The sequence below is a fragment of the Ciconia boyciana genome, chromosome 2 (assembly GCF_034638445.1).
Source record: "Ciconia boyciana chromosome 2, ASM3463844v1, whole genome shotgun sequence".
Lineage (NCBI taxonomy): Eukaryota > Metazoa > Chordata > Aves > Ciconiiformes > Ciconiidae > Ciconia > Ciconia boyciana.
Window position 1 is genome coordinate 103,234,943 of NC_132935.1, and position 144,179 is coordinate 103,379,121.

Here is a 144,179-nt window from a genome sequence, read left to right on the forward strand (position 1 = left end):
GAGGCTGGAGACAGCACGAAACAAGCAAGACGATCCAAGCCCGATGTGGAGCGGACACCTTGCTGCTGCTGTGATTTATTACCACTCCCACGACAGGGTAAGGCAGGGTTTTGACAACGGAGAAACCGCTCTGGATGCAGAGCAGCGAGGCAGAGAAAGCCAAGGGGAACGTCATGATGCACAAAAAAAAGGGCAGATGCTGGTAAAGTTTGGGTAAGCAAAGGTCAAACGACACGACACGAGGGTGCATCATGCAACTCTGGAAAGTGACTCAGCCAGCCGACATCCGCCGGGGCGCGGGGGCTGGGGCCCCGGGGAGCGGCGAGGACGCCCGGCGGGGGTGTGCGTGGGGGAGCAGGCTGTGGCAGGCCGCCCTTGCCTCGGCCCAGAGCCGGCCGCGACCCTTTCGATGTGGCGCCGTGAGACGGCGGCGGACGCCGAGGCGGGCGGAGGGCGAACCGGCGGGGAAAGCCGCCCTGCCCGCCGGGGAAGCAACAGGCGAGGAGCGGTGGCGGCCGAGGGGAGCGACTGCCCGGCCCCTGCCGCTGTCGCCAGACGTTCCCTTCCTCCCGCCTGGCGAGCCCCGCGCCTCTCCCACAGGGCTGCCCCCTCCCGCGCGCGCAGCGCCGGGACTGTTAAAACCGTTACAGCTCCCACTTTCGAACTGATTCAAACTCGGCAGCGCCGAGCAGCCCGGCCCCTCCCCGGGCTGCGACGCGCTCCCTCCCGGTGCCCGCCAATCCTCTCGCCTCCCTCCTTTCTCCTCCCTCTCCCCCCTCCACGTGAGGCGGCGGAGAGTTTCAAGCCTCCCCGGCCCGGCGTGCCCCGGCCCCGGCCCCGGCCGCTCTCTGGTGAGGGGGGAGCCGGGGCACGGAGGGCGCGGGACCGGGGGCGGGGGCCGGGAAGGGGAAGCGCGAGCCCCCCGGTCCCCCGCGGGCAGCGCGAGAACAAAGAGCTCTCCCACCCCTCCCTCCCCCCCCGCACGTGGGGAGAGAGCTCCCGCCCCTCGCCCCGCCCCTCGCCGCGCCTGATTGGCGCGGGGGGCCCTGTCCGCGTCCATCCAATCGAGGCGGCGCTCGGCGCTCGCCAATGAGCGCGATGCCGATTGGGCCGCCGCGTTTGGCGCTCGGTCCGGGAGGGTGAATCCGGCAGCCGGAGGCTGAGGGGAGGGAGAGCGAGCGGGCGAGCGGAGCGGCGCGGAGCTGGCGGCGGCAGCGGCGGGGCGGCAGCGGCGGCGGCGCGAGGCCGGGGCGGGGGGGCGGGTGAGTGAGTGAGCGAGCGAGCGACACCTCGCGGGCTTGAGGCGTTGGCGCCGGGAGCGGCTATTTATAACCGGCTCGCTTTGTAATGGGGGGAGGGGAGGGGAGGGGGCGGGAGGGGGGCGACGGCTCCCGGGGAGCAGCCGCCTCCCGTCCCCTTCCCGCGGGCGCGGCGGGTGGCGCGGGGGGCGGGCGCCCGGCGGCGGGGGGCGCCGCCGGCGGCGAGACACGCGCGCTCCCGGCCGGTGACAGCTGAAGGGGAGAGACATGGAGTCTGAAGTGCCCTTTGTCTAAGTTGGCTCCGTCCAGCCCGGCCGGCGGTTCCCGTTCCGACCCCCGCCCGGCCGAGCGCAGCCGCGGGCTGGGGGCGAGCTCGTCGTTCCCCCTCCCAGGGTGGGGGGCGGCGGGCGGGGGACCGCGCTGTGCGGGGAGAGGGAGAACGGGGAAGACCCGGCGATTTCCTTCCCCTCCTCCCCGTTCCTGCCGACCGCATGCGGCGGCGGCTGCTTCAGGCACAGTTTGATTGAAGGGGCAGAGGGGAGGGAGGTGTGTGTGCCTAACGTACGACGGGTAAGGTCTCGGAGCGCCCGGCGGAGAAGCCCGTGTACCCCCGGTGGGCAGAGCAGCACAAAGCTCTCCGCCGCCGAGGCAGGCTCCCGGGAGGCTCGGACAGGTCCGCTCCGGGCGCGGGTGCTCTCAGCCTCCCGGAAGCTGGCGCTCCGCGGGGCGAGCCGGGCGGGGAGGCTGAGCGCGCCCCGGGCCGCTCGCCCGCACCCTAGTGCCCTGGAAACGAGTTGTGGTTTGGGGGCTCGCCGCTCTTCGGGCTCCCGCTCCTGGCCTTGGAGGGTTTCTGGTTCCGGGAGGGACCTTAAGAGGGCGAGGGGGCAAATCAGTCTGGCGGTGGCTCCGGCGAACTTCCTAATCGTTAAGGGCACCGTGCGGTCCCGATCTTCCTGAGTGCCGCAATAAAGTTCACAGGGAGCTGGGAATTCAGGTTTTTGCATCTAATGTCGCCAAGCACGGGTATATAGAGCGCTCTCTAAAGCTAGGGTATCTGGGGAGGTGTGAAGGAGGGTACTGGGCAGAGCTGTCCCTGAGCAACAAATGTGCAATCGGATAAAGACGAAGAAATCGGTGTGTTGTGGCATCATGTATATGTATTTGACATTAACAGGTATTCGTGGTGATTCAGAAATTTTTATTAGCAGACAAAAGCAGTCTGTGCATAGATGGAGCAGGAATGGGACAATGAACTCGTACATTGCTCAAGATACCTATTTCTAACTTACAAACCACTATCCTTATTTTATTGGAGCTAGAGAAAAGTTTTTGTTCTTTTTTAACTATGGAGCTCGAAGTTCAGCTTCTTGGTCTCTCTTAATAAAAAGCTTGTAACAGTTTGAACAAGGTTGTTTAATTGTTGCCAGATAGGTTCATCTTTGTCTAAGTCTAGCAACTGTAGTTTCAGCTATTATGAATTTGGTTCTTACTAATACAGATTTCAGTGAAGAGTTTTACCAGTATTTTTAGTGTAATCTTCACTTAAAATTGGGATTTCCTCAGAGATAGGTTCATCTTCTTTTATGGGTTGGCACATTCAGATTCTTTATGTGATTTATCAAAATTAAAAGCTCATTCTTTGTTTGTCCCCAGTGTCTATATCAAATTGAGAGTCTGGGGAATGTTTATTTGTGGTAACAATAAAGCATCTTCAGAAGGGTGAGTATTACCTGTACATAGTGTACTATAACTACTCTGACTTTAGGCTATTAAAATGTGAATAATTAAGATCTACAGAGCCTTTCAGAAAGCATACTTCCAGTATTGTAGGAGATACGACTCAAAAGTTTTGTGCGACGTGTTGAGTGTTTTTAACTTTGAGAGCTAGTGCTTTATCAAGTACTGGCTTTAAGATTGTTACATCAAAAATGTTGTTTCTTGTGGAGTTTCCTTTACCAAAAAAAAAAAGAGAGAGGAAAAATACTTCCCCCCCCCCCTCCCCCCTTCCTCTGTCTACATGAGGAATGAAAGTAACAATCAAAGTTAAACAGCCTGTGGAGAAATCTGTGACAGTAAAATGCTCCATGAGATGCCAACAACTATTTTTCATCTGGAACTTTGGAAGAATTCAGGATTCTAATTTAGGACAAAAATTGGGAAAAAAATTAATTTTTTTCAGAGATTTTTTTTAATATGTAATTTTACCCTGAAAAGTGACAGACACTGAAAATTGTCAAAAGGTCATAAAATGTCTTTGCTCAGTTTAAAATGAGCTAAAGTGGTAGTGTGTAAACTTAGGTTAGAGACTTGAAATTCAAGCTCAGTTTTTCTTTTTTCCTTGCTGTATTTTTTTCCTCTCTTGCTAGAATTGCCAACAAGATGAAATATGGTGATTTCGTTGAAGATATGCATTCAAATGGATTTTTGTTTGTTTTGTAACATTGCAACATTCATAGGTGAAATGTAAATATATTTCTGTAATTCTGCTTACCTGCAAAGAAACTTTGGCTTAGCGAGAAGGGAATTTTTGTAGTGCGTTATTGAATGCACTAACTGTATTGTATATAGAGAGAATACAAGCTAACTGCCACTTTCTATAAAGCAGCTTATGTCAGAATAAGCTATATCTATCATCTAGTGCACTCCAACAATGTTCCCAGGAAAGTTGGAGCACTCTAAAATTCCTCTTGAAATCAGTAAAAAAAATCTGTTCTTGTCACCATTCACAAGAAGATTCTTTAGCTCTATATATCATGTATACATTTAAATAAGTTCACAACTATAATGTTAAAATTGAATAATTTTAGGTGACGGTACCATATTCATGTGATTGAACAGTGAGAATTATTTAAAAAAATGGCTGCAATCCTGACAGAAGGCATATTTAATAAATGTGTGCTTTACATTGTATTTGAGCAAAAGTGCCGTAGGAAACTTCAGTGTCAGCTGTAATCGGAAAGTTCTGTAATTCTGCAGTTAGTGCTTATAGATGTATCTTAGCTGACTTGAGAAGTATCTGTGAAACTTAAGGGGGAATGAAGTTTTTCCCAGCAGGGATGCTGAAAATCTCAGGAACAGGACCTGGCCTTTGCTAAGCAAGGAAGTTTACTGAGTCAAGTAGGTCATCTTTACAGAATTACCTATCCAAGCAAAACTCAGTTTACCAGATTTAAAAAAAAAGTGGAGGAAATGGACTACGTACTGTAAATATAATTCTTAATGATTTGATGAGGTGTTTGAATAATACTTGCATTAGGAAACAAGATCCCTGCTAACAGAAGTTGTAGAACAGTAATGGGAGGTTTATTTTAATGTTAAAGCTGCTACCAACCTTCTGTTCATACTATCGGCAAGGTCCATGGAGAGCAGTGCTGGGCTCACTGAAATGGCATCAGATTGAAGACAGCATCTATGCTGTCTGTATCTATAAATGTATCTATACATTTAGCATCTATGTATATGACTTGTACAACTGTTCTAGAATGGCTAAGTCAATCTTCAAATGGATGAGTTACTCCAGTACTGACATAGTTTATGTGATAACTTTCAGTTAAGTGGCTATGTCTGGGGGAAAGAAAGGTGAGACAAAGAAGAACTTTGTATAAAATGGATGCAGAACAGGGAGAGGTGTTTCACAGGGGAACGACAAAAACATTGGTTACAAGTCAGCAGAGTGCTTGAGTTTGTTTTTTAGCTCTGAGTATATGCCCAAGAGTTTTGTTGAGCTAAAGATTAAAGGAAAACAATCTACAGAATTATTAAATAGATATTCTATCTGTTCTCACAGAGGTCAATTAAAGACTTTGGGATAATGCTGTGTATGTCTCCTTATGGATGAGGTGAAACTAAAGAGTGAAATTTGTTGGAGGAGAGAGTAGGTTCTATTGAGCTCCAAGGAAGAAGCAATGAAGTTTTCTAAAACACAGTAGTGACAATGCTGCTTTCTGTAACTGATAATAGTAGGTAGTTTGACTGTTACAGGGTTTTTCTAGTTGTACACCTAGATTTCCACTACAATGTGTCCAACTGTGGACTTGAGGTCTGGATCCTCAGCGGAAGTGAGAAAACTACCTCCAGTGTTATAGTCAGAAAATACATTCTGAATTAAAAAGATGAAAGTAGCACTAGTAAACTTGGGTAGAGGCAACTCTTAAGAAGAAGAGTAAAAAGTATAATTTGCATATAGTATTGACAAATTAAGCTTCTTTTAAAATAGCAAAAAAAAAAAAAGGAATTATTAAATATTTGACTAATTATTTAACCACAGACTTGTAAATTGTTTGTAATTTTAAAAAGTGTTGGGAGAGAAGAGGATGTCTGTTGATATCCCTGCTGTGTCCAGAAAAAATTGTAAACAAACACACCCCCCCCAGGTTAATGTGGGTCAGGCCCTTATTTTAGGACTCTTTTGGCTACCTGGCTGAAGTCTGCATGTAGGATTTTTCAGTAATTGTTCCTCTGCTCAATTTGTGAAAAATACTGTTGTCTAGGAAAGATTTGTAATGCATACTATACTTCTTTTCTAATGGTAAAATCAGTAGTACTTTTAAGGTGAGAAGGCCATTTGGAAATCTAGATAGATACTGTGCATGTTCTGAATGCTGTGGATAAGAATAACAATGTAATGATGTGAGTGGATCAGTGCCGTATTGTCATTTGCTTGAAAATGTGATGTAGTACTTCCAGAGCTTCTAATCTGGATATATACGATTTCACTAACAAATGAGGTAAAACTGATGCCTTGTTGTGTACAAATAAAGACCTCCTTGATACGCAATTGCAGAAGAACTTCAGAATTTGCTATTAGTTTTCTTTTTTTATATATGCATATGGTACCTGCTTAAATGACATTGTATGTGTAATTATGCAAGCAAAGTAATACAGATTGCAGTCCACATCCTGGGATTTCTAAGATGTGAACTGAAAAGAAATCTTTACAGGAGGGTATGATTTCTTTATACTTCTAAATTATTTTTTAATCTAGAACCAGGCCTGTTTCCCTTGTCAATTTTTGTTGTATCTGGCTCCTTCCCATTCTTCCTTTTATGTGATTGGTTCAGTTTTTCCTGCCATGCATTCTCTTTTTCACAGCCTGCATGTTCGGTTTAAATCCCAAAGCCATCAGATGTAATTTAAAGAAACAAAGTATTTGAAAGGAAGGAAACTCAAATCTTACGATGTGTATATAATTTTTTTTTTTTTAATGTGAGCTGGTTTGCTTTCCATGTTTCTTAGCATGAGTGGATCTGGCAAGCATTATATTTTTGGTGTGTAGTTGCCTGATTTCATTTTTTACTAGAAAGATAAAAAATTCTAGAGGTGGAATTCAGTTTGCTGCTTCTGTCAGAAATCAGGCAGATGTGTGTTACAGATGCTTGATTTACCTGTGAAACTATACCATGGCAAATGGATTAAAGTCATTAGGTTATTATCATCTCTTCTTTAATGATACAATTTATAACCAGGGACAGCATAAAATCTGTCCTTTGTGATAACTTCTTCTAGCTATACGTCCACTAGTTTGTGCCATGTTTCTAGTGAGTATTTATTACTAATGTGTTTAGTGCAAAGTTAAATCCACTGTTTAATTATTGGAAGAAGAGATTGACATATGTTGTTTTATTCTTAAAATAGTTTAACCATTACTGGTGTTCAATCCATCATTGCTTTGAAACTGGAAGACATAACTGGTCCCAAAGCCTTACTATTTGTACTTCTCTTCCACAGCCTAAGGGAGCTGAGTTTTTCACTGGAGGGTAGTGGAGTTTTTTGGGTTGGTTTGTCGGGGTTTTTTTTTTGGTTCTTTACTTTGTTTTTAAGATAAACTGTTTCTCATTAATTTTCTCCATTAAATCAAGCTTCTGGAAAAGTAGTCTCTCTGTTTTTCCCCCTTTTTAAGCAACATTTAATCTAATATGCTGATGGATTAATCCCCATATACCTTATAGAATAGGGATGCCATACATTAGACCCAGTTATTTTGAGGGCTTTAACACGAGAGTTGTGTAAACAACTCTTATGGTTGCTTTCATCATTTGAAGCTCCTTTTGGAATTTTTTCAGACAATTGGCAAATACCAGTTCAGCTACAAAATTTGCGAGACTGTTCTACAATAAATTCTGCATACATGGAAGCGTGATGTCTTTCAAAGCTTAGGCTTTTTGCCTATACAGGGAAAGAAGTATGGAATAGCTATTGAACCGCTTAATTGTTGTGTGGCAGGGCTTTTCCAGTATGGAGTGTACGTTGCTGTTGTGTGTGGATTGAGCTGAAGAACCTGTGGCTATTTTAGCGTTTTTAGAGTAAAAAAAGGTGTGTCAACAAAACAAGTTAGGGTGGAATAGTCAGTGCACTTCAAATTCACACCCTAAATTATTTTGCCTGTGGAGACATGCCCTCTGTGTTCCCAGCAAGTGTTACTTTTTCTGCCAGATTTATCCAGGATATCAAAAAGCTAAATTTTAAGAGATGGAGGTGTTAGGCAACAGAGGTTATTTGGAATGTGTGTGGGAGTCATGTAACTCCTCTGGGCATCTGTGAATGAGTGTGAAGGGAGAAATTTGGAGGTACGCATTTGAACAACTCAAAGGTGAAGTTCAAGTTTTATGCACAAAACTTTACTTTCTCCTGACAAATAGCCAGGCTTGGTCTTACATAAGAAGTGTGGGATGGTTTTAATGGTGACTTGGAAAAGGCATGATGAAAATTGGGCTTGCAAATTTTTGTTGTTGTTCAGCTGTTTAAAGTTCTAAAATGTTTTATTTGGTTTTTGATCCAAATAGTCTTACTCATGCATGCAAATATAGTTAAAAGTATTTATAGATGCAGATATCCAAGTAAAAGTAAATAGGTGCATTACCTGCTGCACAGTGTTTTGCTGATGTTGCCCAAACTGAAGTGAGATGTCAGTTTATTTCAGTTAGTGCCAGTTTTGGTTTGATCTTTAATATAAAACAGTTGGTAATAATCTCTCCATTCTCTCTTTCCCCCTTCCCCCACCCAAGTGGGTGAGTACTTGAACTTGTTATTTTTATTTCTAAACCAGTATTTTTTTAAAAGTATCAAATGTTGAAATGTTCTGAAAGAAAGCAATAATATAGGGACTTTAGAAAATTCTCCTTTGAAATGGTTACTCTTACTCCATACATGGTATTCAGTAATTATGTCATGTCTGTCTTTGTTTCGCTAAATCCTGAAGCTGTAGGGATACAGAGAAAGAACTTAATTTTTGAAGGGAAGAATACCTTTGAAAGTTGCACCCTTCATATACAGACTGATTGAACACTCTAGTAAGGTTTTATCTTTTTCTTTTAAGGGCTGTCTGAAAACAAATTATACTACATTACTTTTTTCTACTCTTGTATTTGTTTAAGGAAACTTATCAGAAATATAATTATATTGTATTGAAATTTGATTTTGTTATTAACAGACATAACTTTTTTATTTTTCTCTACTGAAGAGAATGAAACTCTGAGAAGTACCCATACCATTGTTCCTTGACGAGTAAATGTTCTAAATGAAGGACTCCCACGAAATGAGATAATGTCAAAATAAATCCAAAGGCAGTGTACTACTAGGGAAAAAGAACTCATCAAACTGATGCCCTCTTCCTTCTTTATGGCTGGTAGAAAATCTGAAATAAGCTTGTTTTCTAGAACAGTTCTGTTGTTGGATCTTACTCAGGTACTTCAGGTTTAATGAACATATAGTTAGTGCCAAAAACTTTTAAAATTTTGTCAAGACTATGTGAGTTCTTTCTTTTTTTTCTTCTTTTTTAGTATTTAAATTTTTGAAGCAGATTGATTACAATTATTTAAGATATTAAGAACCACAGACAATTTTGGCTCTATTTTCTGATGTACCCCTTCAAGGTCTGAGTTGCTTATAAACTCTGAGTTGCAAAGTTTTCATGGCGTAAGGGATGTTGAGTACCTGGTAGTTGCTTTGCTTTGATAGTTTTCTAACCCAGAAAAATAAAAAATTCTAATGTAAAACCAGCAAGATGATAAATTAAGATTCCTCATGTTTTTCCAGGAAGGAAAAGGGAGTGGAGGAACATTTCCTTCTCTTTAATATCCAAGAGCTGCTTGACTCCTTATTCTTTCCTTTCTTTCCTCCTTGTCCTTGGTAAAGAGTTGGAGTTTCTAATGTCTGCCTGGTCAGTTTATAATGGTGGTAGAAACTCCTGAAAAGAATATACAAGCAACATAGTGTTAAACTGTATATGTGAATGAACTGTTAGGGGAGAAAGCAAGAAATAAAATACTGTGGGAGGCAAATTAATTTTTTTTTTTTTAATCAGATGGGGAGCATGGTTGAAGAAAACTTGAGTTCTCTGAGCCCTAGAGTTGACTTGTTTCCCTCCTGTCTTGTGTGTCAGTAACTGAACTGCTCTGATTTACTATGTGATGTGAACATTTCAAATAATAAGTGGTATGAGTTTAAGTATGAATTGAGTACATTCAGAAACTGATCTGCAGGCTTAGGCATTTAGTACTCTCACAAGGAGCTGAAAATTGAATGTCTAAGGCCATAGTTCACAGTGTCTTCAGGTGGGGACAGAGGGGCTGGATGCTCGCTTTTCTTCAGTCAAAAGTAGCTAGGTATTTTCAGCTAGAAGACTTCCTCACTTCTGTCAGTGTCTGGCTGCAAAAATGCTCATGCTGTCAGGGGGGAAGTGATAGCACAGGTGCAGGAACAAGTGGCAGGTAAAAGTTCTTCTTTTTGTAGCAATGCCAGCATGAAGTAGGGGTGACACTTGAAAGTCAAAGCCGTCTGGTCCTCCATGCAGTTTTTGTCTGGTATGTTTGGGCCGTAATGAGAAGCTGTGTTTGAAGAGATTCATTTAACTGTTAAAAACAGACTAGAAACAATAATTGATGAAGGAAGGTAGATGTGATCAAGGCAAGCAGAAGTCAGGGGTTAAGTATGGGGAGGGAAAACAAGGACTCCTACCAAATCTGGAAATTGGACAGAAGGTTAGAATTCCTAATATCTAAGATAGGAGCATTACCTAGCAACATCTAGGGGTACAATGCAGGATTGTAGCTACTGTAAAGTAGTGTATATAATTATGTTACGTACTGGAGCAGAGAACAGCTACGGCAGTGAGTCTTCTGAATTGTGGTTAGCTGCAGGGGCATTGCTTGGGTAGGGATCTGCTGCTATCTGTTGATACATCAGTGTCTGCAGCCCTAAGTGGTGTTTCTCCCTAGTAATTGTTTTTGGTTTTCATGACTTCCCTGATTTCTTTTATTTTTTTATTTTTTATAAAATGTGAGTTCACACTGCAGCTTTTCATACTGCCAGGGCACTTGCAGTCCTTCATGAATCTGTTACAGAAAACATACATAACGTAGTTATCTGTAAGCCATGTCACATTTGATTTATGTTTGCAGTTTGCATCAGAAGTTACTGTAGAGGATGTATGCAGAAGGATGCATCAGCCTTGTTATCATAGGAAAGCTAAAAATCAGCCATTTAGAGGAAATTCTGATTACATTGATTAGCTCAGATACAAGGTATTACCTATGTTACAATAATTTTGTAACCACTCCAACTAGTTTGGGCAATAATACTGCAAATAAAAATATAGTCATTACAGTTAGTAAGTTAGTTTGTCAGTAGTACTACTACAAATAAATAGTTTGGTTAGGTTAAGTATGTCATGAAACTGTACTCTTAGTTCACTGATAGCCGTTCATACAGCTGTAAGAGAAAAGGGTGTTAACAGTTATTTTGTTTGTGATAGACATCTTGATCAAGGTAGCATGTGATGACCAAGTGTGAATTTGCCACAAAATGGGGATTTTTTTTTTTTAAGCCTCTTTTGGAAGAAGCTGAAATTCATACTCAAAAGATACAGAAAAGCATCTCAGTAATCTTGAATACCTTGAAGTATCAACTGGGAGCTATTAACTTAAGAAGCTGCTGGGATAGTAACAAGGCCCAAAAAACATCGTGCTTGGGAAGAAATAATTGAGGAGGCACATCTTTCGAGTTGCAGGGAAGTAGGTCGCAGGGTAGTTGCTTATTGTGAACATGTGTACCACTTCACTTGCTTACCGATATCTTCTAGAATGTGTTTAAGTTTACTTAAGAATGAAAAAAAGTTAAATTGAAGTTTGGGGAAAAACAAAACAAAAAAACAAACCAAAAAACAACCAACCGTTTAATGTTCCAGGGTAGAGATCAGGCTCCTGATCTTAAGTACACCAAGTGCAAAGTAAAGCTGTAGTCACTTAAATGACAGAAAGTAAAAGGTCTGAAAAGAGTGATGCTTCAAAGGCACAAAGGTTGGCCTATTAAGAGAAGCAGAACCCTATTAGGATAAGAAGACAACTAATTTGAAAAAAACAGCCCTTTAATGTTTTTTTTATTTTAAACATAATGGTAAGTTTATGGGGAGATGTATCACTCTAGTTAGACTACATTCTTAATTAGTGAAGAGCTTTCCGATCTGTCTTTTTTAATTATGATTTCTAAGAGGTAGAACTGAAGGCTCCAACTGTACTGTTAAGCAGAGAAGGCCTCTTTCAAACGAACAGACACACTGGATAGTAGGGGGAAGGAGTGTGTGAACTAACTAGTTGATGGAGTTGTTAAAGAAGACTGTAACATAACAAATGTTTCAACTGATTAGAACAATCAGTAATTACATACCAAACTAAAGAGTTCAGTCTGATTAAGCTCTTAAGCATTTTAATTCACAAATTATTGTTCCCTTAATAGTAGTGTTGTTTTCCAAATTGTACCTGTAGCTGATTGAAATACCAAGAATTTTAGAACGCAGTGGTGATTGTTTTAATCTTCTGAAATATTAAACTGGAATTTAAAAGGCAAGCAAACTCCATTTTATCAGCTTTAAAAATAGTGTGGTCCTTGGTTTTGAGATGGTGGGCCCAGTTCAGAGTTGTATTGACTTGTAGAATAGTTTAGGTTGGCAGGTGCATCTAGAGGTCATCTGATCCAGTCTCCTGCTCAGGCAAGGCCAACGCTGAAATTGTCTTTTCCAGACCACTTTTAAAATGTTTTCAAGAATGGAGATTCTAGCACCTCTTTGCTTAATGCATTCCTATGCTAGACCACACTCACTGTGAAGAATTTTCTCCCTATATTGAAATGAAATCCCTTGCTGAGTCTTGTCTATTGCCTCTTGTACTTTGATTTAGCATAGATTAGCATGTCTCGGTAGAAGGGCTAGAATAGTGCTCAACTTCTGTGATCGTCCAGGTTTAGCTCTGATTTGTGTAAGAAAGCATGCTGTTCAGGGAATTAATTCTTTTATGTATTGGTTGAAATTCTTGAAGTGACTCATCCAATTTTGATAAGGCCCAGAAACAGGCAAAAACATGACACATGTTTTAAAGAGTCTGTTTAGGAGTTTGGAAGCCTACATGTAGTATTCTTAAATAACTTTGTTAAGAATAAATAGAACATGCTTTGAAGCCTTAGACTTGTACTAATAATAGGAAATGGAAAATAACCATTTGTTAACCATTGATTTGAATATATGCAGTTGTGAATGGCTGTAGTGGGATGCATGAGGCAGAACCAAATTGAACAAACCTACACTAGCTTTTCGTTTGTTAGACATCTATATTTGTCTTGCACTGGCAACTAATGTAGACAAGTTACAAATGGTTCCTGCTGTTGTTTTGCCACTCACTACATCTTTTCAGAGCAATCTTTAGTTGATCTAGAGATAGCAGGAAACATGCTTCTTGAAAGCTACTTGCGCAGGAGTAGTTTGCCACATTAACTGCTTTGATTGTGCAAAGTCTTGTAAAGAAAAAAAATTACACAGTGTGAATAGTATGTTTTACATGGTATGGAAGATAAGTGTTTTAGTCTAAGGCAAGTGGATGATAGGCTCTAACAGTTTGCTGACATTGGCAGGGAGAGGCTTTGCTCCTTTCCCTTGACCCTGGTTGCATGGTTGTTCTTCTTCCCTGCCAGTTTGGGGGCTTATCAGGCCAGCATGAGCAATTTTGGTCCAGTTAGGAAACTCTGCTTCTTTTGAGTGCAGAAAAGATCTGATTTGATGTAACTATCATATTTGCCATGTAAATTCTATCTGAGATGCTGAAGTAGTGTAGACAGACGATGAAGAGAGGAAATGTATGCCATTTTAAGATCCCACTTCCTTTCCCAGTCCTAGTTGAGAAGTACCTTAGGATGTATTTGTCATCAGCTTCTAAAAGCATATAGGTAAGTGAATGTGCTGCTTAGTTTTGGTTAAGTTGAAATGTTCTTCAAAGTTAAATTTTGTTAGGTAACTGTTACTATGCTAGTAAACATTGATTATGTCAGGGAGGAGAGAGTGCACTGGCCTTGAATTTGACAACTCTGTTCCAGTGGAGGCAAAAATTTTAAGTTGTTGGTACATAAAAAACCCCACAATATTCTAGTGACAGACTGGTAATTTTGAAGGGATTCCACTAACTGAAATGTATTTTAGTGTTGCAAATAGTAATTGCAAATAACTAACTATCACAATAATACCTTAATGGTGATGAGACTGTTCATAATAAAAACATGCCTATTTATAGCAGCAGACCTTCTGCTTTTGGTGCTGCTGTATTACTTGGAAAGCCTACAGCCATCATCAGTCTGTATTGGTGCTAGGGCTGACGGTAAAATGTCTTGGATGTGGTTGTTATCCACACTGCAATTGAAACACAGGCTTCTAATTCTACTTGCAAGCCAGGGTTTTTCTGCTAACTTGAGGGGGAGGAAGAGGAAATATTCTGAGATTTGGACATTTGCTTTCACACACAGATATTACTCCTTGGTTTGGGGTTATGGAATTGGTACATCTGAGGCTGTTGATGGTTCTCCTCCTTACATCAAATTCGTTAAAATTAATAGTTTTGTCTTTGACAATAGCTTGTATAACAGTTTCCATCTCTTGAGTAATTAAGAACATTCTTGCAGAACATGGAATCTTGTTAGTTGATTATGAGTGTTTTATTAACCTATGTCATGCACAAGCACTGAAGCCTGTCAGAGTGAGGAAGGACGGATGAGCTGTTTGGAGTTACCTGCTTAGATCAGTTCATAAACTGATCAATTTCTGATCTGATTTCAAACTGATCAATTTGGCAATATTTAGATACTGCCAAACAGACCCCAATAGAGTTAAGCCTTTATAGGCCAATACAAGCCTGTTGGCATTTATCTGCCCAAAGAGTGGCACAGCTGGCATGGATGGCTTAGTAAATGTTTCCTGTTTCTGGTTGTTAAGAATTTTTCTGTACTGGTAAAACTGAGTGGCAGAGAGATGACACGGCTCGACAAACACTTCTGTTGAAGCCTAAACTGCTGCCCTCTCCAATTTCAGTTCTTTGCCTCTTGTTTCTGCCCCAGTGTTGCCCCCCCTTCACTTGTGTTGATTCAAGAATTCATGTGGCTGCTGAACAAACCAGCTTGTGGAGCTGATTTTGCTGAAAAATTGTATTTAAAAACTAAGTGTGTTTATTTTCTGGGCTGTTCAGACAGATTTTTTTTCTGACCTAGTTTGATTAACAGAATCATAAGGACTTAAGCTCTCACAGTAGAGAAGCCTGAGTAGAGGTGGAAATGAGTGATCAGGGGCCACTGATAAAGCAGACAGATGATGTCTTTTCCAGGTAAAACAGACACCAAATAGCATTTGAGGAAGGTAGTTGAACTGATGGTAGCATTTGATGTAAGTTCTCTCTCTAAATTTAAACATCCTTTAATGATACAGAACTTCAGCATATGGAATAACAACATGATGTAAATTTTAATAGATAAGTATTTTTAGGTATTTCTTGATTAAAAATAGGTTGAACTGCACTGTAAACTTAAAATACCACATTTCTATAATATAGAATAGTAAAAAAACACACTACAGTTTACTCCCATCAATTTTTCTGTGACTAATTCTGTAAAACAGTAAATACTCTGTAGTTGTTTTTGTAGTGAAATTTTATTAATAAACTATGTTAATCTTTCCTATGTTGTTGTATTTCAGACCTAGAGATTTTTGTTAGTTGGTCTGGTTTGGTATCTGAAATACCCAAGCTGACAGTGGCCTTGGGAATATTTTTCTTCCCATGGAAATGAGTGTGCTATTTTGCATAGATAAGTTTGAAAGAAAACCACGTTTTGTTTTGCTTTAGAAAATCCAGAAAGTAGAGTAGCAAGTAACTACAAAACTTCTAGGCATATTTTTTTGTGTCTGCTGATAGCACAGGTAAAAAGCCTTTTGAAGTGCTGGGAGTGTCATTCTTCCCCCCCACCTCTGCAGCTTGCATGACTTAATGTGGAAATAGTTAGCAGCTCTGAAATCACGGCAGTGAACAATTTTTCTTACTTAGCCCAAGAGAGTAATACTGTTTCTTGACCATATCTTTTTTGATTAATCTCTCTGTGCTGTTAACGAAAGTTTGGTATAAATGAAGGAGACAGTTCTGGCAGATTACAGCATTAATTTATAATTAACTTTCAAGTTAGTTTTTTTGAAGTCTGGCAATATGTATGTGTTTTATTGATAGTTTATTTTCAGGTGCTTGATAATTGTAATAAGAGTCTACTGGAAACTGCTTACTCTGGAAAGGTTTAGGATAGGTTCATAGAGAGTATTGTCTTGTTTTGCATTTAGGGTGCATGAAGTAAAATACTAAAAGTAAATTTCCAAGAGTTTCTAAGTAATAAAGATTAGTTTAACATAGCTGAAAAATACTTAGCTGCAGTTGAACAATCATTTTGTTGTATTGTGCTGTGTAAAATCCTGTAACATAAAAGATCATTGGAGTTTTTTTATGAGGTGGTTTTGGAAAGTTAACAACTTTAGGTCCAAGCTTAATGCATTGATTTTTGATACTTGAAATGTATTTTTCTTTGTTTGTTTTTCTAGCAAGTATTGAATTTTTTGCAGGCTTATGGAAAAATCTTGTTAATTCCTTCTGTTGCTAAAATTCTGCTTTTTGAGTTGAACATAAAAGTTGTCCTAAATTCTGCTGTGCGAGCAAACATTTTTTTAGTTTGAGAAAAAGCATAGAAGGGTGTGGTAGGGTGTGGTTGACTTTTGTTGGGTTTTTTTGTTGTTTTTTTTTAACCCTAAGTTTTGTAGATGCTTGAAGAAGTTAAATGATGACTTCAGGGTTTAATGTATAATAATTTCTCCATTAGTAAGATTGCGTATGCTCAGGCTGAGAGACCTGTATGCTGTCTGGATCTGATAACAGCTTACAGTTAAAGAGCATGCCTGCCACTCCAGTGCAAATTGATGTGTAAAACCAGTGCCCGTTTTGTGGTGTAATTGCTTGCACTAGTTTTTCCTCAGTGTTGGTCTGAGTTCCTAACAATTCCTTCCTGCTTTATAGTTGTGCACAGGAAGCCACAGTTGTGGATGGGATCATCAAACTGATCTGTATGTCAGAAAACAATCAATCACAAAAGTGAGCTTTTATTTATCATTGGTCAGTTTAATCCAGCTTGCCATGCATCCCTTTGAGAGGAATGGCTGCAGATCAGTGGGCAGTATTGGGGTGAGAATAAAGAGTTGGGAAGGATGGGATGATTGTAAGATGCCATCGCTGCTGAAGAAATTACTTGGGTGACTATCTTCATTATGTAGTATTGAATCTAAATTAATAAATTTATGGTATCTGAAGTGATGGTTCATGAAGCCAGCTCAGATACATGTTTTGAGCTTACCAGTGCATCCAGTCCAGAGAACTTAGTGGAAGTACATTAGTGTTCACAGGGCTGTGAGCATGCTAATGGCGAGGTAGAAGAGGTTGAGAAGCAGTGTGGTGTAGTTCATTGAGCAGGGCCGTGCAGTTAAATACATTCCTTTAGAGCTCGAGGTTCTGAGAAGCAAATGTGAAAGCATTTGCATTTGGTTCTATGGGATGTAGAAGTAGTACTTCCCCCCCCCCTACCTGCCCCTGCCCTATCTGAATTATTTTATTCCTTCATTACTCTTCCATTACTCTAGGCAACAAAAAACATGATGACTTATTTTATTATTCCGTTTGCATCAGGTTGCATATGCAGTTTCTCTGTTGTGTTTTATATTCTCACTCATCCTCACCCTCCCTGGCCCCCCCCACAACTGTTGTTTAACAGTACTCTTAAGTGCAGTATTGTATCAGTGTATGCATATATTTGAAGTATATGAATAACCTTTTGAGTGTAGATTAATTCACAACAAAGAACTGAGAAGTTATACTGTACACACTATGTTTTAATTCATAAATATCTCCAAACAGAAATCCTGAGTAAAGGGAAGATAATGTAATATCATTACAGTTTAAAATATTGTGTAACATTAAGCACAATTACAAACTAATAACGTTCTTTTAAAAGGGCAGGCCCCCTCATTTGTTCTCCCATGCTTTCCAGTTCGAAAATTTTAATTAATTTTTTTTCCCTGAAATTTGGCAGGGTAGCCAGAGGAGCTTAAATATAGTCTTTGACAGCAGTATGACTGCTTGAATAGACTGCCTAATTTAGAGAATTATCTGTGTGCTTGTCTGTCACTGATGGATATTGCCAAAATGATCGAAGAAAAATAGGACGTTTTCTTTAAATAAGGCTATTTCTATATACTGTAGGCAAAACAGGAACAATTTGAGCTGAAATTGTTCTACATGTCTTTGTCTCTCATTGTGAATTCTAGATGTATTGGATGCACTTTGGCTGCTGAAAGTAAGTATTGGCAGATTTAAGCTTATAGGCATGAAGTTTCTTTAAAACACTGCAAATAATGCAGATCTTGTACATAACTTCATTATGAAATGCTCAGCAGAGTTTATTTAAAACACAAATGTATTTGCTCCAGGACACTGCTCTTTTTTGTTGGTTTTCATTTCCAGCTATGCAAGCATGAGTAGAAACTGATAAGAATAGCTAGGTGTTTGTTTTTGTTTTCTTGTATGTTTTTTTTTTAAATCAGTGTTTAGGTGGGTTTAGTATGTCTTGTTCCTAATACCATAGCTCAGACTCCTTATTGGTCAAAAAGAGGTGTTAGTTTTGTTATTTTTCTTGTATTTGGTGGTGGTCTGTTTAGAATTACATTGGTCCTCTCATAATTATCTAATGTCCAGTTCTACCCATGCACTTAGGTGTACTGTGCATGAGTATACTGTATAGCTTAGGGAATTGGGTAACTGCAATGTTACGAGTAATGGAAAAATATGGGTGGTGTGAGAGCTGGCAAGCAGAGTGTAGTGATGCTCAGCTGTAAGTATGGAATAGGCAGTGTGGGGTCACTTCAGTTCTGCAGTGCTGTGCTTGGGGAGGGCTGGCTGGGTTAAGTGCAGCTTCAGACCCAAGGTATTAAGCCTTCGCATTTAAGCACGGCACATGCATCTCCTTGTTTGCTGTGGCATTGGGGTGATTGCCCAGTCTGGAATGAGACAGTCCATCTGTCTGTGGCTGTACCAGGTTGACACTAGAATCGCTTGGGATGTCTTACCACGTTTCCCAGTGTTCCCTCTTCTGCAAAGAGGGTGCAGGGAGTTATGGCAAGGTTTCCCTCCTTAGTGTGATGCTAGGTAAGATCTGGCAAGGTTAGCTCAGGTTCTGCATGGAAGTCATTCTGCGCTTTGGGAGATGAGCTTGCTCTAGAAACAGTGTAACTGCTTTAGAGTTATGCATGCTTTTTTGTATCTGTTTTGGAAATGAGATAATCTGCCCATAAATAACTGAGTTGACTGCTACCTACTTTATTTCTTTTGGATAAAAGTTCTCGGGACTGGTATCTGTAGCAGTTAGATGGTTTCTGTAGGCCCTTCATGCGTAGAGGATGAAAAAATGGGTAAGATTTTAAAACAATAGAAACAGCTAGCAGGATTCAGAAGGGGAAATGGGGACAGAGAAGAGGGACGTGGCCTGGGGGCTCTCGGAATCAGACCATTGCACTAAGACAATCCAGTATCATGCTTTTATTTATTAAATGGAAACTGTTTAACATTATGCTGTCTTCTTAAGACAGGCTTAACTATTCTTAGACAGATGGGATTTAGCTTGTGCCACTTGTGCTGCTGTAGGGAATATTCTGAAACTTTATATGAAAAGTTGACTAGTTCTGACAAATTGATCTTAAAATTCACTAGCTTTTCTGCTCTGCAATCCTAGCTGCAAATCCCATACAACATAATTTAATGAAAATGTATGGGCTTTTTTCTTGTTTAGCAAAGTGAAAACTGTGTAGTTTGTTACAGCTCAGAGTATTTACGAATGTGAACAGCAGAAATGGTGGAAGAAAGTGATTTGGGAAAGGTTTTTCTTACACATAGGTACTAGTGCAAGTGGACCAGTAGTAGGCTTGAGACAGCCTCTACAATCCTGAATTTGCCCCAGAGATTGAGTTTATGTTGATGTTTCCCTGAAGTATTTTAATTCTCCAAATTACTTTTCCTTTCAGGGATGGAGGTATTTCCAGCACCCTTCTGTAAGAGTTCATCTTTCTGTCTCATTTTTTGCTCCCTCAGCCCTGACCCAGGGTGGACGGTCCTTGACTATGAAGCTTCTTATCCCAGTTTCTCAGATTTAGTTTCTTAAATGTATAGTTTTTGGGGCAACCTTTGAATTGACATTAAAAATTGTCAGTGGCATTTAGCTATAGTCCTAATGTGAAGATGATGGATCAGTTGCACTGTGAGAATTAACTCTGTTGGCTATGAATAAGGTCTTCTCTCCCTGCCCCCCACCTTGGTTTTTTTTTTTTCCCATACTTTCTTCTGAGATTAGGGACAGAAAAATGATTACCTCTTACCACAGTACATATGTTAACAACACTGTAATTCTACTTTAGTGATGTTCAGCTGCCCAGAAGCATACAAATACAGTTTACTTGGTTTGAAAAACTGCTGCTCAAAATCAGAATTCATTAATAAATTTTCAGGGATTTTCAAAATTAATATTTTACAAACATGTGTCCAGAACACTTTGCTTTTTTTCTTAGCTATAATTTTTCTATAACCTATACATGCATATGTTTCCTTTCCACTCAGTGCTTTTTCTCCTATTACCGACTTGCCATTTAAGAGGCTGTTTCTAATTTGTTTATACATATTTGACTTAATGCACTATGTGTATCCCACTGACTGTTGCACATTAATATTACTACTTTATCTAGAAGAACATTTTCTTGCTATAACTTGACATAAGCAACAGTGCATTTTTAAATTTTCTATGAGTTATTTGGTGCGGTGAACATTAAATTGTTGTCTATGTTGTGTCCCAGATAGCAGCTTGAAACGAGTGTAAGAGGAGAGTGTTCTTGTAAGTCCTATTTGTTTTCGGATGAATGACCTGAGTGTGCAGAAGTTATGCGGTTTCAAAAGGAAGTATTTATCATCTTGTGAAGTATTATTTTTCTTACCATTTTAATACAACCAGTAACAATGATAATTCATTACTGAAAAATTTAATAAATTGGATTTGTTTATTCTATGGGGATACATTTCTCTCAGGTCTTAAATCCTTGTTTGTGGGGTCTTCTGGGGGCTGTATTTCAGTTGTATGAAAGAAAGATGGGAATTCTGTTGGTTTTTGTTTGTTTGTTTTGCTGTTATTTTTAATTATATATGATTTCCATATAGATCTGCTTTTGATGAGCAGAACTTATCTGGCAATTTGATTTTAGTTAAGAAAGCTTTTTTTAAGCCTCAGTCATTTGTTATTCTCCAGGAAACTAGAATAAGAAAGGCTGTGGTTGATGCAGTATTAGAATGAGTAAAGATAATCTGTGTTTTGTTTTTATGGGATATGCTACCTCAGTATTGTCAGCTGAGCTTTCATTTATCTTTTGAATTCAGTGGTATTTTTTCCATGTCTTTTGGCTGAACCTTAACTGAGGTGATTTTGACGTTCTGTATTACTCACAAGTTGAGATTCTGTCTTTCTGTTATTTAATGATACTTATTCTATGTCTAATTTGTTTCCAGTTAATGGGATGTTTTTCCATATTTTTGCTTTGCGTAGTTTAGCATATAATACAATGCATTTTCTGTACTTTATAATGCTTTTATGCTGTCCTCTAATCAATATCATAGGGCACTTTGAATTGCTGATTCTCTTTCCCATGCTCTAACATGAACGGTCTGGGATTTTTTTTTTAATTTCTTGTAACCACTGGTGTTGCGGTAAATGAGATACAGGTGGATTCTACTCGCTGCCTTGAGGCATGGAAGCAGAGCAACTGTTTGACACTTTGCTCTAGATTGACCTCCCCCTGCTGGTTCTCTGTCCTCCCCCTCTGTCTAGTCACATGCTTCGGGCATTACGTGAAACTTATATATATGCTGTGCCTTTTTTCCTCAAAGGATGCTTCCCATGATTTGGGTCAGCAATTCTGTCATTTGTTTGTTGATTCATTTTCAATCTAAGTCTAAAAACCCAACAATTTTTCTTATAAAATATGATTTAATGTCTTGCATAAAAATGGGTGGCAGGCTCTCGTAGACTATTACCTTTTCTTCAGTGTAAATGTGTTCAGTGTAAATGAAGGTGTAGTATAGAGAATAAACTGGTTCTGTATTGATTTCCTCCCCCAATCATCATAAAGTCTGATAGAACTCAAATCTGACTTGTAGGAAACTGCTGAAAATAGAGCTCTGCCTACAGCAGCAAAGAGCTTTCAATAACTTGGATAAAGCTGTACTCATGACTGTCAGGGGACCTGTGGTGCGGGGCAGGGGAGGTAGCACTTGGCATTTGACTCCAGCCTGAATAAGCCACCTCTGTTCATGTTTACCTACCTTGATAATTAGAAGAGCTAGAATTGTTTCTGCTCAAATTGATTATGCTTGTTTGAGAATGTATTACTCTTGGGCAACTGGACATTTCAGCCTTTCAGTTCATGATGGCTATTGTGAATGCTGTTTTGAGCTATTCAGTTGAAATACTGTAGGTTATTACAGCGCAATTCTTGAGAGGAAGCCAGTCTTCGATGTAGGGGTTTTGTTTCAGGATGCTGTCAAAATAGTTGTTGCCAGTATAGTCGCAACATACGGTCCTTGATTTTGAAAAATACTGAGGAGATTGGCATATTCTAGCACTGCATTTGGATTATAATGTAAAAATACAACTTCATTGCCGACAATCCTGTAACATAAAAATGAAGCACTTGTTACTAGGAGGGTGATCAGTAAAAGTGGAATCAGTGTCCTGATCACAGTCAGCTGTACAGTTTGGGTTTTTGTAGAATACTTGAGAAAAGAGAGAGGTCTCTTATGCTGCCTGTTTCAAAACTCTTTGTCTGAATTTCTAGAACTCTTTGATACTTGAGTGGCTAGGTAGGAGGACTGTACTTGGGGTACCTCTCTGCACTTGAAATCAACGCCAGAAGCCTATTCTAGGAATTGGTATCTTACTGAAGAGGACCCCTCTGTGAGGAGGGAAAGATTTGTCTGCCATGAACATGGCTGTCCAGAAGTTAATTTAAAAGACTGCTCGCAAGGATTCCAGTGTGTATCTTTGCAGTGGGAATCTTGATTTGTTCCGCTTCACCCCTTTAAGTCCATGAGGTACCTTTCTGTGTAGACGCATTAGAAGTGCTTAAAGCAAATGTGAATGGTCCCACTGATTTGTAATTAAAATTACTGTGTTCCGGTGTCTATCACTTACGTTTGTGGGTTTTTTTTTTGTTTTTTGTTTTTTTTTTTTTTTTGTTGGATTGGGATGGTATTGCAAGTGTCTGATTGAAAGGAATTAAAGGAATTAGATGTGAAAGGTATTAAAGGAATGTCTCTATCCTACTTAACTTTGCTCTAACTTCCTCTGTAAGCAGTGACATCAGATTTGGTAATATTAACATGACATTGTCTCTTGTAGGATAATCATGGGTCAAACCGGAAAAAAATCTGAGAAGGGACCAATTTGCTGGCGAAAACGTGTGAAATCAGAATATATGAGACTGAGGCAGCTCAAGAGGTTCCGACGTGCAGATGAAGTAAAGGTATGTTGACTTTTGGTTCTATTGCTTAAAAAATGATACAAAAACTTATTTTCTTCTGAAGTATGAGTTGTCCTGCAGTTAACACCTGCAATAACAATTTCATTAAATACTTTGTTAACATACTGAAAACTTGTCTTAACTCTGTGATCCTATAAACAGGCATGATATGTGATTGTATCAGGCATGCTGAGTATCAGAAGAGACTGTGGAGAGCAAGCGTGGCAACTTCTTTAGCCACATACTCTTTCTAATTCCATTTAGAACTTAATTCCATGCTAAACCTCTAAGTCTCTAAACATGAGAATATGGTTTGAGTCAAAGAAAGGGATAATGAACTATACTGAGCCTCACTGACATTTAAACAAAATTTGGACAGTTGAGTTTTTAGCACTCTTTTTTTTATCCTGTCTGGTTTTGTTTATTTTTTTGGTAAATGTTATAATGCCTTAAGATGCTAGCAGGTGAATTTAGAATCTTTGATTTATTTGTAATGTTTACAATTGTGATTAATTTTTAGAGTATGTTTAATTCTAATCGTCAGAAGATACTGGAAAGAACTGAAATCTTAAATCAAGAATGGAAACAACGTAGGATACAGCCTGTTCACATCATGACTTCTGTGAGCTCATTGCGCGGGACCAGGGAGGTTGGTTAACATGTGTTGTGCTAATTCCACTTACAAGGTTGTTAGCACGTTTTTGGTTTATTACTGGAAAGTTGGCTGTTCTTTTTTTTTTTTTTTCCCAGCATGACATGACTTGGCAGCTAAATATTTTTTGTACGAGTTTCTTAAAGAATTTATTTATTATTTACTTTGATCGTATGACTTCTGGGAAGCAATAAATACATAGCAGGCTACCTAGCTTTGAACAACACACAAAAGTGAAACTTCCTTATTTCTGATAATACTTGGATCATACCTCAGCATCCTTTAATCAAATTGTTTTGTCTCACTGATATTGGGAGTTTAATCTTGTTCCTATTGGAGTTGACCCCAAGTGGTACACATTAGTTACTTTGGTTCTTACTGAGTTAAAGCACATGAAAGCTGTGAACATACCCACTTGACAAAGTCTTCTTTATATTGAAGGTATTTAACCACAGAGGTTCTAAAAGGAGTTAGTTGAGTTGATAGACCCTTGTGTTGCACAAGCAGACTGGACACTAAATTTGTGAAAAACACTTCCATGATTGTGATGCAATTTGAGCACCCAAACTGGCTTTCACGTTGGTAGCTCGAACAGTGGTTTAAGCCTACTCCAACTTTCTGTATTCAGCCCCGGTTAATTTATCATCTTTCTCGGTTGCTCTTTAGGCACTGCTCCAGACTAAGCCAGTCTGAGGATGTTTAATGTGTAATAATCTGAAAAGCTAACTCATTTCAGTATGATGAGAATGAAAATAATTTACTGTGAACAGGTTAAAAAAAACCCAAACAAACCACTTTCTCTTCAAGGAAATTTGTCAGATTTTCCTTTTCCTAAAACTTTAGTGGGAAGCTGGGTGTGTGTGTGTCACAGAGGTGCATTTGTGTGCATGCATGTTCAAATGCAAACAGGCAAGGACCTTTGCCTGAGTGTTTTCTTTTAAACATGATTGAATATGCAGTTACTCATGTACAGCTCGGTACCTATTATATGGCACTGTAGGATCAGAACTTCTGATAATAATTGATACAGGTACACATCCAATTTTCACTTTTTTTTGATAGTAAAAGATCATTCCTTACCATTCCTTTCTTCTTTTTTTTTTTTTTTTTTTTGTAGCTTGATTCACTATTCTTTTATGTTAATTTCCTGCCTGAATTGATTTCCTGCCTGAATTGATAGAGCACACTAATTACTGCATTCAAATCCAGTCTCTGTCTCATGAATCAGAAGTCTAATGCTTGATTTAAGATTGCCATAATTTATAGTGAGAGAAGTAAGACAAAGAAATGGTGGGGGTTTTAAAAAATTATCTTAAAATCTTTTTTTCTTAATATGCTGAATTTTGTCAGAATTGCATAGGACACTGGCTAGAAGTTTAGTGACCTGATGGAAAGGTTTTGTGAGAGCCTTCATGTGTTTGGTGAAGACTGCTGGTGAGAGGTTTTCTCCAATGAGTAGTCCAGTCAGCATTAACCAGAGACCATAATATGTCCTGTGCTAGCCTAATAAGTATTAAGCTGCATTCCATACCAAAACAATGGGGCAATGTAATTGAGACTTAGTACCAAACACTTTAAGTCATCTTGTCAGAGCTCATTTGTCAGCCTGAGACTTCTAGTTCCAAAGATAAAAGTAATTATTTTTTTACCTTTGTATTTTTCTTTAAAAATACATGAAAAATATACTAGATGGCTTCTAGCTAGAAAATTAAACATTAACCTGAAACGGGAATAAAGCACTAGCATAGGACGATGTCTTGAGTATTGATATACACAGCAGAAATCTAATTTCACTTGCTGCAGATTAAAAAGAAAATAAATAAATCTAGCTTGTGTCATTCTACCGAGGTACTGTCTCTGTATACTGTTTGTTACATTACTTTGTGTATTTCTTTAGAAATGTGAAGCTCTGTTCATCTTTCCCTTCTGGAAAGGAGAAAGATCTTTTGTCTCCACTTCCTTTTTTCCTTTCAGGTAGCTATGATAGCTGTTCTAAACTTTGTTTTACCTACCTCCAAATCCTCTTTGTTGTACTTTCCCTAGCTTTGTATGTTCCTGTCTGCTTTTGTTTATAACTTTTTTTCAGAGTTCTTCATACCGCTCTCCAAGTATTTGAGAAAAGTTGATCTGTGTCTGTTAACTGTTGAATAGATGCAAGAATAACCTAGAAGTTGTCTGTATTTCTATGGCATGTTTATCTTTTGGAGGCTACGTAAACCTCTGAATCTCAAAAAAAAAAAAAAAAAAGTCCTGTAGCTGAAAAACTCATTGACGTGTCCAGAGTTGCATATTAAGAGTTAATTTTCATTTTTCCATTGTAAGCAGTGAGCATAATCAAAGGTTTGAGGATAGGATAAAGATAAGCAGACAATAATGGGGAAACAGGGCAGGAATTAACAAGACATATGGAGGATTTATTTCCATAAGATGTCTTGCTGGCATTAAAGTAAAATTTTTTTTTAACATAAATAATACATGATTTCTGCAGTGTATTGATCTGAAGCCAGGGGAATTCAGTTGCCTCTCTGATGGCTTGAGTAAATACTCTAACATCAGTGTAGAAGCAACAGGTACTAAATCTGTTTTGAGATACCAAACATAATTTGTATTGTAGGTTGAAGAGTCTGACTAAAATACTATCACAGCCACTTCTTATTAAGTGGAAAAAACCATCATGATCTATTAGCAAAGGTATTGACATAGAAATAATTCTTGCGTCTTTTTTCCTGCTAAACCTATTCTTACTATTATGCCCTAAAAATCTGATGCATTTTTCAAAAGCTGATATGGCTAATTTTGACAAACACTTTGAATTTTGTACATTGTAGAGTGTTCTTCTGTGATTCCCCCCCTCCCCCCCCCTTTTTGTTTCTGATGTTGCTATGTAAGTGTAACTTCAACCTCTTATTTCAGTGCTCTGTTACCAGTGACATAGATTTTCCAAAACAAGTCATCCCACTGAAGACTCTCAATGCTGTTGCTTCTGTGCCTATAATGTATTCTTGGTCTCCTCTTCAACAGAATTTTATGGTAAGTTTAAAAAAAGTGCTGGGAGAAGAAATGTACGGAGGAAAGGGAGGGGTTAATTTTAGAAATAAACCAGAAAAAGTCTGTTGCCAGTTACCCTCCCTATCTTTTTGGTATTAGTAATAAGGCAGTAATAATCAGAAATAGGCTCCCCCAAATAAAATAAATAAATAAATAAAAGTAACTTTGCAAACTAAACCTCTGTCCTCAGTGAACCTGAGTATCTCTAAAACGTTGCTGTAAAGAGACCCTAAGCTTATTTAATTCAGGTGACCAATTGTCTTGTATGGCATTTAACAAATGTAGATTTATTTGAAAGCATATAATTAGTGTAATGAGAAACGTTTTCTGATGGATATAAATGTTTTTATGTAAGGCAATCGACCAACATACCTGTAGCAGAATAGTAATTCTTATGGAATAAAGAGAACTTAATCGTGAAATAGTCTCCCCCACATAATGGTCATTCTTATATAGCAACTGAGTATAGCCTTTTCTTCTGATCAGCTTCACTGTATGCAAAAGCCATAATGTTAGATTTCTAATGTAGGTATTTAACTTATTTGAAAAGCTTAGCTTATTACAAATCTTTGTCACATCATTTTGTATATGATCACCTTTGCTGACTGGTTATTACAGTAATAATTGTAGCAAAGTGATTTAAATAACCAGTTTTATCAGTATATGTACAGGGTTCTTCCACACATTTTTCTACTTGCTTTCAATTCATCAGTATTTGGATATTTTGCACTGCTGCAGAATCATGATCAGCAGGAAAGTTTACATTTATTTTCTTAACAATAGAAGGTTCTTCTGTAGTATTGGAAGGTACAGCTGAGTATCAAGGTCTGTAAATTCTACTGATAAAACATGGGAGTATTAATACATTTAGGCTATATGCAGACAAAAAAAAAGACAGTGGAGTTCAGATTAAATTGTGAGGCATGTTTCTGTGCTTGCTGTTTAGACAGCTTGAATTTAGAGTCTTTTTGTATCATATTTTCTTATCTCTGGCAAAGAAATGACGGGATGGTTTCCATTGCACTTACTGTGGAAAAGAACCAAGGAAGGGAGAATGAACTTATCAAATGCAAGCTTCCCAAAGCTAGGTAGCTTACTGTGTTTCAATAGTAGAAGCTTTGTAGAAACACCCTGCTAACCTTCACATTAGGAGCTAGTGTCAGTATCTTGAGCCAGTCACCACTAGTGCAAAAATGGTTGAACAAAGATGAGGGTTTTGTTTTATTTATCTAGTTAATGGTAAATGTGCTAAAGCAGTGAAGCCATTTAGTAAACTGTGGTAGCTAGACACGTGTAGATTTTGAAAACAGAAATGCAGAAATAGTTGATTGAAAACGCAATTTAAAATTGTTTGCTTATAACTGTTGTTACTAGGTAGAGGATGAAACTGTTTTACATAACATTCCATATATGGGAGATGAAGTGCTTGACCAGGATGGTACCTTTATTGAAGAACTGATCAAGAACTATGATGGGAAAGTGCATGGAGACAGAGGTGAGCCCAAACATTCAGGTATACTAATCACTTCTTCCTATATAAATAATTGTTGTCAGTGTTGCTTGTTAAGGCCTAATGCTTGACCGTTACAGTAGTATCTCTAGAATCCCTACATTGTGTAAACATTGGGTATAACAGACTTCCTTATTTAAATATATTGCTTTGCATTTTTGTAAGAGTGCAAAGTGTTATAGTAGTAGTACGGAGAAATTAAACACATTAACTTTTTCCCTAGACCATACAGTGATTCATCATAATGCTTAGCTGCAACTTGGAGAAGTTCTTGGTCTTCAACTTTATGCTCAGAGCTTTGGAATATAATAGTGTAATGTCCCTACATGTGTCCTGCCTAGCAGAAAGTGGCAGGAAAAGTATGCAAAACTCTGATAACGACAACACTTGTGAATGTGATTCGATAGAATAACCTCTTGTGGTTGTTTGTTTGTTTGTTTGTTTTTTTCCTTTAAGGACATTATTAGCTATTTAAAAACCTCCTTTCTATAAGTCAGCTTATAGAGCAAAGTTGTATCCTTCTGTTGGTACACTATATATATGTGTTCTTAGCTGTAATTTACCTCTTATTCTGTGTGGGAGCTGGACTACACGCGATGTCATCTGTCTCTTAGTTTGCTGAAGTCTCAGTGAAGTAGCAACCTTTCACTTGCTCTATGTGCCCATTCAGAACTGGCTTATACAAGCCTGAACGTTACAGTTGTAAAGGTTTCTCTGACTATTCTGCTTCCCCCTTCACAGAAACGTTACCTGCGTGTGTGTCCGTCCGTCCGTCCTCCCCCCCCCCCCAATGGGGAATCATTTCTTAAAATTGACTATATTCCTGTTAATGCTGGAGTGACTGAGAAAGAGAACTACATTTTTGAGTACATTGTGTGCCACTTATGAAGGTTAAGCCTGCGATTCAATAATAAATGCTACTCGGTCCTACACCAGTCTTGTTAGTGTCCTCAGAATAACTGGTGCCTTTATATTTCATGAGGAACATGAAATGTTTCATGGGGTTTTGCCTTTGGATATTTTTATAGATTTACTGATTGCTGACATACTTGTCAGAGAACTGGTTATGTCAAAATGGTGACATTACTAGTAAATGTCTTCTATTATTGATTTAATTTATAATTAAATGAGTCTAGCTTTAAAATTAATCTTGTTTCACCGTCTTGAGTCCCAAGTTTATGATGGCAATTACTGTTATTATGGGTCCTTGAAAACTATATATTGAAAGTAGAAAGACAGTTTTTTAGTCTCCCAATAACTAGTATTCTTGTGTGACTGGAATTAAATGTAAATGCTGTGGGAATCTGTAATCCAGAAGCATTCCCATGTCGGAGTCAGAATTGTAAACTAGCTCTGCAATTGCACTTTTGGGAGAGAAATTCATACTAACCTGTGTGTGTATATTAAGAGTTCTGTTTAAAACATCCAAATGAAGTACCTGCCTGTTTTCATTGACTACATAGGAATAAAACTATTAGCTTCCTTCAAGTTGTAGTTTGACTAATGTCAAACTACAACTTCACAACAGTCTAGGTTCAAAAGGATGGTGATAAGGACTACAGTTCCCAACGCAGTTCATGGTTATTTTTTGAAAAATAACAGCAGTCTCTGTCAACGCTAACTACAATTTTCCTCTGCAGAAATGCCTTATTGTCTGTCTGTACTGCCCTCTGAATTTCACAGCAGAATATAAGCTAATAAGCAGATATATGCAGCATTGTATCCTTCAGTTTTCTCTTGATTTTTTTTTTAAATATAACTGTATTCTTTTTTTATCATGTTGCCAGTGGGGTCTGTAAGTGGGGAAGCGGATGCTATGGAACTACCAACCAAAAATCTCTCTGAAGATTCCCTAGCTGTCCAAGATAGCTTCATAGACTCTTTGCATGCATTGCCAGGCTGGCTTAACCCAACCATGTTGGAATTGGGATTCTGGCATAAAATCTCTTAAATAGTCTAGCTAGTAAGTAATTTTTTTATCTTCCAAGGAAGAGAGATTTATTATATCTACCAGTATGAAGCACAGGGAGTCAGGGAAAAAAAAATTTCAACAAGTTTCCTTCTCCCCTTCCCAGTTGTTAGTCTAAGAAATAAATACTAAGTATTTTTAACTCTTCTCAGTTCATACATTGAAACTAAGAGGGGAAAAAATACAAATTGTTTTTCATAAATCGCAGCATTTGCCATAATTTAATTCAAGGGTAGAGAGGATTAAAAATACTTCATATACACCTTGCGCTTTTCTGTTCACTCCCAATTTTGCTGAATTTCAGAATGTGGATTTATCAATGATGAAATATTTGTTGAGCTGGTCAATGCACTTGGTCAATATAGTGATGATGAAGATGATGATGATGGAGATGACAATCCTGATGAAAGAGATGACAAGCAAAAAGATCGGGAAGGTAACAGGATGGGTATGTCTGTCTGCAGACTTTAAAAATTAAAACCAAAAAACACTTTTCTTTAATCACTCAATAAATTTGTTCAAACCCTTCTACTTGATAGTTTTCAGGTATAAAGTAGCATCATTTTCTTCATCATTTCCTTTGCCATTTAGTTCAAGAGTTTTACAGAGAATACTACAAAAGGTGCTTTTGCCAATTTTTGTTTATCTGCATACTGAGGCAGTCAAATGCACCAAAAATCAGTCGGGTGTCTGTCTAATAAATGCTTTGGTACTCCTCAGAAAATCAAGTATCATTATTCTAAAGTAGGCAGAGTTCTGAATTGCCATCTCCATCTGCTGGTGAAATAATGGTTTCTCCAAATTTTACTAGTAGAGTTCTCTCAGCAGGAAAGATCACTTAATGCAGTTTAAGTTGGCTGTAATTTAGAAATAAAAACCTTTGCTTCTTTTTTTTATTAGGATTTTGGCGAAGTCCCCCTTTCTCTGAACACCTCCTTGAAGTAGCAAAGGAGCAGAAGTATATTTGTTTGTTTGTTTGTTTTCCAAATGTTTTGCTTCTTTGACAGAGAAAGAAAGCCACCCACCTCGGAGATTTCCTTCTGACAAGATATTTGAAGCCATTTCCTCAATGTTTCCAGACAAGGGTACAGCAGAAGAATTGAAAGAGAAGTAAGAAAGTATTTCTTAGGATATACTGCTGTGTTGCATTATGAAACAAAGATTCTTTGACTTTGTTAAATATTTGTTGATTAGGAATGGTCCCCCTTGCAGCTAGGTTCTGTGGCAGTTGTGTAACTTCTACAAGTGATACTTGAAGGGAATTGGCTGTTCCCACCAAGTCAAACAATACAGAGGTGTTTATTAGCCTTCCTTTTAAACTATTGAAAAGTGGATGCTTGCATGTGTTTAATAATCTATGGGGGTTTTTTTGAGGTGATAAAATAAAAGCTTTTGTTACAAAAAAAATGTCTCATTTTTGGAGTTAGTGAGTAATATATATGAGGAGATGATGGTCCAGAAAATAAATGTATTCTTTCCTAGCCAATTTTATATTTGCATTAATGAGTATGGAATAGTAACTTGTCACGTCACTGACAGATTGACCTTTCTAGCTAACACACATTTCTTAACTTTTTTTAATTTGTCATTGAAAATGCAGAGTGGTACTGCAATCAAAAATTACTTTTTTTTTTTTTAATTATACTGACTAAATAACTTCTATTTCTTTCTTTTAAGATACAAAGAACTCACTGAGCAGCAGCTTCCCGGAGCTCTTCCTCCTGAATGCACACCAAACATAGATGGACCAAACGCTAAATCTGTTCAGAGGGAGCAAAGCCTGCACTCTTTTCACACACTCTTCTGTAGGCGCTGTTTTAAATATGATTGCTTCTTACATCGTAAGTACAATTATAGTGTGCTTGTATATCTTATTTTTTGCAAGTCAGGAAACTTAAAAATACCATAAGATGCAATACAAAAGGAAGGAAACAGAAGAAAAAATAAAAACAGTAATAACGCTAAAGTTTACAAAAACAACTTGTCCATGCTGACATCATTTTGCAGTGAAGACAATACCTCAAGAAACTGAATGCACCTCTTTGGGGTAGTTTGTTATCCTTTTTGCATTTAGGAGTTCCTATAGAATTCCTGGCTTGGACCAACCTGTAATGTTACTTCTCTTTTTATAGTGTTCAAGAAAACTTCGTTGTTCTCTACTACTGTTTCTGTATTACACTTTTTCAGTGTAACTGAGAGATGCGCATGGAGAATGGAATATATTGCTCCATAAAAATACCTGATTATTCATCAGACTTGCTTCATTTTCCAGCATGGAGAATGAATATCCAGGAACAGTTTTATCTTTCATTCTCTCGGGTTACTTTCTAGCCACTTTACTTGTACCTGGTGATTTGAATAAGAATTGTTTCACACAGTTGAGTTTTAGAAATTGTGATATCCTTTCCACTGAATTTGCTTTCATGTTGCCCCATTCTTTTGGGGGAAAGATTTAACAAGAGCATTAGCAATGATGTTCATTTCCATTTGCAAAGTGTGAAGAATAACAGAGAGTCTGAAGTGTTACTTGAGACAATTCTTTCTCTGAGAATGGAGTCAAATGTAAAGGGGAACCTAACAGTCAAATATGAAGTGGTTTCAACTTGTAGTTGAATACTATGATGCCCTCTATTTCAAATTAATTTTCTCTTTTTGACTTAACTGTTCATTTGCATGTTCCACTGTGAGTGTGCATGCATGTTCATTTGGAAATATTTGTGCTTTGTCAGCAGCTCCTCATCCAGCACACATGCAATCTGCCTATATTTGTACTTCACAGTGAAGGCTTTACACAGTGCTGCTGCTTTTAAGTATCCCTTAGCTGTCTTTTAGTTTGAGGAGGAACTGGAGTTGTTCTCAGATGGCAGGGGAAGGGGAAGCTTTTCCTGTTCCTAGTTTCTTTACTGTTTGTGGCTTTTGGAGTAAGGTCTGTTAGTTTCACTTTCTCCTTGCATTCTGTTGGCAGGCCTTGCTTGAAAATACAAAGAAGGATGCTCTTACTTCCAAATAATGTTTAAGAACACTAAATTTCTGGAGGTATAGCTGCTGCCTTGTCCAGCCAGCTTCAGCACGGTGTGTTCTGTGAAGCTATAGGTTTTGTTTAGAAGTATCTTAGTTGCCCGGATGACTCATTCCAAGAAGTGCTGTGTGTAGCCTTAGTCTGTAGGACAGGGAAGTGAAGCTGTATGCTACCTCTTGGCAAATCCATTCGCCTGGCAGTGGTTTTACGAGTTCCTCACACTCTCAATAGTCCAGCAGGGAGATTGAGTCTCAGTCTAGTTTTACTTTTAAGTCAACAAGAAAGCATTGTCCAGACATAGTGAGAACAAACCTTTTCCAGTAGCACCCCAGAAGATTTTCGGTACTTCTGCAACAGTGGTTTTAGGCCATTTTTCTCACTAATTTTATAAAATTGTAGGAGTTTTCCAGTGAAGATATGGGCTCCTTTAAAATACATATGTATTTGATTACTTACATAGCTTATATAGATTTGCCTTTCATAGTGATTTTTGCAGATTGTTAGACGTAGAACTGAAAGGATCCACAGATCACATTTTACTACCTACTACTCTGGGGAGCTTGGTATTACCAGTCCACAGATTTGAGGCACCAACTCTGTGAGACTTCTTTTCTTTTAGTGCTGTGAAGGATGGGTTCATAGTGTCGTGCATTTTGACATGTTCTTAAGTGCCACATTCAGCCAATGACAAAGTCCAGAGTCATGTAGGACCTCAGTTCTCACACTAGCAGCATCCTTTAAGCCAAAAGCATTGTGCCCCCTTTATTATTGTGAACACAGAGATGAACACAGAGAAACTGTGATCTCTGCATTATGAACACAGAGAAACTGTGTTCATAACCTTCAGATGGAAGACAAAGTGTTTCTGCTAAAAGATTACCTGAGTTCTTGTTGCTGGTGATTTTTGAGAAGTCCCTTAAACAAGTCAATATTCTTTCCAAAGTGGTGTATGTCCAAGGTTTCATTTTAAACTATGCCTTGTACTTAAAAAGGCCCAAACTTTAAGTAATCTCTTCAGGTTTTCAGGGCCATAGCAGAAAGAGGGAAGAATAACACTTCCACTGTGGAGGCGTTCAAGATGTACCTTTGTGTCAAGATGGAGTATGAAATTACCGGTTATGATAATGCTCTTCATGACAGCTTATGCAGCACATGCATTGTCACTGATAAAAATATATTTGATACTTGATCATTGCAAAGAGATCTCTTGAAGCTTGATTTACACATTTACTATGTAGTCTCCAGGCTGGACACAGAATGTAGTAAACTGATGCTTCAGTCACTATTCCCTGAAGACCTACCCAAATCCCACCTCTACAATGACTGGTCACTGCTTTGGATGCATTACTTCCTTCTGCTTTTGTCTGTAGTAACACCAAAGAAAGAGGATTGTTTTCTGTCTGTGTATCTGTCTGTCTGCATGTCTGTCTAGAGCTAGGAATTTATCTGTTAAAAACAGAGAGTCACTTGTATGACCTCTTCACTTTCTGTGAAGTTTTAAGACTGTTGGTCAAAATCCACCTGATTCATTGCTGGGAATAAGTAACTCATCAAAAAAAGACTACTCTGGTTATTGTAAGGCTGCACTAGCAATTTTCATTGTCTCTGCAACAACTTAATTTAACTTTTTTTAAAAAGTTGATAACATTTCTACTAGCACCCTAATCAGTTGCCCCTATGTTCTATTTCATGCAATTGCCAAACGCTACAGGATGATGTCCTGGCTTCTTCAGAAGACATTTTTGATGAATTACTTTGGTAACATGGTGGGCTACAGTGATCAGATTTGTACTTTGAAAGGCACAAATCTCTGGAGAAGGCATAGAGAATTAAAAAAATACAGGAATTCTATTAGGTTTGGTTTTGATTTTTGTAATTCCCCCTCTTAGATTCAATTTTTGTTAAGATTAGCCTTATTTTATGTAGTTTCAAATCTTTATTCTACTACATTTGAGTTAAATATTGGAAAAGTTATCATTAGATTTTTAACATGTCAAGTCCCCTTGACGACCTGGCAATCCCTTTATGTGCAGGTGATGACATTACTGAAAAAACTTGTGTACCGACTTCATTTGCTGACAGCAAGGAATTATGCCTAAATGTCTGGACTAACAAAGAATTTAGAAGAAGGAAAAATATCAGGTAGGGAGAATTTCCCAAATAGCTTGACTGTGAAGCAAATGTACATTTCAGGCTAAACTGTTGCCTGTGTACTTTCACATTATGAAAAATATGAGAATTGAGCCCACTGGGGATGAGACAGGTTCTCATCTCAAAGACAGGTTCAATCTCAAAGACAGAAAACATGTTCAGTGAAGCAGCTTTAGAATGACTTTCTTAAGGAAATTATTGAAGAAATACAGAGTTTAGTTATTTAGGAAAATCTGCAAAGTCTTCTTTGATTTTTGAAAAAAAATTACTACTGATATTTGCAAGATTCATAATACAGCTGTACAAACAGTTTTATTCTTGTCCTAGGTCCTTTCTCTGTAACAAGCCTCCTAAAAAAATACCTTGCAACAGCAGTGGTAGGTTCTGTCTATAGTTGTCAGTACTATACTGTGGGTGTTTTTGAAATAGTGGAATACAAGATATGATTCTAATATTAAGTATTGAATACAGTGTATTTTTTGAGGGCTCGCTGGTTTAAAAAGTCAAACATTGATTTATTTCACTGCGTTACAAACTAAACATTTCTTCATTGTCTAAAGGAAAACATTAAATATTAAAAGATAAACACTCATTTTAGGACTTCCCACAAATGAACTTATGAGAGAAATGTTTGCATCAATAGTTTTGATTTCTGCATATTACAGCAGTCTGATATGGATCATGGCTTGCAAATGTTTTACTGTTCTTTTGCATTGTTGCAAAATTATTTTCCTTGTGGTATGAAGAGAGGGTAAAACAGTTATGCGGAAAAAAAAACACAAACCAAACCCAAAACAAAAACAACCTGAATGAATGAAATGGTATACTGTGCAAATTTAAAGATGCAGTGTTGAAAAATATGTGGTTTTTCCCCCTCCATGTTTGGGTGGGGGGCTCCCATCATCTCATTGTTTCTTAAAAGCTGGGAACAGGTAGAATAACTTGGCATTAAATTGCAAAGTTTCTTTGTTATTTAACATATTTTACCTATAGAATGCATGAACACTTCAAGGTTATGTGAAACATATGAGAAGTGACATACTACATAAAAGCTTTTAACTGGAATGTGGGGGAAGAAACAGTGCTAATAGCAACTATATGCATAAATTACATTCCTATACTTGCTTGTAAATAATTTTTACATATCTATATGTCCATATGTGGAAAATTGAAGCTTTTTTCTGTTTCCAGATTTATAAAATGTAATATTTTTCTCTGGAGAAAGTGACACAATATTTAATTAGTGATACTTTTATATTGTTTATACCTTTTTAAGAAAGCCTTGGAAGAATACATTGCTTCCCTGAGGTTCCCATGTGCTGCTGTCATTAATACAGGCATAACATTATAGAATTTATGATTTGATTTCCAGCACACCTTCCCTTATGGGAGGGGAGCATGAAGTGATGGTTCCAAGACGGAGTGGTTTCATCAGAGAAGCTCCTTTAAGAAGTGCTCACCACCACGGGTCACCCTCCCCACTGGTGCCAAAACAAGTGCTTGTGGAGCTACGCTGCAAACCAGATCACTGAAATGAGATTTGCTTTTAAAAACTTTGTCTGTGAAGACATATGTGAGCTCTGCCCACATTCTTTAAAAGGGAAGGAACTGCATTTGAAAAGTTCAGTCTTGAAAGCATAGTGGACTATTATAAAGAGAAGCCTCGTGTACAATCTAGAAATAAGATGAGTAGGAGAGCCTATGGTGGTGGCTTATTGAAGGAGAAGGATGTGTGTGGTGTTGATACGGAATGGCCCTTCTTATGGATTAATATGGGTAAGAGGGGAGGGATTTCTTCTTTCAGTTTGAACATTAGCACTTTTCATTCACTGAGTGTTGAAAAACTTAACTGTAAGTTACAATTGCCTAACTGCAACTGCAGTAAAACTGCAGTATAAGTGCTTTTACAATGCTTGGGAATCATGTATTTTCAGGTGGGTGTCTTTTGTAGTTTTGTAGGCCTTCATGGAGCATTAGGAAACAGACAGCTAGCACCAAGTAGTCTTTTTTTGTTTTTTTTAAACACTTGAGTGCGTTCTAGATTTTTTCCTTGCAATTGTGTATGCCACTGTTAGCACATTTAGGGGGGAAAATGTATTTATTGCTATCTATATCTCTATATCTCTATATATCTATATATATATTAAAAAAATTCATTCCTTGAGCATGGGGGAATCTTTTAAAAAAAGAAAATTGCAGAAAACTAAGGATGGTATATCAAAAAGCTAATATAATTTGGGAACATGAGTATATGAGTTCTAGTGAGAACCTAGCTGCAGATTTTCCAGGCTTCAGTTCAGTAAGGGATATGGAAGAGTTCCCAAGACTTCCAGCAAAACCAGGAAAGTCAGTCTTCCTGAAAACATCCTGCTGGGAGGCAGGGATCACACAAGGGGAGAGCCGGTAGAGATGAGCTCTGGCAAAGGGAATGGGTAGGAAACTCTGCCATCCTGTTATAAAGGTGCTCATGTTGCATCTATAATGTATCCAGTTCTGCTCCATTCTGAGTCACCGTTCTGCAACTTAGAACTATACGGAGTCCGTCAGATACGTGAGCAGACATTTCTCTGCAAGTTGCAGACTTAACTGTGGTTGTTCTGATCCGTAGTGACTGTGCGATGCTAACTTATTTTCACCCTGCAGCTGGGATATAGGAACTGAACTCTTATCACCTGGCAGCTTAGTTGGAGTGCTGATAAACTAATAGAGTAAAAAAGCTTATGTGTCCTTCTCACTAACAAAAATGAAAAGTGGGTCCATTACCTTTCAAAAGTGTGTGGGGTTGGATTTTTTGACAAGATAGAAATTGAACACCTGAATCTTATGGATTGAGAGAAGATCATGCATTAATAAGAGAAGCCCTGAATAATTCCATTTAACATGGTAATGGAAGTAAAGTCTATTATGTTTGTTGGGAAGGGAGATACAGAGAGTCTTCCTTGATACATGAAACAAATGTGACGATTGTTTTCACTGATGTAAATGGGCATACGCAAAACTTACCCATGTGCTGTTTCTGTATATTTAAGTGGTAAGTCAAACATCACTAGATGGGGTTTATTTTGGGGGGTTTTTTCCATTTGTTACAATTTTCATTCTGGTTTTAGTAAAGTTGTGGTAAACCTTGTGTTTTGGATACTGTTTGAAGTTAGATATTTAATGTATTTTTTATATTAAAACTTACAAATGTGATGTTTTGATTCAACAGCATTCCACGCAACTCCTAATACTTATAAACGAAAGAATACAGAAACAGCATTAGATAATAAGCCTTGTGGACCGCACTGTTATCAACATCTGGTAAGATAACTTCATATGTTAGAATTCACTAAGTGCTAGTGCTAGCTGCAGTATAGCAAGCTACACTTAGTGTAAGGACATGCTCGATCTATGATAGTGCATATACTTGTGGGCCACTTGCAGTCAAGTATGTTATCTTCAGTTTGTGCTAAAGAAAAGAGTTAACTTCCAATCATCAAATGAAAGTCTAAGTAGGAATAATTTTTAGCTCTATTAGATGTAGCCTGAGATATTTGTAGGGAAGAAAGATTATTACCTCCTAATAATGTGCTGCTGTTATTGCGTCTGATCTAGTCAAAGAACTGGGTCTTAGAGACTTACTCTCTCTTAAGTTATCTCACAACTAAAAATTATAAAGGTTTTTTAGTTTGCCAAAGGCGGATTCCATCCAGTACTTGTGCTCTTAAGAAACAACAGGATGGAAATTAAAAAGGGGAAATCCTTAGTAATATAATTTCAAATCTCTCTTGCACTTCCCCTAAATTTATTAGTATGAGAAACCATGTAATTTTCCAATCTAAAAACTTATTATACATTGTCATACCCCTTTCCACTAGAAAACAAATTTCCAGGGATTGCATTTTAAAAAATGCAGAATGCATATTGTTTAAGTGCCATGTGCAAGAAGAGTAGTTGTATTTTGAAGGGTATTCTCTGTGGGAAATTCTCATTTTTTTTCTGTCATCTAGGAAAATAGAAATTTACTACTGAATTATTTTTCACTTGGCAGCCAAAATGAAAGCAGAACTTAAGTACTGACATAAGTACTTTGTAAATGTAGGATATCCCCCCCCCCGCCCCATGATAGCATCAAAAGTATTTACGTTCATGGTTAGAGTACCTTTAACTGGAATTTGTGTGTACATGATTATTTGTAGAACAATGCAAAGTTATACAGTATGCAAGTAGAACGTGTTCTCCCCCAATCCCTGACCACAAGTGAAAACACTTTTTAATTCTTTTACTGAAAATTGTAATGTTTTGTGTTTAGGAAGGTGCAAAGGAGTTTGCAGCTGCCTTGACCGCTGAGCGTATAAAGACACCACCAAAGCGCCCAGGTGGCCGCCGAAGGGGAAGACTTCCAAACAACACCAGCAGACCCAGCACGCCAACAATAAATGTATTGGAATCAAAAGACACAGATAGTGATAGAGAAGCTGGAACTGAAACTGGAGGAGAAAACAATGATAAAGAAGAAGAAGAAAAGAAAGATGAAACATCCAGTTCGTCTGGTAAGGCTAGTCAATGCCTCTTTATTCAATTAGCTGCAGTGCTTGAGAGGATTTAAAAAAACCCACCAAGTTGAGCCATGCGATCCTAGAAACCATGTATTTGGAATGTATGGAACTGAGTGAAAAGACTAATAGAGTAATAATATGAGTTTAATCAAATAGAACCCTGTAAGAAAATTTCCAGACTGTCTTGATTTATGTATAGAGGTGAGAGTGTGTAATTTCAATAACAACTGTTACCTAATTTTTAATTTCTTTAAGAGGTATGTGAAAAGTGCTGTTTTGTTGTGGCACTTAGATTAGGAAACAACAACAAGAAAAACCTGGGATATTTTTAACTACAGTTAATAATTTGACATTTTTAAGGGCTGTGTAAAACTTTTGAAACATAGCCTTACATTGACCCATACTATCAATTATTTATTACAGAAGCAAATTCTAGGTGTCAAACACCGATAAAGATGAAGCCAAATATTGAGCCTCCAGAGAATGTGGAATGGAGTGGTGCAGAAGCCTCAATGTTTAGAGTTCTTATTGGCACCTACTATGACAACTTCTGTGCAATTGCCAGACTGATTGGGACCAAAACGTGTAGGCAGGTAAGAAGGGAAGCTACTTACTAAGGATGATAGCATTTTACTTTTAAAACTGAAGTACAGAAATACTAGTATTGATTACTAGAAGAGAAAATTAATGAATTATCTTGGTTTTCCCAAGAATGCTATGATCTAGAATTCATGCCACAAATATATAAAAGATAGTTTTAAAACTGTTTTTAAATAAAATTTACAGGAGGTTTAAATTAGACTATCTGTTCTTAAATGACAAAAATAATCAACTTTAAATGTATTGAAAAGAGACTATGATTGGATATAATCTGTAAGTTGTTGGTTGGAGGAAATCATACTAACTTAGAAAATGAGCAACTTTCTACTAGTGAGAGATTTATCGTGGATGTATTATGGTATCTCTTGTTAGGTATATGAGTTTAGAGTAAAGGAATCTAGTATTATTGCTCCAGTCCCTGCTGAAGATGTTGATACTCCTCCCAGAAAGAAGAAAAGGAAACACAGGTAAATCTGTTACTAAATAACTTTAGTATAACAATAAATTGGAGATACAGGGGATCAGAACAGAAAGTATTTTGGAGGAAAAGTCATGCAACTCTTCTCTTTTTGCTTCCAAAACCAAAATTTGCAGCAATAAAACAAAATGGTGTTTTGGTTTCAGACAAAAGTCTTACCGCATTGGCAAGTATAACCTTCCATGTCTTTTCCCCTCTCCCTTCTTTTTAACCTCTTTAACAGCCAGATTCTTGTTAGCAGATTCTTGTAGGTGTGCTGCTGCAAGTAGTCAGACTAAGTTTAGATTAGAAATACTCTACACAGCTTGTTATAACATTCAAGATATTGCGGTATAATTTTGTTTGCAGCAATAAATATTAAATTTACAAGTGTTATAATGGGATTCAATAGTGATTATATGTTATTTTGTAAATTAAAATTCATGGGGTTTTTATGGTAAAGTGTATTCCATTAAGATTCAGATGATCAGTAAGCAAAAATGTTGTAGCAAACTAGTAGGGTTGCCTTTTTTCTTTGAGAGACTGTTCCTTTGTAGCACCCTAGTTTCATTATCAACTAGAACTTCAACTAAAGAACCAGGTTAACAAGTTGTTATTTAAAGTGAAGCTGCAATGAAGAACAAAATCAAGCTTTTTGCTGGAGCCACAAAGACCATCTGAAACAATTTCTGTTGAAATTGTAAACTTGGTGGCTGCTGTCTGTAAGTGAAATGCATTTTTCTTTGAGTCTCCTGAGGTATGAAAAATGCAACTCTGCGTTGACTATTTTTATTCCCAGGGATAAGAATATAGGAGATAAAAAGCTGACTGAAAATTAGCAAGGACATTTATTTTCTGCAAGCAATAAGTATACTTTTTTCCATAAAGTTTCCTATTTCTCCCCTTAACTTTCTTTATTTTCCCCCAAATGTGTTCTTCCAGTTCTTCTCTCATCAATTCTTCTTGCTTCTGTCTTAGCTTGTCTAAGTATATCTATTATTTCCAGGCTTAGTGAAATTCCTGATACTGGCTCAAAGATACTGTTGACATGGAGTAGAATGTTTCTGCTTTGTAGCATAGAGGCAGCTGATGTGACAGCTGATGTGAGCTAGGAAAAGATTCAGTGAGCATCTGGAAGAGATTCTGTTCTCAACATAAACTATTGATTTAATGCTCTTGGGACAGTTTTTAAGTTTTTGGGCATTTGGTGGGCTTGACTGTTTAAATCTGGAGTTATTAGCCATAGTGCAAGTTTGGAATACGCAGTAGGGAATTAGCTTTCTTTCAGATTCACACAAATTGCTATAAAAATGGTGCCACTACATCTATTTGAAAAGAGCAACTAAGAGGCTCAAATGTATTTTGAAGCGGAAATGGATTATATGGTTACCAGGTTGACATTTTTTTGAAGGAGTTTTGAGACTTTTTTTGGTTTGGTTTTTTTTCCACCCAAATAAATAAAAGCACATATCATTACTTGGGGTTTCTTCTGTTATTTTGTTCTTATTAGTTGCCAATATAAAAACTTTTATGCTAGCAATTTAGTTTTGAAATGCCTTTTAATTATTTTAACTCTCGTTGAAGGAAGGAGATAATTATTTTTATTTGATTTCACAGAATATGTGGCAATCAAGCTGTCTCCATTCTTCTATGTGCAGTAGTCTTTTTTTAAAAAAGGAAAACCTTTTAGCCCGCCTACATACAACTGTAATCTGAGTACTCGCTAAAGATGTCGCACAACTAGCAATTGGGAAAACCATCTGGAAGTCTTTCTTTGTTTCTTACATTTCTTTGAGTTGAGTTTACTCACTCCTAGAGTAAATCCAGTCCTAGAGCCAGGAAGGCCCTTCTGTCCTGTTTGCACTTTTCCATTGCAAGGGACTTACTGGTCTGCAGGTTTTCCACGTGTACATGCGGTAGACAGCCTTCGACCAAAAGCAGTATTCACTAAAGAGAAAAGCACCAGCAGAAGGCTGCTTTTAATGGCCTCCTGTAACTGATTTGATAGCAGATTTTCTTACAAGACTTCGCCTATTTACCATGTGATCTTGGTGCCTATATAGGCATACTGAGCAACTAGCTGGCAAGAGTAGACCCCTCTTGGGTAGTAAAAGATATTCTCTCCCTCCTTCCAATGTCATTTTTGTTAGATAGCCATAATAAGGCCGATCAATGAGAGAAGACTTTTTATATAGTTGTTTTTTGGAGAGCCAGTAAGTGTCAGAGCCTGTCCTATGTATCAGAGACTACCCAGGCAGTTTGTGAAAACTCTGCTTTGCTGGAGGAGTAAGTATTTGCATAGAAGCCAACAGAAAAATATGAACCAAGAAAGAATTCAGGAAAGCATGAGCATGTGCTGGAGGGAGAGTACTTCAGCACTGTTCATTCTCTTATGTGTATGTTTTCTTCCATTACTGGGAGCTGAATTGTAACTAATCAACACTCCTTCCTCTGGATTGGTAAGGATCTGTTATTGATTGTAGGGCCATGCAATGCTGCTTCTTGTTTATTTTTGTTTTCCTCCCCTCCCTCATCCCCTATTCTGATGCAAGTCTACTTAGTAAACTTTATTTGACAGTATTTTCTTTTTTCCCATTTTCTCATTTTCCTCTTCCTGTCCCTACCTTCCACTGGACTACTGTTCACTGCATATGTTTGAATAGCTTACATGGTTCTCCCTAAAGTTCAGGGTGCTTTTTTATGGGGATTTAAAGGCAAAAGGTGCAGCTGAGGCATTGGCACAGGTACTGTTATGTGCCACCTGGTTGGAAGGCTGAGTCTTAGAGTGGCAGGGAGGCCGTGGATAAGATAGGATTTAGGAGACTGAAAAGAAGTCTTTGAGTGATGCCAGAAAATCAAACCCTGCAAAGACTTAACTACATATATTGACATAATTGGCACGTATTTTGAATTTTGAGTGCTATTTCAGGTAGCAGAGCATCCCTGTGCAGAGAAAGAAATGTTAGTGTGGCCTCTTCCAAAGAATGCATTTCTACTGCCTGACTGGCTGATACCAGTGCCTCCTGAAAACACTGGCAAAATCTAGTAGGTTGTTAGCAGAGAACAACAATGTTTTTGACAGCTTCTGTCATAATGTTTCTGGAAACACTTCTTTTCTAAGCTGGCTACCCTGCAGATGTCAGCAACCACATGTACAAATCCACCTGCTTGCTTGGAAATCTGCCACTGAGTTTCCTTTTTGCTTTTTTTTATGAAGCTTCGAGTCACGAGTGTTTTCTCAAGTTTCTGTCTTTTTTCCTTGCCTTTGCTTCCTAGTGCATGGGACCAGATCTTGCCTTTTGTTTCTGGTTGAGACAGCAGATTATAGGGCAGATAGGTAAACTAGTCCACCTTCAGTATGGTACACATTCAGGCTTCAGCTTTGTGCACTAATTGGGGGACCTTGAAGTGCTTCCTGGCAGTTTTTGACAGTTGCAAGTCAATGAATGTACTATTTGATTGTGCTAATCAAACCTCCTGTCGAATTGGTCAGTGTTGGCAGCTGTCTTTGGTCACTCCCCACAATTCATGCTCACACCGTATGTCTCCAGCTCCTTTCTTGCTAGGGTCTCTTCCTCTTGTGACACCAATCTCTGTTACAAGAGTGGCTAAGCTGATGCCTTTGTCATTGTGACTGCCATATTTAATTTTCTATCCATTTTGCATTGTTAGTATTAATCCTTTGTTGATGGTGGCAATCTTTGTCATATTCAGGTGACCTTTGTCCATACAGTCTATACTTTGCTGTAGAAACCAAAAAGTCTCAGGTGGCAACTAGTCAGCAAGTGGTATTTTACTTCTAAAGTATTAGGATAGTGCTTACCTAAAAAAAAACAAAAAACCCCCCTAACAACACCCCCCACCAAAAAAAAAAACCCCAGTTGCTAATGAAGTGGTGTTTTAAGTCTATCCACAGAAAGCTTTTAAGGATTTGGTATGCTAGTAGGGCCTTATTATCTTGGGCTGAGAGACAAGCTTCTGTGAAAGAATTGTTCAAAAATATGGTATATGTTACATTTGCCGAATATCAGCCAGACAAAAAAGAAAAGTAGTTTGATGTGCATTAGAGTAATTTAAGTAAAAATTCCACTCCTTCTTTCAATTATATGGGAACTGTCTTCTTACAAAGAGTCAGCATCTCATAATTCATAAATATATGTTGGTAGCCTTTTTTTCTAGAGTGTGTCACTCTTAATAGGAATGTTATCTATTTATTACAGTGCTCTGTAATGTCTTTGGGTTTGTTCCCTCCCCTCAACCTCAGATACTTGGACAAGTCTTCCTCTGTGGGTTTCTAACTTGTATGGATTCCTTCAAATGCTTGTAAGAAAGTTTGCTGTCTAGCACTTAATGTTAAGTCTAACAGTAAAGCTTTGAACGAGCAATTGCATAGAGAATCTTGTTTACCTAAAGCTGTTGTGTGTGCTGGGGGGGCCAGCACACCATTCCATTAAAGTAGAAATTGATATCATGCTTTTATGAAAGAAGTAGCAGCTAAAAAGTCCTATTTAAGTAGTTACAGTGGGAGATACTTTTTCAGAGTGCAAACCTCCGAGTGTTGCATTCACTGAAAGGCAGAATAGCTTTCTAAGTGTTCTGTGCTGGGGATTTTTGAGTACCTGTGTTCATGAGTATTTTGGACTGCTAAATAAATCTGCACAGAACGTGAGGTTGCTAGGTGCAGCTAGCAGAGGGTTTTTTTGGCCAGGGAATGAGGTTTCTCCCATATTCTCTTAATGTTGCTATATGACATACTAAGAAACTCCAAGAAGTATAAAGTTTGAAAATCCTTAATCTGAATTTTTTTAAAAAACACTACACAGCAAAAACACCACTTCTTGCAAAGGGAGTGCTTAGTTAAGCTAATGGAGAAAGAGGACATTGAAGGAAAACTGTAAGGATGTAAGAGAAAGGCGCATAGAGTTTGAAGTAGAAGGGAAAAGGCTTAGCACAGTACCACCAGTCAGAACAAACTGGGGAAAAGTCTGTCCACCCAGAAGAGATACTGAGGCCACATCAATGTGGCTGTGCCAGACAGATGTGATTTCCTGTTGTCATATACTTGGAGCTCAGCAGATGAAGGGTAGTACCTGGCTGTGATCTGTGGGAGACTACCAGCGGGGTGCTGGGGCCAAGTCCTGTGAAGCAGCAGACAGACCTTCACTCCCCTATTTAGACATGTCCCTGCATATCTGCAATTCTGTATCCTTCCTTCTGCTGCTGCTTCTGCCTACTAGAAGCAGCTCCAGCAGCCTCCTCTTTGCAGGTTTTCCTTAAAGGCCATCTGAATGTAAGCATCTCTCTAGCCTGGGCTGGGTGGGGGCTGCTCGTCAGTACAATCCTGGGACTAGAGGAATGGTGTGGGGAGGGGGAGGGAGCAGCCTGCAGAGTGTTGATCTTGTCAGCTCCAAGACACTGGGACAGGGTGGTTCTGCTGCAGCCACTTCTGAGTTGTGTGCAGCTGGCAGATGTTCATGTTACCAGAAACGTGCCTGTTTTAAGTCTTGTGGGTGCAAGATGCAGCTACCTTTCCCAGCCCACTGCAGGAGGAGTTCCTGTCAACCTTCTTGTGTTTGTTTTGTGTTTTTGCAGGTTGTGGGCTGCTCATTGCAGAAAGATACAGCTGAAAAAGGGTTAGCATCTTTCCATTCAATTTATGTCCTGAACTCTTAAGATCCTACTATTGCTTTTTTGGGTTTTTTTGGGGGGGTTTGGGGGGTTTTTTGTTTGTTTTTGTTTGGTGGTTTGTTTTTTTTTTTTAATGTTAGGCCATTATATACATTCCATGGGGAGCTAGAGATTATAGGGGGAATAAAAAGAAAAAAAGGAAGCTCTCATTATAGATATTGTAGGGACAAAAGGTACTGTTTGGTTTACATAATGGGAAGAGCTCTGTATAATTCAATAAAAAGGGGAGGAGGCTGAATTTACAATCTTTTCAGTATGGCCTCACTGAAGTACAGATAAAAATGGTATTAACAATAGGAGCTGCAATAAGAAGCGGCATTTTTTTTTTTAACAGCTTATTTTCGAAATAGTTATCTGAAAATTTGTTGAGAGTGGTTGGGACTTCTAGCAACATAAATAATTGATCATTTTGTGTCTCTCTCCTTTTTGGTTGCTGATTGCTAACTTGAGCATTTTTACAAATACATGCAAACCCAACACAAACTCAGGAGCATTAACAGCAAATATAATTTATATAGCACCAAATTCTCCTAGCTGGTCTATAGGTAAAGCCCTAGACTTGTCCCCTATAGTCCCTCCTTGCCTATAAGATGTTAGCGTTGTCTGTATTGGAAAATTGACTTGAGAAAGCACTGTGGTATAATGACCAGCTATTATTTTGCCAGTGTATCTGTTTGCAAGTTGGCTGTTGCTCCACAGTAAAACTTGCTTTGGGTATTTGAGCAAATTTACTTTGCTGAATAATATCAGTGTTACTCTAGAACATGTTCACATGGAAAATTATACCATTGTAGTTTCGTTTTTCAGTTTTCCCCAGTAAACAGTTTTCCACTCCGAATACTCGAAGCAGCTGAGTAATGGGAAGAATGAAGTGCACTAGGAAGCAGGCAACTAATGGTGGCAAACACCTAACTAGTGTTACAGTTCTGGTTTGGTGTCTTTCGGTTTTTTAACCCCACTGATCATAGGTTTGGGATTTTTTGTTCATTTTTGGGGTTTTCTTAGTTAAATGAATAAAAGGGAATTTATACTTTAAAGAGTGAAGGGAACTGCATATTGTTTGTTTGGACCTTTCAACTTTACAAAATGTTGCTATTTTTATTCAGATGGGTCATCGAATCATGTTTACAACTATCAGCCATGTGATCATCCACGTCAGCCTTGTGATAGCTCATGCCCATGTGTAATTGCTCAAAACTTCTGTGAGAAGTTTTGTCAGTGCAGCTCAGAATGTAAGTAAAACATTTAAAAGCTATAAATGTATTTCACTGTCCCAACATCTAACTCTGTACTAGCAGGCAGTCTGTATTGCAGACAGTGTTTGCAGGAGCAGCAAATTGTGTCAAATGGTGTGAGAAGGGAGCACATGTTCAGTTTAATTTGGCCCTCTTTATTAGCCATTGAATGAAGTCAGAAACAGTCTTCAGACCTAAAATTGAGGAAGACTAAAGTAAAATGAGAGAAGGAAGGAATTTACTCCCGAATGCCCTACACAGATATCAATGGCTATGTTTTTTTTAATATTCTGATATGCTACAATCTGCACTGTCTTAATTTTACAAAGTACTTTTTTTCATACTTGCCCTGTTTGTTTTCCATATATTCCTTTGTAGGCCAAAACAGGTTTCCTGGATGTCGTTGTAAAGCACAATGCAACACTAAGCAGTGTCCATGTTACCTAGCTGTACGTGAATGTGATCCTGACCTCTGTTTAACATGTGGAGCAGCCGACCACTGGGACAGCAAAAATGTTTCTTGCAAGAACTGCAGCATTCAGAGAGGATCCAAAAAAGTATGTAGATAGTTATACAACTGTGTGCTTATTGCCTTGGTTTTGAGGCATTTTTGTAATTTTCATGCCAAGAATGGAACTTCTTTGCCTTCATGCTGTCAAACAGGAAAAGGAAAACAAAAAACCAAAAAGGGAGGTAGCTGTCACTTATGTCAGCTTGCTTATGTGCTGCTGTTAAGCTCTGTGTACGTTTTGTCATGTACCAGTTAGTGTTTTCTGTGTAACACTGAAGTAGAATATCTCCTTTTCCCCATTCAGGCTTTGCTTGTAATTTGCAAATAGGCTGCTGTTTTAAAGTGATAGCTCCATCAGTCTTTCCCTAGATAAGCATAAAGAAGTTTGGCTGAGCTATCTCTTTCTTCAGTTGTTGATTCTAAAGCACAAACTTGTGTACAGTCTACCAAAGATATCTCAAAAGCTGGTTCAGCTCTGTCAAATAAATAAATAAACAAACCAAGGTTTATTTCTGCTCCGGAACATCTTCTCACAAACTAGTTCAGTCGAATACTGAGCTAATCAGTAGTGGGCTCCTGTCGGCACACCTTTCTAGATTGAAGACCTTAGTGTATACGTTTTTATGTAACATCCTCATTTCAAGGTTAAACTAAAATTTTTATTGGTTTTCAAGTACTTCATGTGGTTTTTCTTTCACATACAACTTCTGATCCACAAGCTGTAATTTCAGGGTGCATTTGATAATTAGAATAATCTGTGTTTGTCCTCTCTCCTGGAGCCCCAGCATACGTTTCATTAAGTGATACAATTAAAAACAAAACAAAAAACAAACCAAAAACCAAATCCAAGCCAAGCATGTCTAAACTTCTTGGTTTTTCTCTCCCACAGCACTTGCTATTGGCACCTTCAGATGTGGCAGGCTGGGGAATTTTCATCAAAGATCCTGTACAGAAGAATGAATTCATCTCTGAATACTGTGGTGAGGTAAGGATGGAGAACACTGGTTATGTATGAGCTTAACTGGTGAAGTTGTGATGGCTAGGGACCAAGAGATCATCTCTAACTTGGTATCATGTTTAGACGGAGAGATGTGGTTGACTAAGTATACAGCTACTGCTGCCAGAGGCTCCAAACCCAAGAGCTAGATGGTTGAAATGTCACAAAAAAATTGACATAGGTTCTTGTGAGAATGAGAGGCTGGAGTGTCATTTTAATCTTAGATGTAATTTCAGTTCAGGCGTGCCTGGAATTTTGTGCAAAATCATTTAGTATAGTACTAAAATTCAGTAGGTGCTTTCACTAAATTATGTTCTATAGTAATAAGAAAACTCTGAATCAGGTATGTAGTCTTGATTTTTGAGATGAGAAGCCAATTCTTGCTTTCCTTCAGCTCTGAAAGAACTTATTTATGCTAAGAGCAAACCATGGTTGTTTGATGAGCGCAGAATGCTTGCTGCAAACAGTACTTTATGTTTGGGAATATTTTCAGTCCCAGAGAATAAAAAAAGCCACCTTTCTTTCAGAATGTCTGGGTTTTTTGACCTTAAGCTGCTACAGTTACAAAAGGGGAGAAGTGGTCTCTTTTATAATTACTATTTCTTTCAGATTATTTCTCAGGATGAGGCAGACAGAAGAGGAAAAGTATACGACAAATACATGTGCAGCTTTCTGTTTAACTTGAATAATGGTATGTATGTACTAGCCACAACCCTTGCAGCATAAATAAAATATGTATGCTCACTATTTTGTTCAGCCCTGTTCTTTTGCAGGCAGCAGGTAACATTGAGAAATTTTTTTTCTGCAGATCTTTTCCTAGCAATGTGTAGATTCCTAATATTGATAGGTAGTGCTTTTTTTTTTCTTAAGTACTAGTCAACTAGATAGATAGTAGCAATAGAGCCTATTACAAGCCAAATATACAAGATGAGTTGAGTAGAAGTAGAATTTAATGGAGTAAAATTATGTGCAAGCATTAGTAAAGTAGCCTAAAGAATTTAAAAGGCTTGCTAAGTATTGTCTGAAATAATTTTACTGTGACTTAAATTAGCAGTAAGTTATGTTGGTAATTTTGTGTTGGGGGAAGAAAAACCACACAGACATGTGGCTACTGCCACTTGAAGAGAAAAATACAGACTGCACTGTGTCAAGTGTGAAATACTAAAAAATATTTGAAAGGGGGAAAAAAAAGCTGCTTTATGTCAATGTTGACTTAGCATATTTATGGAGCTTGTCCTTGTGGAATAAAGGTAGAGAAGCTTCAAATGAGAAGCCTAAGTAGTGCCACTGTGGCAGGAGATCAATGTAATGCAGTGTGGGGCAGCAGGAATATTTTGAGTCTCACAGAACAATACAGTTATTATAGGATGATGTGCCAGCTTTTCCATGTGGGAAGCTGAGCATTATCTTTTCCAGCTGCTAAAATCCAAGCACACTAGGTATTAAACACAAAAACTTGTTTGTAGGTGACCTATCCATCTTTTGTGGTTTTGTTTCCCCCCCCCCCCTCCCCAGATTTTGTGGTTGATGCAACACGCAAGGGCAACAAAATTAGATTTGCAAACCATTCAGTAAATCCCAACTGCTATGCAAAAGGTAAGTTTTAACTTTACTTGCTTTTAGCAACGTATGAAATGTGGGATACTTATTTAGACTACACATTTTATCAGTATTTGTGTTAATGTAAGTTTAAATTTCTTTTAAACAGTTATGATGGTTAATGGTGATCACAGAATAGGAATATTTGCTAAAAGAGCCATTCAGACTGGTGAAGAACTGTTCTTTGACTACAGGTTGGTAGATGGATTTTGTAATTTCTTCCTATCATAGACTGGATTAGTTTTCAGTATTTCTGCCCAGGTCATAATTAATTACTGTGCCTGCCTCCTTACAGCCTCAGGTCTCAGCATTTTTTTTAAGCCAGATAGATACCATAGTAAGGCTGCCTTGAGAAAAGCAGCTGGTTAAGAACCTTGCAAACTTGGAACACTGGCTTGTATAGCGAAAAGTTTAGTGACAAAGAGGGACAGACCTGCATATTAAATTTTATCTGGTAGGGTTCCCTAGGTAGCAGTATGGGTTGTCTCTTCCATCATTCAGAAATGGGCAAGAAGTATTCTTACATTATTACAGAGAAGTGCTTGCTAAGATTGCGTTCACACTTTCCTCTAAGATCATCTCACTTGAAGAAAACTAAGCTGTCCAGTGATGATACTGTGTAAGTCAACCTTGAGAAATGCAGCTGTTTTCCACTAGCTAAAATGAACATTGTGACATTCAAGGTGAAAAAGTGTGGAATTTTAGTGGTCAAACTCCTCTAAAAGCAGTTTTTTGAGTGGTCAGCATTGTTCTGCATCTGCAAATTCACACAAGGAATAAAGGCCCCAGCTGGAGAGGAAATATAAGTATGAGAGTATTGCAGGCTGTGGTGCTGTGCTGTTACATCAGAACAACAAAGCTGAAATGTTCAGTGTTACTGGTTTTAATTTTTATTGTTCTTTTTTTTCTTTTATTATTTCAGATATAGCCAAGCTGATGCCCTTAAGTATGTGGGCATTGAAAGAGAAATGGAAATCCCTTGACACCAGCTACCTCTTCTTTTAAACAAACAGCTGCCTTATCTTCAGGAATTTCTAGTACTGTGGGCAATTTTAGAAAAATAAAAATGATGCAATTTGAAATTCTGTATTTGCAAAGTACTGTAACAGTAATTTATAGTAACAAATTTAAAAAAAAAAAAACCCAACTTTTTATTGCCTTCTCACCAGCTGCAAAGTGTTTTGTACCTATGAACTTTTGCAATAATGTGGTGTGGTACATTTTTTTTCAACCTTGAATAAAGGATACTTGAACTTCTTCATTTTTACTGGAACTGAGTTGGAATGTTGAGGAAGCAATGTGAATACTTACTTCTGAGCAAAGAAGTATTCCATACTTGCCTACTTCTGTTACTGTTACTTCAGGTCACATTTAAGATTAACGTGAAGATGTGAAGTGTAGGAGCCAGCAGTCAGGCTGATCATGGGAACTTCAGCATGTATGGCACCTAAGTAAAATAGTCACAGTCTTGAAGCTACATTCTAAAGTGATGGTTGCAGTTTAGAAGTTCCTACAGCTGCTGCTACAGCTAACCTCTTGTCACAATATCAACTGCACTTAATTTTTTAAAGTTTTTCTCTGCTTTTGCTAAGTCTCATCAGTCTCATCATGGAGTCTGTCCATTAGTAGCAGATGTATTTAAAGGGTGGGGAAGAGGGTCCCCCCCCCGAAAAAACAACAGTTGTGATTGCTGGGACAAACCCTACCTTCAAGACAAATTTGTGGTACAAGGTTTGATTCTATTTGCCTATTAGCTTAATGGCAACTCAGCTGCCCAAGCAGGTGCTATGAGTCTCTTCTCTCTGTTCACTCAGTGTGGAAATAACACAGATGAGGACACATTGGCATCATTTGGTAAGGGAACTGGCAGTGGTACTCCAATAAACTGGAACCCTCAGCTGCAGCTTCTCTGAAGCAGCAAACTGAATAATGAATGTAGCAGTAATTACACATACGTTCCTCTTCTGCATCAACCAGCCCAAGACCATTTTTGCTGTATCTCTTGTTTATCTGTAAGCAACCACTATTTTGCTTATTGGCACAGTTACTATCTCTTACTACAAATTTTTTATATATCTGTTCTGATCCAAAATTGTTTAGGTTGCAGCTAGTTGTCTGTTTGGGTCTTGTACAGGGCTACCACGTATTTATTTCTGATTTGCCAGTTGAGTGTAAACTCTGCAGCCTACTGCTAGATAGAACACAATGCTCTAGTCAAAACAGCTGGGGTGGGAGGGCAGGCACCAGGACATACTGTTGCAAAACTGATTTCAAGAAATCATGTCAATGACTCTGTATGTTCTGCACTGAGAAGGCTCCCACTTGCTGGCCCTGTTCAGGAAGAGCCAAAGCAGAGCTGCCTGCTTCCACACTCAAGTACAGCAGGCAGCTGCCAGATGCCATCTTGCTGTGTGGTGGCCCGAGTAAGAACCAAGAATTCATACCCCTCATCTTACTCCTCAGAAAAAAGAAGTCCAAAAGTAAAACTTATTTTTTCCCTGCTTGGGTTAAAGCATGGCTCTTGTCTGAAGCTGGATCAACAGCAGATGGGCTTTAAAAATAGAGCTCTGGCAAGAGACAGCATATAAAGCATACAAAGCAACATTGCTTTAACCAGCGATGGGGTAGGGCTAGGCTTTGAGAGGCAGCTCAGAGCAGGTTATTTCTGGCCTTCCACATCATTCAGCCTGCTTCTCTGTCACTGTACCACTCTTACCTCCTGCTACAAAGATCTGCTAGCACCAAACTTTCTGCTAGGAGAGTTTACAAAAACAAAACACAAAACAGCATCTTAAAGAAAAAAAAAAAGCCAGCACAGAAAGCATCACAAGCTCCATTCTTCTAAATTTCAAAAAGCAAACTGAAAATTGAACAGCAAGATGCTCCTATTACCCACACTGGCAGGCTTTAATGCAATTAAAGTTTTTCAGAATAGGAATAGCAAGCATGCAAAATCTCAAGTGGGGATGAAAATTTTCCCCCATTTTCCAAACCAATTTGGATCACATCTAATACTGTTCCATAATTCAAGCTGGGAGTCTTTAAAAAAAAAAAACAAACAAAAAAACCCAAAACAAAACAAAAACCAAAAAAACACCCAGACATTTTTGTAGGTCAAAGCCCAGTTGTAACCATGAAAAATGAGTTGCCCTCAGAGAAAAACAGTATCAACACAAACCCTGGCTCCTTTTTCTTCATGCCAGAACAAACACTGAACAAATCAGATTCTAAGGGGAAAAAAGGGTCTGGCTGCAGAAGTTCGGTTCTTTTCACCATCAAGAACAGAAAATATAAATTACCAAAATGTAGCATTTTGGATGGTAGTGTTTTGCTTGTAACATGTGGAAAGCTAATACTCATTTCACATGTATATAATGAGCACAAAACATTGTGAGAAGAATGGAATGAAGCCTGGTCAATCAATGTATGTGTAGTAACGCTCAAAAATATTCTAATTGCATTTAATGGGAAGAGATCTTTAGGAACACACTCAATTTTCTGGTTTAGTCAAAGAAATGGGCAGCCTAACCTTATTTATTCAGGGCTGTATTTAGGCAAGTGTGATGCATTTTATAGTATACTGAGCAATATTAAAAAACAGCTCCAATCTCAGATGACCAATTATTGCCACATATATTCTAAGTATTTTCTGTTCTGCATATCATGTGAAATCACCACAACTTTTGTTTCAAGGCCCAGACATTTCCTCTTAAAAAAGGAGTAACATGCACATTTGATGATAGATGGCAATTAATTTCTTTAGAGAACAAAATGTACTTAAATCACCAGAAGACAGGGAAAAGGAGGAAAAGCAAAACGAATTTCTATAGCTTTCATAACCATTATACCTTTTATTTACATTTAGAAAGATAAGTCATGAAACTTAAAACAATAAAACCAAATGCAACTTGTACAGAAATCTTTTAATTTTTTTTTTATTTATCACACATTAAAAAATGAAACACACTATACAAATGGTTTTTCATAGCAGATTACACATGGGTCCATTCAGACTCGCTCTCAAAGTGCTGCCAACATTTATAAGTGCTGCCTGTGATGGCAGCTGTTTATCATATAGCCAATGTATTGATTTAAATGCAGTAGCATGCAACCCTTAAAGGAGAAGGGTTTGATTCCTTTCTGTTCTTAAATTAGGTTAAATGGCATTGGTGTCCATATTTACATACTTGAAATGTATCAATCCTGAGCAGTTCTGATGTAAATCTGAGACTGGCTGATGGGAGTCCTGGTCTCAGTTATTAAAAAGGGAGGTCCAAATGGCAGCAGGGTGGCTGCTATGAAGTTCCGTTGCTTTCATTCTTTCCATCACATACTTATTTGCCGAGTGTCACACAGTCAAGTAATTGCTAATAAAAATGTTAAGCCAAGTAGCTGTAGGTGTCCTTCTCACCGTCTACGCGTTCCAAGTACTCCTTCTCAATCAGAATGTCGATGCATTTCTGCGGGAGAAACAAACGTAAGTGGTGCAACACTGGCAGAAAAGCCCTCTCTGTGGTTGCTACAAACTTTGAACAATTTTGGCCATTGAATTTCATGCCAACTAGAGGACGGGAGTAGGCAAAGGGCACAAACCATGGCAATTTGCTCTCCCGTTTCTCACCACATCCAAGTAGAGGACTTCACTAATCCACTAAACTGAATTATGCTTACTTGATGCCATTCCAGGGTAGTGACTGGGAGCTCAACTGATCATCAGTATGCTGAGCAACTTCATAGTAAGACAGCAAATAAAGAGTTAAACCAAGGTGCAGAGTGCTTACTGTAATGTTACTAAAGATAGCAGTTGCGGTAACTAGCTGGCTGTTTCAGGGTGCATCTCTTTTGGCATTTGGTGCCAGTTTATGCAACTGCTCTCCACTGCCTGTTTTTTGCCCCACCTATCCCCTTGGCTGTGGATGTAAAAGCCATTGGTGGGACCACTAAACAAACCGATGACAATGAACAAATATAATGCCCCCCTCCCCAACATTTTTATTATAGAAGAGATCGGGAAACTGTTCTATTGAGCCGGCCCACAAGCAGTGGTACCCCCACAACTGGGAGAGCAGGAACAAGAGGTAAGCCTGGAGCAGAGGCTGCTGTAAGCTGGCACTGATGTGAAAAGATGCAATCAAGCTACTGTTTTACCACGGCCAACAATACAAAACATGCATATTACCAGAAGAGAAATACAGTATTTCTGGCTAAAACATTTCCTACTTAATTTACAACTCCAGTAATCTGTCCTTACCCATCCCATCTCCTTAGCTTTCCTTTTTAATTTGGAAGCATATATTTTGTCTATATGTATCCTCCTCACCTCCTGGAACACAGGTTCAGAGATGCAGTTCTCACATACCTTAATGACTGGAACTCGTGGCTTGAACCTTGAGGACAGCTGTGTTAGCACTTCTCCAAGCAGTTGCTGGTGTTTTAGAACCTTCCTCATTTTCATGATTCTCACAATAGCAGCCTGCACAGCAAAGTCGGAAAGGTGTGCTTAGGAGCAAACTACTTGTGCTTCTGGATAAAGCCATTTTACTTCCCTAGCAGATCACGTCTGCTAGTGCAGAAGCATCGTCACAGCAAACCAGAGAACCAGATGGGGAGAAGCATGCCTACAAATGTCAACTACTCACGCAGACTTTAAGAACTCAGATTCTACATACCCTACAGTCATCATAAGTGGTTTTGACCCATGAATTTTAAGAACTACTCTGCTTACGGTCAGTCATAATAATAGTACCAACTGGTACCAAGAGCAACATGAAACTACTTCTACAACAGAAAACCTTCTTAATATATTTAACCTTAGTGTGACACTCTCTCAGTAGTACATTTGTATTTCCTTCCCCTGCCTCTTTGCTTCTCAAGTGGATTCCAAATGAACTGACAGAAAAACACTGTTAAGATCATACTACCTAGGTATTACTAGTTTTCACCCAAGACAGCAGTCTGGTGAGTGTGTGCATCTGTGGAAGCCAAACACTCATCAACATGATGTTAGAACACTGTGAAGAACAGTGTCCTATCATGCCTTTCTACATTTTCTGTTACAGACTCCAATTGCCTTTAAGAGTATTGTAGATTCATTTTTAGCTCCACCACAGTGTGCTGCAATGGCATATTGTCTCTTCATAAAAATTAAGAAAACCCCACAGTAAGCTTCATTAAAGGATTACAAAGCTGTAGTTCTAAGTTCATAGCATGGCAGCATTCTGCAATACAAGTCACCTGAATCAGTAGTTTCCTATCTTCCTCTATATTTTTGTGTGTAGTTTCTTGCTCCTGCTTCTGTTCAGTCTTCATTGGCACATTGATGTTTACCCTTAATTTTTTGCTGTAAAGAAAATATAAGTTAACAATTAGCCTGTTTAAAAACCAAACACAAAAAACCCCAAAGCCCAAAAAACCCCAAACAAAACCTAACTCCAAAATAAAAGCCACACCACCACAATTACTTTACCATAAAAGGGTACTTGGTCTAAAATTTTCCGAAGTGCCAATCTTATTAAAATTAAAAAAAAAAAAAAAACCAAACCCAAAAAACCGCAACCAACCAAAAAACCAAAATACCTTTTTGGTGGTTGTTCATGTATTTCATGACTTACTGAATCCAACCTAATGATCTGTTAGGTCAAATTAGTGCTGTACAATTACACTGTATTTTAAACATTTCTATGTTTAGTAAGAAGCTTCCAGTCAGTGAACGGGATAAAGAAAGTCAGTGGAAACAGAATCACCTTTCTGATTTACAGATTGGATTCTGACCATAATGTGGAGAAATCCATCTGTTCTATAAAACTGAATTCGGCCTTTCTTTCACACGATCCTCAGTGCCCACAGTTGTGCTAGGGAGAGCCCACTACAACATGTGGCCGCTCTCAAGACAAGGTGCTGTGACACAAGTGGGGAAGGAGCCTCAGCACCAGGGAGCGTGGGGCAGTGCTCAGCCTGTTGGCTGCACTGGAGAATGCTGTGGTGGAGAGGGGATCTGCTATTTATTTAGCATAGTCTTGTGCATCATAAATTGGGAACCACCGAGTTGCACAGTGCAGCAACGCTGAGCTGTTTCCATCACTGCACTAATGTGCATGAACTCTCAACCTTTAATTATTTGTCAAGGAGGGAAGAAAGTGGATAAAGAGTGAGGTACAAGGAAAGGTTTTAAAATGTTTCTTTCACTTGAGATCTTATCTTCAGGAAGTACAGAACTCCTCACTGAGTTTATCTGTGTTTACATCTATACTCTGGTAAGCATGATAAAAAGTCACCACAGTACTGTGAACAGCTTAAAATATATGAACGTTGAAAGCAATACTGGTTAAAGTAGGTAATAAAAACTACTGAAAATCATGTTTATTAAGTTTTCAAATCACTGTACATTCTGAAGTTCTAAAATGAGCCTGCTGATCTCGTTATCTCTAGTGGATGAACATTTAAGACTTTGACCTTTGCTGGTCACTGTACACTACTGTAACCTTATAAAATATAATGTATTTTGCTGAGTGCATGCAAGTCATGCACCTCAGTAAAAACCAGCACAATTTCTTACCAGAAATAAATTATACAAGAATTAGACAAGAATCAAGGAACAAAAAAGACATGAAGACATGTCCAGGCCTTGACAGATGTTATGACAAAGTCAAAGTCAGATAGCTGAAATCTTACCCATCCCCCCTACTAGCCAACCCTCTCCTTTAAAGCTGGTACACGTTGGATCTATATTTGAATTGGCATTTGAACCCTGGAGCTTTCATTCCAGGTACATTAGGTTTTACCCAAATTTTGAAAGCAGAGAAGGAGGATGCTGCCCATTATACACAAGTGATGTATGCTGCTGAAGTTTTTCCTTACTTTTTATAACCAAGATACAGTTTTATTAAGGTATCTGGTTTTAACTCCACCTCATCAACATTTGCATTTTCATCTTCCAAAACCTGCAAGAAATAAATAAAATAAACAAGTAGATAAATATTCATGAATACATTTTGCTGAATGTTAAGCAGGTCATAAAAAAAGCAAGAGTACTTACAAGCAATTTTGATTTCAACAGTATCTGTAGAACTTGTGCCAAGATATCCTACAAAATTACATAAAATATTATCAGAGCAGACAGACAGTACCTTTTTATAACTTAAAATACTTCAACAAGAATACACATATTTAGACTAAGAACTAGTGAGTGCACAACACTGCAAAATGAGTGTGAAAAAAGGCAGCAAAGACATAGTTCACAGAAATAAAATGTAATAAGGCCCTTTTTGGGTGCTAGGTTATACTCCCCTTGTGGTCAAATAACATCAAATTCTTTAGAAAGACTAATTCTGAACAACAGATCTTTCCAGTTGCTGTTTTAGGAGCTCTTTTGCAAGCAGATCTGTAAGTGTACGAAATCATTTTTCCCAAACCATGCAAATATAGATACCATGGCAAGCTTAAACCTCAGAAAGCAAGCACCCTCTGCTTTCCGATTAACATATTTTTCTTTTCTTGCTTACACCAGGGATCTGTTCTGGTTACTGTCGCTGGTCGGTCACCCATATGGCTACACTACTGTCAGTGTTCTGTGCAGGCTTGCAAAGCTGCTATTTTACCACAGTGGAAATCTTCTGGGTTTCATGCAGTTAGTTTTCAGCTGTATAAAGAGTTTTATTCTGGTCCAACCATAATTCGGGCCAAATATTTATTTTACATAAATAAATAAATAAATAAATAAATATATCTCTGCCAACAAGCATCTACAATCAATGGCAACCCATGAGACTTCTGGGTTTGCTGTAAACCATCAGCAGCAGTAACCTTCTAGATATGCATTTCTAAAAGTAAAGAGCTCACTGACTAGAAATTGCCTAACTTTTCAGAAGTCCCACCAGACTTGATTCAAACCTACTAGTAAAGGACACAGATGCCAAATAAACTGTGGGCCATACAGCCTACTTGGAAAGAAAAGGAGGGAACCTTTTCCACGAGAGAGAGAGAGCGCGCCAGTGAAGCTGGAGATTTTACTCTGTTCATATAAGCCTTGGGATGCAAAGAAGAACGGATACACCGATCAATCATTTAGGGAAAATGCTGTTTTTCCTAGAATGTTGCCTTTTAATATGAAAACGTACGTAGTGTAACACTGAAAACTTACTACCAGAGCTCAGCAGGAAGCTAAACAATTCATTCTAGTCATGAACAGGAGTATACACACGCTAAGATTCATCAGAAGACTAGGCAGTTATGATTACAGGAAAGTAAACCAGTTGACCAAGAATAGAGCACATCTGTCTCCTTCAGGACAGAAACTGACTCTGGCTTCAAGCTCGTCTAATCCCAATTTCTCACAACAGCAGGAAGAGCCCTGAAGACCAAAAGACTTGTTCACAAGAGTGTGGTAAAATGTGTGAAGTCACTACCATTTTTATTTGAGTACTGTCTGTCAGCTGCTGCACAGTATAGGCATCTTCTGTGTTGTACTGCAGTAAAATCGCCATCTGGAATGTGGATGCCTAACAGATCCGAAAAAAGAGAATGAAGGGGAGAGGGGTTGGAATCAAAATGAGAATGAACAAACATACTTTCTGAATTTGAACAGCCTGAAATTCATCACTTAAACAAATATACTGGAATATTTGGACAACAGAGAATAGCCAACTAGTGCTAATCATTACACAATACAGAAAAATCTGATGTTACTTATACAATCAGAACTCTACTTTCCAGCATTATCTAAACATAAACCCTAAGATTATGATCATTTAACTAGCTGCAGATACTTTATCAAGTCTTCTATTATGGTGTCAAAGCCTTATCTTTCTACTTGCTAATATAGTTTTAAATTATTTTCTTCTGTCACTGCCTGACTCTTACCCATTTAATCTTCATTAAAACCTAGACAGCTACTGAATTCATCCTCACAACCCTCCCAACTCCAGGAGAATAATGAAACCAAATTTATAAACAAGGCAGCTATCAGTGGCTTATTCACATCTATCACTACAGGGTTAACATATGTTGATGACAAGTTCAAAGTCTGAGATTATCTTGTTTCTTCTCACTGTTGTGAACTCGCCTCCTCTGTCTACTTTTTGAGAGAAAGCAGACAGGAAAGTCTAAGCAGCATGAGATCTTATGCAAAGAGCTTGCAGTCGTCTCATGCAACGCAGTTCGACACCTGTTTAAACCACAAGTAATGTATTCCCTTTTCTAAGTCAATTTTCTTTTAAACATAGATCTTAAGTATCAGTACAGTAAGTAAATCAAACATATAATAAAGGTTCTATTAATCATAACACCAACAACCATCTGGGGAGGGCTAACATTTATGTTCACTTCAGTAATACACAGACCTGTAGTCATCAGGTCTTGCATCCATGCTTTGCTTTAAATAAAGACAGTAGCATTATTCACAAGAATAAAGCTAATGAATGCATGAATGCATGTGTAAATAGTAGCTAAACATATATATGCATGTATACATATGAATGTAGACACACACACTCTCCAATTAAGGAACTGAATGATTTAAAATATTTAATTGTGATACATCATTACATACGGTTAATGAATATTTTGACATACAAATAAAATACAGCTCAATTCACTGTATTATCTATTAGAATTAGTTTGTGTGCAGGCACAGGTATTCACATGAACTCCACTACTTCAACATCTACACACTTCACCATTTTAAACACATTTATCTGCACAATGGTCCTTTAAAGTAAAGAAAAGCAATTATCTCCAAATGAGAAGTAAAGAGGCTGAGCAGCCCACCCAGGTAACGTAAGAGCAGTGGAGCAGCATGTGAACAGCATGTCTTCCAGCTGTTCAGCTGCATCCAGTCCTCTGAATGCAATCATCATCAGGTGTTGCTATTGGCATGACATTATCCTTACCTGTAACGTGTATCTATTTTTGAAACAGTTGGTAACCAATTCCCCTTTGGACAGCTGATACAACCATGTTAACTTTCTTCCACTATGACGACTGGCATAAAATGCAGTAAATCTCTGATAGCTCCGTTCTAACTGTATAAAAACAACAACAAATAAATAAAGAATATTATGTACCTTCATTTACCATTACTAGAACATGCTCTGGAACCAACAAAGGAGAATCAAATCTGATAACCCTCGACTGCCACGTTGTCTGAATAAGACAAACAGAAATCCAAAGTATTCAAATTCTCCAGACTGGATCAAAATTTCCCTTTGTTACGAGTTTCCCCTCTGAAGTGTCACTAACAATACAAACCTAAACAAGCATTTAAGTTCCATTCTTCCTTTTACTATACATTAAACAAGGCTAGAAAGGTGGTTTCTTTTAACCACCTTCATCCTCCAGGTAACAGCAGTTAACCTTATTTCTCATGTTACGTATTCATGTCTTGTTCACGCTGGATAAGCACTCAACAGAAAACTAATGATTATAATACCTAAAGATTTTACTGGACAGAGCCAAAGCAACTACAAGAAACATTTCTTAAATAAAAGTATACACAGAAAAATACACTAAGAAAAATTTGCTTCGGTTACTGTTGAATGTTTTGAAGAAAGATTAATTAACCAGGGTCTCTCCACAGGTTTACATATTTCACACAGTTCCCTCCTACTACCTTACTCACTTATCTTGTTCCAAATATCCTCCACCCAAATAGGCAAACACCAGAGACACTTCCAGTCCTCTCTGACACACAACAAAACAGGAGACACCAGCCTTGTAAAACAAATTTCTCACGTGATCATTCCATGTTTGGATGAACCAAGTGCAAGCGCCTCACCTCAGATGGCAGAGCAAACGTGCAGGACTGCTGGAACGGCCACGATCCAGAACTCAGCACCTGGATGCTGAAATCCACTGGAAGAGAGGTGATGAGGCTGAGCTGCATTATCCCCCTTGCTCCCACCCCCTCTTCAAACACACAGTCCCCGTTCTAACAAAAACAAGAAATGGTTCTGCCTTTTGCTCAAACATGGTGAAAAATCATTAAGCAATATATATTGTTTTTATTCAGACCATAAAACAAAGGAATTCATGTAAGATGTCACTGCAGTTGGAGAGCTTTAGATTTACTGCGACTGTCACTCAATTTTCTCTCATTTGTAGAAGTTATTACCCTGTTTCTATCCCCACAACGGATTTATCTTTTAACACGCAAGTGTAAAAATTGTAAGCATTCATTTTTATGTGCAACTAAAACTCATCACTCCACAGTACACAACTGCAAGGATAAACATTTCACATTTATACTTGTAAGGCATTTTGGGCAAGTCAGTAAGAATTCTACAAAAACTAAGTAAAATTTAAGCCTGACAATACACAACTCTAGATATAATCGAAGAAATAATTATCATTTCTTTAAAGAACTTGTTTCAACGTGCTTCAATGAAAAAAATATTTCTTTATTAAAAAAAAGTAATAGCGCTGCCTAACAACTGGAAACACAACATCCTTTTTTCCTTAATACTTTTAACAAATTATGAACTTAAGCCATGTTGTGCTCAAAATCAAAACTGTTTAAAGAAAAACATCTTTCCCATAAAAAAAAAAAGACAGGATTCAACTTAATTTAATTACATACCTAAACATGAGCTGCAAAATCAGGAGGAGGCTACCCATAACAGAAGATATAAAGTGCTATTAGAAAACAAAGTACAGACCTAAAAGACTAATTTAAAAATCCTAGCTGTCTTGGTCAAAATAATACTAACTGTAACTTCTGGGGGTATGATGTCTAAATCAAGTATTTCCCTCATATAGTGAGCTCTGTAGAAATCAGAGGAAACTACTCAACAGTAACTTAGGTAAATGTATTACTTACAATCTAACGGTTCTGAATTGGTCAGGTGCTTTTTAAATTGCTCATTCAAGTCCTTGCTTACACCAATATCTTGGAACATCCGCTGCAGCTTGGAGGTATACTCAAAACCACAAGCTTGCTGTATTTTAAAAGCACAGATAAGTCAGCAAGACACATTTTTGACAATGGAGAATGAGAAGAACAAAGTATCGGAGCCTATTTTTCTTAAAAGATGATGTATAAAGTTCAGTATTTCCCTTACTCAAAGTACTGATCCCAACTAGACATGCTCTTTAACTGTCATAAAAAACTGAAGAAAATTTTGTTTATAAATGAAGCAAAACACACAGTGAAACAGACTACTAAAAGAGTATTAGATCATATTTTGCTTGATCCTGAATGAACAAGGGTTAATAAAATGAAGCAACTTTTCATCAGTCATTCCCTTGGATAATTATATCCATGTCATTCATTTGGATAAGAATAATTAAGCTTAACCCCATCTTAACTCCATTGGACAAGACATGCACTACAAGCTCCTAGGAGGTTAAAAAAAAGAAAAGGTTGCGTATGAAAGGACATAAATCAATGTTTTCCAAGGCAGCCTGAAGACCTGCAGTACGGTAGATCATGGGACAGTCATGGAATACTCACTTTTAGTTTAGAGATCATGCTTGCCTCAGCATCATCACTAGCGCTGTTCTGATGTACAAGTCTTTTTGCCAGCATTTTAGCATAGAATTTTTGAAACACATCTTTATCCTCAATGTACTTGAAGACAACCATCTGGAAAAGCCAAGATAATTTGTAAGAAAAAACCCTATTTAAGCACTTGTCCTGAAAAAGCTGTAGCAGTAGCTACTTCATTTGCACTTACATTTAAGGGCAGAGTTGGTTGTTTGGGGGGTTTTTTGGTTTGTTTTTTTTTGGGGCGGGGCAGGAGGTGGAGTGGTGGTGTGTGTTTCTTTTAAATGTGGATACTATTTTAAACTCATTAACTGTATATTCCACATGTACAGCTAAATGAATAAATATGTAGTGCATATAAGTAATTATATAAAAAATATACTGTAGAAATTATATATATGTGTATATAAAAATGAAGTAAAAGCATAAATCCCATTTAGCCACTTTAAATCTGCTGTAAAGAGCTTTTTTTTAATTTTAAAAAAATACAACCAAGAAGCCACACAGAGATGAAGATTATTACTGAAAAGCTGAAATATTAAGTAATGAAATCAAACATGCAAAATAAAAGGTTTTCTCTCATCTGATTTGTGTGACGATCGAATATTACTAACTTGTCAAAGCTTACACAGAAGAGTACTATATTTATAGACATCTTACCACTTGATTGAGTGTATCTTCCAATTCTGCTTCTTCTGGATTCTTTGAGCTGCAATTAAAGAAATGCATTTTTAATGAGTCCCAAAACTGCTGAATTAAAACAACATATGGATGTATATGGAAATTTCATAAATAAAAGAACACAGACTGAGTAGTTTTGGGATCAAAGACCCTTTAGAGAGGAAACAGTGTAATGAAATGAACACTACTCTTCACTATTCCACACGTAAGCAATTCTGAAGTATGAGATTTTTAAAACAATAGGTTGAAGTCCTGGACCATGAATTGCTTGGGACTTCCCGACAGCCCGACACTTCTCAGGATTTAAGGGCTGAAACATGGATCTCTCTTTTCCTGCCTTTTTTCTGCTGCTAAATGCTATCTTCATTTCTTATCTTAGATAGTACAGTGAAAAGAAAACAGCTCGGAGAGCTGGGTCTTGACTGGGTGAGAGCTCAGGTGGCACCACATTGTTTTCCTCCATATCATGCTTGTCCATCAGGCGTACCTGAATCTACCATGCATAAAGCTAGTATTTACAAAGGGGAAAATAAATCCTTTGCTGAAGGAAGGAGGGGATGGGGAAGGGAAAAGTGAGCAAGTTGTTCTGGTTTTGGGTTGTTTGGTAGTGGCTTTTTTCCTCCTCCAAAACAGCTAGAAAAGTTGCCAGTGACAAAACTGACACCAATCCAGTATGAACTGAACTGATACCAACTCAATGTATGAGCTGCTGAATCATTTGAAGCCAAATACCTTAATTAAATTATGAACCATGAGAGTTTAGAAGCAGTTTGTCCTCCTCAATTTCTGCCCAGATGGAAGAAGATACAGAGAAAACAACAGGAGGAAAGCAAGAGTTTTAATGGAAAAAGGGAACGTGAGTCTTCTTTACAACATATATAACACAATTTTTTTTTTTATTTGGGGGGGGGGGGGGGGGGGGGGGGGGGAACCCAAAGTAAAAAATCCCTTCTGTTTTATTAAAAAAGTAGAACTTAGTTTCCTATAAGGAAAGAAAGGTCTTAGATCTTTTATTATTTCCCCCCTCTTCTTTAAAAAAGAAAAGTAAACTCCATATAATCTTTAGGAATGGTCCTATTGACATTTTTGTATTCAGAATTTGGTATAACTAATTTTTCTTGAAACGTTAAGTTCTATTTCTGAAGACACAATATAAAACTTCATATGCTAAAACCTTCTGAAACAAAAGCCAACCTGAAATAATAATTTGTCTTTGAAGACGTACCTTTTCTTTAGTAAAGAGTCACAGTATCGTGCCAGTAGCTCTGGGGATTTACTGGATGATTGAGCCATTTTTGTCACTGCATTATTATTTATAAATCGACCACAAGCCTATAAATCACAAGAGACAGTGAAATTTTGGGAGACAAAACAGTGCATAATAATAATAATAAAAAAAGTTCACCGTATGCCACTACATATACTTACTTTGTCTAGTGCAGCCACAAAGCCAGCATCATTATTGAATGCAGACATGACTAAAGCATTATATTTCTTATGGACATCCAACACTGTCTGTACATACATTTTTGGATCCTGCAATAAAGAGAGACTGTTTTTTGCAACTTGTTGACTTTCTGCTTTCTACTTCCCCCAAAATGGAGCTACTTACTGGCCTAAGCAAATTTTTATGGGGAAAGTTTACAAAGTATTAGAAATATTTTAAAGGTAAAATACTATATAGACTAGTTTAGGTCCCATGTCCAGGACTGACTTACAATTAGCACAAGCTTTCATTTACAGCAGCCAGAGTGCAGAGTGTACTACGTTATATAGTACAAAAGACGACAAAACCACTTTCTCAACCACTGCAAACATTTCCAAGAAGGACATTTTCAAAGACATAAGCTTCATTTGAATCAGACTTGAGAGAGCTGGACAATCATAAAATGGCAGTTGCTATAGAAGAAACCCTCAAAATAAATCTCTCTAGTAAGAATGCAACAGGTGTATCCCCATTAGGTACAATGCAGTACAGAGACCTCAGTCATTGTTGACAGTTCTTAAAAATTATCCACTCAACACCCAGTGGCAGCCAAATGCCAATAAACATCAAGTTTATGGCACTCACAGACTGAGTTGTATGTACAATTACTGATCTCTGCATCTCAATAGAGATGGAGTGGAGTCAGAGTAGGAACAGTGAAAGGCAACTAAAACACCAGGCAGACATGGCAGCTACTATGCAACAGACTAAAAAGGCTAGAAGTCTTAAATTTGGAGATCAGAAGTTTGAAGGGGCATATGACCAAGGTTTACAAAATCAGAAGGATTACTGAAAAGATGAACGATCACTAAAAGCCACATTTTGTAACTACGGGGCACTTGATGAAAGTGATAAGAAACATGTTTCAGACAGATAAAGTAAAGAACATCTTTACATATAAGGTAGTGGACTTCTGGAACTTGCTGCCACAGGAGGTTGTTGGAAGCCGATAATATCAGCAGGCTCAAGAACGGATTAGACAAACTCACAGACAACAGGTCCATAAATAAAAACTAAAAGGACTGGGCATAGAGGTACTCCTGTAGCAGTCCTATCGTAAGAATTCTGGATGCTGGCAAAAAATGGCAAAAGATGGGCAGGGTTGTATCAGGATCCTGAAAAAGATTTCCTGTTGCCACTGAAGACAGAAATAGACTGTGTGGACCACTGATCTAATGCCATGCTTGAGATAAAGAACAGAGACTACTGAGAACCTCCCAGACAAGAAATTCAAGTGGACTTGAAAGACATTCAGAAAGGCATCTACTGATTACAAGGACTCCAACAAAAATAACCAAAGGCACAAAAAGCAGTAAACTTCTGACTGAAGAGCAGTCTCATTAATATAGTTAATGGAGTCTAGCACACAACTCATTTTGCAGTGAAAATCTAAAATAGGTCAGATGAGTCAAGCTGGTATGACTATTTCTCTCCACTGACTACAGGGAAACTGAGAAGCATTTGCTCAGCTGATTACCTGTTTAGACACAGTACAGATAAATTAAGTTAGGCAGAATCAATCCTACCTAAGTGTGACAGAGGGCTAACAAGGCAATGATGAATAGCGATACAGTGGTGTGAAGGATATTGGAAGAAGAGGCAAGATGGTTCCCAAGGGAGACAGCCAGAGATACTGTAATGAAAATGAAGAACAAACAAATCTCAAAAGATGAACTAATTCCTGGAGAAAGAGCTTTCATTTTCCTGGGAAATTCTTCAAGGCCTAAGTACAAAGAAACTCAAGAGTGATGACCACTAGGGGGATGTGTCAACCATGAAGCACATCTGATTTCAAAATTTCAGGTGATGTCTATAAATGAAGCTGAAGATTCCTGAACTTCATGATTCATAAAAGATCAATACTGCTAAAAAGCTACACACTTAAAATTATAGAAGTGAACGACACTACACACATGTAAATAATTTTAATCTGTGCTAAAAACTAAAGTTTTTAGTGTTCTCCATGCAGTCATTACAGATTATTGCTTTAATGATTACTAGTAGGAAGCTTTTTCAAGAATATCTGAGGCCAATAACAGGTTAAAATGAACTCTGTCAAAAATCACAGTTAAACCCCATTTTAAATAAATTTTACCAGAATCTATATTTTATCCTAATTTTGCTTTGTGCAATGTGCTTTTTTTTTTTTCTTTTGGCTAGAAAATGTCATATTGTCTATAGACAAAAAGGTTAGCAAAGGGTTTAAACAGCTTCACGTTGTCAAGGTTCAACCCTACTCAACACAAAATTAAGTCTGAAATTAAAATTATGGGATAAAAATCAAGAAAGCCAATTATATGGCTAAACGACCACAGTGTTGCAGAAGACCTGACCTGCTCCTTATATTATGACCTCTCCAACCATTTCAGTTATCTCTTCCTCTTATATTTCTCATGCTTTTTCAAATAGAATAAAACCATTAACCAAAAAAACTAAAACCAGCAGAAACTTTCTCCACACAGTCCCATCCAAGTCGGAAGTCTGTAAGATACTGAAATAAAAGACAGTCCACTGGAGACAATGCTTCTTGAAACTTTCAGTGGACTTTCAGGTGTATTTGTAAGTGTAGGATGTTGTATTTGCACAGCCAGCTTTCCGAGCAGCATGACATCCTGACGGAGAGCAAAAACTCAGAAGGAAAAAAACCCAAAACAAACAAAAAGCCCCAAAGCTCAAAGAGTAGTAACACAGTGATGTGGCTGTTGTTTTAAGTCTACTGTCAACATTTGAGAATTGCCTAGTCCTCACAAATTAAATCAGTGAGAGGGGAAACAAGCAAACTGGAAATTATATCAGGAAGCATTCACCCTCCTCTAATGTAAAACTGTCAGCAACCACACAGACTTATTTTGATGGGATACTTGCATTTAGAGCAGCTTCTCCACATTTCTCAATTGCAGCTAGACCCTGATTATGAATGTGGGTTTCCAAAAGTTTTTTCAGCTCTCCAAGGCCATCCTGGATTCGAGATACAAGGTTATACATGCGTCCCAAGTCTGAAAAAACAAACAAAAACAACAAAAAAGAAAGCAAACATTTCCTATTTGTACTAGCTATGACTCCAATTTCTCATTTACAAGTTGCCAATAGGAGTTAAACATCCATCATCAACAAAAATATATGTGCAATTGCTCCTGTAAAAAGCCAGAAGAAACTACAGCAAAAAATTATACGGTATAGAAAATCTTTGCACTAACCTGGAAAGCTAAGACCAGTTAACAAGAAAACAACCTGTTAAACATTAAGATCTGTTTTACCTTCACAATGCTACATAAATCTCAAAAAAAAAAAAAAAAAAGACCTAAATTATAGGAATATATTTACTGCTGATTTCTAGTTTTCATAAACTTGAAGAGGTGCAATGATTTAAAAATGGCGTTAAAACCCTCTTATTTAGATGAAGTTTTGAAGTGTTACCATGAATTAGGACTGTCATTATTGTTACTGCTGGCTGTGCTAAGAGTACAACATTCTCCAACTGACCACTGTCCTTTAAATCTTGTTCTGAACAGGACAGTTCTCAGATATCTAACACCACCTGTAGCCTTTTGTGTATTAACATTTCTACTTGGGGCAGCATCAGTGGTAACAGCTGGAAATTTAAGGCTAAATGTTATGTATTGATATGACCTTAGCAGGTAAACTGAAACATTATAAACCAGATTTCCTCCAATAAAGCACTGTCGATAAAGCTATCTCTTTAAAAAAAAACATTTAAGTAACTGATCACTAGTAGAAATAATTGTATCTCAAGAAAAGGGTTCTGAAAAGCATTACCACAGAACAAAACTAACAAAGGTAAAAATAAATTGGATGTGATTTCACATATGTTAAAGCCTCCTATTAAAATCTCACCAGTTTTCAGCCAAGAGTTTCCAAAATCAATTAGTAATTTTGGAAAGTCTAATATTGAAGAGGGTTTTGTTTTTATTACTCACTTTCAACAGGGCAGATGCCTTTTTTTTTTTTAAAAAGCAAACTTTAATATGGCCACAAACCCACTAGTTACCTCTTGTAATCTTGCCCTCACTGAACAGGCACTGAAGTGGAACAGTGAACAACCAAATTAGTTACTGTAAACTAATGAGGATATTTCACCTGGTTGAATCCATCCTAAGGTTGTCAGCTGCATCTAGCACTTCTGAAGTGTAAGGACTTCTCTGAAGGGCTTATGAGCAATTTGTTACCACCTGAGGATTATCAGATTAAATAAAACAGCAATCAAGCAGCTGTATTGCTACCTAACTCTGAAATACAACACACAGAACTCGATGCCTTTAATACTGAAGCAATGACACCTCTATATTCAGACCTGTTTCCATATAATGCTTTCCATTCCTTAGAACTTCAGCAAGCTTAAACTTTTGGATCTGAAAAAGCAAACATTTTTTCTGTCTGAAAACCATATCTGCAACCAATGTTAAACTTTTATAACAACATAAGAATGGTGGTTTTTACCTACAGAATTTTAGAAAAAAAGTGGGAAAATAATGCTATGCATAGATACAATAAGCTGCTGTTAGACCTACCCACAAATAAGGGTTCACAGGTTGGTCTGTCAGGATGCCTGTATTTGGTGACACATGGAAGAGATGCTACAAAGCCTCAAGGAAGATTTACACGGTAACTCCACCTAAATCGTTACAGCCTGCTCCCAATAAACATAATTATTTCCTGTAGGTATCATACTGATGTGAATAGGTAACACATGACAAATATGTTCCGCAATCTTTATAACTAGCTGCACAATGCGATTAAAAAGTTACAGAACACCAACAGGAGTGGCTTGTAATATGATATGCTTTACATACTTCACATGGGAGAACCTCAAAACCAGTGTACTTTCAAGAGCAAAGCAATAAAAATTTTAATTGAGAGCAAGATTTTATTGTAAGTTTAGGATAGTCTACAATAGACTATTGTAGTGCACTACAAATTTGAGAGTGAACTGATTATAGTGATTAAAGAATGAATTCTCAAAGAATCTTTCAAAATAAATATTTCTTGAGACTTCATGAAACTTAAAAAGGGCCAGGGAACTACTGTGATTTGCACAAGTGAAGCCTGATAAGAGAAAAGGAAGTATTTTGAAAAAGAAGGAAAAAAATCAGGTGTTTTAAAATGCCTAATTAATCTTAGAAATAACCCAAGTGAAGTAAACCAAAGACATATAACAAGATGGTGCCCAAGACACAAGGTGGTACTTTTGCTTTTTTACAAACTTATTTACAAACTTATGGAATTGGATCACTATGGTAAGTGACTATTAAAGGCTCAGATAACCCATGAGCTTGATAAAGTAAGGGGAAAAAAGAAAAGCCTGGGAAGGCCTCCTGAGTCCAGAAAAATGTTCTTGTTTGTGCTATTACTATTTCTATTGTCAGAAGACATTTAAAAAGTCATTTTACTAGTCAACACCCATCTGTATCAAAATCTCTTCCAATTACAGAATAAATTTATTTACAAACATAACATCTGACTAAAATACTAGTACAGGATAAAAATCTTCTATTTACCTTTGAAACAGGTAAATTCTGACCTACTAATCATGCTGAATTGCCCTTTTCTATTTTGAAGCATCTCTTAGTTATCAACATGATGATTATAGTAATTACTCATAGTTGCTCTTTTAAGAGCAGAGTCATAGTTGCAATTCACAACTCTCAAACAAACAGTACCATCAATAGTAATTTAATCATAGTATCTCTTAAATTCTGTCACTTTCTTAAAAGCGGTATTTCAGCTACAGAGCTTTATCTTTACTTCCTATATAGATTTAATTAATTCCCCAACTGGGAAAATCAGAAACACCATTCATCCTCATCACCTGCACAATGCACAGAAATTATCTGGCCCTAGTTTTGACTGTTATTTTGTGCTAAGCATTAACTCCTGAAGAAACTCATAAAAACCAATACAATTGACAATTCCTTAAAGATACCTAAACTCTTTGATAATCTTTACTTATTTTAAAGGAACCACTGAAGAAGTCTTTATTCTATGTGTTCTCTAAGAAGGTATAAAACTTGATCCATTAGTGGCACTTAAGACTCATTTTCACAGCTAAAATTATCTGATCAATTAATAATTTCCACCCTTTCCTTGTGCTCTATATGCAGTTTTATATATTTTATATACTATATTTAGAAGTTCCTTAATTGCTTCTATTCCTCTTTTAAAATTTCCTATACATACTTCTAGACAACTTGGATTTTAAAATTCTCACTGCTGACTCAGAAAGATCCATGGATTAAACTGAAACAGCCGGTAAGACTACTGGTCTGTTTTTCATCTCACATCTCTCTCATGCAAGCTTCAGCTCCTGCCGGAAGGATGGCTCGAGTGCTCTTGAAGCTCTTCCAGCCATGTTAAGAGAAATCGAAATTAGTGCTGTTTTGCCTTAATATTTAGGATCTGAATAGGCTTCTTGAGGCAATATCCTCAGCGATCCCAATTTAATACAAAGCTGCTTGTCAATCAATTTAGTGTCTATCTTCTCTCTTAATCTAATTCCTGAACAAATCACATTCAGCTATCACCAGAATTTACATTATTCACAAATCATCAGGGAAGAGCTCTAAGCCTAAAACTCTAAGCCTTTGAATCTCCTTACCTTCATTTTTGTCAGCATCCAACAAATTCTGAAACTCTGTATGAAATATCTCCAGGTGTTTTTCAATAAGTACTTGCTCACATTTTCGTGCTAATTCATCTTGTGTACTCTCATGGAGATATACCTGAACTCTACGCTGTTCCTCAAGAAGGCGAGCTTCAGCCTACAGAACAGAGAGGTAAAACATGAAACCTGTATGGAAGGCAGGACAGAAATCCAACAGCAGAAAACAGATGACTATTTAGTAAATTCATCTAGAAAACAACAACAACAAAAATCAAACCTCTCACTAATGCTGTGTTATGGTCCACCTACTTAAGCAGTTATTTCTCTGGGAATCATAATATACATATGGAATCAATGTTTATGCTGATGATAATATTATATACTGTTTAATTGGGGGGGAGAATCACAGCAAGATTGTTTTCCCATTGCTTCTGAATAAGAAGTTTACAGATGGAAATCTGCTGTCAGAGAAGAAGAAAGCTGCTGACATGAGATGCTGGCAGTTTTAGCATCAGCAAGCTCTCCAGCTACAGAGGTAGTTTTAAGACAAATATGAATATATTTCATGCCTCCACAAAACTAAAAGGCAGAAAACCACAATTTAACAGTATGCCCATGACAAATTTATTTCTTCTCATCTACATTCTTACACAGAAAATCTTCCCAATAATCTACAATCATTTAAATTATACTAGCATTTAATTTGGCGAAATTAAATGTGAAATGCTACCTTTGCAAATCTTCGCAGCAAACCAAAATTCTAAATGTCACTCAAGGAACAGTACTTACACTAAAATGTAAAACTGAAGTTGTTTATATAACAATTACCTCTATTTTGTTTGCAAGAGTGTTAAAGATTCACTTTACAAGCCATCTGTAATTGCAGCACATTATTAGGGATAAAGTGCATATGTTCCCTTATCAGTCCAAATTATTTGAATTAATAATGTCACCAAGAGAAGGAAATTAAATTAATGCATTTTCCTAGTATTTTAGATGTATTGACTAAGCCTGAAAGATCATATTAGGGACAACAACAAAAAAGAACAATTTCACTGCATGTACGCTGCATCATACACAGACAGCTTTAAATAATCTCTGCCACTGTTAGCTTCACTTATTTCTGGAGTAATTTTGCACTTGGCTCTTGTGAAATGGTCCTAGACTACTGCCTCCTAGAGTTAAACCAGTACAGGTCTAAATACGGGAAACAAAATCAACAGTCTGGGAAGGGATATAAGCTCATGCTTCAGAGTATTTGCCAGTTTCTTACCAGTAAGGAACAACAATTCACTTCCTTAATGACAGAAAATAGCAGCAAATCTTTCTGATGAACGCTGGAAACTGGAATCAGACTAGTAGGACTACTTATCTTACATTTAATCAATTCTGTATTTCTGTAGTTCAGGAAATTCTGCCACTTCCAATGCCGCTTCTTAAAATATCCTTAGACTTTCACTTTTAATGTTAACAGTCAGCTCTCACTTTGAGCTCCTTTATGAAAATAAACATTCACTCTGACTTCAAATTTGCTTATACTCTCTCACTTTTTGTGTTCTTATAATTCCATTTTCCTTTTAAAGTCGTATTTCAAAAACAAGGGAAAAATAATTAGTTCACACAACATATGTTTGGCTGTTTTAACTATAAAGATCAAAAGTTCAGTTGGAGACTTTATTTCGAGGGACAGTCTTAAGAAATACTGACCTTTTTCCCTACAGCACATCAGGCCATGCCAGCTTTACTCATGAGTTCTGGCCTGAGAAGAAAAATTCACAATCCTTCTAAACTCAGTAAGTCTGCCTATATAACTACATATACATATCCTAATTCTAATTAAGATTTCATTGAGTATTCTACAAGAAACCACCAGAATTCTACTATATCATGCTAACACTGATGTTATGCTGATGCACACTAAGGTACTCCAGCAGGTTTCTTTTTGTTTTTATTTTGCAATGTTATTTATCCCCAATTAGAACTCAGTGCCCAGTGCTTCAGTGCGAAAGTCAAGTAAGCATACTAATAGCAGAATACTTTGTAGTTCATACTTCCAACAGATGACTTTTAAAACCTTCTTACCTATAGTATGCCATGTGACTGCTGGACAACTTGCAGCTTTTCACATCAGTCTCATTTAAGGTGTTTCGTAACAGAAAAGAACCCTAATTCTAGCAATACCTGAGTAATAATTATGGGGAGTACTACTTTTTTACAGGCATTTAAGTGGCATGCAAGATTACAATACCCAAACAGAAAAAATAATGAAGTTTACAAAACTGCCTTGTCATGTTTAAGTTAAAAATGTTAAGAATTCCTTATGCATAATGAAGTAAGATAAAACTGAAGGACAAACCTATCTGAATTTTAAATTAACAGTTCTGAAAACCTGCATGACCTCTCTTGACCTCTCCAGCAGAGCACGCAGACTAGAGAGATCAGACAATCTGTTCCAGTGAACTAGCTTTTAGCTTCAATTCGTAAGTTTCCCCTTTCCACTAGGTCACATCCCTTAGTTTGTATCATTTTGCAAGCTCTGATCATATTTACTGTAGAGTCTAATACACATCTTTTTCAGTTTCATCAGTTAAATCCCAGGAAATAAGTAATGAAAAGTTTCTTGTTCAGTTTTATTTCAAAGTATGCACATTATCTGCAAGGAGATGCCAAGACAGCCCAAACAGCTTGTATACATCACTAGTATACAAATTTGAGCAGAGACTTAAGGCTACACACTTTCCTGCAGAAGATTTCCCCTTCCTTCTGCTAGCTTTACATGTGTTTTCAGCTTCAAGCAAAGCGAGTTGCTCTTCTGTGGATTTTTGAAGCCTTCCAAAGTGTTTGGCAAGTTCTTTCTACTTGCCCCAAATCTCTAGTTCTTGAAATTGCAATGACCTTCAGACAGCTTTTTACTGTCCTGTACCAAGGAACCTGTCCTGTGCCAACACACAGTTCCGTGTATAGGAACAGTAAACATGTAGGTCTAAAGCAGAATGACTATTTTGGTGTCTTGAAGTCTAAAAAAACCCCTGAATTTATTTTAACACTCACTTCCATTTTGCGCATTAAGAAAGTTTCAAACTTTCATTGTACTTACTGAAATACACTAAGGAGACAAACTTCAGACTAGATAAACATAGAAGCAAATCACCATAGGGAAAAAGAGCTAATTGTTTCTCTAAAATAATCATCATTTTAAGAAACTGATAACAAAAGCCAAGAATTTATATTACTTTACCTCTAAAAAATATCTGTATGCAGAAAATAATCACCAAGCTTATTTAATAAACTTACCTTCTTCATGTACTCTGTGACTGGGTTCTGTTGCAAGAATTCAGTACTTTCTCGTGTATAAAATCTCTCTGTGTCAGCAAGAAACTGAGATTCAAAGGATTCTTTATAGACAGTTAGTGTAGGTCCTTTTGCAAATGCATCATCTTCATTCAGCCCCAGCTCCACTACAAAAAAAAAAAAGCAAGTAATGACAAAATTGTCTTTTATGAAGTGGTCTCTTGCAACTAAGCAGGTACCTTCCTTCTAACTTACATGAACGTAATCAATGGGGACAGTATCAGCATCACTTTTAAAAACTTTTAAAACTATACATTTATTTTGCATTTAAAAAATAAGCAGCACATGACATTACTCATGGAAACTGCACTTTTTGATACATTACAAAATGGATGATAGTGAAGTTTTCCAAATCCTATCTCAAAAGCTAGTTCAAATTCCCCCTCCATTTTTTCCTCTTAGAGTTCCAGCTTACGTGCATACGTTGTTTTATTAATGAAACCAGTCCTTAATCTGCATAGCAAAACTCTCAATTTCAAAAACAATCCCACTCCGCTTTATAAAATACTATGCTTCCCCCCTTCCAGATTTACCTCCTAAATAAGTGATTCGTAAACAATGAACACTCTTGCCTATCAGCCGTGCTTTCAAGCTTTACAAATATGGTATAATCAACTGTGTCAAATGTCTCTACAAACATGAAGTTAAACAATATATAACTGCATTTATTTTACTGTAAAAATCTTTACTGGACATCCAAGGAGGTGGGATGCTACTTCTGGGCTCTGATAGGGAATATATATTTATTTATTTTTAAGAGAGTAATAAAACCTTAAAGAAATCTCATTTACCATAAGATTGTACAACTCCACTGATCAGCCTTGTATTGATAGTTTCACCGTTTCTTTCCTTTTCAATCAATTTCAACACAGCATTTGTTACCTTAGAAAAGAGAGATTAAAAGCAAGTCAAGCACAGAGAAAGCAGCTGGTAGGTCAAGCACAGTATTTAATCAGGGGTGTATTTGTATATTCAAGACACATCAAGCCCCTTGAGAACAAAATTTAAGGACACCTGAACATATAAATTTCCTACAGACATCACAGAGTATGCTACACACCTTTAAGTTCTACAACGTAATTACAGTCCGATTAGTGGGGAGCTGTAAAAGGGTATGAAAGTGCTTGGTCTCTCTTTTTTTTTTTTAATTTCAAAAAGCACCGTCTAAACCAAACTTCTGTTTGTTTTATAGCTGAAGTACATGAAAACTTTGCAGTAAGAGCTGAACTAACCACCTGTACTTTACACAAAGAACACTATCGGCTTATGCTGATAAATAATGTGTTGCAACTACTGTTCCTCTAAACTGAAATCTAGCTAATATTTTCATAATATAATACAGTCTTTTCATCATGAAGTACTGGTAAATAAGAATTAAATCAAACATACATAAATATAATATTTTGTTGTGATGGAATGTCTTGTTTCATATTGTGCTGATTCACTAATTAAAAATATTTAGTTGGCCTGAATATCCCAGGCATCAGTGTAAATTTAAAGATTCACAGTAACATTAGAAGAGACCAAAATCCCAGGCCTGTCACTATCTGTTCTCATACAACGTTGACTCTCAAACCTTACGACATGACCATCAGCCAGTACTCCCGCCTGGCTTGGAAACAGCTGAAGTTGTTACTTCATTTAAGACAAGCCCCCTTAATGTTTTTTTTGGGTTTTTTTGTTTTTGGGGTTTGTTTTGTTTTGTTTATTTTTAAAGGAAAAAAAGAAGAGAAAAAAGCCAAGGGTCCTCTCGTCAAAGAGATAACAGAACAGTCTTGGTATCAAGGTTCAACCACACACACAGAGAAAGGCTCATTCCTCCCAAATATTTATTTTTTTAACATCACAAAGGAGAAGCAGAAGGCTCCCTTTTATTTTGTGGGTCTGCCCCCCATCCTCCAAATTCTCCTTGGAACAGTTACTAACAATATATAAAATTAACCCTATAACATAACACTATAGTTATAACATATATATATATATATATACCTGCTTATTTAATGGCCTGAATAAGCAGTCTCTCCAAGTCACCAAGGCAAGCTAGAAGCAAAGGAAGGGAGATGAAAGATGGAATAAAGAAAATATTTATATATACACACACACACATACACATGCAGGATAACTCCTTAAGGAAAGCTGATATAGTATGCTAAATAATCAGAACTTTTTTAATTATTATATTTTGGCACACACATTTCTCATGCAACAAGACTGTTTCACAATAAAATTACCATTTGCTTTATTACTAACTCTACCTAAGATGTCCCCTTTTCTGACCATGATCCACTGCCAACTCTGAAAGCTAACAAACCCTGCAAGTTACTTTGACAACATACAGCTTTTTTTTTTTTTTGGTGATTTTCAGGCTGACACAGTCCCTTAGCATTAGGCTGGTGAAGTTAGGAGGGAGGGAAGTAAGGATACCAACTGTTTTACTACCATATGCAAAGTTATTTTAGTGAAGCAGTAAAATAACACATCACTTCCATAACGCTTCACCAGCAAGGACAATAACTATCCTTTATTTAAAAAAAAAAAAGTTCCTTTAGTTATCTGAGATACAGAATTTCTGCTATGTTCTTCCCTTGTTTATATCACTTGATATTACAAAAAAATTATCAAGATCACAGTCTTTCAGAACTGTACCAAAATAACTTATATTACAAACCAAATGCTGACTCAATCTTAGCAGCTTGGATGCTAAAAAATTTGTAGAGATGTATTGAAGTCAACAGAAAAAAAAAAAACAGAACAATTTACTTCTCCATTCTATATTTGAAACACTTGACTGAATTCTAAGTGGAATGACAAGGCCATACTGATGCACACAAACAGTATAAGCAGCAAATATTCAGAAACAGACAACCCTCAACAGTTTATACTAATACTGGTAGTCCCAATACGTACAAGGCAGATTGAACATCTCACAGGTTTAGACCCATGGAGTTTTTACAAATATACTGGGGTGGGAGCAGAGAAAGTGGGGAGATCTCCACTTTGCCCACTTCTTCAAAACTTCTATGAACTTCATACAAGTTTCAAGGAGCAATCTGCAGGATGATAATGCAAATGTGACAGATGGAATGGATAAGTCACTGACTTCAAAAAGCTACTTACTGAATAAATTTCATATATTCCTTTACGACCTTCATCGCACTCACGACGAACCCAATGTCGATTGAGGTAGGCACATATCCCATTCAATACTTTGCTTGAAAACCTATAATCTTCCCACTGTTGAGTGTAGAATTTCAGCACACTCTCATCCATCAAATCTTCACCATCCTGAAATAATAAAAGTTTGCCAGTACTGTTGGGTAATTTTAAGGTACAACCAAGATATATAAGGGTGTACAAATCGACTGTGTAATAAATCTACACCATGCAATATATTTACAGGAAACATAGTGCTAATACACTTACTTCTGCATTAATAAAGCACAAGACCAGTATGAGATTTAGAAATTAGAACACGGGTAAAAAAAATGCACACCATAGACAAAGCTCCAAAAGACACTCCCATCCCTCCTTTGAGAGACAGCAAGAGGGGACCACATTAGAAACAGATCGCGACACTGATGAGTGTGCTAGGTAAAACACGCCAGTGCAATGGTAATGCATTCAACATGACAATCTCCATAAAATACACCACCCACTCCCACTGCTGCTACTTGGGGAGTTGAAACAAGTGAGCATAGATGGGGTCTTCTCTAGGAGCCTGTCAGGTAGTAAATGGAACCCTGTGTTCTTGGAAATGAGTATGGCATCATATTTGTTCTTGTTACAGAAAAAAAAGAAGATAAAGTTGTAACACATGGAAGTTCAAGTATCTTTCTAAACTGGACCACTACAGCTTGAATGGACAAGGGAATAAAGCCAGGAGTGCATTCTGGATAAGACCTCAGACACCTTTATGCAGCTTCATAAATTAATTACACAGTAGACTTGATAGGACACCAAGAATTCTTTTATTATTGCTCAAAACTAAAATCCCAAAAGTTAAAAGCATGGTTCCTTTCAAAAAAAGCAGTGCAACATCCTGCTCTATTAGTAGTTTGTTTATTAAATTAAATTAACGGCTACCATCAGGCATTTTGAACATTACAGGCAACTATTTTTTCAGCATTACCAATATGCTGGTTAATTGGTTAGAAAGTCTAGCTATTCTTGTTCAAGATACGGGACAGCTTAAGATGGCTTATAACGTTACTTCTATAAAACACAGAAACATTGCTTTGGCTTGAAGAGGAAAAGTGGCTCACAGGTACACTTAGCAACTGATCTATGCCTGAGGTAAAGCCTACAGAACTTTTTAATGGCTAATGGAGACAAAAGCAAAATTCAACATCATTCAATTTACTTCCGGCGGCTGCATACACCTCTAGGTTTGTTGATACAAGCTTTTCTCTACCCAACTCATATTACTACTACAAATGCAGATTAATCTAATGTCCCATCTTACCTTAAGGAGATTTGTCAAGTAGTTCTTCAGAAATTCTTTTAGCCTTTTGTACAATTCCAAGCCAACAAACTGAGCACCTCCAGGTGTCTGGCCCTTTTTCGATTTAGAAGGAGGTACTCCAGCTCCCCGTGCTTGATTAGACTGGTGTACACTAGTACAGTAGTTATAAACATGACTGACAGGAAAGTTAAGGTATATATATGTGCCAGCAGCAGACATTAAAAATACAATGAAAAACAATATTTTAATTTCAATAAGATATTTTTATATGACCATAAATTACATAAAATCAAACCAAAGCCAAGAAAATGAAGTAATTTTCAGGAGAATTATCTTCAGCAGAAACGTCAGACTGCTGAGTGCACTGCAAATACTGACACCAACATTAAATTTACCTAACACTTACTTAGCAAGACCACCAAGAATACAAAGCAGTGGAATTTGCTGATAACATTATTTTCAAGGTTTAAATGGAATTTATTTGATGTATTATATTGGCCTTCTACAAATACTTTCATTTGAACAGGAAGAAATTTCAACACTAGCCTCAAGCAACATTCAGTAGTTGAAAACACAAGAGGATAATATTTTTGCATTCTTTCTAACACAATCCTTTATGAAAGATTTGGCCATTTAACACTGGCAGACAAGGGACAAACCTAGAAAGCAGTAATGGTGAGACACATGCACTCAAATGCACACCATAAGAGAACTTTATTATGAGATTCACTGAAACTCAATTTTAGGCTACAAGTATAATCCCAACATTTAAGTATGTGGGAGCAATAATTTTTCCTCTCATACTAATACAGCCCAGAAGACTTGCTGTATCTGTTAATGTAACATTTCAAGAAAACATTCTGCTTTCTGATCTAAAACATTCAAATATTCAGAATTCTTCCAAAGTAGTAAGTGGAAGTCACATTCCTCAAAACACTTCAAATACGAAAGCATCCTGAAAGAAACTGCACTCCACAAACAAGGAAAATAAACTAGCTTGGTAGCACTCAAATTCAACTAGATGAGGACTCAGATCTGACAACAAAAGTTACCCTAATGGCTCACCCGGCAAACGATTAGCCAACAGGAATGAAGCTACTGAGCACTCACGCTTCTACTGACAGTCCGAGGGCAGGCTTTTGAGTCACATCCTTTGTTAGAGAACATTGTATTAAGCAATCCAGAAGGTCTAATTTGGTTTAACTTGTGTTTTAACTAATGGGCCAAGCTTTAACCACTAGATAGGCTTCCTCCACAGTATGCCACGTATTAGGAAATTAATACGTTGCTGAGATTTGCCTTTTATCTTTCCCTTCAGAAAGACCAGCACAATATAATGGAAGACATCACCACAATTAAATACCAAGGGAATTATAAACCCGAAATATATGATGCATTACAGTTATTATGAACAGGCTTGCTTCTAGTATTTAAACAGTACAGCTCAAGCAGAAAAATCTCTTCAAATATCCAGCTAGCTCCCTTGCAATTACTTCAAAAAGCAGCTTCATGGACAAATCATATCCTTAAACTGGGTTTAAGGATAGGAGTGTCCTGCATGCCACCAGGAACAAGGCTCATGGTCTTTGTGTCAAACTGAAAGGAAAGCCTGCTCATGGTCTATACTCATGTACTTGTTCAGAAAGTCATCGCATTCTGTCCAAAAGGGTAAGGCTCTTAGGCTCTTTGCCTAAGATTAACCCTTTTTGAAAACATACATTTATTTCTTACCTGTTACCTCATCCAGGTGGCAGATAACTAGATTTCCCATGATATAAACTAATAACATAAAACCTTCATTTGTGCTTAGCAACTGAACCTTTATCAGCCTCTTATCTCTACAGACACTTATTTCCTGGACATTAATGATTTCTCCCAGCTCCTAGTCATTTGTTTGTTCAACTTTCCTGGCACTGTTGCTACTTTTACCATCTACACTTCTATTTCAGAATTCCCTGTTCAAGTGAGGAACATCACTCAGCATTAACAATTTTTCTCTAGATACAAAACTTACTTTCTTTTCACAAACAAGAAAAGCAGGGCTTACCTCACAGTTTAACTTTAAAATAGTTAATATAAGGTCCTCTGAATTGTGTGTGGAAAGTCTCTCCATCACAATACAAGGAATTTAAGGCTGATTCATAAATACCCAGTTGGCAGTCTTGCCTCCTTCTTCCCCTAACTCTCCTATCCCAAATGGCTTTGAACAAGCCTAAAAATATGAGGATTGTCTAGACAATGGGTAATTCTTGCCGTTTCTGAGTACTGCCTGATGAAAATACTCTTTCTGTTCTTCTCCAAGAATAATCACAACAGCCTTCAGAAAAATAAAAGACCAAGGTTAGAAGACATAGGCTTTTTTCTAACCCCATACATGTACTATTAAAACCAAGATGCCTTGTAAAGTAAACACTGAGAGAGACTGAGACCTTTTGTCTATGCCTGACGCTAATCAGCTCAGAGCTGGAGTAAAAATATACCAGTAACGCCCATCTTTACTTGTTATTCTGGCTTAAGTCTTGCTAGCCAAAGTGTCCAAGACGGCACTTTTGAAATGCTGTAGTTCAGTTGTTCTGTGCAAGTCAAACTGAAGTTAGTCTGCCTGTGCAGAAGGCAGTTTTTAAGTGTAAATAACTCTTTGACATATTATACATAAAAGAATGCTCTCTCACACTTTGTTGACAATCTGTGTCCCCATCTGCTAAAGCCAACCACTGACAGAAAGACTGACATACTCAAAACAAAATCAGACTTGCACTGCTTACAACGAAGTACGTGACAGTCCATCTGAGAATCACAAGGGGAACACTATGAAAAGAATTCTTGGTTGCAGAAAGCAAACCAATCCCCTCAACTGCTTCGTAGGCTGGAAGCCATATACATATCCAAACAGCTATTAGGAAACGTTTCTGTGGGTGTTTGCACAATTCTGCATAGCAATTCACATACTACAACAAGCAGAGAAGTTAATTCATCAATAGAATAGCTTGCACCAGTGAAGCTGCACTGCTCCCCAAGCTTCTGGCTGCTGAACTTCAGACTTGGCCCAGAAAACAGACAAACCATCTACAGGAGGAACAGATCAAGATCCATCTCCTCTAACTTCTACACCTTCCTTACAGTGAGGAAGAAATTACATTTACTTATCTAAATTAAAATTTGAGGTAGAAGACTGCAAGGAAATTTATAAACTGATTCAGCATTGTGCTGTTTAAGATGACAAATCTTTTTCAGAACTTTATTCTCCTCTGAAACTCTTCAAAATGGGATACAAGAAGCAGCCAAAGAGAAATTAACTTTGCTGCCTTCGTCTTTGATATAATTTACACTGCTTTTGACAACCTTGACACAGTTTCTAAAGTCAGGCAGTGCAAAGGAAAAAAAATCCTATGCTGCCACACCATAATGAATTTAGGGTCTTGTAGGAGATCATCTCTCCACTGAAAGAAATGATCCTGACCCACAACCCACCTGGTGGGCTTACTTGCCACCTGCTTTTCCAGTAGCATGGGAGTTCATGCAGGCAACCAGTGATTTGGACTGGGGAAGTGACTGCCGCTAGAACTAACTGTTGTCCCTGTTCCCAGATCCTTTACTGAGCAGATCTGAATGTCTGTGTCCACACAGGGGAAGTGAGACAGACCCTTTCAGTAGTAGTGTGCATACTTTTTGAGCAAGTATGCCATCAAAACACAAGGTTGAACATGCCACGGTCACCTCTAATCTACCCTCAGCCCCAGAAAAGTACCAAAATACTCCATACAGCATTTTTTTCCTCCAGGAGTAAGTGCAAATAGAAATTATATGAGACAAGTATCAGTTTTGTAATTCAACACACAACAGGAAAACACTCAGATTTCACATTGATGAGTGCAAATTACTCAGTTTCACATGAGCCCCTAATCTTACATTTTTTATAAAGAAAACAGTTCTGCTGAGGTAATAACTGATTCCCCTTTCAGCAGCACAACTGGGTCCCCACAGTTGTTCTATTTTGCTATGAAAAATTATAATAACTGGAATAAGTCTGCTTGAGGAACAGATATGTAAAATTAAAAGGAACAGAAAGGGAAGCAGAATTAATACAACATAGCACAAAACTATAAGGCAGAGAGAAACAACAACAAAGCTTTTGAAAAGGAGGAAGCATGCAACAACAACAAAAGCTGAACAACTCTCTCACCAGAATTTCTCTCTTATTACTTCTAGCCTCTGTAGTATAAAGATCAATTTTAGGCATAAATTCGCTATTTCACAGATCTAAAGTGGTAATTAACTCTATGCTGAGTGCTCTGCCACCTCAACAGCTGGCCTACAGAAACAAGTTGAGATTAGTTCCACTTTTGTCAAAAATTTGTATTTTCCTAGAGTACACCAAAGGTATATATAGAACATCATATAGAAAGTTACTGAAAATACTGATAGGAAAATTGCTAGGAAAGATTATGGAAGTTTTGTATTCTTGTAAAACCACTTCTAATACAAGCAATACAGCTTACTATATTTACTAGAGAAGAACTTTACATATTTTCTTCAAAATTATCAAAGCCATTTCAACTCCTGTGTGTCCAGAAGATTGGGCTGTGCCAACCTGACAACACCACCTCATGCAGAAGTAAAGCTGCGAAGAGAAGTGGACATGCCTACATGACTCCAAAATTTCGTAAGTCAAACAGACAGAGGAATTTCGCTCAAGTTTTTGAAATGATGAGGTTACCAAAAAATCAATCACTTTTCAGAACAAGTGCTTTAAACACCCACTTCAGCTTTCTGAGGAGCAGCAGTAAAACAAAAAAACCTCAGAAACCTTCATTCTTTTCAGGGAGGTATCAGCAAGAGCCTATTTTAAGTATGTTCAGTTTGTCATCCAGTAAGGAAGGGTTACAGATATGCCACAAAGCAGTTCAAAGAAAACAAACAAAAAAATCAAGACCCTGCCCCCAACCCCACACATTCTCCATTTGTGTTTCAATACACTTTATCGTAAGATCAATTACACATTTAAGTGTTTAGATCAGATACCATTACACTGTTAAACCATCCCCATTTTAGTCAAGGAAGGACTGAGGCAGAGACCGAAGGAGCTATTACAGCATCAGCCATGCAGCTGCTATGAAAATCCAGGCATAACTGAGCTCAGACAAGTTTTTGCAAGTCTGAGATCTGAGAGACTTCTAGCAAAAGCCATCTGAAGACTAATAGATAACTTCTTGTTTCCCTCTTCATGGCATAAACTCAAACAAATCACAGAGAAGCACTGAGTTACAAGGAAAACACAAATTTTCAAAGCCAAATGCATATACAAAGTGTACAGTCTTTATGCCAGGAAGCGTAAGAACCACCGTAACTGAGGTTGCTTTTAAGTTTAAAGTTCTTTGCATTGACAGAAGTTGGTTTTGTACAGAATACTCTTGGTTACTATAAAAAGCAAGTAGAACAGCAAGCAATCATTGTGGAGAACAACATAAAAAAAAGGAACTGATTGCACTAATATAAACATATTCTGTACTTCTTTCAAATCGAAGCAGCAATTTTTATAAATATACACAAAACCATACAATCATACCTACCTTTCCACACAAGGAAAAATGTATTTGTTTATGTGTTCGAAGGATACAAATACATTTACTTCTACCTTCACATTCCTTCACACAAGCACTAACTGGTACATGAGAAATGCTACGAAATATCATATTGAATATAAGCAGGATTAACACCAGCAGACAGCGGAGGCTGCTTTGATGTATCCAGAGCGACCTTAAACAATTTGACATTAAACTGAAAGGATAGCTTAGAGTGAGAGAATCTCAAGAGAAAGTAGAACAGTTTCTGAGTTAAAAAGTCCATGCCCTAACACCCCAGTATCTTTACTGTACAGAAAAAGCATAATAATCTGTTCAGGAAAAAAAACAACATACCATGCTGCCTGGTAACAACAGATTAATGTAATCAGAAAATAAAATATTCTCACAGTTTTAATATACATCTGCTGATCTAAAATCCTACTAAAATACAGGAATTCCAGTCAAAGCCACTAGGAGAAGGACTGTAATAGAAGCAACTACAAAAGACCTTGGCAAATGGATGCCAAGAGAAGGGCTTCGTGATTTTGCTTGGGCAATATGTACTACTGGTGCTGAATCTATCCACAGAAAAAAAAAAACATTAAATGTATTTATACGTTCTATTTTATGGACAGATTATCCTGAGTCATCTGGTATTTTTAAAATGTAAACATACTACACTTAATTATTTAATGTTTAACACAGTCTTTTCCTTTACCACTTGCTAATATCTGAGAAAAAAAATCCCAGCTTATAAAACAGGTTACAGTAACCTTTTGTGATGTACAACTACTTACATTTGGTCCAATGGATAATCGGTAACTATAACTCCGTTAAAGTAAGTTAACAAAACCAAATCACAATAAGCAAATTCAGAAACAAGGAAAAGATTTTTCATAAAATAATGAAATGTGACAGAACAAGCTAACCTTCACCTAACCTTAAAATACTTAAAGCAATTAGTTTTGAAAAGAATTACTGTGCCTAATAATGGAACAATAATACAAGAAACACATTTGTAAAATCCAATTTACGGGTGTAAGACTTGAGCAAATTTTAAGTCATAGTAAATTCAGCCATTTTACTTCAAAGTTTCACATAAGAGCTATATGACAATTATGCCAAACACAATGACTCAAATGTATTATAGGAACCGCTGAAATCAACAGTAAGATTTTTATGTACACAACATTAGAAAGACTTTGAACGCCAATTTGGACATTGCAGATGCACTTTTTAGTAAAACAACCACACCTTCCATAGTACTGTATACTCTTCTTATCAATAAAAATATTTTAAGATATCTTACTATAGATAAAAACCTTATTTATTATAAAATAATGGTACTTGGAATCTTTAAACAGTCTTATTTTGCCCAGTTGAATTTTCTTTAAATATTAAAAGTGGACAAAAAGGTTCCTCTATTCCTTATGGGCATAAATTAACTACACTGTCTAAAAAAATTCCTTAAAGGTGCTTCTCACATTATGTTTTGTAAATCAAGACAGTGAAACCATGAGTTTATGCCAAAAAAAGTCATTTTGACGTTTCAAATAAAAAGTACACACATATGAAATAAAAGCCCACCACTAAGCTTCCCATTCACCAATCATATCTGGAAATTGAGAGGTTGTTGTGTGCTTGGAGGAAGAAAATAAGAATCTCAGAAAGTTATTCAGCTTTTTGGGTAAGCCACTATGATATATGATGTTAGTTTAATACAGTGCAGGAAAGTTTTCTGATAGTCTAGTACCTGGTCTGAGAATCTGCTTAAGATACATGAAATGAGAAGAGTAACAAAATCCTTTCATTCTCTCCACTGCAGAGTTTAAATCCAAATGTATGTAAATCCCAATTCACCCTCTCACACCATGAGGCCTGAGAAAAAGAAATTGCAGACTCACCATATGCAGACTCACTCAAAAAAATGGGCATCACCTTCTGCCAAAAAAAAGGAAACTAGCACAAGATGTATGAATATTTTATCATTGCCAAATGGAGTTTAAGAAGAGGTGGCCATAAAGACAAGTAACTTATAGCAATATAAATCTGAGCAAGTTGAGTAAGAATAATTCTAGTAGTAGGTCTTCCACCAACAATTCAAAACAGAAGCTCACAACTTGCTACACGCAAGCACAGTTCTCTCTAGGACAGACTGTCAGATTCCTCCAAACAGACTAAATGCCACAGAGAGATATTCCTATACATTGATACTAGAATTTCATTACTCCTTGACTAATTGCAGCAAATGGGGTTCCTTTTTTGCTGTTGCAGAACAGCAGCTTGAACTTTTTCCCTCTGCATAAAGTAGAGAGAATTACTTCTGAGTGAACCCCCCCTCTCAGGTGCAGTGTACCAAAACTTGCTGTTGTCCTCCTCAGTTCCAGGAGTGACTCCTGAGTGACTTTATCACTGCTCTAACATTGCCTTTTACAAAGCAGTCCTATTGCTAACAGCCTCCAAACTAATTGTCACTAAAGGAAAAATAGGGTAATAAGGCCCTTCCCTCACAACGTTAGTAATGCTGTTAGGTCTACCATTCCTAGAAATCTAGTTAATCTTATTGACTATTTCTCTTTTCTGCATGAAGTCAATGCTTGGCACGTAATCCTATGCTAGCTTGTAATACAGCCTGTCACACGACGTTAGTTACTATTGCAGAAGCTACTAGGTTCTTCAGTACTAGAAATAACTTAATTATCTGAGTAAGGGACAGAAAAGCATCCAGATAAAGGATTTAATTTTCAAGAATCCCACACATGGGAAAAAACCCCAAAACAACAAACCACACACACAAAAAACCAGTCTCTTCTTCCACAGCAAGCACTGTTCTAAAGGAATTCTTTTTCTATATGGAAGTTGTAAATTCTCAATCGGAAACACAAAGAACATACCTCAGAAAGTAATTAAAGTACATTACTACACTGATCTTCATAATCATGTAAGGAAGGGTAAATAAAAATATCACAACTTCTATAAAGCACTGCTCTTCTGGTTAGGTGCTTTGGCATAGCTGGCAGGGCAAAAGGAATCACAAAATTATACGCAGTACTGAAAAACATTTGGTGATCATCTGATTTGACAAAAAATACACCCTGTAATCAGAAGCACAAACCAATCTAAATTAGAAAAAGTAGGGAAGAAGATCTTGAGAACCACCATTCAGAAACAAGATTTCTTGGTTCATCTCTTCAGTATTCTCAGAATGAAGGAAAAAACCACCTTAAGTACAAGCTCTGGTCTGTATTCAGAGACTGAATCTAGTGTCTCACAAAAACAGACACTCTGAACAAAGAAAATGAATGGAGGTAGGATGGAGATCCAAACTGTCTGAACTGTGTAACTCTTCTAATTCTTTCCCAGATTAACTTGAACAAGGCAAAACAAAAACTTCCTCATCTCCAATCAATTACGACTGAAAATTCGATACCAGATACAGTAAAGGCAGTTTTGCTTGTATGCATGGTTCTCCTCCTTCTCTTGTAAATTAGAGGGATGAAATGGAATCCACTTCAGGAGCAATACCCTGACAAAAAAAAAAAAAAAAAAACAGAAAAAAAACAGGGGTGGGGAAAAGACAAAAGAGGATGAGGAAATTACTAAACTGTCCACTGCACAAGATTTCCAAACTGCTGTCACAACCAGCAAGCCTGTAAGTAGGGCTAATCTTCAGACCAATTACAGCTGCAGCTGAAACTCATCTGCATCTGTTTTGCTTTCCAAACCAAGCTGCTTGATAGGCTGAGCCTCCTAAAATAAATGTCCATCAATCTACTAAACTTGCTGTACACAGAGACTGAGCAAATGTGTTACACATACTGCATCTGAATGGGGAGTAATCTTAAGCACAGCTTTTGAACATGTGCACTTGGTACAGGATGCAAAGTGCATTGTCATCTTCATAATAGATTAAAAACTCTTAGCCTAACCAGTGTCAAATATTCTGAGTTACCAGACTATTAAACTAATCCACAAATTAAAGTCAACCACCAAATTATCCACTAAATGAATTCACTTATGAAAGTAACAAAAACCGACCTTAGTTTCAGACCCAACAACTCCTTGAAGCAGCAAGGAGGAAATGAGTAGTTAATAGACAACATATCCCTTTTACAGCTTCGTCCCAAGAATATTTGAGAACATCAGAAGGAGAGGAAAAAAAAGCAAGTGTTTTAACATTACCATTATAAGTATTTAGTCTTCAGCTGCCCTGCTTGATAGAATGCGCAAACAGGAATATATTAAAGAAACTGAGAAGAAAAAAGTCTCTCAGAGGTTCTACTACATGTCAGTTTTCTAACATTCAACTTTTGCAGACTTATTTCATTCAGTCAAGAACAATACTGAACCTAGTGCTGCAAGAAATCAGTCATTTCAAGTCTTAGGAAAAGTTCTGACCCTAAACCAAATGTTATTGCATATTCCCATAACTATTAAAGAAGTATACTAGGAATACTCAGCAGACTGCTCAGAGTTTTTCCCATACCTCCCAGGATCATGGATTCTGCAGGCACAGATCAGATTACACATTGACTCTGAGATTACATGTACAGAAAACAAACTTTTCTATCTCCTTAGAAAGTCCAGAGAACTACAGAATTAATGGCTTTATAGCCTTCAAGCTCCTCTTTCTTTTATAAAAGCTCTGTCCTTTCAAAAAAATTAACACAGACTAAAATTTGATATGCAATTCCAAATCAGTGCCAACAACAGCTTTAGACATTAATTTATGTATCAGAACAATAACCTTTATTAAAACAAACCTCTAAAAACTGATTAAAAAATAGCAGAACTACTTAAAGTAAGATAGGAAATGTATTCAGTGATTTCTTCTATTATATGTCTACACACTTTGCTGTACCACCATCTTAAGCGGTGCTTACTCTACTGAGCAATACAAGGTTACAAGAGTGAACACAGAACAGATGCAAAACAGGTGGTTCCTCATCAAATCCATTTACATGCCACTTTATAGGTAGAACATAGAAGAAGGATTTCTCACTTTCCACACAAAGTCCTGAGTCAAACACTGAAACTGTAATACAGCAAGAGGCACATCCCTCCTTCAAATTAGTTATAAAAGATCCTCATGCACTACCTGACAGAAACAAGTTTGCTACAATCTTCCAAGTAGTACTGCAGCACACACATACAGGGATGAACACAACCTCCTTTTAGTATCTTATAACAACTCCCAGAATGGGAAGATGCTGGAAAATTTCAATAGCTCTTTGATGCAAGGTAGGAATTCAAGAGAAATCCACTGGGTGTGTTCTCACTCCAACTGGAAAATTATAAAACCAACTCAAGAGTAAAGTACTACTCTGAGGTTGACATGAGAAAAATTTTCCAGGTAACTGGACATTATTACCAGTAAGAATTGCAGCATACTGCCAGAGACTAACATATAAAGGAAAAAGAATTTCTGTTTTCTTTTGGTGTATCGTGGGCTCAAAATTAGGCCTATTAATAAAATCACTTTAAACACCTGCTCTATCAAAGATAATAGTAATCAAACCTTCAAATAGTAATCAAAAATTCAGAGGTAGCCATAATTATGAAGACAGTTTTCCAGACAACAGAATGTTCCTGCTTATTTGCTAGTAAGATTTAAACAGAAAAGGCTAATCTCCAAAAGAAAAATATATTCCTAAAAGCCACTAAGTCAAATAGTTATGAAGCAATTTTGAGTTTAGAAAAGTAAAAAGCCATCTCTAATCTACTAATAGTGAAAGTACTAACTGGCTTAGGCATTAGGATACGTGTAGAGTTCCATGTATCTGGATTTTGCCATACTTTGTCTGGTGTAAACCTGTTGAATTCCAGCTCTTAGGTCATCCCATATCTGGTCAAGACCAATCTGTTTAAGTCCATGCGGGTTCTGACTCCTATTAGAGGACATTTTGTATTTCCTGTGAAGTCTTCCAGTGCAGCAGCCTGAGATCTGGTTATTCCTCCATCAGAATCACAAGTCAAGTAACATTCTAAACTCAGCTGCAGCAACTCAGTGAGATATTCTTTACATACAAAGAGTGATGTTTCCCAGGAAGATAATCTGCAAAAGGAAAAGAAAATATACACGTTATATGACAGTCCAAATTCATTCACACTAGAGAAAAAGATACAAAATTAATGACTTCATTGAAACATTTTCATTTACACAGATGACAAATCCATTACAAGACCTGAAATACCAGAACCAAGGAACATAATTTTGCAATTCATCAATCCACTACAAAATGTGACTGTTAGTGCTCAGATCTGTCCAACGCCTATAGGTACTTAGGTCAGTGCTGCTGACAACAAAACCCTAGTAAGGAAACGTAACAGTAAAAATCTTTCCAAGCAGCAGACACTATCTACTAGTAAGTGTTTCCCCCCTATACAACAGGGAAACTCCGGTATTTCCAAACAACTCAGGGTTCTGTGGTAACTCATCGTTTAACAAAAATCCTGATGGATATCGAAGATTAACCAGAAGATACTAAAAATAACTATTTTTCTTCAGTTATCAGTAACTCTTCCAGAGCTGAGATTCTATTACAGGTAACCTGAAAGTCCAAAGTATTCTGGGAGCAGAGAATTCTTCTATCTGGTAAACGCATACTTAGCAAAGAATCAATGTAAGCAAGTGAACACCACCTCCTTCAATGTCATCTTACCAGGAAGAAATATGCAGCCAATAATGGTGGGAAGAAAGAACAATTAATCGAGTGCACAAAATAAAGATTGCATGAATTGTAAATTAAAGAATAAGAAACTAAGAAAATGCACTACTCCTATGAGTGCACACAAAATTTGGGAGGTAGTGGAAAGATGGCTATCAATTCATCAGCCTTGTGAAATGACAGAGTAGGAAAACAGTCACCTGGAAAGGATTACTGAGAATATCAAGCAGAGAAGATCCATTTTTACACAAGTCCTTAAAAATATTTTGCAATTTTAACACGTCTCATCCACCGTAGCAACAGAATTAAGAAGATACCCAAAAATGACAAAGGAGGTAACACGATTTAAAAAATTAACCCACAAATAACAGAGTTGCAGTAAGTCAGGACCAACTTACTCTTACTGCAGCCTTTCAATATAAAAAGGGAGCTTATAAGAAAGACGGAGAAAGACTTTTTACCAGGGACTGTAGTGACAGGACACGGGTCAATGGTTTTGAATTGAAAGAGGGTAAATTTAGACTGGACATAAGAAGAAATTTTTTATAATGAGGGTGGTGAGACACTGGACCAGGTTGCCCAGAGAAGTTATGGATGCCCCACCCCTGGACGTGTTCCTGGTCAGGTTGGATGGGGCTTTGAGCAACCCGATCTAGTGTGAGATGTCCCTGCCCAAGGCAGGATGAACTAGATGATCTTTAAAGGTCCCTTCCAGCCTAAACCATTCTATGATTCTGTACTCTAGAGCCCATTCACACTGTTTTAAAGATTAAGTATTCTGTTACACCCTCCCTGACCCCCGCCCAATTATTTGTAGGACTTCTCTTCTGCCTTTTCTCCTTGACCCTAAAAAGACCAGTTAAGATTGAGACATATCCTCAGTTTTTTTAGTCAATGGCTCTGTCTTACTGCAGTAACACAGAAGTTACCACTCCTCATAGTCCTTTACTATCCATCACCCATAACCATTTAAATCTCAACCTCCAAGTAAAAAACTGAGAAGTATTTTCATTATGTCAATCTGAACATCAAGTACTGTCTCTTTTCAATCAGACATAAACTGCTTCTGTAGCTAATTTTTCTTTTTACATGAGCAACAATTACTTAGAAGATTAGGTGGAAAAATAAGAATTCAATCAATATATATCTTTTATAAGATACCCTTAAAATTTAACCTTGCCATTCTGTTTCTATAATTACAGCACACTGGTTATTAAAGACACATGGGAATACTGCATCATCATGCTGAAGCATAATACAGATCATACCTTGTCTGTATTTAACTTTTTTAATTTCTGGAAACTAAATCTGCTGCAGTATTAATAATGATGGCCTTTCATGACTGAGCAATGAAAGCCAGAAAGAACAAAGGTCCACAAGTGGCCATTCACCTCTACTGCGGGAAACACTCCGTGCACGTTACACACCCACCATCTTGGACTATGATCCTAAGTCAGCATTGCAATACAAAGCAAGAAAATTAATTCCATCTCTACAATCCAGGAGAGAATAAACTTTCTGGTTCCTTAAATCGGGTACTATTTGAACTCTCCACACAAGCAAGAGAAGACACGGTTATGAATCTACAACTCTGCCTGCAATATGTGTAAAACGTAACTGACCATTACTCTCTTATTAATCTGCAAAAAGTAAGCAGCCTAGAATTAGAGTGCATTTTAGTAAAAATATTTTGGCATAACTAATACAAAATACTTCACTGCTGTATAAAAGTTCATAACAAAAGGCCAACCCCTTGCTAGCTAGCAGAAAGCATAACCACCCTTACAATAACCCTCACAACTGGGCCAAGGTCCCTTCCTAGGCAGCCCGCAGAGAGAAGCGACAGCCAGGGCTCTTACTCAGACATCTCTCCAGGTGCCGGTAAGAGGCAGCCACCCTTCAAGGCACCCTTCACCCACAAGCCTGTGGTCACTGGCTGCCCAGTGGATGTGGAGTTTCCCCCTCTATGATGATGGAAACATTTGACTTTCTTCCCTAAGCAGCTCCTAGTTTTTATGTACCATGGTGCATCTACAAATACTACCTTTTCCCACAATCTTTTAAACTCAAGGTGTTCCTCATTCACACTGTACTAATTTTCCCTCCTCTCCCCCTGTATTTAAGTCAGGATGTAGCCATTAAAAACAATGCCATGAGAGAGAACTTAATTTTTATTTTTATTTTCTCATGCAGTCCACTACGTAGAAATATCTTTTCTTTATAAGCGATAAATTCCACTGCATTTGACAACATTACCTCACTATCCCTTGGCTGGCTTCCAATTTGAATTTTGCAATTAAAGACATAAATACAGAATGATAGCATCATGTCACTAACTTCCTAGACTCAAATAATTTACTTCTTCCAGTTAGTTACTAGTTAACACAGTTGGGAAATAAATCGATAGATGAATAATGCTATAAACTACTACTAATTTTTTTTTTCAGATTTATTCATGTGCAGAAAAATAGAAAGGTAATTATTAATATATTACCTTAATGGGAGTAAAGTTTCACTACATAAGAATACTTTAACTACAAAAGCAACCATTTGTGCTTAGTGGTTAAACTAAACTATGGTGTTACATGTATAGAGAGGAGTAAAACAAGGCTTTGTTAGTCAGCACAGTTGTTATTATACACAAAGACCCAGTGAAAATACAAAGTTCTATTTCATGTGAAAAGTGTAAGTGTAGTCTTCAAAATTATTTTTGTGATTCACGCACAGAAAACCTCTCCTAGGCAAACAATTCTGGAAGGTCAAATCTGGTCCACAGTAGTTACACTCTATCTCCTTACCCAGCGTCCCAATTGCTAAACTTATAAAGGGGGAGAAAAGAGAGTTTAGAAGTCTATCACTTCTCAGTGCCTGGGCTGTGCGCAACTGCCAAGAGCAAGGTGCCCTCCCAAGAACCATGAATTGCTACAGGTGAATTAAAACATCAAGTCACAACCTTTACATCACCGAGATCTCTAACCTCCTGAAGTGCTGTTGGCAGGACTATGCACAAGTCAGTCTTGAACTGACTGTCACTGTGGTTTCTCGCCCAAATAGATCAAACAGATTTTGACCTGCTTCATGGACAGGACCACCTGCCTGAGTTGCAACACCCACTCTGTAGCTCTGGACCAGAGAACCCAGACTTCGTTACATCTTCAGGACCAGCCATATTTACATGAAAAAAAAATTACCCCTGCAGTTCCCAGCTGATATATACACAATTCATGCAGCAGTATGACAGTGTCCAACGCCATCCTATCTTTCAACCCTGCGTTCAAGCACTGCAATTAAAACACTGCCAAACAAAACTGTCATTTCTGTCTATGCCAGCTGTCAAAAGGAGGTAATAATTCTGCCAAAACTTCAGAACAACAGCCTTGAAGGACAGAGGGAAATGCTCTTCCCTCCTTTTCATTACTGGGGGGACACATGATATGACACACTTCATATGCAAGGAAACACAACGCATTGGAAAAGTGTTGTTTTTACTGTTCGTCTAATAGTACGTGGTATTTCTTTTAGGTATCCCATCTGAGGAAAATTATATGTATGTTGAATGAGGCCTATAAGAAAATCTGAAAGTTAACCCTACTTTTACCTACAAAACATAATCAAACCCACCGGATTTACAGCATCTCAAGCCATCTGCTGTAGTGGCTACCTCATTTTTTATGTCCTAATGCAACGTAACTTTCAGCTTCACAGCTCCAAGGCCTATGCATCACCTGTTGTTCTCCCACAACCGCTTATTTCTAAACTAGATTTCAAGATAGCTTATTTCAATAATTATAGAAAGAATTTGAAGTTGTCGGCTTCTTGGCCCAGTGACAACTTATAGGTCCAAAGCAAGGTTTTCCAGATGACCCGAGAGCCCTGATAGCATTTTTTAGAGACAGTAGAGAGGCACAGGACCTAGACTTAGTAATTTCCAAATATTTTATCCCTTGTTTAATTTCATACATGAGGAGAACATCCTTGTCGTGCCTAATAGTGTGCGCTAAGGTGACCAGATTTAATCATACTAAAACCAAACACTTTAGGGAAGAGAAGCAAGTTTCACTAACAAGCTATGGTGGAATGAATGCCATTAAAAATAAGTTCAAAGTCCTTTAGTGTTACAAGGTTTCCAATGTTTACAAGTGTGTATTAAGAGTCAGAATTTAATCTCTGTACACTGCCTCAAATCCATTTTCTAAAACTGAGTGAAAGTTTCCCAGTAAGAAAAATACAGTATAAGTTCATTTGGACACTGGGTGCAGTTTGACATCTTTTCTAAAAACTGGTGCAGTGATCACGTTCACTTAAATGGCCACTACAAGCAAAATATCAGCCCTCTGTGCTGAAAGGATAAAGCATAGTAAACATTTAATCTTTGGCTTCAAAAGACAAGAAAAAGGAGGAAGTTTAATACAGCTGCACACTTAAAAACCCAAAATGAAATTCCTCTTCTGAAACTTTCCTCCTCATTTTTCCAGCTCGACTCCTCTAACTTACTTTACCCTGCTCTCCTGTTGCTGTATTTCAGCAAGTCTGATCCAGAAATTCAACAGATGCTCTTGTATTCAGCAAACAGCAACACTCAAAAAGGTTCCCAACCAGTTTTACTCCCGCAAAGTCTCTGCTACCTCCACACTGAGCCAAGGCAACTATTAAGATTATTTATCCAAGATATGCAATACTGATTGAACCAATGCTATACAACACAAGCACACAAAAAGTATTTTCAAAAAACTAAAACAGAAGCACATTAAACACAACCTTTGTTCTAACATAAGCTGTTTGCTTGTCCTTACACTATTTTAAAAACAACTTAAGATATTGGATGCTGGTTTATATTCTAGCTCACATAAATTTCAAAATTGCTATAGTTGAAGTGACCCTAAAGTATTACCATATCAAAATATTTGGCAAGTTTTTGCCTTACAATAAGCATCCAAAGGCAAATCTATTGTTTTCAGTGTTAGGCTTGATACAAAACATACAAAAAAAATCAAGTAAATCCCTCTGGTAACCCAAGAAGTCAATTTATTATTCATATATCCTCTCTTACCAAACATGGACAGTTTCACAGATACAACACTGCAAGTGATCCATCCTACAAACCAGGCTTAAGATTCCTCTTGAAGTCATGCAAACACCTTTTGAAAAGGCATGTAAATGCAAAGTACGGAGCTGAAAGCAATATACCTCCCTCCATTGCTAGTTAGCCTGTAAGATACAATCTACATGATGAATCAGATATAAGCACTGGGGCGGGATGGGGAGACACTTAAAAATTCTCTTTGCTTTCACCTTTTACTTCTTTGCCTTTACAATGTATAAGCTATTTCTTGGAATTGTTTTTCCAGGTTAAAAGATGTCTCTTGAATCCTAAAGGACGCAACCTCCATTCTAGCACACATTTATGTTTCACGGAGTGGAAAGAGACAAGAGAAATAATTCTGTTTTGTCCCTATAATCACTTGCACTCACAATTTATGATTTCAAAGACACTTTTTATATCCACATACCTGCAAATTAATTATTTTGTGTTTACTTGACTTCAGTTGAGGTTACCATTATGAGCTCAAAACTATAATGTAACATAGCTTCATTGAGCCATGGTCCTGCATGCAACATTTTATAGCACTGACATTTCTGTCTAGAAGTATTTTAGGTCACTAAATATACAGACTATAAACTAGGCAGACAGTTTATGTGTGTGAAGTGACCCAATCCTTAAAGCAAGGCTGGGAGCAAGCTTAATGTCCTTAGGACTTTACATGCTACAAATGTGTAATTAATCAAAATCTGGAGAATCTGTCTATAGCAGACATTTCCACTGTGCCCCAGCAAAATGAAACCACAACTACTGTAAAAAAAGGTTATTCCAGAAATTGTATCCATACCAGAAGAGAAATATTAGAATCTTTTCTCCCTTTGCAATATCAAAGATATTTAAGAGACAAATTATGCAAATTACAATGTTCAGTTCCTCTGTATTATTACAAAATATTGAGTTATATGTAGTGTGAAAAGCTTTAGCTCATCTTATTTTCAAGAGAGTTAAATTCGGTTCATCTCATTATGAGAAAAAGGGAGTGTATACATGCATACACTCCTCCTTTCCAAAAGTTGTCTTTGAGTAGTAAAAGCATTTTGTACAGCATTTAAAAAAAAAAATAGTTTAGAGTAAAAGCAAGTAGGCTCAATTTGCCAGTAGTTTAATACCAAGTTGTGTAAATTCGGTGTAAAGTTTGAGCAGTTGCTACTTTACTTCCCTGACAATGTCTTCATTCAGGGCTTCTCACACCCCCTCCTCTATGTGTTACAGCTCTGATCAATGATATCTAAAGCACTATAAGGAATATACCTCTGTATTACTTCATGTGCCAGTGATATAGTTGCCAGCTGAAAAAAGAAAACAAAAGCCTTGATGTGTTCTTCACAGCTAGAAAGACACTTAAATTCACATTTATTTTCAAATTTAAACAGAATATATGGGAGTAACTTGGAATTGCAGTTTTTATACTTTTCTTATCAAATTATGCATGATCACGTTCACTAAAAGCCTTTTTAACTGACATGGTTTTAATTTGGATGCCTGATTACAATGATTTTTCCAAAACATAAATGACTATTCCTCAGAAGAGCACCAAGCAAGTTTGAGTCTGCTGCATTTTCACTTCTCTTTGCCTATTCTTTTATTAGTTCTTTAACATTCTTCCTTCAGTACTTGATTTCAGCTTTACCCTTGTCTGCCTTGAGCAAACAGTTCCTGCAACTTTTGACAGAGATCTCACTACAGTAATGCAATAGCTTATACAAAACAAACAAAACACACATATACATGCTGCCTAATAAACAGAGGCTTGGTCTAGACTAGACAAGGTTTGCTGATGTATCTATACAAGCAAGTTCTCCCTTCTGCTGAAGTAAACTTTGGTCAGTATTAACAATCCTGCCAACAAGAAAACTTTCATGGTAGTCTTACTGCATCAACATCAACTTTGCAAATAATGTAAGGGACTATATCCTTAACACTACTATACGGGTAAAACTTTTCAGGTTTTGTTTGGCTGTCTTTAAGAGAGTTCACCTTTTTTCCATTCAAGTAATCCTTATGTACAAAGTTTGCAGACTGCTCCTAAACTGAACACGTCCTTTCTAACCTGAGGTCTCAGGTTTTCCTGTGCTACAAACAGGATGCAGACCCTACAGTGTTTTTTAACTGAACCTGCAGTGATAAGCTTCATAGCTTCTTAAAACACTGATTATGCTCAGCTCCTACATCTTGGAAAAAGGAAGACTGCAGACTAGGAAAAGAGCAACACTGTGTGAAGAGAAAATCAAGTCAAGATATGAGCACACTGAAGAGGGGGAAGAAAGGTTTACACAATAAAAAGGGCCTTGAGTATTCCCACTCTCTCTCTGGCTTAAATCATGTATAGATACAACTTGCATTAAAAAAACAACAGCAACAACAAAACCCAACAACAAACCCCAAATACACATAAACCTTGAAGGACAATGCATATGAAGACGGATTTATTGAATCAGCCAGGAAGATGCAGAAAAGGAAAATGAGGGAGGACAAGCCAGGAAAACACGATGCTAGATACCAAACATGCCAAGCAGAAGATAGAACAATACACCTTGGTTTTCTTAGAAAAGAAAAAAAAAAGGCAGCAGTGGGGAGTCATATCAAATGCAATTTAGCAAGAACAAATACAGAAGACTCTGGAAACTCTGAAATATCTTGGGTGAGTTTAGAGATCCTAACGATCCTAACGATCCTGCAAGGACAATTGTTTACACATAACTGCTTTCCTAAAAGCTCTTACCAGCCATCAAAACTTCAACTAAAACCAGCTTAATAAGCTAAAATATCATGATCCTACTCATCTCCACCAAGAAAATCTTGGTATGGTCTTACAGTCCACTTCAGACACAGCATGATCTCCACCAGAACCCGCAGGGCAAGCCTCTGAACCCGACACAAATCCCCCTCCATTATAACAGCACTTAGTGCACTACAACATACACTTTCATACTGACCTGTTAGACACAAACAGGAATTTTCACCTGTAATAATGCTTCCATACAAAGTTTTCCCATGCTCTTGGAAGGTGGTGATTCTTATCAGCAACTTTTTTAAAGTACTAACATTAACGAGCATAAAACAATTCTGGCTGGAATCTCTTCCCAACAGCTTCCTAATTTTACAGCATCTTCCATATTGTTACTTTTGCAAGAGCTCAACTGATCAAGACAATGCAGTTTGCCACTTCAATTTATAAATAAAGATTACGGTCACACCGATTCGTCTTGCAAACAGTCTGACATTTTTAGGTGTTCAAATGTACCACAAGAGCACAGTTTAAATACTGAAGAGCTTCCTCCTATATTCACCTTCATGCTAATGTTTCATTCAGAAGCAACAAGGACTGCAACAATCATATAGTAAAAACAGTCTACAAATCAAGGACTGTTGCAGTAACACTCATTCATTTCCTGCGTGTGACAAAATCACTGCCCTGCAAAAGCTGTCCCCAGCACCCCCCGCCCCCCTTTTTTTTTAAAATCCGATCTACATTAAGTCCACAGATATATCTGCTAGCGATCCAGATTCCTACTATGGTATAGTGCTGCAAACACTGTTAGCAATGAACAGTACAGCTCCTACATATTTCATCCCAGATGCCTAAATATTGACAAGACGCACTTACTCACTTCCACAGCCAGTAAGAAAAAGAATGAGAACTTTCTCATTGAAGCCTAGAAAGGGATTCATACATGACTTTTCTGGTTCAACTCTGAAATCTGAACTGCAACAGCCCTAACTCACAGCAAAGAATTTACACCTTACAAAGTTAGTTCTGCATAAATTCAGTATCATTTTCAGAAAATTTTTCATCAGTTTTGACCTCCAATGACTGCAACAGGCATGCCTGCTACAGAAGTGAAACAGTTTAACTCAATTTTGTAAAAGTTAACATTGACGCTCATCCCTAACAGCCATACTTAAATCCTGCTTCTGGTTGATTTAGCTTGCACCATTAAGTTTTAAAGCTAAGCTTGCATTAGAACCTAACAAAATCCATTTAATTACTTTAAGCATATACATTTTGATTTTATACTACTCCTATCAGTGATGGTAGTCTAGCAAAGGCACACTTTCAGAGATAACAAAACTTTTCCAAAGCTATCTCTGAAAAAAGCACAGTAAGAGAACAGTCTGTTTTCTTAAGAAAATGCAGAATTTTTTAAAAATTGTTTTCAGTTGTACAGTGAAGTTTCTCCTTTGGCTATCCAGAAGCAAGCAGAACATTTACCCATGACATAATTACCAAGAAAAGCAAGATGGAAAGACTAGCAGCTAACAAAACAAGAACTATATCCTATAACCCTCTTTTTTCCCCTGAATTCAGTCCTCCAAACCTCAGGTAAACTTCCAGATGACAGTCTCCACTGCTCTGAGACTAGAGGAGCTTGCAAATTTACATATTACAATAAGTTTAAATTACAGAGCAAATCAGGGTGAACTAAGGTCACACCAGCAGCCTGACTTCTGAACTCTAATCCACATTAAGATATTGTCCAACCTTAAACAAACAGAGCAACAAAAAGCCAAGTTACATCAGATGCAAGTTAAAAATACAAACAAGAAGTTTCCGAGTTCAGCTATGGCTGAACTCGCATTCCTAATAACTCAAATTCTTGTAGCTCCCTGCTTTAAAGTTTAAAAAATTAACTTTTGTCTACCTTGTATATTAATGAATCGAATACATCTGGGTCCCAGTAGCAAAACCACCAGTACCTCCATGAAAACGGGAGAGGAGAAGCACATCCATGTCTTCAAAAGATCAGTACATTACCAGAGCAGTGTCAGAAGCTGCCCACACTGCAAAAACTTTCAGTCATGATCCTCACCAACCTATGTGTGAATAAAAAGTTTCCATTTCTCCTTCACAGCAACACCAAGTTTGAGACATACAGCAACATTAACTAGAGCAAATCTAATGAAACTCACAGACAAGGAGCATTTTATATCACCTTTAGGTACTTCTAATTTAAAGAAAAACAGAAGTCAACTGTACTGAACTGATATTCGAATCTAGTGCATAACTACAGAGACCTCAAAGAACATGTATTTTATCCTTTACTCTTAGTACTGTTGTCAAGCAATGCTTCATACCGGCTACATCAAGCTATAGCAGTGAAACCTTCTGACTCCAAAACCAGAATAATCAAAAGGGGAAGGAAAGGAGATGACATTAATTTTTCCTGAGTTTTTCAAAGAACATCACATCAAAGCTATACTGTTTATTCAAGAATCATAGAACAGTTCGGGCTTGAAGGGACCTTTAAAGATCATCTCATCCAACCCCCCTGCCATGGGCAGGGACATCTTTCACTAGATCAGGTTGCTTAAAGCCCCATCCAAACTGACCTTGAACACTTCCAATGATAGAGCATCCACAACTTCTCTGGGCAACGTGGTCCAGTGTTTCACCATTCTTATCGCAAAAAATTTCTTCCTCATGTCCAATCTAAATCTATCCTCTGTCAGTTTAAAACCGTTGCCCCTTGTCCTGTCACCACAAGCCTTGGTAAAAAGTCTCTCTCCATCTTTCTCATAAGCCCCCTTTATATATTGAAAGGCCACAATAAGGTCTCCGTGAAGCCTTCTCTTCTGCAGGCTGAACAATCCCAACTCCCTCAGCCTTTCTTCATAGGAGAGGTGCTCGCTGACCATTGCCATGGCCCTCCTCTGGACCTGCTCTAGCAGGTCCATGTCTGTCTTGTGCTGGGGACCCCAGAGCTGGATGCAGTGCTCCAGGTGGGATCTCACAAGAGCAGATTAGAGGGTGAGAATCACCTCCTTTGACCTGTTGGTCAAGTTTCTTTTTACAAGTTGGGGATACAATTGGCAAAGAAGGTATGGCAATCTTGAGGATAAAGTACAAGAGATCCCAACTCTGGCAAAAATTTATATATGACTCTATACCAGTTTCCTGAAGTGCAAAATGGAATTAATATTTTCCTGTTTTTACAGTAGCCTTCATTCATTTTTTCAAGGTTCACAGATGAAGAGGGATTTGAAAAAACATTACATTAAATACAGTGGAATGTAATAAATGTTTGGTTTATTAAAAAAAAAAATATACTTGATTTTGACCTGTATCATTTATAAGAGGAGGTGAGGTAGCAACATGACGCAGTTCACCACTGTGGCATCAGAGGTTCTGTAGGTAAAAAGAAAATTGTCCCCCACTGGGACATGCATTATTTCCTAGAACTGTGCTTTTCCCAGCAGCTGTACTGCAACCATTCCCTGATCAAACCTCATATAACTACTCGTGCTGGATAATGCAACGAGTGTTTAAATGTGACAATGTTCCACCTCTGTAGTTATGTTAAAGGCTACAAGTTACAGCACCACAGAAGGGCACATCAGCTCAGGACAATTTTATTACCAAGTCATTTAGTCATGTTGGTAACAGGTCTGAACTGCGTTGTTGTAGAACCATTAATAGTCAATCTGTAGTTGTTCTTCCACTGATAAACCTACAACTCATAATAAAATAACAAGTTACTTATGTAGACCAGCTCAACAGCTTTCTATAATTTTCCAACCATTACATTTTCTTGCCCATTCCTTACTGAAAATTCTCCTTTAACAAGTAAGGGAAACTCAATGGTCTCCATAAGAAATTAAAAAAACAGTAGTTTAAGTTTGCACCCTATGTAGGTTACAACTTTTACCTAGGTCTCTAAATGTTGGTTCCAACAACCATTTCTTTACCCGAAGATTATCTTGAAAAATAAAGTAATTTAGAAGTTTTTATGAGTTTACTCTTGCCAAAAAACAATGCTAGCACCTAAGTAGTCAGTTTAAAGCAAGTTCATGCATTCCTAAAGCACATGCAGAACTTCCAAGACCAAGCTTTCCACACTCTTCTCTCCTCTGAGCTCTGTGCAGTAGGAAGACTGTACCGACCCGCAGGCTGCTGGGACTGCCTGTGCATGTCCTCCTGGCATGCCCATCCAAGCGGGACCCTGTTTTCCTCCTGACGTGGACAGACCCTGTTGGACAGCACGGGAAGTACAACAGCATGGCCATGCTGTTAAACAGCAGCACCGATTCAGCCACCTTACACTTTAATCTCATTCTGCCCTTGGCAAATTAGAAAATCCTGGTTGAAAAGTGACATTGGTATCCACCTGTAATACCCTGACAAACTCTTACTAGGACAATCCCCTCACTTCACATTCATGATACATATTTTTGATGTTGAGAGTGGTTTAAGTGCAAGTGGGACATCTTTAAAGCTGTTTCATCCACTAAGAATTTAAAAAAAAAAAACAAAAAACCAAAAAAACAACAAACTTCAATGCCAAGAGAGAAGACTTCAGGTATACTCAATTCATGCAACCACTGACACCCAGGATGTGACTCACCATTAAGCTGGGCCTTACTGAAATAATTTTGACTACACAAAACTAGGCACTACTTGAAAAACGCAACAGATGAAAAGCAGTACTCAGAGATCTTAATGCATAAATTGTAAGAAAACACTTTTTAAGCTGAATATCTGAGATAACTTTCTCGAAGGACTCAGTATTGTTTTCATAACAATACAGCTAGAATGCAAGACCTTACACCAACACTAAGAACAAGCTAAATTCAAAAAAGCCACCTCCAAATCAGTATCCAAATAAGGGGGTGCATCAGTTTAGCTTGAATTAATTTATATGATTTAAATTAAAGCAATGCAATTTTCTCACGCCGACAGTCCAAGCAACAGGCCCAAGTTATAAGGCAAGTTCAAACCAGTGCAAAAAGGGCTAAAGTGGAAGAAAAATCATTTAGTTAAACCAGTACAACTGTTGTGTCAGCCGAGGAGCGGGGTGCATATGCATAATTTAGGTGCCTAAACTAAGAAACTTTTCTCTACATGATCCCTGGATAGGCAATGGAAGAAGTTTCCTCCAGAGAACTAATTCAGATCAGAAGCCCACTTCAGTTGCTCCAAGCTGTTGTTGAGTTACTAGGATCTGCGTGTACTCAGCTGAGAAAATAAGAATCTGTTAACGCTAGCCACTGAACCTGGTTTCTAGAGTTAGGTGTATAAATTACTCCCAAGATAGAATGTGTTCCCCACACCTCCATGGGACAACTACGTCCAGTGTTTCAAGCGCACCTCAAATACACGGCGATGATATGATTGGGAAATGTAACCAATCTTAAGAACCAAAGCAACTAAGAAAGATGTAAAATAAGAAGTTGGGTGACAAATACTGAGAAACAAGAGAAGTCACAAAGCAGGGGGAAAAGACTTCTTTCTAGTAGAGTCACCAGCAGAGACGCAAAGTGTCAATGCAACACAGACATCAATACACAACATTGCAGCAGTTCACTGTGAGCATCTTTGGAGTAAAAACGATGTACCACAGTACCTATGAAGTATCTTACTACTTCTCCAAAGAGACACTCCAAACACACTCTACATCAACTAGGTAGCAATTAACAATATGGTATTACAAACAATAGTTGGCCTAATTTAAGTTACATGGCCACTAGGTATTTCTGGTCCCCATGGACCATGCATCCTAGTCCTGCCAAAAGGATTTCCAAGATAGACTTTTTTTTCCCGAGACTAGTATCAGGGTATGTGAGTATATTAGTGGGAAGGTATATGATTATATATGAACATATATACTGGGGGAAAGGCTGTTGAGGAAGTCAGTAACAAAACAAAATAAGGTAAAACAAGTAAGTAATCTGTGTCCTCTTAGTGCTGACTGACAAGTATACAGATAACCTAGGGTTAAATTCCTTTCTCCTCAAAGGCACAGCTGGAGAACTTAAATGCAAAGTGGGGGAGACTGCATGTGAGTCTACAAAGGAAAGGAGTATGTGGAAAGGAAAGAGTATTAGGTGAGATCACAAGGAAGGTTTTAATGACAGGAAAATAAGATCAGAAGGGCAAAAAAGCACGGGGAAGGAAATAGTTACTGGGAGGAAGAAAACTGAAAGGGGAAAGGTAATAGGGGGATAATGATGGTGATAGAATATAACTTGAAGAGGAAATAAGAAGGATGGGAAAAGGATCCCAGTAAGGACACAGTTAGCTTTCAGTGGCAAAGTTACTGGGAAACAAATGAGGTGATTATTTGCAACAACAAAAAACTGCAGGACTAGTCATCTGGATGGAGGCAATAAATGCACAAACAGACAGATAAAAGGTTACAGGGGGCACCTTCTCTGGTAAGGCCACAACAGTAGGGGGCAACAAGGGAAAGCCTGGTGCACAGTCCTTGACAGTGAGAGAAACTTGGAGAAGGTGACAAGGACAAGCTGTAGGAAACATCCCCCAGCAGCCACGATGGTACTGGGGACACGGGGGAATTTCTCTAGGTACAACAACACAGCCCCCAGACAGACCTGCGTGTCACTAGGGCTCTGGGGATGGCAAGGATACAGGAGAGTGAAAGGAGGCAGCATGGGGAAGGACAGGGAGGAAAGATAGCAGGTGAACACCCAAAAACAGTGCCCAGTGAGGTTATGGACAAAAGCTCATGGGGAGAGGAGAGCAGAGGCCTGGGACGAGCAGTGCCTGGCACGGCTGGGGTGGGCAGTCCTGAGGCCGGGGGGCTGAGCGGGGGCGCGGGAGGACGGGCCCGAGGGGCCGGGGTCTAAGAGCCCGCGGAGTGGGAGGGAAAAGCAGGGGCAGCTACGGAGGCGGCCCCGGCCATGCGGGGGCCGCGGTCACGGGGGAGGGCAGGGAGGCGGAAGGGAGGGCCGGGCCGGGAAGGGAGGAAGGGGGCAGGCCGGCCGGCGGGCAGATCCGGCGGGGCCGGGGCAACCGGGCAGCCGGCGGGGCGGGCTCCGGCACCCCAAGGGGGGCGATGCATTTTGAGTGCGCAGTTAGCGGCCTCCCCGCTCCGACCCGGCCCACGGCTCCTGGGGCCGGATCTGCGAGCGGGCCGGACAACAGCTCCCGCCACCTCCCTCGCTCCAGAGCCAGGTGCGCGCCCGGGAGAAGAAAGGCGGGCGGGCGGGCAGGCCGGGCCCGGCCTCCCCTTCCCCCGCTCCGGCTCCCCGCGGCGTGACTCAGTGCCGAGCCCCGCTCCGCCAGGCCCGCGCGGCCTCGGCCCGACGGGGCCGCCTCGCCTCGCCTCCTCTCCTCTCCTCCCCGGCCCGGCCCGGCCCCGCTGCGACACAACGCCGCGGCCTCCCCGCACTCACCAGCATCGCGCGTCCCGCAGAGTCAGGCCGCGTCCGCCCGCCCCTTCCGCCTCCGCCAGGCCCGGATCTGCTGCCGCCTCCCCCCGGCGCGGCCCGGAGAGCGCGAAGGCACCGCCCCTCACCGCCCGCCCCGCCCCGGCCCACGGCGCGGGGAGGCCCCACAGCCCGCGTGGAGGCGCGGCGGGTGCAGGCCCAGGCCCGCGGCTGCCCGCGCCGAGAGGGACCGCCCGCTCCCTGCCCTCCCTTGAAGGCGGGCGAGGGGCGCTGCGGAGGGAGGGGGCCGGGGCGGCAGCGTCGCGGGGCCTCTCCCCGCCCGCACCGCCGGCTGGGCCGGGAGAGCTCGGGGTGACCTGAGCTCGGCCGCTCCCTCCCTCCTCCCTCCAGAAGAAGGGCTGGGGCAGGTCGGGGCCTGGCGCAGCCGCGCTGGGGCTACCGAAGGGCTTGGGCGCCGGCTCCCGGCAGGGGCCAGCGGGGCTGGGGGGCTCGGCGCCTTGGCGGAGCCTGCCCGCCGGCATGAGCCAGTCGGGGGCGGGAGGTCGGTGGCGCGGGCGGTGGCCGGCCGAGCGCCATCTCCTCGGCCGCCCAGCCCCTGCCCTGCCCCAGAGGTTATCGCTCCGACCCCCTCGAAATTCAGGCCGGTGCTGGAAGAGCTGTCGATGTGTTTCAGGATGACACCATTAGACGTGATAAGGCTTTCCTCCATCCATATTTATGAGAAACACGGGTTCCTAGCGTGTCCCGGGCGTACTGAGCTGTACCGTACCCAGTCTCGGAGCCCGAGCGGATGGTGCAGCTGTGCATTAACAGCTTGTCCTTGTCGAGCAAGGGTTAAACCAAGCTGCGAGGCTCTCCTCTGAATTATTCACATCAAGAGTCATTACCTCGAGGTGATCACTGCATTGAAAACTTTGATGGTGATTAAAGTGCAGCTGTCATAACAACATAGTTAGAAATCTTTCTGTAATTGTGAATTTCAGATTAATAAGAAAACAGCTTGGAAAAAAACATTGCAAAGAAAACAGGGTAGAAATTGAAAGAAAGGAAGTTTTATTGTTCAGCTGTGAGCTGGTTGGAAGATGTGTGAAGTTATTTTATCGGACTGATTTAGGGATAAGTAGTTACGTGAACCTGTTTGCAATCTATGAACAAATTTGAGCAAAAATACCTAGTGTAGGTAACTTTAATTTATGATGATAAAATATAAACTTCCTAGCATATTTGCATTGCCTTTATGTCGATTGCAAGTGGGGTGGTTAATTTTTCTTTTTAACAATATGAAATGGGTGATGAAAAATCATACTGTAATTTAGACGGGTTTCGGAAAAGTGAATTTTTGGAGTCAGTCCTGTCTTATTTATTCCTGAGGACTGTGGAATTACATTCCTGGAGCTGTGCTGCAAAGGAAAAGAATAGGGTTTGTGTATCCTTGGTATTGTGCTGTGCCAAGGTTCTCTGCACTGTACTCTCACAAACCATGCAGATTTTCCCTGCCAAGATGAAGTCAGATTCTGGTCTGAATTTTACCAGGAGACATTTAAAGCAACTCAAACGAAGTCATAAAAAGTTATTATCCTTTACATTAGTATAAAGAGTTCAACCCAGAAAATTCAGTAGCTTTGTAGGAAAGGAAAGAGAAACAGGGAAGCAATAGAAAGAAACAGAAGATTGCTCTGCAAAATGCTTCACTTGCATGCTGGCTCCACCAGCTGTACACCATTTTTGAAAATTGGCCTTCTCAAAGCTAATGGTCCTTAGTCACCTAAGTGCTTGAAAAATTATTTCCCTGTATAATAACGCCTTACTATGGCACGGCCTACTGAAGTGGACACAAGCAAAGTCATTGACACAGCTCTTCTAATGAAACAGTGCTGGCTAAGCACCTCAGAAACACTGTCTGAGGAACTGGTTTAATATGGAGCAGGGACACTGTCTAAGTCGGCTGGGTGGCATCACAACGCTTATATTAATTTTGCCCATGTAGACATACTTTGCAAATACCACTCCTAAGCATGACTAAATTTCTGGCTTGCTAACATATGTGAGTTGTACTAGAGGAGAGTTTGTGTTAGTCATGCTGGATGCTGCATCAGCATGGCCAGTTCTGCATGGTTTGTTAAAGACTGGGGAGAGTGAGGGCAAACAAAATAGTCCGTGGGAGACAAACCAAATCCAAAGGAGGGTAGACTGATCATAAAAAATAAGGACTGATTTTTCAGTCTTGGAAAGTATGCTGTATTTTACAGCAGCTGTATTTATACAGAGGTAAAGCCATCATTGTTTTAAAATCCTAAACCAAGGGGATAATAGAGCCATGGGTAAGCAAGGAAAGTGGAAGAGAAATGACAGGAAAGGAAGAAAATATGGGGAGAAGGAAGGTCTGAATTAGCACCATCCTGCACTAGACTGTGGTTTTTTGCTTTTGTGATCAACTGCAGTACCAGCTTGAGATCTGACAGTTTGGAGTGTTGAATGTTTGTTTCTTTTTTTTTTCCCTAGGGTTGTATTATGATTTGCGTACACTTTAAAAAAGGCAAGGCACAGTTCTCTGATTTTATTCATTATGGCGGTAGCTCGGTTGGCACTCTGAAAAGGTAGGCCATGAAAAAATCCTCACTAGACAATTTAGACATGGTACATGGTGTTATGCATAACACCACTGCATTCATACATCCATTGAAAGAATTCCAGTATCAGGATAAGTAGTCACAGAGAGAAAAGGGAATTGAATGCCAAAATAAATATTACCAAATTACTCATAGCAGGATGGCTAACGCATTTTAAATTGTCCAATGGAATTGGTGTGCTTCACATGAAAGGAGAGAAGCTTCCCCTAGAGATTGAGGCAGCCAAAATTTCAAGGACAAACTTCATGAGAGAAATCCACTCTGTTTTTACTGAAGTGAGTTTGCAGTGCTGCCGAGAGGGGCCTGTTTTGAAAGTAACTTGCAGGTTTCGCACTTGTTGCATCAGCAATGAATCAGCACACATCAAGCAAGAAAGTTATCATTACAATGTTTGCTGTCGATGCGAGTAGGACGCTCCATTGGCAAAGAGGAAAAGCCTGAGTCATTCAAAGACACAGAGGTGCAGTGGCTGCTAGTTTATTAGCACTGTCAGGAGGCTGGACGGATGGAGAGGGATACTTCCCTGCTAGTTATATCTACGGTGATTATCTGAAAACAGTAATTGTATCACCCCCTCAATACAGGCAGGAGGACATGCTAAAGGTAGATGATAACCAGATTTTTTGCCACGTTCTTATCAAATATGAGTTCTGTTGTGCTGCCAGTGCACCAGTGACTCAGGCTGGCAAAACAAAAAAAAAAAACAGAAAGAAGCAATATTGCAAAAGTGTTTAACCAAGAAACATGACATATCTGCTTTTTGGAATTTACTGACTCTGTCAGATATGCAAAAGTAGTGAATGCGGTCAAACACACCACATGATGATGTCTTCTATAAAATACAGCCAGCTTGAATATAAACAAATATTTCTTTGATTATGATACTGGCCCAAAAGGAAAAAAACGCAAAAAACAAACCACACCACTCTATTAGACTCCAGCTTGCAAATAATAGTTTTGAAGAACTAGATAAAGAAAATTCCTGTATGACAGTAGCTAGCCTGGATGCAAAATTCTCCGAGACGCCGAGATTGTTACTACTGTTCATAGAGAATATATGATGAGAGGACAGATAACAGCAGAGAGGTCACCGCTGGACTTTTATCTGTCCTAAAGTGTAAAGGCTATGCTATGGAGATTCCCGAGCGTATTCATACTTTTTAATCAGTGGTAAAGTACTTAGTATTTTGAACTCCTTCAGTTACGCTCAGTGGGCTCACAAAATGAGAATGACTTCTGAAAGTCTCACTCAAAGACCTCTTCCAAAACTATTCTAGATAACAAAATTTTGCACTACAACTTCTGTTAAAGTACAGGAGTTATACTTACACTGGTCCATGTGCTTTTCACTAACCAATACATTTATTTGATGAATTATAGCAGAGTTTTAAAGTTACATTACAAAATGTAACTACCAAGTGTTTTCAGTCCTCAATGTGTTTAACGAATTTATATATGAAGTAGAAGTCTGATTTGCGCATCTGACTGTTCCTAAAGGTATGAGGACATTGTTATTTTAATCTAGGTTACTTAGTCCAATGCTTCTTATTTATAAGTATGCAAGCGGTCAGTGAAAGCGATGAAGGGAGATCACTATTTACTTTCTGCCAGGAAAATTCTTTGGATGCTGTGGGGATTGAGAAAATGTTAATATGATTTGTTTGGGGCAGTAATATAATAGAGCTGCAAAAATAAGTTATTAATGGATAATTTGGCCTTCAGAATACATCTAGATACAGAAAATCACCAGATATGTACAGCTTTAACTAATGAACTGGGCTTTGAAAGATCTGGGAAAATGGTACTCTGAGGGGAAGGCCTCTGAAACTAAAATGAATGTTAAATGGGATCTGCTAAATTTGAAAGAGGTTATCAGTATATACAAGCTAGGTGGAGAAGGGAAGGAGGAGATTTAGCAAGCTCCCAGTCTGAAAAAGTCACTCGAGAGCAGACTTAGTGCTAAGCTGATGGCACAGACTTTGCTGTGCATGTGAGTTGGAGATGTGCGACCAGAGCATTCTCATCACACTTGGCAGTGCTAGTGGGTAGGGGACTGCAACTCTCCTCCTTAGCCTGATAAATCTCCCAGAAAACAGGCAAAAAATTTTGAGTGGTGTGTCCTAAACTCAGTTAGGGGTTTGTTTTGGGTTTTTTTCTGCAACAATGTGCTGGATAGATGCAGCCTGATAGGGATTTGATGGTGTGAAGGTGGGCCTGCTAGCATCTGCTTTTAAGCCTATGGGTTTTCATCAAATTTGATGCCAGTGTGTTACGATATTTTCCTTCTTTGTGGAAAGGAACTCCTGGAGCGCCAGGGTGGAGGTTATCACATGCCTGACTGGGAGACCCTGTCAGTGGTGTAACTGAAATACTCGGACCCCTAGGTAAAGAATTCCCATAGTCCAAAAGTGATTTTAGTTCTGCACAGGGGCAGGCAGCACCAACAACTCTGGCTCACACACCTGAATCTGCCACGAGGAAGGGTGGATGTCTGGAAGCCTGTTTTGCACTTGTTTCCAACCAGTCCTGGTGAGCGCAGCACACTTTCTTCACTGTCCTTCTTCCTTGAGAACTGATGAAGGCTCCTCAGAAATTTGATAGAGCCAAATGCTATTAGACTTACTCTCAAATCCTTTTTTTGGAGCCTGAAAGCCAAAATTTCACAGGTAATATTTTTGCAAGGTATGGCTATAGCTGAGAGGTGCCCTCCGCTCTGGAATTTTTTGTATTGGGAAGCAAGCTGTACGTGAATACAATGGATTTAAACTGAAGTGTCTGTATATGCGTTGTGTACCTCACACACATAAAAATCCATTCCAAAGTGTAAGTGAGAATGCCTGAGTGAAAATAATGAGGTTCAGCAAAAGGTCATCAGTCAAACTTCTAGGGAGGTTGTGTGATATATGTTAGGTGCATGCTTGAGTAAAGATTTTTTCTTGCTACAAGTGAGAACAACATGTTTGAAATTTATCTTGCAACCTGGTAAAGAGGCACAGAGTTTTCTGGATACTCTGCATTTACACAGCGATAAGGACCCCTTAATGCATGGGGTTTTATGTCTTTCTTCATAGCCAGAATACTGGGTACTAAATCATACATCCTCAAGTCTCAATGGCAGATACTGTTTCCAAATATCTGTGAGATTCAGAGGCCAACTTTCAGTCATTTTGTGTATCAAGAGTGTGTGCCAGAAGAGATTTTCTATGCATCTCATACATTCTTGTAAACTGGATTATCACAATTATATTCTTCTACCTCCACGAAGCAGCTTAAAATGTTTTGCTACTGTTTTGGTCCTTAAAAAGATATTTCTAAGCTTTTTTTGTATCTGGTGTTATCAAACTTACCACTAAAAGCCAATGAAAACTATTACCACTAGAAGCCAATGAAAACGGTTCTCTATTCCCTGTGAAACAGGACAAAGTTTTGCCCATGAGCTAACCAAACTGCTTTCTCAGAAGTCTTATTCTCTCTTGGCCCTATGAGGGGTTGAGTATTTGAGTATTGAGTCTGGCATTGACCAATTCAAGGCAGAATGCTTTGAATTACCTCTTTCTGATGAAATTCTTACTAGTAATTTTCTTTTCTGGGAGAAGGTCTGTGTGGATAATTGTTTTCAGAAATTGTTACAGATCATGGCAGATGCAAATTTTCACAGTTTTTTTCCAGCTGAAAGAAGTCTCTATGTTCTTCTTTCCTTCCCTTTTCTATCCCCCTTCCCCTCCTAAATTTTCAGTTTGTTTGACACAAAGCATTTCATTTAACCTGAAAGGAATGTTTGTCTACAAGTACTAGTGTCCTGGTTTCGGCTGGGATAGAGTTAATTTTCTTCCTAGTAGCTGGTATAGTGCTGTGTTTTGGATTTAGTATGAGAATAATGTTGATAACACACTGATGTTTTAGTTGTTGCTAAGTAGTGCTTATACTAAGTCAAGAACTTTTCAGCTTCCCATACTCTGCCAGGTGCACAAGAAGCTGGGAGGGGGCACAGCCACGACAGCTGACCCAAACTGGCCAAAGGGCTATTCCATACCATATGACGCCATGCTCAGTATATAAACTCGGGGAGTTGGCCGGAGAGCAGCAATCGCTGCTTGGGGACGGGCTGGGCATCAGTCAGCAGGTGGTGAGCAATTGCATTGTGCATCGCTCGTTTTGTACATTCTTTTATCATTATTATTATTATTATTATTATTACTATTATTATTATCTCCTCTTCATCTGCTGTCCTGTTAAACTGTCTCAACCCACAGGTTTTACTTTTTTCCCGATTCTCTCCCCCATCCAAGCGGGGGGGGGGGAGGGGAGGGTGAGCGACCAGCTGTGTGGTGCTAAGTTGCCGACTGGGGTTAAACCACAACAGCTAGAAACTGAGTTCTGTTTTTTTTCCTGTCAGAGTGAGAGCATTGTCCTCATTTTTTTCTTTCTCTAAGGGGATCTATAAATTTGCCTCACTTAGCAGGAGAATGTTCTTCCCATCTAGCACTAGGCTTTGGTTGTACTAGCATGAGCCTTACTGTACTTTGGAGAAGTGAAAAAGAATGGGGAGCTATTATGCCATTCAGATGGGAAGTGGGACCTCCTGCCTGTGGGTTCAAATTTGCTAATAGTTTGAGATTACTAAGCTACAGCTTAGTAATCTTTTTTTTCAGCTGTCTTTTTTTTCAGCTAATACATTTGCCAAAACCAGCAAGGATTGTCGTGAGTGCTAAGAGAAAGCAGTGTTATGAAGGCTGACACAAGGAATACACACTGGCTGTAATCTTTATTATTCATATGCATTACCTCTCCAGAATCACAAAATATCCTCCTCTTGTGTTTTTCAGTTACCGTGCCTAATGTCTGATAGAGCGTCTCAAAACAAAGCAAAACAGATTAAGTGCTTAAGTGGTATCAGCTACTTCTGTGCTGGTTTGTTGGTCTTAATGAGTGGCATCAAATCTGCCAGTTATTAGTCACTTTGACAGCATCGACTTAAGGAAGCAATACCATCACTGCTAGTAATCCCTAGCTGTTCCTGTATGATACTGTATTACAGTACTAATACTTGTATTTGATAAAGGTTGCATGGCTGTATTGAACATCTCTTGCTTTTTCTGGCAGATCCATTTTCCTCAATGTTTTGGTCAAGAATCTTTGGCTAGGCTCGTAAGTGATGGTTCCCCATTTTAAGGCTTTATTCCTGCTTTTGAGCTGAGCACACTTCGCTCCCCAGCTCTGAGAATTTCTCAAGCAATCTCTAGTTGCTTGAACTAGCCAGAGGCAGCAGGTGTGTTTTTGCCCTTAATGTTCCTTCTTAGGGGGGTTGCAAGCTAAGATATTGGAAATATAAAACAAAGTGTTTGGGAAAGGGTTATATGGTTGTGTACAGTATTTGAACATACTGCGAAGAGGCTACCAATTTCTGCAGCTTTTCTGCTGAGTGGAAAATTTGAGTTTCAGGATTGTCCATCATTGCTAGTAAATCAGTCTTGGGCTCACTGTCTATCATGAATAAACTAACTGAGAAGAGACATCACCTGTGCTTCCAAATTCAAAGGTGCCTGAAAGAATCTATGAGTGGCAGATGATACTCCAGTGCTGTACTGCTTCTTGTGCTGTGAACATTTGCTGGAAGGTAGAAAACATTTTGCAGAGATCACATTGTTCTTCACAAAGAAATCCAGCCTCTGCATGTGGAAGACAGGCAGCGCCAGATCCATATATTGAATAAAAAGGCAGTCTAAGAATGCTGCACAAATACGGTAACCTTTGGTTAATCTGCTGCTCCTTTTATAGCCACAGGCCAATGTTAATATTGTCAAGCACTCTTGCTGGCTGTATCACCAAGAATGGCACAGGACAGTAGCTCTCCTCAAGGCTTCTGATTTTTCTCTTCTCTGCCAGGTGTCTGTCACCTGAATGATTGATTGCTTCAGAGGTTTGCAGCAGAGTGAATTCCAGCATTAGAAGAGTTGAGTTTGAAGGGACCTACAACAATCATCTAGTCCAACTGCCTGACCACTTCTAATAGTTCTGATCTCAAGATAGGCTGTGGAGACTTTTTGCAACGTAGTATCACAATACTGTAAGTGGACCACCATTGTCCATCCAGAGAAAAGATGAATTATGTCTCTTTGGATGGAAGATGAGCAAATCTTCACCTTGTTCCCAACTTTAAGGTATTTTAAATTTCAGAACTGAGAATATTTCTTCACACATCTAAAGGCACATGTCTGCTCTGGGAAATCATAATGAAAAGAAGATGGTGGTAATTTTTTTTTCCTTCTCAATCATTTCTAGATTAAATGCTTTCAATCAGAAATGGTCTCTTTCTGCTAATGCCTCTCCTGTGTACTGTGGCAAATCACTCACTGAGCCACTGCCTTTTCTTTTTCCATGATCTTCTTCATTGGGCTGAAGGTTTCTCTTGGGCCTGAGATCCAAGACTCAGAACTGGTTTAACTTGTTAGAGCTCTTTCTTTGTAGGAGTTTTTACAGACTGAAAGACAACCTTGGTTATGCTTCTCATTATTTTTATTTTGAGTATCAGCTAACCTGCTCCTAATGAAGCAGAATTATAAGCTTCATTGATGCCTAGTAAAAGATGTCTTCTTTTTTGTTTGTTTTCTGCAGTGGTTTGATACTTTGTGATGATGTATATGGAGGCAGCTGTTCGCAGACACAACATGTATATTGAAGCAAATCGGTGTTTTGCATGAACATTTTTCATACTGGAACACTGATTTTTGGGCTTAACTTGTGAAATTGTTTCTCAATATTTCTACCTGAGGGGAGGAAAACAAGGAAGAGAAGTCTCACAGGAACACACTTCTCCTGCAAGTCACAGCTCAGCTTTTCACACTCAGCAGATTCAAAACAAGAGTTTATCCTCCCTGCATGCTTACTCAGGCTGAAACTTCAGACCTTCCAAGGCTTGCTTTCCTTGTTTTGATCCCTTTTAGATGCTTCACAGGACACATTCTCTTGTAAGGGAATTAGTTTCTCTCTGGGCAGTATCAGGTTTAGCCACTGTACACAGAATTCCTCCAAGCAGGAAGGTCTAATAAGGAGCATCATAGGAGATAGTTCATAATGTATTTAAGTGCTGACAAGCTTGTGATTTTCCTTCAGTGCCATGATACATCAGAGTTTATATGCTTAAAGCTTATGGTTTAGGTCTTGCTGTAGAGTTTTTTGGTGGAAGAATATAGGCGAAAGAAATATTTGTATCCCAAATTTTCACCAGCTTGACAGGTAAAAAGAGTGAATGGTAACAATCACAGGGGGGATGATCTGTAGTAATTTAATGTATTATCTGCATATATCAGTGCATGGCATCAATGTAACACAGATGTTGGAAGGAATGGTAAGAAAAGAGGTGGTTTCTGTGATCAGGAAAAGAGATGGTACCTGAAAAGCTCTCTGAAATGTAGCCTATGCTGCAGAAACCTCTGCAAGTCCCTGCTTTTGATATTTGCGGTGTGAGTCTGTGGGTAACTATGACAGTGACAGGTACTCTAGCAGCTCCTGGGGTGTTACAGGCTGTGAAGACTGCTCTTTCTGTAAAGAGACCATTGGTACAGGGCTGACATTGGGGCCTATGAATGGGCATGCCAGCCAGTGCCAAAGGACACTGGTCCTTCGCCCAGCAGAGCAAAAGTCGTCAGTATTGCCCTTTACAGAGCACACAATATGCTTCTCTAACACAGAGAAGAGATTTCAATCCATGGCCTCCTTTCCCCCACAGCCCAGCTCCTCTCCCGGCTAGGGAGGTCACTATTTCTTGATCCTTTACTTCTAGAATCCACCCTTCCCTTTCGGTACCAGCTCAGGACATCATGTGAATCAGCAACAAGCCGTCCCTTCATGGCTTCCCCTGTTTCCTGCCTTTGCTTATGAACAGCTCTTGCAAAGAGCATGGCTGCTGCAGTTCCCTCCAGCTTGTCTCCCTGTGCCCTGGCTGCAGCTCTGCTGTTTCTAACTGGTGTCCTCAGCACATGCACTCTATTGGACTTACCAGTACTGCTGTGATGTGAGGGTTTGTTTGCACTAACCTAGGAGACAGGTATAGAGATAGATACATAGGTATAGGTATAGATATGTGTGTGCTTGTGTGTGTATTATTTTTTCCTCGTTGTTTCTAAGAGGTGATTATGGTCATTTTGTACCAGGAGTGGGCAGAGGCAGTAGCATTTTCTGCTGTTGTTTTCAATGTGAATAATGGTGTTTTGCCTAAAAGAACAGTTTGTTCAGACAGACACAAGAAAGTCCTCATTTCAGACAGGAACCCGGCTGGGGCTGTCTTGGGCAGCCTACAGCAACATCTCCAATTAACAAACTTGGTGGCTTTCCCTTTTCCTCTGATAGACCACTCAAGAAATAAGCCTTACAGGAGAGAGACCAACAGTCCTTCTGCATTTCAAAGATGTGAACAAACTTGCTGGGGTGATTTGTTGTCAATCTCTCAATCTCTACCCTCTATACAGTGCCCTTTCCTTCACTGATATTTAGCTGAGGTTTTCTAAACTGATCTACACAACTGAGACAGTGACTTGTTTTTCCCGAGTATTGCAGGGAAAACCTGCTCAGTCCATGCAGTTTAAAGCAAATTGAGATCCAAGGGTTTTATTGATCTGTCAACAACATGAACTTAAGCAGCAATCAGTGAAGTGTTGCATTCAAGATCAATGATAGTAATACAACAGGTAAACCCCCAAACTAGGCACTTAGTAACATTAATAAACACCAGCAAATTTCTAAACGCCCTCTGTAACAAACGCAAAAGAGATTTCTGAAGTGCCACAAGCCTTTCCATAGGAAAGGCAAGTATTGTGCAAAGCCCTGGTGAAAACTCATCTGGACCACTAGGGACATTTCTCATTCCTCAGGTTCAAGAAAGACAAATTCCATCTGGGATGAAGGCAAACAAAGACTAAGCAGTTGATTAGGGGCATGGAAAGACTACAGAAGAAGATGACAAGCAGGAGCAAGACAAAGGCTGAGAGGGCTGCCACCTCTGTCAAGAAAGGTATCAAGGGTGAAGGCCAAAGGAGGAGAAGAGCTACTGAAGTGCTAGGAAAAAGATGGTCAAGAGCACAAAACGATTTGGGACTTCTTTCCAAGAGGACGACGTCATTGGCTACTACCCATAAGCAGGGTAGTAGCCAATCTGCCTTGGTGCATTGGTAAGGAATGGTGAGGAAATCCTGCATGCTCTCTGTGTCTCTGCAAAGTTCATGCAGAGGGAACCAAAAGCCTTTCTTCCACCTCTGGCATCCCCACATCCAAATGAATGTATACGGTATAAATGCCCTTATTTACATAGTCTGAATGTACAGATGAATTTACAGGGACGCCCAGCAGCTGTGCCCAGTGCATGGCCACCAAGGGCAGGGACAGCCCCCTGGGCCTCCTGGGCACAGGGACTGCCTTGGGGCCAGCACCCCAAAGGCCTTCCTCCGAAGGATGCGGGTGGAGGGGTGGTGGGCGGGGCTGCGCATGGGCGGGGCTGCACATGGGGGGCCCCATCATCCCTATGTCACAGTGACGCCACCCGGCAACGCAGCAGTCACAGTGCCCCACGGCAGGATAAAAGGGAGCATCCTCCCGTGTCCTGCTGCCAGAGATGGCCCGGGGACAGCCCGAAGACATGTGAGAGGAAGTCCTTGAGGAGCCAGTGGAATTACTTAGCTGAGGGAGGAAGACTGGAGGCCGGACGAGGCTGCTGGAGGTTCTCTACTGCAAGGCCAGCTCCCAGCGGGGCCACCTTCAAAGCTCATCTGTTGGACGGAAATCCTTTTCACCTGGATAGCCATGGCCAGACCAAAGGAATGCCTTCTTGAGGAGCACTGCAGAGCTCGCTGTCCTCACCCCCTGCGGAGCCAGGGGCAGCAGCCGTAAGAAATGGGATGCAGAGATGTTGCCAGGGGTCCCAGTGCTTTGCAGCACGCACTGGTCTCCTGCCAGGCGCGGGAAGGATTCTTGCCCCCAAGATCGATCGGGCCGGGGGCATTTGGCCACTCTGGGAAGCCCCGGAGATGGCTCCAGGTTGAGGGAGAATAGGGCTTGGGCATCTCCTGGGAGGCGTGACCAGCCTGTGGGATGAGGAGGCAGGTTGTGCTCACATGCTCAGGGAATAGCCGATCGCCAGCTCTGGGGTCAGGAAGGAATTTTCCCCCGGGGCAGATTGGCACTGGTCCCCGGGGGTTTTTTGCCTTCCTCTGCAGCACTGAGCACCACGGCCCCTGCCAGGGCTTCTTTGGGACATTTTGGCTAGGGGCCTGCTGCTCCTGCTCCACGAAGGTGGCCCTCTTGCCCCGCATCTGGGGGGAGGAAGCTTTCTAGACTGCCGGGTGGGCCCCCAGGGTGGTCCCCGGGGCTTGCTTCTTGTCCTCTCTAGCATTGAGCACAGCCCCTTTTCAGGGCTCCTCTGGGCCCTTTCGGCGAGGTTCTTGCCTGCTGCTCTGGCACCTCCAAGGTGCCACTTGTGCCCTGGCTCCCTCGGGCTCTCTTGCCCACTGCAAGCTTGTAGTGGGAGCGAGCTCTGCTCTTCCCTGGGCTCCGTTTCCCCAGGGGTTCTTGCTTGTGCAAAACAGCCCGTGCTTGGAAGGGCTGCAGGCTTGCTGCACCATCCGGAGCTGCCACTTTCCAGCTCTCCCTGCCTGCAGTACAAGCGCGGGGCAGGCACGAGAGTGCTTGTCATGCATCACTGGCCGAGAAGCACAGCGCAGCAAGTTTTGGAAGGCAAAAAGGCTGCTTGTCCTCGAGATGTGTCCTGCTTTGGAAAATGCCCCACGGTACCACACGTTTCTTCTTCTTCGTGTTCTTTTGTGTGCGGTTGGTCCTGATCCTCATTCTTCAAGTTCTCACTGTTCAGGAAACAGGCACTGCTTGGCCTGTATTCCTGCTGCTACTTTCTCTAGCCCTGTGACGTGCCTTTGCCAGACTGCAAGGGATCTTTTTTCAAGCTGAACTGAAGAATGCATCAGCCTGCTCCTGGCTACACCTGCGCGTTGTGTTGATGTTTGTGAGCATCGGCTCTGAAACAGATTCAGAAAAAGACCATAAAATAACATAAAATAACATGAAATCCTGTTTCCACTTGTAAGCTTTCTGATTTGTGCCCTTGGAAGTGTTTCTGGAGCTGAAAAACCCCATCATTATTCAACTCATGGTGAGTGCAGGGAAGAGAAGAGAAAGAGAAGAGAGAGAGAAGAGGAAGAGGAAGAGAAAAGAGGAGAAGAGAAGAGAAGAGAAAAGAAGAGAAGAGAGAAGAGAAGAGAAGAGAAGAGAAGAGAAGAGAAGAGAAGAGAAGAGAAGAGAAGAGAAGAGAAGAGAAGAGAAGGGAGAAGAGAAGAGAAGAGAGAGAAGAGAAGAGAAGAGAAGAGAAGAGAAGAGAAGAGAAGAGAAGAGAAGAGAAGAGAAGAGAAGAGAAGAGAGAAGAGAAGAGAGAAGAGAAGAGAAGAGAAGAGAAGAGAAGAGAAGAGAAGAGAAGAGAAGAGAAGAGAAGAGAAGAGAAGAGAAGAGAAGAGAAGAGAAGAGAAGAGAAGAGAAGAGAAGAGAAGAGAAGAGAAGAGAAGAGAAGAGAAGAGAAGAGAAGAGAAGAGAAGAGAAGAGAAAAGAGAAGATACCAGCTGGAAGGGACCTACAGCTACCATCTATTCCAACTGCCTGACCACTTCAGGGCTGACCAAAAGTTAAAGCATATTATTAAGGGCATTATCCAACTGCCTCTTAAACACTGATAGGCATGGGGCAGACGTTTCTAGGGGAAGCAGCTCACAGCTTCTCTGTGCCATTGCTTAGTTTCTTGACTGTTGTGGGGCCTGGCAAAGAAGTACTTCAGTGATGGTCTGAACTGTGTATGAACAATATAGTAGCAAGAGTGCTTCTTTGGTATCAGCAGAAACCAGGATGTTCCTAAACTATATGTTGAAAAGTATTACAGCTGGAACCCAGTACTTTAAATTCTGATACTTGACCTCTAGATTCTTCAAGTCTAGTACAGCCAAAACCTTGAGTTAATTTGCTATTTTGAGGTAGTGTAAAGAATAGTCAGTAAATTACAAAAAATACAGTTTGTGTGATTTCTGTCTAGATCAGATAAGTTTTAGTAATTTGCATAATGAAAGCGCTGCCAGAATGCCTTAATGTTCCTATCCCAGAAGTCTGAGAAAACCTAATGAATTTTTATAGCTAGGAGACCTATTCTGTTGGCTAATAACAACTACCTTCACACCTTCACATTACGAGGAAAAAGTGGCAGACTTACACTTAGTAGAGCAAGTAATCAGTTTTACCTTAATTCTCTGGTGTTTTTTCATAGCCAGGTACTAAACCCAGATAGTAACAGATGATGTACATTTTTTTTCTTAAAAAAGAAACTAATTTACAAGTTAATTATGAAGGAATTAAAATTGCTGCTGCTAAAATAAACCAAGTACATTGTGTTATTTCTGACTGATGCTTTTAGTTATTTATTGTGGTTTGCTTTTTTGTTCAGCAATTTACAGTGGGTCTCCTACATATTATTGCAAATTAGCCTACTTTGCAGGATAACAAATACTTTTATCTCTTCACTAAACAAAAGACTGCATAAAATGAATAATAGTAATATTAGTATGTGAAAAACCTAGTGCTCCTAAAAGCCATTATAAGTACACTTGAACAATAATTACAGGAAACAATGCCTCCGCTCCTTGAAATTTGTCATAGAAATTGTGATAGCACTAAACTTGATTAAAATCTGGGGCAGTTTAGAATGCCATCTACTTAAAGACGTTATCAAACCACGTCTGCCCCCTTTAGAAATAAACACACAAAAATAGCCCCAAAGCCCAAAAATGTGTTCATTTTCCTCTGTTTTCATCATATACTGATTTCTGGAAACAAGGTATTCCCACTCAACTATTATTATTATTATTATTATTATTATTATTATTATTATTATTATTATTACTGCACCTATCTGTATGAACCACATGGACTCCAGTTATACAATACAGCAAGACAACAAAACTAAATGATTTGTCAAGAGCTACATGTAGTATTCTGGCCATGTCCAGGTTAAGTGCTATGCCACTGTATGCACCGCTCCGCACCATGCAGATCAGTTTTTAGTTCCTGCTAGCTTAATTTTTTCTGCTGAAGACACAAAATAGCATAAACTTTGATCCTTTGACACAGGTTTGGCTGTATGCTTGGGAAGGATTACTTGTGTTTAATATCATGGCAATTTTGTTAAATCAGGGTAGCAGACTCTGATGGTCAAAAAGTACACTACCCCCACCATGCAGACCATTTAAGGCTATCTGTAAAGATCATGCTATGCCAGTAGGGAAAATAATGTTAAATAATACAAGCGATTCCCAAGGCAACTAATCCCTAAGGAACAACTTATGAAAACATTTGAAAATAATTCTAATGACATTAAGGTCAGTAAATCACACAGATGCATTGCACACCCTCACAGTACGCACTGTGAATGGTTAATTCACAACCTGTAAAGTTGTCGGTTGAACACAGACCAGGTGCTAGACTGGAGACATCTTATTTTTCATCTGTTCTTACCACTAAATATGATGCTGATTGTTCCTTTTGTTTCCATGCCGTGTAAGATGACATGCTAAAACTGTGACTAGTGATTACCAAGATGGACTAGACAATGTGTGCTGGACTTACTGCTCAAGCTTTTTTTTGACCTTGCCATGTTCAAGAAAGCACTTGAAATAAAGCAGATGAAAGCCTGTGTCCAATGGATTGTCTAAACTGGAAGGTTTACCACACTTTAGAACATGTAAATGAATAAAATGCTAAGTCAACTTAGTTTTCCACGTGGACAGTCTTGTTTTTGCCTAATATTTAACATCAACCTTGTTGGTAAATGACAATAACTGATGCATCTCTGTAGCTGAGCTCCACCACAAAAGAGGTTCTATGTACACAAGCTGGTCAGCTGGTGCAAACATGCTTGCTTGAGATGCTAAATACTGCTGCTTTTTGGCATAGACATGAAAAACTTCCTATTTGATTTAAAACATCCTGAATACTGTTATTTAATATTGGTAATGCAACTGAGATTTATTTTCAGTAGCAGAAGACTACTGTTCTTTGCTTACCGGTAGCGTACACCCTCCTCCAGAAATTTCCAGAAAAGCTATTGTCCAAATGAAGAGGGTACACATAGAAGTATTTTTAGGTTCTGATGTGAACCTACGTTCTCGCACCTTATTTTTCTGACGTTTAGTTATGCATTGCTCTGAGTTTCAAAATGAAACCATTTTTAGTTAGAAACTAACACTGTGAGGAGGAACTACAAGTTAATATTTGTTAAACTGATCTCTAACAAGCCAGAAATTTTAATTTGCTCTTTAAGTGACTCAATCGCCATCATTAAAGCCTCCATTAGTTCAGAACTGAGATCTGTTCTCAGTTTACTTCTGATTAAATAAACAGTAAAAATATCCTAACCTCTAACAGAGTGATTCATATATCAGTTTTAAAATTTGTTTTCAAAGCAATACTCACCTTCCTTATAAAGGTCATGTGAAGTCAAGTGATTCCCATTCTGTAACAATCTCAATTTTGATGGATTTAAGGAGCTCTGTGAAACTGGTTATTATTACTCTAACTGTCCTATCTTAGCCTCATTCCTGCTTGTTAAGGCTTTGAGAATTTAATTAAAAGTAGGAGTTAAAGATCCCTACTAAAGTTTTTCCTCTGTGAAGTTTGGACAGCCATTTTTACAAAGCATTACAAAGGAACTGAATTACAGATGCTAGTGCCCTGGCTGCTTCACACTGGGGAGGCTGGTCAGAAAGCTTGCGTGATCTTCTTCAAGGACATGTTGGCTGTTGTTTTTGTTTGCCGTCCTTGACATTTCTACCGTCCAAAATTCCAGGCACCAGCGATAAGTCTCCTTAAATTCTTGCTAAATAAAAGCTGTGCTGTAAATGCAGCGGTGCTGGGACGGGAGGAGATGATGGGTAGGTGCTGAGCTCTGGCTGCAGCAGGTAGCATAGCCCACATGTGCCATTAGGCAGCGAGTTATGTGCATGTGTGTGGGGGGACACAGGGAAGAACTGGGGCTCTGCCCTCTCTGGCACTCCCATAAGCTGGTTATCAGGATATTTTCATCAAAGCGCTCATTAATGCACCGGTGTTGCTCCATTGGTAGTCAGTAGTGCCCAGAACAGATGGCATCTGTGCTTCCAAAGATAGTGGATTTGTTGAGCGGGAGGAAGAGGAGAGGAATCTTTCAATAACGAGATCTTAACAAGCATAGCTTCTATTTCAGTATAGCTGGAGGGTTTTGAAATGTCCCACTTTTAACCTGGAAACGTATTGTATAGCACAGCAGAACTTTTCAGAGCTGGGTTAGGTGTATTGCTCCATATTTGTGCAGCCAAATTATGGGGAGAGTGAATTTGAGAGGTGCTGAGAAAATATAAGTTTCCATGCATGCTGTAGGTACTCAGCACTGAAGGTGCTTTATTGAAGTGCTTAATATTTATGGCTCCAAGTTTGAAAATGTGATCCTTTTAAAAAAAAGCACAGAAGCTTTGTTAGATTATTCTTCTGTGACTTTATGATGAGCATAGTCTTTGTTTGCAGTGTGCTCCTTACAGCTGTTGCTTTTGCTCTTCAGCTCTGAGTGTCGCTAGTGGAAAGTGCAAACTTATATGAAGCAAATTTTTATAGCAGCTCATGATGGATTGAAAAGACTTGACTTCTCTTAGGGGTGTGTGCCAGAGAAAAATTGATCAATGGAGGAGATCAATGAATTGATCAATCAAATGTATAGTGCCTGTAGCAGGTGCAGTCTGAATTTCTATAAAGTTTACAATTTCTATATTCTAAATTTCTAAATTTCTATAAACATTTACAAAAATGTTTTTTAACAGAAAGCAATCAGCTGGTTAGATCAAAGCCACCAACGTTCCAAAATAGACCAACAGCAGGAAAACTATGCCAGTTACAACTAACTAGACATGTTAACACTTATGTTTATTTTATAAGACCCTCACAAGAAAGAATCTAAGAACCTTTCAGTGATAATTTTGTGCAATTCTCTTCACAGTGCATCCATGTTGTAGGGAGGTACTATTTTTGTATGTGAAACTGCAAGAGGCCCTGAAAGTCTAAGTATCCTATTTTTTATATCTACAGATGAAGGCAAGTACACAAGGAGATTTCCCAAAGCACAGAGGTTCTGAGCCCCTCTTGCTTTAAACAGAAGTTAGGTATGGATGTGTTGTTAAAAATACTACCTGAAATTCGATTTGTAAGTCGAAATAGATAAATTCCTTTTCAAAAGCCTGCATGACCTGATTCCCTCCCTCTTGCTTGTTTCCTTACTAGCTCTACAGGATTTGCTCTCGGGGGAAAAAAAATAGAGAAACTTTCAGTACTGAAAGCATTTGGAAAAATACGGTGAGTCAGAGGAGGTATTACGTTCATTAACAAGCGATGTACTGGTAGATGGAGGCAGCGCAGAGAACGGTACATGTTGAAGTAACGCATAATTGTCTCCTCACCTGAACCGTAGCACGCTCCCAGCTGGACAGAGATGGGCAGGGAGCTGGTATTTAAAATCACAGGCCTTTTAATACTGAATATAGCAGCAGGATCTGCTCACTACCTCTATGTTTAAATGTTGATGCAAAGCAAATATTTATGAACTTAAACACCACAGGCTGCACAGAGATTACTAGATGCAGAAATGCATTGCAGGGGGGACTCAGCTCCTTTTGTGAATTGAGGATGTTCTCCATTCTGCAGCTGTCAGTGAACTGGCCACGTTTTCTGACCCCTATTTTAGCCAGCAATTACTGGGAGTTTAAGGGAAACAACTGCCAGCAGAAGTTGAATGTAGACGGAGTATAGAGGAATAGTTTGGACAAAGCATCTTACCTTCATGCTGCTGAAGTGAAGTGATGTAAATACCACTGCCCTTGCCCAGCAATGAACCTGCTCAAGCCCAGCAGCTCTCCTGCCCCATTCTAGCTCTGGGAAATGGGATCAAAGCCAGGAACGGGAAGAGCAGTTCCTCTGCAGAACGGGATAGATACTGTTGGCCTGTGAAGCTATGCCTACTTTTCCTTTCCATAAGCAGCTTGAAGGCTTCTCCACTTGGTTATGAACTCTGTCTCTAGTGCTGGGTCTAGCACAGTCAGACAAGAAAACAGTAACATCTGCACAGCTGTTAAATATGCCCAAGGAAGGAATTTTGTTTGAAACAGAAGCTGAAAAATTATAATCTTACCTTAGAAAAATACTAAGTTTCTGCATTAATATTATGTTAAATATTAATATTATAAATATATACTATTATTGCATCAATATTAATAAATATTAATATTCTGTTTCTGCATTTTAAGATATGTGTAAAAAAGTTGCTCGATTATTGTTACACGGTAATCACAAATTCTGCTGCAATTACTTTATAATATCGTAATCATCATAGGTATTGAGTAGTGAGGATTTTAGCTATGAAAACCTGAGGAGTCCAAAAGCCATTACACCTAAGTTGTGTAGTAATCATGCCCTTTTTAAATAAAGGCTGATTTCTTTGTAACTTCCTCAGCCCTTTCATTTCCATCACTAAAAAGCAACGAAAGTCGCCATATATATTTTCTTTTTTCCCTTCTCTCCATTTTCTTTCACCTTTCTTTAATAATCTTTCTTTTTCGTGTCCTCCAATGTTGGGGTTTTTTCACAGTTTTTAATCCTAAACATTTTAAAAGGCCAAATAACATTTCCTATTTAAAAACCCAACCAAACAAACCCCAGCAAAACTGTTGCTGGACATTTCTCATTGATTTTCTGGATATTTTTCATTTCCAAACATTTCCTCTCTGATATTTTCTTTCTCATATGGAATTTGGTATTAGTCTTCTGCATTTTTGCTCACTCATATTTCTCTTTTCCAATTATCACTGTCTTTCTTTTTACTGCCTCTTATCCTTCCAAACTTCCTTTACTTCTGTCTGTTTTATCCCATGAGCTTTACCTTTGTATCGTGAATGATACCACTCAGAACATGACAGAAAATGTTCAGATTAACTTCAAAGACTGAAAGACAATCCTTGGAACACAACAAAGAGAAAATACCATTTGTGTGAAGGCTAGGCTCAGGGGATAGTTTCAATTGATCGAAAATTCTTTGATCTTGGAGAACCTCAAACAGAAGATAAGCATTACACAAAATGTAATGGACGTGCTTATTGATGCCTTTGGTGAATCAGGTTAATACCCATAGCTGCATTTTACAGTTAAACACACACAAAAAAATCCTATTCCTGGACTTAGACTTGATATTCATTTAGGCTCCATATGCCTATATAAGTCTATATAAGATTTCTCACAGCAAATTTAATCGAAACAACAGAGAATAAGGTTTACAAAGCTGAATTTCTAATTGTACTCAGCTATATCTCAATTCAGTAACCTAAAAGAAAAACAGCAGGCCGATTTTCAGAGATACAGAGAACCCCACAGCCTTTGCACAGCTTAAATGCAGAAACCAGTTTCAGTGGCTCTGGCAAACAGACCAACTTTATTAGAGTAGCTAAGCTTAGGCAATCAGTTTTGAAATGTTCATCTGCAAGAGCTTGCTACAAGTTGCATAGAAAACCTGGGAGAGCCATCATTCAAATCTGGGATTTCCAGCCTTCAACTCTATTCATTAATCATGGGTCAGTCTTGGGTTTTTTAATCCCATCTAGTGCAGTCGCACTATGGATAGCTTTACAAAGTACAAACAGGCAAATAATTTTGAATGCTGCATGCCCAAATTTTCATAGGCTGTCTCCACTGTAAGCTCTGTTTCAGCTTGCATTCCTGTAGAGGTATCATTACAGAAGCTAAAGTAACATGGCAGAGGCCAGTAAGGATGTGGCTGGGCCTGTTTTCAGTTTAGTTCCATATCATCTGAAAGTTAGATTAAATCTATGCATACGCAGTGACCTCTTTTGGCATTGCCTATAACTGGCACCAATAACTCCTTCAAATTCCTTCCCAGATCTCAAAAACATGGTGAAAAGACGATGTCTATTTATGAAAGGCAGAAGCGAGGTCCAGAGAAGTGGGGTAGTTGGCTTGGGCTGTAGCCAAAAGCAGGTGCTGAATCTTCTCGCTCTCCTGCTGCTGGGCAGCTCTTTGGGCCGTGGTGCCTGCCGTCAGCAGGATGGCTGCCTGGGTAAGGGTGAGTGGCAGCAGCAGGAAAGAGACCAGTATGGAAGCAGGAAGGCTTGTTGAAGACTCACCTACCTTTGGTGTTGCAGTCTCAGGAGAAGAGGTGTCGCCTTTCCAGGGTTCAGCAGGGACCTGTGTGAAGCCTGCCCGAGGAGGAGGAGGGTGAGAGGCAGGGCAGTTCACCTCCAAGGTTGTAATCTGGCTGCTCAGCGATGACATGTTCATTAGCCCGTAGCAGAGATGGAGTGGACAGCAAAAGCAGGTACAGCCTGAGCTGATTAAGCTGTTCTGGAGGACTGGGATTGCAAGAGGTGAGAGTGAAAAAAAGACTAACATGTCAGAATAGCGTCCTCTTAATTTGAACCAGCTTTCTAATCAGACTCACAGTAGAGCAGGAGGAACAAATTTACTGCTTGGGATTACTTTAAATCAATTCAAGTAACGCTTAGAAAATACTACAAAAGATGCTCAAAGAAATGGAATTATTCACTTGCAAGATACTGGCCTAGTTTTATCTTTTACAGTGATCGCTGCATTTGCTGTGATTTAGTAATGGAAAATTATTAGAATAAGCCATATGTGATCCATCAGCTATGAGGAGAAACCTGATACTTGTTCTGGGGTGCTTGTTTTTTCTGGCAGGAGTATTTTGTAATGACCCAAGTATCCCAAGCAGGGCAGATGCTGGGGATGCTATCACGCCTAGGCAACGTGAGGCAGGCTGTGATTGCCGGCCTCACACCGCAGCGACAAATACTGCACTGTCAAGGGATAAATCAAACCTGAACTCCTCCAGCTGGCGCTCAGCTCCAGCGAAGTACATGACAGCAGGACCAGCTCAGAAAAGAGCAATTTGATTGCCGCTCTAAGCCTTGGCAGGATTTAGTCCATGTATTAGACGTTGTGGGTTTGGTTTTGCTCCCTCTCTTTGGAATGTTGAAAATAGAAATAAAAGTAATGTTATAAATACAAATAAGAGTTAACACAGAAATACCAAGATCCTAAAGCTTTTATTTATATGTGTATATATGTATATGCATATTTCATACAATTTTTCATTAGCATTTTTGTCCCCACGAAGACATGCTACAGCTTACTGGGAAGGCCACAGCTGGCTTCTTCAAGACACAAGCCCAGATTGATCTGTTCTTGGGCTGTTTCCACATAGATGTTAACATTTCAGTGAGCTCATGTTTTAAAAGGTTTGCAAACAAACCTTTTCCCTTCCCTTCCCTCCCCTGCCCTCCCCTGCCCTGCCTTGCCCTGCCCTCGCCCAGCTGCTGCTTTCACTTCACAGCAGGTATGGTGCTATGTCCCCAGTTGCTAATGGGAAGTCAAATGACCATTTTTAATTAGGTGGAACAACCCACAGGCATTAATCTAGACTGTCTCTGAACTTCTGTGCCCCACAGCAGTACTTGAGACTTTGGCAGTGTCCAGCTACCTGTCAGCTTTTTCAGACACATAGTGTTTCTAGTTCAAGTCTGGCTAAGCAGAAGAGATTGCACTGTCATCCAAGGTGAGTGGTGATCTATTACAGGCAACAACCTGGCATACACATCTATTTTATTAGATCTGGGAAGCTCCTCAAGTGAAAGAGCCCAGGGAGAGGGAGGGTATTGCAGATTTTTTGGCAAAATGATTCTCATTCTTGAGGTGTCGCTAGATCTAACACTGGCCTTTCCAATTCCCCAATTCTAATGGCATATGTTATAACTAGCTATTAAGCCGATCCCAAAATAAAAAAAAGAGAAAACACACTCACAGAGCAGAGAACAAATTAATGCTTAAACAATTTAAATAAATGCCAGGTTAAATAAGCAATTTCAGCTATCATTTTCATGGAAATGTTTTTTAAAGAATTCAGTGAACCTATAATGTTATCTCACCAAGTAATAATTCATCTCAGTTCTTGTCAGTATGGAAGATCTTTTGGACATAAGCATGTCTCTCCTCACTTCTAAAAAAAATAAATAAAACCAAAAAGAGAAAAACACCCCTCCCCTACACAACCCCTTAGCTCTCCAATAAAAATAAATTTTTATCTTTAAAACACAAAGACTTTGAAATACATTTGCCTAGCAAATAGTATAGCTTATTCATCCAGTCTATTACACAAGTCAGGTAAGTCCAGTCCTTGATATGCTGAGTGCACCAGAAGGTGCTAAAAGAACATGCCCCAGTTTGAGTACAATGAAAGTCCTTGCTGGTCACACTGTGTATCACAGAGCCTTCAATTCCTTAAGTTTCTTTCCAGGTGCTCTAGAAATTGCTATGTTCATATTTTAGTTGCATTTTGGAACAGAAAACAAAACTATTAGTTTTAATTTTTGCAGTTAATTTGTTCCAGAATCACTGCTCCTTAAGTTTACATAGCACGAGTGCCTGCACAGTTATCAATAAAAAAAATATGCAAAACCTTTTTATATATTGATTTTACTGTTAGCAAAATATTTTGGAACATAACATTTTGACATCTTTTAAAACAAAACCAAACCTATCATCCTCAGTATCATTATTTTAAAGAGAACGCATTCATGCAAGTTCATTAGCTGTTGATGTCAAGACCTTAAACCAGGTGGAGATCCTCTGTGATGCACAACTGGGTACCAGCAATCTTCTTTCTTTGTCTCACTTTCCAGACACCGACACAGGAAGAGAAGCAACTGGAAACGTTCTGGTGAAAATAATAGACTGAAAGTCTTCCTGTTGGCATGGAGATAGGACTGAATCACAGTCACTACACTTAAAATGCTGTAAGAAGTGTACCTTGTTAAAAAATCATGAGCCAGTGCTCCATTAAAGCAGCACAGTTTGGGGAGGAAAAATTTCCAGTCTCCATAGTTCATGTTTGCTTGTAATCTCATTTCAGTCATAATTTAAAATACAAACACTAGGAAGTGGAACTAGTTAGTTCAGGTATGTGTCCAGCCAGCCCCTGGACGAAGAAGCTACCAGCTGCTTCAGTGGGAATATTCTGTTCTGAAAGTTGCTGGCTGTGGGCAGGACCAGCTCCGCAGATATCCCTTCACTGTCTCCTCCTGAAGTCACTTGTGTCTGGAGACCTGTCCCCTACAACTGTTAGGCAGCTATAAAAGGTCTTTTTTTCCCCCATTAGTTCATATACCTTCCTGTCTGGGAAAACCTGCCTTTGATTTTATGCAAACTAAGATGCGTTTTTTTCCTGATTATCCAGAATGATGAATTCTCAACAACAGGTTCAAGTAAAATTGAAAAAACCCCAACTTTCAGTAGCACTCCTGACACAAGAATTGCTTCTTAGGATGCTGTGTAAAATAAAAGGTAATTATCAGTAATATTTAAAGAATAAATATAGAAGTTACATATAGGGCAATTATTTTCCATTCTAGATGCAGGACAAGACTATGGTATTTTTCACGCAGAGACATAGATGTACACATATGTGTATTTATCCATTACAACGTTTTTCAAAGTATTTTTCAGTCCGTATGTCACAAAAGAATAGAAGATTAATAGAAAGACGATTGGCAGCGAGAGGCACACATGGTCTGACTTCCAGCTCTTTCTTCTAATAGCAAGCTGTCAATCAGATGCAAATATTGTATCTGTATTTTGCAATATGCACTTCCACAGAGGAAAGTAGGAGAATTTGTGGTTTAATTCCCTCAGAGCATAATCTCTGTGCAGATCTCCTCAATGTACCTAAATCCACCTTAGGTAAGTACAGAGTAAAATGAGATTTTAATTTTTTTATTTTGAATTTTATTGCAGGAGGATATCCTGGAAGTATGTTATCAAATTTCTTCTTCTGTGATAAAAAAAATAATGAAGTCTTTCCTCTCTTTGGATCAATTCGTTGGTCTGGCAACAGGTAGCAAGAACTTCTGCTCCCCCTGCAAGTACTCTGCGCAGCAAATATTTGCCTTCAGAATGAAGCAGCATCAGTGCCAGGTGTTTCCAGCTCATCATGTGTGCTGCAGGGGACAAGCAGAAAATCCAACCCACGGGCCATTCTACAACCCTCTTCTACCTTTCCTAGCTTCATTGACATGAGATAGAGGCTTTCTAGTATACCCTGTTTGCAAAATACATGACGATCTCTTTTTGGTTACAGTCATCTGGAAGAAATAAACAGTTTTCCCAAACCCACAGGAAGCTTCTCTGGGAGGAATCCAGGGCTGGGTGAAACATCAGAGGCGTTTTGCTGGTGTCTGTTGCTTGTGTTGGCAACTCATTGTCACTTCGTCATGCCACACTATGTTTAACTGTAGTTTATAGACGCATACAGAGCCACGATCCCCACAACTACCTTAGCACAGGACTGTGCTAAGTATGCAGCTGGCTGTGTAATGAGAAACAGATTGAATCAGCAGCAGCTTAAGTGTAGTCTGGTTTAAATGAAGCAATAGGACTGATGCAAAGTACTTGCTTAAAATATTCCTAACAAATTTAAAAATAAAACTCGACTGTGCTAAGAAAACCAGAAGTCTTTTCAGTTTTACTTAACTAGAAACCAAGTAATCTTTTTAAACTGGGCAAGACTTGCCTGCATTGTAACTTCTGTCAAGGCAAAAGCTGGTTTTGGTGGTCTGTAATGGAAATATTGCAGTCTCCAGAACAGTGTCCACAAAGTGGTTTTTGCATTGCTGTGAAGATGGTGCATTGCTTTTGGTTAGATCAGCTGCTTACAAGTAATTGGCTGAAGGTGTCCATTCTTTGTCCAAATTTTCTATACATATATTTTTAGATATGCATGTGCACACATGCACACGTGTTCACACACATGCATATATACACATATGTAGGTGTTCTATATATATATGCAGACACACACAAGAACACAATATATACACATACATAAGCATTGACAGAGAGAGATCATTTTAGTTTTAGCCAAAATACTTAAGCCATTTTACAGAATGGAAATAGAGAGAAATACTCTGCTTTGGTCATATGTCAGAGTTATGGTGACTTTTTCTTTGAGATCTCTAGTGTAATCTCCACCCACTACACACACTGCCCTCTTCAACTCCTTGTAGTTAGGACATCATCTAGCAAGAGAGCATCTTACCTGGCTTCCCAGTTTAACAGATTAACTAGGGAATATATGTATGGTGGCAATGCCTCTCTTGGTTGTGCTGTGCTGGCAGGATTTGGTGTGTCTAGGCAAGCCTAGCATATCTAGTCCTGCAAGCAGCACACACAGCCCTTTGACTTCTGATGGGATTTCAGCCCAAATATGCTGCTGCGCAACTCCGTGATGTTACAGTATAAGCAGCTGTGCAATTTAGCAGCAGAAGCTGAGCTGATGAGAGAACCTCCCAGGTCGCAGCTTGGGCATTGATGGAGATTAGGCATGCTGTAGATTAGCTCGAAGTAGTCAAAGTGCCAGGAGTGCCTCCTGTATAAACTAGCAATCCTACTGTAAAAATACTGCACAACTGCTTCTTTGCTTTCAGTAGCTCTTTATCATTAACCATGGGCTAATGTGACTTATTAAGCCTACCACACATTAGACAACTAGCCATCAGATTGTTGCTTAAACACAATGGTATTTGCCCAGGGGGTTCTCTCATGCAGCATGTATGAAGTTTAAATAAAAGTTGCATAGAGGATGCACATTGTTCACAACCTTTTCTGAAATTTCTTCAAATTGAACAGTAACAACAGCCTGATTCCTTCTACACCAGCCCATCTTTTCAGCCCCAAAGGAACAATTTACATGGAAGTTATCTTTACAGAATAGACTAGAGAAGAAGCACTCCCAGCCAGTTGATACAATCAGGACACAATATCCTTGCAATTTCTGAAAAGCAGAAAGCAAGTTAGTTTTGTGCTTTAGATCTTGTCTTCAAAATCTTTTATTTCCCTTTCACTCACAACCCATTCCCACAGTAAAGCACTGAGGGGACGAGCTGTGTGTGAAGGCTCCCACTGCATCTGTCATGACAGTGCGTGTGGTTCCTGAAGTCCTGAAGTAGATTCAGCTAGAACAGAAAAGCACTTGAATTCTCAGAAAGACTGGCCCAGCAAAAGAAGGGGTGTTTAGCAGGAAGCACAATGAAAAAAGTAGATTCTATACATTTCTGAATATTTCTAATATAGACAACTGTTAAGGAAATATTAAAAGAGACATATATCTAAATAATATCATACAATATAATATAAGCTAATCTATAGTATGTAATATATACATAATATATAATAGATAATATATGTAATATAATGCTATATCAATGTATATAATATAATGCTATATCATCATATATCATATACTATATATAATTATATATATATATATATAAAACCACTTTTAATGACAGAATTGATCCTGATTTACCCAGTGGACATATCACTCCTGTCCAAGTCCCTATTTTCCTAGTAATGCTTCTACGTTTCCATAATGACTGCTCAGAGCTTTTGGAGCAATAAGCAGGAATTCAGCTGGGCATTTGTAATGAACAACAGTAGGAAAATTTATGTTGCTAATACTTTCAGTAATAATAAAAAACTACTTGTAATTAAACTTTAATGCTAATCTCACATGTCTGTATTAGTGGTATAACTGGAAAAAGAAAACCCACCCCAAAGACGGTTAAAAGTATTCGGGGATGATCAGGTGCATATGTGAAAGCTAAAACAGGTATGTTTTCTTCAGCTTATTAGCTGTTCATCTGTAATTTATGCTACTTGCTTTTAATGTTTTTAATGCTTTTTTTTTGTCCCCAACTAGCACCTAACCTCCATCCTGTCAATTCTCTTAATTCTTCTAGGGCAGAGGGAAAGTCATTTGAATGTAAGAGAAGCACTGCACCTTTAAAAGCCATTCTTAGTTAAAAGCTGCAGGGGAAATAATTGAATTTAACAGGAGCTACAGTTTCTAAATTATTGTGTGGTAAATCACAAAAAGGTCATTCACCCATGATAACTGCTCAATACTTCATTTTTTGACTAAATTCACATAGCACAGCAAAATATTTCGTTCATGAGATGGCAACAGTATCTTATGAGCTTTGCACAAATACAGTCTAAACTTGCATAATTTCAAATAATTTACAGACTTTGGAAATTTGGTATTGCAGAATAACTAGATTACAGATTAAAAAAAGAAAAAAGTTTCTGTACAGATGCAGGCTTTGAGTTTAATCTTGAATCCCTTCCACTTCTATGTATGTTCCCCTGAGTCCCAGGTCAGCTAGCCAGTGGTGATGCTACCTGTAACACAACCTGTAAGTTTGGGGTGACTGTAAAGCTTTGATACACTCTAAAATTACTAAATTATCATAGTAATTAAATTCTTACAATGCTTTTATTGAGGCTGATGTGTATTTACCTTTCACTATGTGTAAGGATGTGTTACTCACTCTCAGTCCTGTATACTTGGCCAAGGACGCTGAACTGACTGCATTCTTATTGTGCTTTTCATTGCTAATAGCCGTGCTCTGGACCAAAATAAGCCCTCAGCTATGCCCTCTCTACTTTTGCTCCCTGCGTTAGGTTTGCACACACCCTGGCTGAACTGGCACTTGGGCAATTGCTTGCAATTTTTCTGAGGAGCCACAGGAGAAAGTTACTGCCCAGCTTAACCTTGCCATTAAAAGCAGTAGATGTGCTTGGACATGCTCTAGGAGCAGAACAGTTACTGAAAAGGGGCTCCTTTTACATGGTCAAACACAGAATAAGGCCACACTTTCGGACAAATTTTTGACATTACCATAATTGGTTCTCACCACTCTGCTTATGTAAAGCAGCCATTGCAACCAGTTCAACCAGTCCCTTGAGAAATCCCATTACATATGGAAGCGAGGAGCTGTCGGTGCATTTCCACATCACTTAGTTAATGCTCCGATCGGTCTCACAAGTCACCTGCCGTGGCTCTTACCTACTACGGCTGCTTCGCTCTGCAACCTTGCTAGGGTAAAGCGAGGTTCATTTAAAGTTGAACTGAGACTGCTGCTTGGTAGTACTATGCAAGCCAAGCACATAAAACATAACCTCTCCTTTCCGTAGCCGTAGAGTATTTATATTCCATAGAGTATTCCGTAGAGTATTTGGGGATTTGCTTGCTTGCTGTTTAATTTTGCCCAAGTTTCTCTGATTACTGGAGAGAAAAGATAATAAGCATATTTTGTGTTTGGTGACCTGCTCGGTGAGATGGATTTGAAACTCAAACTTCCCTGTGCTGGAAGTGGGAGCAGGGTGGGGTGGGGGCTGAGGCAGCACTGCAAATACTGATATCATTCCTTTCTGCAAGTGAAGGTGACGGCTGGGGAGGATAAGCTGAACTTGGTATTTCTTTAAAACTTCCTAATACAGCAGTGGTTTAGAAGGTGTAGGGATGAATACAAGAAAAAAAAAAAAGGAAAGCAAAGGAAAGGAAAGGAGCTTGGGCACATGCTGGACCTGACTGTGGCCTTGAACACGAAGACTCAGCAGCACAGGCATCAGTGGTTTGTATACAAGCACACTCAAGACTGCAAATATTTCATGTCGTGCTGGGGACACCACCCAGGCTGGGGACGGCTCCTGTTGGGACAGCTTGGGAGTTTAGGGCGGGCGATTTCATAACTCCCTGCAAAACATCATGCGGATGTGCCCTATGACTTGACTACCACTGTTAACGAGTTTATGTTAATAGCTGGCTTAGGTACGTCTGCACATACTGCCCTAAGGGTAGAAAGGAGAATAAGAAGGATAAGGGTAGGAAGAGGAGAGGTGGAAGTAGCAGAAAATCAACTGAGAAGAGGGTTTTTTTGTGGATTTATGGTTTCAGAAACCTTCATTGATGATGTGAGAGAGAGACTATTTCCCATCGTGCTGTTGCCATTTGCTCCTGCTCATTTGCTGGGAGCATTTTTTGTTTCCCATAGGCCCCCAAAAGACTCGAGTCTTCATATTCCACTTGCACTAATTTATATCAACTGCTTTGGACATTTTTACTTTTCATGTATGTTACTTTTCATTTAGCTTTCTAGAGCAACAGAACTCATCCCCTTAAAGCTTAACATAACATAACTCCCTGGTGTCTCAGAAAAATCTAAAATGGCAATTGGCAGGAAAGCATTATATAAAAGCAACTTAGATTGGATTATGTTCCTGTTTATGTTTTACCCAATGGAAGAAGTTCAGACTGATGGGTATAGCATTTAACAGAAGTATTTTACAACTGAAAAGAGCCTTTTGGCTTGATGAAAAAAATGAAGGTGGTTATGCATTATTTACAAGTACAAATAACCTAGTCTTACAGGAAATTAAATGATACTAAACATTAATAATACCATAAAAGAAAGTCTGCCAGCCTTTCCTAAAAATCATATGTATGTTGTGACCATCTTGTAGTTTCCATCCCTGAGTACCTATCTTCTTGACTCTCTGACTTGCCTTGGGATCACCTGTCTTTGTTGACAAACTTGGTGTTTGCTTGCCAGTCCATATGGCTCCCCTGAAGGTTACTACCCTCATGCCTTCCATCAGCCTTTTATCCAGGCCTTCTCTTCCACCCTAATGCCTCCCCTGCTTGCTAGTTTTGAGTGCTATGTGATTTTTTGTTGTGGCCTGGCACAAAAGCATTGACAGAGGGAAAGACTAGGACTCTCCTACAGCTGGCTAGCATGCCCTGCTCACCTTGCAATGGCCTGCTCTCAGCTGGGTCAGGGAAAACCAGTCTGATGGATTCAGGTCAAGGAGCAATAGTGATGATTTCTGTCTATTTGTAAGACAGCACACGAGAGTTTTAGACCAGTGATGCTATTTTCAGTGGACCGGAGCATTTCTAAAGACACCTAATCTGTGTATTCATCTCCGTGGCCCATTAGGGCAAGTCAAGAAAGAGTCAGCTATACCATCGATTTGCTCGGGATTATTGGTCTGACAAAGTCAGAGACAACGGCCCCTACAATGAGGAGACAGGAAGGATGTCTTTGAGAACCAAAACAAGCAAGTGAAGCTTTCATTCCCTCAGGATAGCTGAAAGCAGTCAAAAGGTGCATGTTGTGATAAAGCATCCAGCAGCTCAATCAATGTGTGTGCAGGATAGTGGTCAAGGGTTTGTCTGTCATTTGTAGATGGTTCAGAGAATGGTTCGCTTCCTTGTGAGGTCCCTCCTCGGCTTCCCCACCATTGCAGGCTTCCTTCTGTGACTCAGACATCGAATGCTTTGGGACTAGGAGATAACATGGTGGCGACTTCATCCATAAATGCTGATGGTCTCTGGCCTGCTCTCTGCTGCTGCAAACAGTGCATACAAAATGCCAAATGATCCCCTCAGAAGATATTATCTGAGGGGCACAGGATTTCTCTCCCCGTCCAGGCTGTTTTTCCTCCTGTTGAAGCCAGCTCCCACCAGCTGCAGGACTTCACAGTTAAGCCTGTAGAGAATTCACTGCTTAAACTGCCACTTGCTTTCCCACCACTGTGTGCCAAGGTACCATAAACAAGAAAGCAATGCTTGGTGCTGCAGGGGATAATTGCTAGAATGAATCATCATGGCGTAATCCTGGGGGAACTGTTTTCACCTTTTCAAATTGTGGGTGTTATGGGTGCACACAGAAAAAAACAAAACCCAAACAAACCTCCGTCACAAGCTTCCACATAGTTCTGTGTGTACAAATGCCAGGTTTTTGTAAACTGTCAACTTCCCAAAAAGTTCTTGCAGCTTTATGACAAACTGAATTGTCTGTCTTCAGTGGACCTCCTCAGGTGGCTCTAATGAGGAGGGAAAAAAAGACCTTCTCCCTGCTAGAAAAGTCTTAAATTCCCCTGGAGTTTAGAGTTGAATGTAGTTTGCTGTGTTTTATCATGCCTTATCACATGCTTTGGTGAAAGATTTTCTTTCCCCACAAGAGGCACGGCAGTCTGCTGCTTGCCAGTCCCAGGGTTTGTCCAGCAGCCCTGCAGGTGTTGCAGGAGGAGGGCGGCTCGTCAGTGGGGACAAGCTGTGTTGGTGCTTCCACATGCTTCTAGCAGAAAAGCAGCTTATGGGTAGGGTCAGCAGGAAGGCCCTGCAGGCAAGCGTCCGTCTGTCCTCTTGCCCAACACCAACAACCACCCTGACGCACCAGGCAAGCGTGGTGGCAAGGGACTGCAAACATGTCTGAAACCAGGATGGGGACATTTGACTCAGAAAGCGGGTCCTTCATCATCTTTTCCTGTAAACGAGGCACCTGTACATACGACCACACCATAAGATGTCCCGTTCTCCCTGTGCTGCTCCTGTTTTGTCAAGCTTTTCCCTACCATTCACTTCAGCCTGTAACCATACAGAAATATCTGACTAATGTCTCATATTTTGGGTACACAGTGCCACCTAGTCCCTGACCAAACAGGCTAGAGAGGGATTTTTAGTGTTCCTGAAATGCTGAAGTGTTTTATTTTACAGGAAAAGCTGCAGGAACAGCTTCTGTTTAGGCCCATGTTCAAGCCTCGCTGCACTTTCCTCCTGTTCTTATCTCATCTACACCCCATCATCTGCTGGCTTGACTACTACTTCTTGCAGGTGGCTACTTGCAGAGTGTCTTTAGCTGGCATTCCACTTCAGTTAGTGGCAACCATTTGACCAAAACGAACCATTTCACCTGCTTGGATGCCCCTTCCTACCTGACTTTACATTTGCTCCTTTTTATCCTCCTCCTGGGGCCGTTACTGATTTACTCCAAAGGATAACCTGGCATGCTCCGGTGGCTGGCCAGCCAGCAGCTGTAATAAGCAAACAACTTGAAGCCCATTACATTGCTCAAAAAATATAGACCATGTCTTCTCTTGGTTTCTTGCTTCAGTTTGCTTCAAGTTTTCTTGCTTGGTTTCTTGCACGTACGTTCAGCTCCACACCATGACAAGGTCACAGGCCATTACCCTGATGATTATCCGCTGTACACCGAGAAGACATGGTCTATATTTTTTGAGCAATGTAATGGGCTTCAAGTTGTTTGCTTATTGCTTGGAGAAGCTCCGCTTCCCAGTGGAGAAGCAGCCTTTGTTGTTACAAGCGCAGGGAGCCCTGCCCTGCTGAGCACCTGAAGAAGTTTTCATTAGCATGACACTGGATCTGGTGAGGTTTTGTGTTCCTGTGCAGATGATGGTGGACTTCTGCTACTTTTTTCCTCCAGGGACTTTCAGTGACAAAAGCTCAAAACATTTATTGGAAACGGAGCCTTCTCAAGGAAATGCTGTTTTGAATGAAGCCTGTTTGCTTGGAAAACATTTTGAATGCCAAATGCTGTCTAATTCTAAAAAGGTTTCCTTTCTGCAATTCTTTAATAAGGAATGTAGCTAGCCTCAGTATCTGAAATACTATTAACTCCTGAATTAATATCTATTGTGGTGGATGGGGCAGTTCGTACAGAATCACAGAATCACAGAATCGTATAGGTTGGAAAAGACCTTTAAGGTCATTGAGTCCAACCGTAAACCTAACACTACCACGACCACCACTACACCGTGTCCCTAAGCACCTCATCCAAACGTCTTTTAAATACTTCCAGGGATGGCGACTCAACCACTTCCCTGGGCAGCCTGTTCCAATGCTTGACAACCCTTTCAGTGAAGTAAAATTTCCTAATATCCAGTCTAAACCTCCCCTGGTGCAACTTGAGGCCATTTCCTCTTATCCTATCACTTGTTACCTGGGAGAAGAGACCGACCCCCACCTCTCTACAACCTCCTTTCAGGTAGTTGTAGAGAGCAATAAGGTCTCCCCTCAGCCTCCTTTTCTCCAGGCTAAACAACCCCAGTTCTCTCAGCCGCTCCTCATCAGACTTCTGCTCTAGACCCTTCACCAGCTCCATTGCCCTTCTCTGGACACGCTCCAGCACCTCAATGTCTCTCTTGTAGTGAGGGGCCCAAAACTGAACGCAGTATTCGAGGTGCAGCCTCACCAGTGCCGAGTACAGGGGCACAATCACTTCCCTAGTCCTCCTGGCCACACTATTTTTGATACAAGCCAGGATGCCGTTGGCTTTCTTGGCCACCTGGGCACGCTGCTGGCTCATATTCAGGCGGCTGTCGACCAGCACCCCCAGGTCCTTTTCTGCCGGGCAGCTTTCCAGCCACTTTTCCCCAAGCCTGTAGCGTTGCATGGGGTTGCTGTGGCCCAAGTGCAGGACCTGGCACTTAGCCTTGTTGAACCAAGGTTCAACAAGGTTCTGATGTACATCTCATCTGATTTATTCATGATCTGTGAAAAAATCAGGCTGGCTCTAGCTACTAGCTAATCATGCTAGTGAGTTCTAGTGCTGGTTAATAGCTCCACTCAGGTACCACTTCTTACGCTCTTTCTGGATCCCCAACCAGATACTTCTTGCAGAGAAAAGCAGCTTTGGAGAAGGTTGCTACACACAAGAGGCTCCAGGCCACACGTGATGTCTTGTTTATTCCTCAACTCAATAAACTTTGATCTGGATGCTCATAGGTTTTCTAGGAGTTGATACGTGTAAGAGTAGCAGAGAGGCTGATGTGTTTTCAAAATGGAGCAGCCCTATTGCACACACAATGTATTCGGGCCTGAACGGACCAGTTATCCAGCACAAATAAATGTACTATCCGTCTTACAGTACCATGTTCTTGGGCTGGCAGAACTGAGGTAAGGTGGTTATTTATGTTCTACAGAATAACGGAAGGAAAGACAACGTCTGACTGTCAGTGTTTCAACAATGATATTTTAGGAACCGTAAGTTAATAAAGCTGGAGT

General features: G+C 39.1%; 2 protein-coding genes across 9 annotated transcripts; one reads left to right on the forward strand and one right to left on the reverse strand.

Annotated features, from left to right (window-relative positions):
* Positions 1-830: 830 nt before the first annotated feature.
* On the forward strand, positions 831-52,428 carry EZH2 (enhancer of zeste 2 polycomb repressive complex 2 subunit). Of its 8 annotated transcripts, none has more exons than XM_072853398.1 (20): positions 831-851; positions 23,076-23,199; positions 23,717-23,845; positions 26,762-26,878; positions 28,271-28,409; positions 30,680-30,823; positions 31,383-31,485; positions 32,053-32,216; positions 38,754-38,845; positions 39,837-40,077; positions 40,507-40,676; positions 41,056-41,150; positions 46,733-46,773; positions 47,935-48,060; positions 48,442-48,620; positions 49,464-49,559; positions 50,181-50,262; positions 51,087-51,167; positions 51,280-51,364; positions 52,093-52,428. In XM_072853398.1, exons 2-20 carry the CDS (start codon positions 23,083-23,085, stop codon positions 52,151-52,153), a joined length of 2,262 nt encoding a protein of 753 aa, XP_072709499.1. In that variant the 5' UTR covers positions 831-851; positions 23,076-23,082; the 3' UTR covers positions 52,154-52,428. The 8 variants fall into 8 exon arrangements, with proteins under 8 accessions (XP_072709499.1, XP_072709498.1, XP_072709500.1 ...); XM_072853397.1 differs by lacking the exon at positions 831-851 and adding an exon at positions 1,140-1,262; XM_072853399.1 differs by lacking the exon at positions 831-851 and adding an exon at positions 2,960-2,978.
* A 2,627-nt stretch (positions 52,429-55,055) lies between these two features.
* Positions 55,056-108,870, reverse strand: CUL1 (cullin 1). The gene is made up of 22 exons (XM_072853400.1): positions 108,714-108,870; positions 92,573-92,865; positions 81,247-81,421; positions 79,902-80,069; positions 78,774-78,824; positions 77,576-77,666; positions 76,728-76,891; positions 73,428-73,590; positions 69,680-69,810; positions 66,757-66,864; positions 66,554-66,660; positions 65,308-65,356; positions 64,615-64,746; positions 63,982-64,099; positions 62,941-63,017; positions 62,057-62,188; positions 60,575-60,667; positions 59,206-59,253; positions 59,028-59,110; positions 57,405-57,510; positions 56,530-56,643; positions 55,056-55,630 (listed from the first exon to the last, which is right to left on the reverse strand). Exons 2-22 carry the CDS (start codon positions 92,710-92,712, stop codon positions 55,550-55,552), a joined length of 2,331 nt encoding a protein of 776 aa, XP_072709501.1. The 5' UTR covers positions 92,713-92,865; positions 108,714-108,870; the 3' UTR covers positions 55,056-55,549.
* Between the last annotated feature and the right edge of the window lie 35,309 nt (positions 108,871-144,179).

Coding starts and splice junctions, on each gene's coding strand:
- EZH2 (XM_072853398.1), top strand. CDS start 23,083: ATGGGTCAAACCGGAAAAAAATCTGAGAAGGGACCAATTTGCTGGCGA. Junction 31,486..32,052: donor GCAGAAGAATTGAAAGAGAA/GTAAGAAAGTAT, acceptor CTTTCTTTTAAG/ATACAAAGAACTCACTGAGC. Junction 32,217..38,753: donor ATATGATTGCTTCTTACATC/GTAAGTACAATT, acceptor TTGATTCAACAG/CATTCCACGCAACTCCTAAT.
- CUL1 (XM_072853400.1), bottom strand. CDS start 92,712: ATGTCCTCTAATAGGAGTCAGAACCCGCATGGACTTAAACAGATTGGT. Junction 73,591..76,727: donor TCACAGAGTACATGAAGAAG/GTAAGTTTATTA, acceptor TCTGTTCTGTAG/GCTGAAGCTCGCCTTCTTGA. Junction 66,865..69,679: donor GTGGAGAAGCTGCTCTAAAT/GCAAGTATCCCA, acceptor TCTTTATTGCAG/GATCCAAAAATGTATGTACA.